The 144,179-nt window shown below is 39.9% G+C and overlaps 2 protein-coding genes across 2 annotated transcripts; both read right to left on the bottom strand.

Annotated features, from left to right (window-relative positions):
- Positions 1–43,209: 43,209 nt before the first annotated feature.
- QRSL1 (glutaminyl-tRNA amidotransferase subunit QRSL1) lies at positions 43,210–56,440 on the bottom strand. The gene is made up of 11 exons (XM_084284863.1): positions 55,984–56,440; positions 55,696–55,855; positions 54,347–54,445; positions 52,829–52,925; positions 51,176–51,352; positions 48,744–48,919; positions 48,528–48,640; positions 47,037–47,229; positions 46,526–46,643; positions 44,053–44,258; positions 43,210–43,630 (listed from the first exon to the last, which is right to left on the bottom strand). The coding sequence occupies exons 1-11, from the start codon at positions 56,302–56,304 to the stop codon at positions 43,461–43,463; spliced, it is 1,830 nt and encodes a 609-aa protein (XP_084140989.1). The 5' UTR covers positions 56,305–56,440; the 3' UTR covers positions 43,210–43,460.
- A 23,181-nt stretch (positions 56,441–79,621) lies between these two features.
- CRYBG1 (crystallin beta-gamma domain containing 1) lies at positions 79,622–140,549 on the bottom strand (the record flags this gene model as incomplete). The annotated part of the gene is made up of 23 exons (XM_084284862.1): positions 79,622–79,710; positions 82,346–82,508; positions 85,329–85,487; positions 86,741–86,864; positions 88,666–88,805; positions 92,301–92,430; positions 92,692–92,801; positions 94,617–94,649; positions 94,843–94,969; positions 101,083–101,228; positions 101,334–101,460; positions 102,199–102,341; positions 102,736–102,771; positions 103,083–103,209; positions 105,812–105,951; positions 106,927–107,080; positions 108,464–108,582; positions 108,681–108,728; positions 111,005–111,181; positions 111,266–112,727; positions 113,149–113,199; positions 118,211–119,700; positions 140,514–140,549. The coding sequence occupies 23 exons, from the start codon at positions 140,547–140,549 to the stop codon at positions 79,622–79,624; spliced, it is 5,331 nt and encodes a 1,776-aa protein (XP_084140988.1).
- Between the last annotated feature and the right edge of the window lie 3,630 nt (positions 140,550–144,179).

The raw sequence follows: 144,179 nt of genomic DNA, 5'->3' as shown, positions 1-144,179 counted from the left end.
AATGATCTCAGGAACCTATCTTGCAATGGTCCGATAGCATCAGATTTTTCTCTGAGACCATTTAGACGCCCATGCTGATAAGTAAGCAGATTCCAGGAAAGGCAGCTTCCTCCCCTCCCCCATGGTAGTATTTGGAGAGTTATTCAACCAAGAATGGAAAAAACACACAGAGAGCACTGCTAGAAGAATATTGAATGATCTAATTGAGAGAGAGGGAGTGAGCGGTAAAGCTGATGTAACAAAAATGATGGGAATAGACATGTCTGAAAATACTTGAAATTTATGGTGTTATCACATTTTTTTATACTCTAGAGCATCACAATTTACATTCAAACAGTCTGGTAGGTTTAAATTTTAAATGAAGCTGGCTTAGAATTATGAATAAGGCCATTAAGTATTGCCTTAATAACCTTTTATTGCATAGAACAACTTTTATAATTGCAGAGGGGAAAAGAACTTCAAGCATTTGCATTTGAGTAATTGATGGGCAATTTACAATGTTTGTTTTCTATTTTCCAGGGAGAAATGAAAGGGTTCTAATTCTGTTGTTGACATTTGCTTTTCTCTAATGGGATTTTCAGAATCCAGTCCTATTGATCTGGAGCAGTGTGCAGAGCTTATAGAAGCAGCTAGCCAGTTTGAACCTTGGAAGGGGGAGATCACATAAATTCAGGGGATGAGAAGTGTGGGTCTAGTTGGGGCCAACTAGTCTGTGCATGCTTTCTGCTGCTCTGTAGGGATGCCAGCTTCACTGGTCTTACTATAATTGCACATTGCACTTCAGTCCAAGGCTGCAACAACATCCATAAACCCAGAATACAAAGTATTCTCAGGGATTAGGAAATGAGAAATAGGTCTGAGAGAGAGTTCTTTAGAAAAAAGTGCTGCAAGCCTTTTACATGGGAAAATACATGGTCCCACTGATATGAGTGACTGCTGAATCAGAGCAGGTACTTACACAGAACGGGAGGTTCAGATTGATTGGCATGATCTTGGCATTGCAAAGCAGGATTCAAATACAGCAATGAAGATTAAAAGATTGCAGTGAAACAGAAACGCTGTTGGCTTGACTTATGTGAGAAGTTCGACTTGATCCTTACAGCGTTCCCTGCTGGCTTTAAAAATCTGTTGATGGATTTCACTTTACGCTCCAGGTTCCTTCAGGTCAAGGCTAAATTGTGCTTTACCGGTGCTGCCCATGCAGTTTTTGTTTTTGGATAAATATTATGAGTGTTCTTAGCCTGGCAGTTTTCACTAGCACTAAATGGCTCTTAATGTTTTAATTGACTTTGGCCAACAAATGAGAAAAGCAGAAAAGGAACTAGGGGCACGTGGCAGCACAAGACAGAAGTATCAGTGCTCAGGTATGTCTAATGCAGATGGATTTCTTAGAAAAAATACTTGAGTAGAATAAAAGCTTGCAAGAGTCCAACGTGGAAGTGGCAGAAGGTGAAGAACACCTAATTAAAGGTATCTGCATTGACAGAAATGATATTTTATAAGGCACAAAGCAAAAACTTCAAATTCTTCTGAAATGTCCAAGTGTCAGGGGCTTGGAAACTTACTTTTATCATTAACTCATCGTGTTTTCTAAAGAAACTCAGAAATTAATGGCTTCCTATTTATAAACTCACTGGTATGTAAATAATGGAAAGTTATTATTATGACACCAGTTTTCAAATGCATTTCAGAGGAGATCTGGTAATCTATGGATAAATATATCTGCTATGTCTGTACCAAACAAATCACTAGGAACTGCACTAAGGAAAAGTCGGTATCTGCATGGGTAAATATGATATATAGGAGAGGAGCAAACACTGCAAATGCTTAATGCTTATTAATGCATCATAGTTTTATTTATTTTATTTTATTTTATTTTATTTTATTTTATTTTATTTTATTTTATTTTATTTTATTTTATTTTATTTTATTTTATTTTATTTTATTCTGAAGAGGTCAGCAGGGACATTGATACAGGAGATCCAGCTGACAAAGCCTGCTTCAGCTATCAAAAGGCATGCAACAAGGATCTTAAAGAAACTAGGCTGCTATGGATATTCATCCTCATAAATATGAAACTAGATAAATGAGGAGTGAAAAGTATTTAAGAGTCATGGAGAGCTCTCCCAGTGGAAGAATATTAGGCCTGCGGGGCCTAATAATACTTCATATTGGGGAGGACTGGGATTCAATGCCACCAAAGGGGTTGAACAGGCAGACAGTGGACAAACTGGTGGTAAGATATTCAGGATAATAAAGGCAGAGTGCGAAAAGTGAAGAATCTGCTAATACTGGGTGATAAAGCAGCAGGTGAAATTCAATATAGATAAATGTAAAATGAGGGCAAAATACAATTCTAATTTTACCATGTTGGATTGTAAGCTGTAGAATTGAGATGTTGTTACATAGACATTGCTAGGAAACTTGGCAAAGGAGAACTAAACAGATTTTTGTTGTTGTTGTTATTATGATGTTGCATACTGCTCTGATGTTTCAGCATCATGAAACCTGTCCCAGCTCTCTGAAAAGGTATAACAGAACTGGAAAAGGCAGAGAAGAGGGAGTGAAAACCTGAACCAAATGAGAAATGACTAAATAGATGTGGCCCTCTCAGCCTGGAAATTACACATCTGAGGGAGGGTCTGAAAGCTGTCTATAATATTGCTAGAGGGTATGAGGAACAAGGTTAATGAAAAATTTCTTATTGTATCTCACAGCACAAAAGGTAGGAGTCCTCCAAAGAAACCAGTGTGCAACATATTCCAAACAAACAAAACAAATCATTCACATAAATGAGCTGTGAAACTTCTGACACAGGATATAATGAAAGTTAGAAATTTGTTTGAAATGCAGCTGTATAAACTCTAGAAGAAAAAAAGAATATGCAAAGATGAATTAAAAAAAAAAAAGCAAGACTCCAGGGGCCCTTGAATGGGAGATCTAGGCATGCTGAAGGTAAGAATATACAGCATGTAAATTCAGGTGATAAATAGCTTCCTGAAAAGCATACAAGAAGGTAAGATGTGAAGTTGAATAAGAAAAGAATTTAAGATGACAATAGTTTTTCCTCTTACAAGTCTGTGGTGAGTTGCTTTTTTGCATCTTCAAGTGTGGAAGAACAAAAGATTCAGTAATCTTCTAAAAAAAATAAACTCGTACCTGTGTTTTACACTGAAACAATTTGGAGCTCCAGTCACCAATACTTAAGCCTTCAAGATAGACTTATTATTTAATCATACCATCATATGACATGTCGGAATGCTTCCCATGGAGCAATCTGCTACTGCCAAGGTAAATTTTTTGAAGGTTCAGTCCTAAATATGATTTTCCTTTCACCAGATGCTAACTGAATGCAACAGCATGAAGTACTGCCTTCACTGACTTTGGCTTGTGCTTGCCACAATATACACTTGTCACTATACACACGTGCTACACACTACACAGAACTGTACACCTGGTTTAATACATAAAAACACTTATTTAAAGCTTCCTTGGAAATATCTGTTTCTTGGAAGCCTTAAACTTGGGTGTAAACTGAACTGAAAAAAAAAAAAAAAGCAACTGGAAATGAAAGACATAATCTGGTGAAAACCACAGTTTTTCTCCATTGGTGTCTCCGTATAAAGGCAAAGTCTTCTCTAGGAATGTCTGCACAACTTTCAGCAATCCAGAAAGATTGCAGAAAACAACTGACAATGGGGATTTTGAAGCTTGATGCAGAGCTGTTATCTGCAAATAATAGTCAGAGCCTGTGCTGGAACATCAGTTTGTGTTACAGATACCATTTGAGACATAATTTTGTCTATTTTCCTGTGCTTATTCAGTGGTTTATATTAGATCATTGCTGAAACTCTCTCCTAAGGTGCTTTCAAAGATCCTATGTAGATCTCTCATTTTTCTATAAAATCACATAAGAGGAGGTTTCTGGGTTGTTTGGTTGGGCAGGTGTTTGTTTGTTCATTTGTATGCAAAAAGATGCTGTGGCATAAAGGTTGAAGGTCTTGATCACACTAAGAAGTAGGAATGGGTCCAGGTCTGCTTGTTTCCCTGTACCTTGGCATCTTATCTGCTGACTTGCATTCTCTCTTACATAATAAACAGCATAGCCAATGCCAAATTTAGCTCTCCGCATCAGGGCTTATCATGGAGTGCTGCGCTCATCATAGCCACCAGCCACTTCATTCAGAGCTCCTACCCACCTGTCATTTCCTGGAGGTTAGTTCTTGTGTTTGCCACAGAAAGGCAGACATATTCCTCTTGATATTTAATTTCAGAGTTGCATATTTATGGCTTTGACAACTTATTCCAGTCACTTTCTGGATACCTGTTCAGGTAGTGTGAAGGAATCTTCTTCATTGTCATTGCCATCATCAGGACCACCAAAGACATCAGATGAGGATGTGGTGGGAGATACTGTAGGACAGTGCCTTTCTATTTTTCCTTTATGATAAGAGACACTGTGTTTTGGTTTTTTTTGTTGTTTTTTTTTCTCTATGTTGAAAAATTTCTATCAGCCCATCTCTTTGGAACAACAGTGAAAGCTCTCTCAGAGAGTGTGACCCATGTTGAGGTTGGTCAGGAGGATAGCTTTATGTGCACACGTGTACATGACTGTGAAAATCTCATCTGCCACCTCCCCTGCTCTTATCCCCCAGGTAATCTTAGTATAAATAAGTCACAAACCGAGCAGAGAAATATTCTGCTGTCATTTAACTCCCCTCTGTTCAAAAAAAATGCTACTCTATATACCTTACTCTATGCTCTCCCATGACTGCAGAAGGCTTTTTTCAATAAAATATTCTCAAGCTTACAATAAAAATCAATACATCATGTGTCTGAAAAAAATATATTTGTAACATTAATGGAAGCAAATTGCTTCCACCACTTACCATCACTTCCTACATTCTAAATCACATCTTATGAACACGCCATTGATGCTGCTCATTTTTCAGTTCAGCATTGGCATATGCCACTGGAATAAATGTCCTGACAAGCAGTTTTCATAACTTTTTTCCTTCTTCTTTATATAGTAACTCAATACAGAATTGTCAGTTTTCCCACACACTGTGTTATATGTTTAGAATGCATTATGTATTAAATTACGTTGAAATAGTTGGTGCAAACTAGCTGGCATCTCTCTGATTACTCCTGAGAAAGCTAAACATAATATGATTGCACTTTTAAATTATCTATAAGCAGTTCTGTTCCGTCTTCAAGGGTGAATGCTCAGCTGTATTTCACATCCAGTGCATTTTTGTTTAAAGCTTGCACTTAAATGGGAATATAGTAGTACATGAAAAACAAAAACAACAAAAAAAACCTAATGTATGTTGTTAAAATTTCCACAGATTTGAATAGTTTTAGTGTTTATACTTCAAGAGAATACAACATAGAGCATAATTAAAATAGCAACGACAAAATCATAAGGAATTGTAAATTGGAATCTAAAGTTTAAAGGCTATATTCTCTTGAAAGAGAATGTGATTTCCAATTTATAATGGCATTTTGCCACTTTGCCTCTCAGCATTGCTTTTTCTCTATCAACACCAAAAAGTTTTTTGTAAGAAAGGAGAAATGGAGAAACTGTCTCTGCAGTCAGATGTCTGCTTTCTAATCATGAATTGCCCCCAGGTCCATGAATTGTATTAATAAAAGTTGATAAGACCTTGAATTTGAAAATGACACTATGTACCAAATTGTTTTCTTATTAAAATGAAACTTTAAAAAGACCTAGCTGAATAGCTATGATAAAACTAATAGTAAAGTTGGGGAAATAATTTCACATGAAAGGAAGTTCATAACATGACTGCCAAGCCTGTTGAAAGTTGGTTGCATGGGGTTTTAGTGGAAAACATCTTTTTAGATGGCAGTATTAACTTGGAAATTTCTTTGCCGAGTGAGGAGACAAAGAAACCCTGCTAAAATCTAGGGAAATCTGTAGTCAGGACTTGCCTTGAAAATTATAATCATATGCTGTAAATAAACATTTGTGAAACTTTGTTTAGAGAAAGAAATAACCTGCTATGTCAGGACTTGATCTGAATCAAATTGTTTGGTAATATGAATAGACCTGAATATCACAATTCCATTTCCATCATACATAGAATAAAATAGGAAAATGATTGCTAATGGGTCTTGGGCACATGTGGTAAAATCCTGGTGCCTTTGAATAACTAGAGTAACACCATACTGTACTAAATCCTAACTCTAAAGACAGCTCACAGTCTATATAATATGGTAGATGATCTGGAGGATGATCCACAGCAACTCTATCTGAGGACTACTTTCCATCCATTGCTCAGGTTACATTTGTAGAAGGAAAATGCGATTTTCCTCCACAGCCCAAACCTTTGACAACTGTTTGTATTCAAGGCTTTTTCCTCTCCTTGCTTCCAGTTTGCTATTTACTGGCCCATAGAAGTGCCCCAACCTCCTTTCTCACCTATCACGGATTGCTGCCCAACAGCTCCAGGAGGGCTTGGTGTCCTTGAGTATAACCCAAACTCTAAGAGGAAATAGAAACACACACACACACCCTTTTCGTACTTGTTTATTTGCCCCTACAATGTGTGCACCTCTATTTTTAGTTTAAATTTTGTAGACAAGTACTTTTATTTGCTTTTAGTTTAACCTTGTTTACCTTGGAGTGATTTTAAAGTAATTACCTGAACTCTTATATTCCCTATGGCAATCCTAAAAAAAGAAAAAAAAAATCTGGCTGGTTTCCAGGTTGACAAGCTCTGTACTATATTTTACACGTTGTTTGAAGTCAAAGAGGCTGTGTCTCCACCTGTCTACAGAGGATAGTTTGAGGTTAGATTATAGAGGAGTTGGAAAAAGAAATGTCTCCTACTTATCATTATCAGCCAGGCAAGATCTCTTGCATGTAGCAAACAAGGAGAAGCACACCTCATCTCCAAGGGCACTTTAAACTTCTTATTAATAGATTGATTTTTCTTCTGCAGGGAACATCATGTGTGCTTTTAATATAGGACAACAGTTCCTCAATAAATATTGGCTGTGATTTAAAAGTGGACAGTTCCATTCTTTTAGTTCATCTTTTCTTCATTTAATCCATTTAAACCGGGAAAAAGAGATGAGAAGACTGTGATAGGAAGGCAGAAATTAGATAAATATAGCTTCAGGCTAGCTATTTGGGCCTAGCAGATAGTATAACTGTGGCAGCACAGTATTGAATTAAGAGCATTTGTTCCTGGTCTAAGGAGGGTTTGCAGCCTGTGCTGTGCTCAGTACTACTTCAGGTACTTTGTATGTAGCACCTGAGCCAGCCAGCCTGATCACATCTAGTAAAGCTGCAACTCACACAGTCTTAGCACTCATTTAATGGGCAGTGTTTTGAAATATTCATGTGGAGCTAATTCTGCTTCCTGGAAAATAAATGGAGTGTGACTCTCAGGTCCAACGATGGACAACTACTTCCCTGCCTTCCCCCCTTTCAATATTCAGTAATCAGTAAGCTCGTATGGCTTGGAGTATCATGTATGAAAATTTTAATATCATTGTTGATATGTATGGATTTTTAACTGACAGTTAAGGAAGAAAAAAGCTATGGCAGTGCACTAAAATTAAGTGAAAATACAGTTGGTTAGATTAATTTTCATTAAGAGAGAAACTAAATGTATTTGGTAATATGAATTGAAATATCACTACATGACATAAATATATCACTGTGAAGCAGCCTCCTGCTTGGCCCATAGCAGATGAATGGGCACCAAGTTTATACTTAGAAACCAGTCACTCTTACAGCTGCATATCCCTTAATCAGACACTGTGGAAGAAGGGGAGGTCAGTGCTCTTGCCATACATATTTTGAATCTCATTGTCTAACTAACCATGGCTGGGAAAAAATGAGCATTAGAAAAATGTATCTCCCTTTCTAAGTATCAGCTAAGAAGCCCTGATCCTACTGTTGTACATCATAGAATCACAGAATCACAGGATGGTTTGAGTTGGAAAGGGCCTTAAGACCATCTTTTTACAACCCCCCTGCCATGGTGAGGGACACCTCCCACCACACCAGGTTGCCCAAAGCCCCATCCAGCCTGGCCTTGAGCACCTCCAGGGATGGGGCATCCACAGCTTATCTGAGCAGCCTGTGCCAGGGCCTCACCACCCTCTGAGTGAAGAATTTCTTCCTTATATCTAATCTAAATCTACCCTCTTTTAGTTTAAAACCATTATCCCTTGTCCTATCACTGCACTTCCTGACAAAGAGTCCCTGCCCAGCTTTCCTGTAGGCCCCCTTTAGGTACTGGATGGCTGCACTGAGGTCTCCCCAGAGCCTTCTCTTCTTCAAGATGAACAACCCCAGCTGTCTTCATGTATTGAATACAGGATAGCTCTTTCCAGCATTAAGTATAATATGTAAGAAGTATGTATTACATATAGCAGGTGAGTAAACCCTAGTAAAAGGTAGAGGAGCATTTTTACGATTCACGGAAGCTAGGCTATTTGCTTTGAAGCACTCCCCACTGGTGCCTTTATGATATGTAGCCACTCCAGGTGGTGGGATCTTCTAGTAACCTTCCTCTGGTTCTTGAAAGGTGGATGGAAAGAATCCGAGGCCAGATGCTCATATGCTCATATGCTACTAACTGTCACTGCTCTGCTGATTCTCAGCTTCTCTAGGCCAGTCTTTGCTACCTGATTAGCAGACCTAAACTGATTTTGTAATTATCATAAATATGTAATTAGAGTGGATTCTCTTGTATCATGGATGGATTTAATTCTGAAATGGAGGTAATAAAAAACTGTTCCTTGCAATTGATAAAAGAAATCCTATGTAATGTCATGCCCTTGAAAGTCCTTTTTTAATGAGGCTATAAATCATGATGCCATAAAAGCAGCATGTATGGAAATTTGCTGATTATTCAAGATCCTGATCTTGCAGGTTAGTAAGCAAGTTTAAAATATTTATCTACTAAATGTAGATGTCTACATCTGAGCTACTCACCTTCAGCTGTCTTTATAGCTGACAGAGATAGAGTTGTAAATGAATAAAATTCATGATGTGTAAGATTCATGTCATCTTAGAGTAGATTTCTAAATTTAACTTAGAGGAACTGTTCCTTCAAACCACCCATTTTCCTCCATCAGATGCAAAGGAATCCCAGAGTGTCTAGACATCTGCAGTATAATTATCTACATCAGAACCAAAGTGAAATGTCTCTCATTATCAGTGATTTCACACTGCCTAGATGTTACTACGACTGAAAGAACCTGTGATGCTGTCCTTATTTGCACTGCAAAACCAAGAGAAGCAAAACCAGTTTATGAAACCCTGCACCTCCCCTTTTCCCTCAAAGACTAAGACTGCTCTATTAGGGAGCTGTGTTGAGTTTTGCTTGTTTGGATATGACTTCTGCTTCCATACCACCCCTCTGAGAAACCTAAGAAACCACTGACCTGTGGCTGGAGGTGATGCTGAGACAGAATCACAAATTTCTTCTTAGTTTTGGTGCAGGTGAGAATCTGCTGGCTCACATAATCTAGATCATAGTGTCTTCGTGCTCCAGAGAATGTCATCATCCTATAACTCTGAGCATCTGAGACAGTATAGTCTGCTTCTACCATGAGACTCTGCAAGGCCTGCAAGTGAGGCACTTACGGCTCTTTCTAGGAGGCAACAAATATTAAAATATTCTTCTGAAGACTCTAGCGGTCACTGAACTTTATTTAGTACCAGGGTTGGAAACAAGAGCAACTTTCAGGTTTGGAAGATGAACGCTGAAGAATTAATTTTATGACTGGGTCTTGCCAGATACTCATGTTTAGACATGATGTATGGTACCTGAAAAGACAGGTTAATAACGTAGAGTGCTCCGTGGAGTAGGGTTGACTTGGGATTTAGTTAAGGCTACTCTTTGGCTTCATTTACTGTTCAAATCAGTCAGAGCAACAAATGCTACATGTTTGCAGATGGACAAACTGGCTTTTGGAGGGAGGCTAGTGTGGGGCTCCAACGACAGTTGCAGGGGTTATAGCTAAGTTTGGGAACAAGGTTTGGCTTCTCCTTAAGGCAATGGATGGCTGCAACAGTTAGGCATTTAGCTGTAGCAGAGATATCACTGGGTTACAGGCTGGTTTCGTAAGGCAAGCTGGTTTTCTGCCTTTCTGTGGCCTACAGCTAAGGTGGGGGCAATGGTTAGCAGGGCCTGATGGGAAGTGTCTATACAGCAGTTTAGGGTTGGAACTGGCGGACAGAAGGGAAAAGCTCATTCCTTCTAGCTGTGATAGTATCTCGGGGCTCCTAACTGTGGCCAGACATCAGGTTAGTGCAACAGAAGGCAGGGCCAGAAGAGTGGCATTTAAAGGTACCGTACAGAAGGCACTGTGGACAAAGACACAGGCTTGTGCCAGAAGGCAAGAATACTCTGTGCTTCTCCACAGCCTGCAAAAGAGTTTCAAAGATATAATCAACTTTGGGGTTGGGAACAGCAGAGTTTGAAATACTGGTTTTACTATTTGAGTCCTTAAAGTGCTATGGTCTAGGGGTCAGGCAGGTATAGCTTTTGCAGTTGCATAACACAGTCTACAACTATTCCAGGTGGAGTCTGGGGGTTTGAGTGCCAGGCCCTGGAGAGCTTGGCTTATTACAAGTTCGTGCAGACTCTAAGTCTAAGATGAAGAGCTGTGCAAAAAGTGGAGCATGGTCTTCATATTACTTCAGCCTCTTCCAGAAGACTGTACACACACACATAAATTATGCACATGCATGTATACATGTGTACTTCATTTATTTTCTCTGTTTGGTTAAGGGGATAATAACCCTCTTTGTGCTAGGGCTGGTAGAGGTATTAACAGCAGGACCTGAAGAGGTATACTCATTTCTATAGAATTCAAGGCTTGATCACTTATAATGAAGAGAATTTCTAGAAGGGAACAATAACTTACAGATTTCTTTTTTCCAGCTTGTTCTCTCTGTGTTAAGACTGGTTCCTAAATTCATGGCTGGGAATAAAGTTGAACTTTTAGTATGTAGGACTATATATATTTAGTATATAGGACTAGCCTAAGCCAAAGTCTTGTCAACTCATTTTCTAAAACACTACTCTAGAATGAATGGCAGAGGAATTGTTTCCCCACCCCTGTTGTCCAGCAGCCACATGCTACCCACACCCCTAATGCCAAACATACCAAGAAACATCTCCCAGAAGCAGACGCATTCATAAGGAGTTTGCTTCCTTTTGGCACCAGACCTCGTCCTAATCCATTAGACTTGCCAAGACCAAGTATAAACTGAGTCCTTCAGTCTCTATAACCCAACCCTAACTGTAACCATAACCTCAACCCTAGCCACAGGCTTAATAATAATAAACAGCTTATCCAAACAAGAAGAAAGGATATGCTTTCCTATTGGTAGCATTCCAGTCCACAGGCATTTCAGGATCTGTAAATCAAACTAACTCTTCAGTTGAATCTTGACTTAGTTATTATAGTCCAGAACTGCCTCTTCCCTTTAGTTCTCCCTCAAATTTAGATTAACAAAGAAACCATTCTCTCCCATGGCCCTACATCTCGTCCTCTGTCATTGAATCCTACACCACTGAGTTAGATCTTCAGTCCCTTTTCCATAACCCTCGTCCTCTCTCCAGTCTTATTCTTAGATGTAAAAATTATCCAAGAAATGTAAAAATCAGTCTAGCTTCCAGGAATGGACTTGCCATTTTTAGACTTAAAACAGTTTATTTTTTCTCTGCAAATGACATATCCATGAAAAAGCTGTTCCTGCTTTCAGTAATTGTAACCCTAACCACTACCCTAAACTTTCTTCACTAGCATTCACTAGCATTCCAGAAACTAGGTCCAACTAGGACCTAGCAAATATCCTAGGAATTTGTTCTTTCCAGTCCAGAGCCTCACATCTAAGACCATCCTGAAGCTAGGCTTACCTGCAGCTGGAAAGATCTCTATCACAGCAAGAACAATTTAATTTCAGCACTGACCCTTGTTCCAGTTCAGAGGGTGTTGCATTTTACTTTGACCTTCATCTGTCTGTTCTTTGCAACCCTATCTGCAGCACCAGTTCTAACCATGGAACTAAATATATCCCAGAAATATCTACCTGCACTAGCAAAAAAACATACACATTTTTCCTTCCTTCTTCTGACCACATTTGCTTTCCACATCAGTGAACCATGCAGAAATGAGCCTCGCCTCCACTGCTGCAAATGTTCATGTCATACCTCTGTTCTGGCTCATTTTCTTCCTGCCCTACAATTGACACCAAGGTTGCTGTTCCACCTTTGAGTCTGGTCTTTGGCCAAAGACATCGTGTGGGAGAGCAGTAGGCTTAATCCTATAAATATAGCATCTGATCCAGGAAAACACCCCTGATGAATGGTTTCCAGACCTTCCGGATGTTGCTTTTGCTTCAGGAAGAAGACATGGATAGTGTGTTCCCACGAGTCTTTGTGGCTTTTCTGCTGGCCATATGGACAATCTGGGCCTAGCAGAGGAGCTTAGACTAGTGGAATCCCATTGTCCCGGAGACATAGTATGATCTGCAAGGGGTGCAAAACTTCTTTCTGCAAAGGCCACAGGCAAGGCTTCTTGCTGGCGTTACAATTGCACATTTACTGGATGAAATGTTGATGTGTCTGTGCTGCAGAGTTGCTATTTCCCCATGAAATCTCATAGACACTGACTCTTACCGCGAGTGTCTGTTGAACCAGCAGGGGTAGGCAAATCCACTCTTGACAAAGTTGTGGTAAAAGTTTCTGAAACTATTCCCCAGATTCTCTACCTCTGGGTAGTGAGAGTGGGAAACATATAGGAACTCATCAAAGCATTTCTTTTCCTTGAGTTGTCAGGAAGTACTGGTGCTTTTCACAAGATCCAGTCCCACCCACTGTCTGGCCTGGGGTAGGTAGAGCAGCAAGCACCAGCCTTGGTGAGTGCTGCAGCCTCCATGGCTCACCATCTGGGCCAGCCAGCCAAGGGAAGAGTTGCCAGCTATGTGGGGAGGTGACAAGCATCCCTGCAGTGGAGGAGTAATTGTCATGGTCTACCATCACACGACAAAGTGCAAATACAGTGACACACTGCCACTGGTCAGCTAACGTGTAATTTCCTTATTGAGAACTATGAGATGTATTAGATTAACTTTGTATCTATTACAAATAAGCAAAACTATAGTTAAATGAGACTTGGTAAGATTTTACACATCATCATAGAGCATCCCAGATTCTTGTGTGGTTTCTCAGGTCCTGGCAATGCTCCTTGACATTTTTGGTCCTGATCTTCTCTCTTTAGTTTTCTTCTCCACTCAGCTCTCCCTATCAATCACTCTTTACGTGCTTCTATGTGCTATACTAAACCGCTTTTTTTGCATCCTGTCACAGGTTTTATCACATCTACTCCAGATATTTGACTCTCACTTGGCATTTCTTTTTACTTGTTACAGTCTCCAAACCGCCTCCATCCAGTTTAAGTTCTTACAGAGCTAGGTTAAACACAAGCAAGACTTTTTCTGTTACAAGGTCAGGTTTTTCCCAGGTCCTTGCATAACAGTTTATCTGGCCAGGTTGTTTTGAGACCCATAATACTATCTGAATAACAATGCCTCCCTTTGCAGCTTGTTATGTACTGCAAAGTCTTCTTTAGGAACCTCTAGGTACAGACTGTCCTGCAGATTTTGGTGCATTGGCCAGACAGGATAACAGACCCACATGTCCCCATGAAGGGTGGAAGGACACCTGATGTACACTGGCAGGGGATTTTTCAGATTTGTTTTGTCTGAAAGGAGTCTATTTACATGCACCAAAGCTGTGTGCAGAGGATTAATTTTCAAAGCATGTAAGGGCTCTGATTTAAAAAGTAGACTCTCACAGTAATATCCTTAGACCTACCCCAGTAACCCCCACCTGGACCAACACAAATGTAAGCCATTCTCCACCCTGATAATGCTGCTGTATTAGGCCAGCAGGCAATACACCTAGCTCCTCCACCTTCCATGCTCTACATTTGAACCTTCCCGAATTTATTAGCACAAGGGGAGCAGCAGCATCCCTCCTGTGAACAGTAAGTTTTCTCTTCGTCCTAGCTGTCCATGTCCCTGCTGTCCAGCCCCTCTTACTGACTTACTGCTACCCTGACAGGCAAATGAGCCCTACTCACACCTGAGCTAAGCTGTAGCCCTCACACACTGGTTTTTGAGTTTTCCAGGATCTGGCTGTAAACTTTGGACTCTGCTGTTGGTAACTCTAACCCTTTTTCAGCCTAAAAGCTGAAGTTAAACCTCCCACTCCATAGACCATTCGAATCACTTTCTCCTTAACATAAACCAAACTCTTCACTCCCTGCTTTCCTAACTGCTAACTCTAAACTTAGCCCTAATCCCACTGCAATCAGTCATCCTATTACCCCAGCCTGATCCGGTGCTGGCTTTATGCCAAATGACAGTGAATGTTTTTGGAGCCTGGTGCCTAATTTATTTATTTTTATTTTTTTTAAGTACACTGTAGTTCATTGTATTCAGTGCCGTTTCTTTTCTCATTTGTTGCCAATTCTCTTGTTGATGCTAATGAGAAAGTAAAAATCACACATGATCTGGGCTAGCAGTCAAGTTATGGTTGTGAAGGAACTAAGGTTTGGGGTGCATTACACTTCAAAGCCAACGGAACCAGAATTTAGAGGCATGGTTAGGTGTCAAAAGTAGGGCTTCCACTACCTTGTGTCCGGATCCCATCCCATTTTGGAAGACAGTCAAACCTGGTTGATGTCCTGGAAGATAGCCCTTCCTCCTTTCCCAACTCCCTATTTCCTCCTGAGGAGGATGTCTGCGTATTGAACCACTCACTGAGAAGTGCCAAGGTGTGACCAGAACCATGGACCAGATGGGTTGAGGGGGATGTCTCTTGTTCCTTGTCACAGCCAACTGCATGGTCACCACTGCAGCCCGCTACAAATCCCACTGTGCAGTGTTTTTATTGTAGAATCTTATCTAAGAGCAGATGAGGTGAACACTCCCTCAAGAGACACGGTAGCCATATTTTTAATTTGCAGAGTAATAATCTTTATTCCATGGTAGTGTCACAAGTGAAACATGGGCCTGAACAGTCTTCTTTCCATGAGGCTGCAGAGAGTTAGGGTACAAGGACCTCCTTCATACTCCCTGTTAATTCAGCTAAGCACCTGAATCATGCATACCATGGGGCAGACATGAGCCAGCATAATGGGTGCTATTTAGCATTGCTGTGGCATATTGTTTAACCTAAAAAACAACAGAACCTGAAATTTTATTGATGTGGCAAGAGGCTTATTTTGCTGAGCCCAAAGGCAAATAGGTAGGGGTCCTGTGACAAAGAGAAGCTGGCATCTACAGTAACAGAAGTCCTTAAAAACAGTCCCTGTCTCTGCTGGTAATTGTGTACAAAAAAAATATACAAACATATTAACATGATACCTTTTAAAACTGAATGCAAGCCTGTTGAGACATGTCATGTTGGCAAGGCTAGAGAATGAATTCACCAGTTATGTACAGCTAGCAGTAATTTAGTTACCACAGCTTACAATGCAGGCCTGTGTGAAGGCTGAATTCATCGTGGTGGGCTTAAAGGCAGCCTGCACACACCTCAGGAGCAGTTTGGTTTTTCTGAGTGATGACGAAACCGAGTATTTAAAAGGCAACTTCCATTCACGTTTTTATTTTTTCATATTTGCCCTTCAGAATCCCTCCGCTGTTGATGGAGAGGGGGCAGAAGGCCATGCTGTGAGGCTGGGTTTCAGCCATGCACGGGGTGTGTGGTTCTGTCTCAGCCCGAGACATTACATACAGTGTCTAATCCCGTAAACCATAAAAATCTCACGTGAATAGTGCCATTGATGAAGCTTGCAGGTAAGGGGCTGCTTGTGTGAATGGCTGCTTGAAGGGCAAAGTCCTCTAATTTTGGTCTATAGGAAACTTTCCTAGCTGTGTTTTGTGTAGAAACACCTAAAAATCAGATCCTAATAACATTCCTGGCAGACTTGCACTGTGGCAAGGAGGTCTTGCTGATATATAGCTTATCATGAAAAACGATGAAGTGATAAAGGTCCTGGCCAGGCTCCTGTCAGAGCCGATCGTTTGCCCCTGGAGCAGAAGAAGGCTCCTAAATTTCACTGGGGCTGGACCCTGGGACTAGAAGTAGGAGATAGAGACCATGCCTGAAAACACTGTGAAACACAGCAAAGCTCACCTTCCAGTCCTAGTATTGTGCCCAAGGGAAAAGGTGGGAGGGGGGAGAAGGGAAAGACTGTTGTTAATGAGGTTGTCTGTTAATGACGTGAGTCATTCCTCCGGTGTCTGCAAAGAAGCACTTAATTCATCTGCCAAGAATAAATTAACACTGTAACTGCTTTGCCACTCTAATTACCTTGCGAGCTGAAAGGAAATGAGGGTTTGTTGTTCCTTAATAACCTTTTCTTCAATGAACTCCTTCAAACATTTTGCACCAAAATTAGCAGGGCTGTGGAGGTGTGCGTGGAGCAAGATCGGTGTTTTGCTGTGAGTAGCAAGGTTCGTTCATTCTTACAGAACATGGAGGAAGGAAAGTTTAATTCTCTGAATTAAACAGGTACATTGGATATACATTGCAAACAAGTGTCTCAGGATAAGATGCTGGGAGAAAATAATTCTCCTTGCCAAGACTGCTTTGTTACATACAAGGAAGATTTTGTTTTGTTTTCCTAAATATTTTAAAAGAATATGATACTGATCATTCAAGACCAAATATATAGATGATCTTTTACTACTACTAGTAATAGTAGTAGTAGTAGTAATAGTAGCATTCATTAACTTCTTTTGTGCAAGGCACAAGTACAGAGGTAATTCACGTAATCATTTGGACTCATATTCTGATATAGCAATAAAGTTTTTGTCATTGAAAACTTTTCCTAGCGGCCTGAAGAAGGGAATATGAAAAACCATATATTCCTAGGAAAGTGAATTTGAAGGATCCAGATATCCAAATCTCAAATTCTGTGTCTATTTGCTCTTCTCAGGAAGTTTCAAATGATGCCACAAGTGTGGCTGTGAACATTAACTACGGAGTAAGTCCCATAGTCTTGTCTGTCTGGCCATAGCATATGCAACTTGTTTTGAGGAAAGCTGAGAAGCAGTTGTTTTCATACAATAACCTTATTCCTATAGGGTTCTCTGGGCAGAATCAAGCTCTTTATTATGGTTATAAAGATCTAAGAATTCTCTACAGGCAAGTATTTGTGGGATTTCTTTTTCTAGGCTGAAAATGTCACAGAACTAAAATGCTACAGTGTACATAAAGGAGAGATGAGCTTATTTGGAGACAATAGTTGAAGAAGAAAGAATCAAGAAATGCCCTTTGGGAATATTTGTACCTGCAACTCCCCACTCAAAACTAGTATTTACTGTGAACAGGCTTTCAGAGTCTGCCTAATGTGACAGTTGGTTGGATTAAGTACCAATTATTCATTACTTAGTCACTGAAATGTCTGACAGTACATCAGTTTCTTAGCAATTGTACAGCTGGTTAAGAAAAAAAAAATCAATATAACACCTACTCAACAGAATTTATTGACTTTTGTCAAAATTAAAATGTTACGTGGAGATGCTTCTGATTCAGTGGAAGCTGCAAACAGATATTCTCTCCCAGGACCACTGTGCTTGATGAAAAGGTCTGTTGCAGCTCCTCTGCCATGTGCTGCCTCCCAGCTGAGCTCCTGGCCAAGTGCTCCCTGATACTCTTCCTGCAAAATCTATCCTGGCAAATTAAAAGTGTGGATGGGGATAATGAGCTTGATTGCTTAAATATGCTTTAAATGAATGAGAAAACACTTGGGCAAGAAAGTCCTGGGAAACAGTGGCCTCTTCTACATCTATGGCTGGGTTTGGTGAGGACTCCCAGAGTCACGAACATGCCTGTGGTGCTTGGGTCCCCACGAACCAGATTTCCTCTCAACCCTCTTCTGACTCCAAACAGCTTGTTTTCCTGGTTCCTCTGGCAGGTACCCAGGGCTTGGAAGTTTCCAGCTCCAGGGAACCTGGCCAAGCAGGGGCTCTTTGGTGCTATTTGGTAGATATAAAATATTTTGTTACTAACAGTGAGTTTTAAATTCTGCTGGGGATGAAACTGTTTTGAAAGGCTGATGTTTTCTTCACAGAGTTTCATATTTTAAGATGTCTTTATTTAAGAAGTTAAATGACACTTTTGGACTGAAAGTATAGGAGAAGACAGGCTAAAAATGCTGAAGACAGATACAAATTTGGTTCCCATGCAAAATGGGTAATTCTATTAGTTGACATGGGGTTGCAGGAAACTGGAAGGATGGAGATTGGAAACTCTCTTCAGGGAGATATCATTTCAGTGGGCTTTTGAAAAACCTATAGGCATTTAGAGTAGTCTCTATCACCAACCTTCTTTACTTGTTATGTCTCCAAAGTAGAAATAGTAAGATAGAAGAATGCAGCAGTCTTCATAAACCCTAGATGAAGAACGTACTTAGGGTGAAGAGTTGGGTGGAAGCAACATAACCTAGCTGGTATCAGAATGGCTGGAAGTATAGTTGTGGTACTTCTCTGAACAGCCCTTTCACTGAAAAGCCTGTTTGAAATATGAGGCTTTCCTGTGTTATGACAGTAAGGTAATGAGTCTCACGCCCCAGGGTGGAATAGGCTGGGGATGATGCTCAGGAAAACTGTTCAGTGTCTCCTCTGTCTGTCTTGTGTGTGGTTTCTGTATGAAGACATACACATATCACATACACGTATACCACATATAAGGTGTTTTACAGACCTTAACCTTCTGTCAGAAAAGCAGTAAGGCCAAGCAAGTATTTTTTTATAATCCTAAAATCTTTTATTCTTGATGGTAATTAAGAAGGTTTGATATGCAAACTTTGTAATTCAGATTAAACCAATTTGAAATTTTGAATTTCAGGGTAAAATTACTGGAATCTTATTAAAAAATATACACAAGGAGCTATGTAACTGAGTATTTATTTAAGACTGTGCTTTCAATATACATTTTAAAACATTAAATGTTGTCACCAAAGAAAACATGTTAGTTTAATAATTGTATATTTTGAGTAAAATAGTGGTCTTGTTTAATATTCTTTGCTTTCACTAATTCTCTCTCCAATTGTTGATTCACGTTCCTATTTAATAGGTTTTTACGTACTTTCTAAAAAACTGTTTCTTGATTTCAAGACAGTTGACTGGAAAAGAGTAAAGAATCACTGGAAAAGTTTTTGTTTGTTTGTTTGTTTGTTTTTGTTTGTTTTTTTGATGGAGAAGAAATATTTTTGCTGGATTTTCTATAAGAGAGCCCAAATTGCCCAAGTGATGAGGGGATGAAAACTTTTCTTTGTAGTTAGAATTTCAATGACAATGTCTGTATGCATTGGTTTTATTTCCTAGCAAATTATATATTGGTCAGATATGAACCAAATTATCTCCTGTTGATACTGAATATGCTGGAGACTTTTAGTCATCCTTTCATTTTGAGGTGGGGAGAAGAAGGTAAAGTGCAAGAGAATTAAATTATAGTTGAGTATGATTGATTATGTCTGTATTTTTTTCCTTATTTATAATGTATTTTTCTCTTAGAATAGTTTGTCTTACGTGCTAAGATGTCAGGAAGATATTTGTACAGTAGTTATAAATCTTATTTTAAGCCTAGAGAAGGAGATAAGTAATACCAAATCTGTCTTAACTTTTTATATATCCTCTCAGTTACTGAGGACTTCCATAAAAGATTAGATCTTCATATGCCTCAGAGATACATTGGTGTGTTATACTTTTAACCTTGTTACATGTATTTAGTTCAGGGGTAGATGCTCAGTAGTGCAACCCAGAGCATTTTGAAGATTGCTCTGCAAGTGTCAGACCATTCTACTCAGCTGTGGAGCTGCTGTGTGTGTATGTTCAGGGCCTCATTTCTCAGAAGACAGGAACAATCACCGACTCCAGAGCATAAGGGAAGAACCACTGAACTGAGTGCTTATTATCACTGAAATCCAGGGTCTCTTGATCAAAAACTTTACCTTTGCAGAATAAGCAGGAATAAAGGTATGTGTGTACTTCTTTATTTTTTAATGACCAGAATCTGAAAATCTCTGGATAGATAAAGTGGATTTATAAAGTGGTACATTTATGAGCGGAATAGTTAAACTTTGGATGCTGGAACAAATTATTTCCTCAGCTGCAGATTCGCATAAAATGAATATATAAGCTCAAATGAGGGCAGAGACTGACATGTAGGTCTCTCACTAGCTATGATGTAGAAACAAAAAAAAAAAAAACAAAACAACACAAAACCAGGGTAAGTTTCTGTGACTCCTTTGCAATGAGTCCTAAAAGGCTGTCACTATTTCCCACAGGAAGAGCTGTCTCACCAACATTTGCAGCTAAACCAGGGCCAGGCAACTCCAGAAAACCTCAACTGCATTTTGTGCTGGATGACAATGCCTTGCCCTCTTGGAAGAGGAGGTTGTCTTTTAGTCCACAGCAAAGGCTGTCCATGGGTTCCCTTTTGTCATGAAACACCTTTGTATCCACTCTAACATAAGGGCAAAGTTGTGCATCAACTGATCAGTGCTCCTGGGAGAACAGGGGGAGTGAAACAAGAATTGAATGAACAGAAAGAAAACATTAGTGAAGTTAGTTAAAGCTTGGTAATTCATTACTATTCTCTACAATATTGGTGGTATTGCACCTGGCACACTGGTTATAGCAAGTGTGTTGTCCAGAACACCTCATTACCTCATGGAGAGAAACCTTCTTATAATAGAGAGTCCTTCAGCTTAGAAGGTGGTCATAGGAAAGTCTAGTGCTGAAACTAGAAGAATTATACCAGAAATAAAATGTGTAGGGCCATTGAAAATGCTTACATAAGCATGAGTGGTTATTCAGTTATAAAAAGTCTTTAATTTAGTAAAATACCTGCTGTTTAGGAAGGGCTGGAATTCATAAAAAGGTTGCTCTGGGACTTAAACTCTATTAAAAAGACTTGTGAATAATTACTTGCAGTAAATGTTACTGACCTCAACTCATAAGGCCTGATGTACATTGGCTAAATGTTCCTAATAACAGGTCTTATAAATCCAGATACTTCTACTTTCAAATGTCCATAAAATCTTGAGAAATTAAGTTTTAGATTAAAACTTTGTTGGATTAAGATAATCCAATGCAGGCTTTAGAATCTGCATGATTCTTCTAATAAAAGGCCAGGTATTTTGCTTGCTTTCTTTCTTTCTTTCTTTCTTTCTTTCTTTCTTTCTTTCTTTCTAGAAATCACTCTAGAAATCTCATTAAAAATTTTGAAATTAATGCTGTGCTTTGGAAGACAGAAATAACCTGTTGTCTTGCTTTTCCATGACCTCTAAAAAATGGATTGGTTTATCTTCTTTGGGCTTTTCCTTTCTTCTTGTAGCATCATCCCCTCTTTGCTCACAGATCCAATACTGTTGTGTAAAGATGAGTGTGGGGTATTTGTTTTAATTCCTGTGTCTTTAGTGCATCATATAGACAGCAGTTCTTGCAGGGCATAGAGACAGCAGAGCAGGACAACCTGTCTGGAAGGGCTTAGACAGGGACAGAGGACTGCCACTGCCAGATGAGTTTCATGAGTATGTGGTGCTTTCTCTGTCACAGAGAGATGGCATGAAAGACAAACCTTGTAGCAAAAGAGATTGAGGAACAGCACAGTAAACAGAAGTCCTCAGCACAGTGAGCGCCGGGCAGGCCCCTCACATGCAGATGACAGGTGACAGATAGATGGGCAAGTTGTATTTCACCTCCTAGGCAAGTGGGTTGATCGGCCCTCTTACACGCAGCTGAACAAGAGTCAGAGCTGAGTGAAGGGAGGGCTTGCAGAAACTGCTAGCTCTGATCTGTGCTAGTGCTTCCCTACTACATACTGGGAGTGCGTGACCAGCCCCTGCTTATTTTCAGAGACATTCCTTGCTCCATTTGTGTGTGATGTTAAGTGGTAGGGGGCCAATTCTCACTGTGAGACTCCAGGTAAGGCATGCTCTAGTTACTGGTTAAGGATCTATCTTCAGTGTGAACTGTCTTCTATGAAGACACTCCTCATCAGCATGAGGAGTCAGTTTTTGGATAAAAAACAAGAAGAATCTGTCTTCTACAGAATAAGCTACTAAATCATGACTGAGGATGCCAAACTTTACCCATTAAATATTATATTATGCTATGCATCAAGTGTTGTACCTGCGTCCCCGGTAAAGAAATCTACTTTGAGGAAAACTTCTGAAAAGTTGTATTAATTACTATGTAAATGGCAAACATAATATGCTTTATTGCAAAAGTCAATTCAGTATTTTATGAAGGGTGTTGCACTGGAGTGTGATAGAATGCCAATTCTCTCTGGCATGACATGGAAACTTCTGTGCAGAAGTCATAACACGGCTCTCTGGAAATGTTCATTTCGCAGCCTATAAATAGCAGAGGCCTCCAGCCCATAAAGAGTTACTGTGTTGCTGGCTCTTTCTGAGCTCCGAGGGAAGTTGTAAAAGGAGAGTTTAACAATTTAGTCATGGAACTGGAAGGAGAAAAACATTACTCTCAGAGCTCAGGAGAAGAAAGGAGCAAGAGTTCAGAAAAGACACTAGGGACAGGACACCTTCAGAAGACCTGGAGTGGGGGCTCCCTGGATGCTGTCCTGGATGCTTGTGTTTGAGCATGGAAGATCTGGATGGGCAAAGGTGAAAGTCTGGAAAAGATAGATAAGGTTTTACTGCTCTGGAAAAGTTTTCTTTCTGTCAGACAGTGCCAGAAGGCCAGGTACCCCTCCTTGTTGTGACACGAAGTTCCTTGAGATAGACTTTATTGCTCTCTACAACTACCTCAAAAAAGTTTGTAGTGGGGTGGGTGTCAGACACTTCTCCCAAGCAACAAGCAATAGAACAAGAAGAAATGGCCTCAAGTTGCACCAGGGGAGGTTTAGGTTAGATATTAGCAAAGATTTTTTAGCTAAAATGGTTGTGAGGCATTCAAACAGGCTGCCCAGGGAAATGGCTGAGTCACCATCCCCGAAGGTCTTCAAAAGACATGTAAATGTGGTGCTTAGGGACATATTTTAGTGGTAGGCTTGGCAGTGGTTAATGGCTAGATTAGGTTAACAGCTGGATCTGATCTTAGAGGTCTTTTCCAACCTAAATGGTTCTTGATTCTGTGATTCTATGAAAAAGATCTCAAACTTCATTGATCCCACACCAAAGTATGTTTTAATTTGACTTTTGTCTCCAAAATAGCTATAGCCTATGTAAAAAACTAGAACTTGTGATTATATTCAAATGCTTGAACTTCCAGGATCGATGGGTGACTTTAATCCTATCTCTCAAGTCTTGTATATTGATCAAGTAGAGTATTTCTGCAGAGTGCAGGCTGTTTATGAAACAACACCATTTTGAAAAATTAGTGATATGTCATTGGTTTCATGAGTCTCTGTGGATCATGCCCATGACTACCACAGTAGCATTTCCACTACTATGTCCATTCATGTCTGTGTGGGAAGAGATGCTCTGCATTGCATGAGAGATGCTATCCACTCTTCCTGAGCAGAGAAATTACTTTGCAGTTCATGGAGGTAAGGCTTATCAGCACACACACAAAAAACATATATATATATATATATATTATTTTTTTTTGTGGCTGTTGGGGTCTTGTCAGATGTAAAAACACAGGAAAATGAAATAGATCAGAAAAAAAATAATGATTTTAATAGCTTCTACAAACAAAACTCAATAGGTTTTTAGAGAGAACAACAAAAAGAAGCACTGTAAAAGCAACAAGCAACAATAGTACTCTGCAGCCATTTGTATAAATCTCTTGATTATGACAGCAAATGCAATAACATTTTCTACCCATTTCTGAAGGAGACTAGCTTTTCAGAGTGAAAGCTTCATTTACTGTGAATAACATGATCTTCTTTCAATTTAGAAAACAATTAAATATTGTGACTGCTGATGCCTCAAAACCCTGGAAATATTCAAATGTTTGAAATGTTTATTGTTGGGTAGGTAGAAAAGAATAATCTGCTCTGTAATTGAGTGTTTTTGAGACCTCCATGAAACAGCATTATGAATATCTAAAAATTAAAAAAAGTGATACAAACAAATTATATGAATTTTACTGATGTACTATTGCTTGCAGTTGCTACAGCTAATGTCTTATTTTGAAAACACCCTTTTCTCTATAAATTAGTGGTCAATAAGAAGCAATACTTTCTTCCAGCTACTTTTCTAGATCATAGGCAGCATAAATCAGGGGGCAAACTTACTCCTGAAATTGATATAGCTTTGATTGCATTTTGATTGCTTTTCTGGAGATCCTCAGAACAAAGTTTTAGAATCATTCTGTCAGCCTTCAATGCATGGAATCATTGAAGCACACCCTACTAAGATGTTTATCTCTCTAACCTGTAATGAGCATGATCTTAAAATATTTTACAGCTCCTGTAAGTTATTTCTGCACATTAAGTGAGGCTACAATAATTAAAGTTTGTTTATTAAGGATGATGAAGAGCCTCTTTCACTGGTTGCATAATGCTTCTCTTTAACAGCACACCAAATGTTTTACGATAGCCTTAAAATTAAAATAATTGCATGTTGACTGCGATATGTTAGAAGAACTTCTATAAATACATTAGATCATTAAAGAACTGATGACAAATATTTTGAATATAAGTGTACCCATACAAAAACACATCATTGCCCAGTAAGATACAAACACATTTTATGTGATAGTCTACGCTACCTCTGAAATATCTGACTTCCTTTCCATTTTAAGAAAGTGCTTAGTTTAATTCAACCACTTTCTCTGGAAAAAACATGTAGAGTTCAGGCAATTCTGCTGGTCACTAACGCATACAGACTTGACAGAAGGTTGGATGCTGTGTTTGTGTGATGAGTACGACATGCTGAGAGATTGGGGAGTTTGTGTTTACACGCTGTGGGAGCATTGATGTAGGAAATACAATAATTTCTTATCTGTTAAGCCTCATTTTCTTGGTTACTTAATAAAGTCTATAAAGACTACATTTGTATCTACTCCTGACCTGGTAGTTAAAAGAATATTTCCCCTGGGTAAACTAATTTGGACATAACCTGATAAATAATGATTGTACTAAGGTTAACTTTGAACTAATTTCTATTTCATGTGTATGGAATAGATTTTAAAAAAATCTAAAATGGATAACTGTTACTTTAAGTAATACATACTTGTATTTGAGAGCATAAAACATACACTTGCCAGAAAACTACCTGATCCGTTGAGACATATTTTCCTAAAATCCCTCTTAAATAGAACTTTGTCAATGAGAAAGACTTTTGCAAAGGGAAATGAATGGTTTATTCTGTCTGGGGGAGATATGACAAGAAATACTTCTCAGATTACTGCAAGGTTAGTCAATGGGAAAAGCTTTTCAATGGTAAAACTAGTGAAGTAGTGGAGCAGATTACCTGAGAGGTCTGTCAAAGTTTCTAGACTTCCAACTGTATAGAACAGATTAGACAAGTAGCAGGAATTAAATACATAAACCGGGGTTAACTCTGGAGGAGAACTGTAAATTATTTCCTGGGATCCTCTTGGCTTTTTCTTTTTTTTTCTTCTCACCCCTCATGTGGTTGGTCTTTACTCCTTTTCAGAAAAGACTGTCATCCTATACCACTTGCTTTCACAGAAAACCCTGTGAAAACCCTATGCCACTTTGGTTATAGCCTTGAGGTTTCTGCATCACTAGCAATGAGTCAACTATTTACCCATGAGCTAAAGCACCTCACAGAGCTGTACTTGTGGCCATTATTCATAGACATGCTTTCCTCTTGCTCGAAGACTGAGTGTGGAAATCCCCAAATGGGGGGTTTCCTCCACAGTCTTACTGCAGAGTCAAAACAGCTCTAAATGGGGCTTTTACCCTTTGGAGTAAGTAAACTGGGCAACTACTAGTAGTTTATTCCCAGGCAGTGCAGGTTCATAAAACCAGCCTTTATGGGCTATCTGGACTACAGATGGGTCCGAATAACCAGGATGAATTTAGCTGCCTCTTAAATACCAACATGTAATATATGAAACATGTATGCCACAGAGCTAAATGGAGTCTCGTCTGCTTAAAGCAACTTGTCTTCATGTGATTGTAATTTCAAGTGGAGAAGGGCTTATGGCTGAAAATGAATGTCTTGTGTAGAGAATTTCACTGGTTTTGGCAATATGTCATTTTTAGAGTCATGGCCTCCTATCTCAGGATCAGATTTTAATCCATTTGTTTTTCTCTTTCAAAGTCCACCCCATTTGGGGAAAATCAGACAAGCACAGTAGTTTTAAAACATGTTCTAAATAATTTTTTTATTCATCAGTAAGAAGCCCTGTTCTCTGCCTGTGCTTCACCAGGTGGCATCTAGCTTTAGTGATGTTAACTTCTAGTTAGTTTGTGATTCGCTTTGACACTTAAAATTTTGAAATTATGTGGAATGACCTATAACTTTCTCAGGTCATACCTGACAACCTTCTTTAGCAACCAGACAATTAACTTGCTTTCTGTGTGCTTTCTGAAGACGTTGGGATTGCTTTATGCTTATCTAAACAGTGATATCTTGACATTCCTCAGAGTATGTTTTAGTGCTTTGTGCTTGTTGCTGTTGTTGTTGCTGTTCTTGCTGTTGCTTCTATTTATGTGGCATTTAACTAGTAGTAAATGCAAGCTTGTCTTTGCTCCATTATACTGAAAAAGGACAATCTCTTTGAAAAGACCAGAATAAGTGAGAATGAATGGAAGTTTACCAATTGATTTATAAGTGAGGAATTTATAGTTATTTTGTAAGGGCTTACTTAATTTCTAACTGAATATAGTTAGTAACTTTCTAATAACATCAAATATGTATATTAATGTAAAAGTTAACAAATGTAGTACAGATGTTTAGGGATTTGTTGGTTAACCAGTGTGTTTTTTCACTTTAGGCTCAAAACAAATAACAAAATAAATGTTTTATACAACGGCACTGCTGTAGGACTATTGATGATGGCAGCAGAGTGCTTAAAGAGATCAAGGGAGAAGACGGTTTTGCCTTCAGACTGGCTGCAGTCTGTGGTGTGGTAATGCAAGGACTTTGGCAACTACTGCCAATGCAGTCTTAATGGGAGACTATACTGGAGCAGAAATTCAATTCAGTTTGAATTTGTATTGTATGTTTTCTCCCTCATGAATATCCATACTGGAATCTGGCACTGTGTCTGAGAGGACAGACTCTGAAGGACTCAAGATACATAGTAGGGATCAATCAGATAAAATATAGGATGCAGATATAATTCACTGAAAATTAGTTATTTGAACTACAGCCACATCAAGCCTTTCCCCTTCTTATAGGCAACCATAAATCTATAAAAATTAAACTATCCTTCCTTTCTTGAGTTTTGCCAAGAACTTTGCCAAGAAATTACACTAAACTTCCTGATCAGCATTTTTTCTCAATGCTTTTCACAAGTCTTGGTGTTATAAGTCATCTTTATATAAGCCTGGAACAGTGCCAGAAATGGGACTGAAGAAGTGTACCTCAGTCATTTCAGGAGCCAATGCCTGACTCTCATCCAGCGCAAAAGAAGGATTCCAAAAAAAATTTATTTGCAATGATTAGATAAGTTCTTGTGACTGCAGACCTAACACTGGAGGGTATGGAGGCTGCTTCCTTTTAGTGCCTCCAGGAATGCAAACCACCCCAGATGTGCAGGGAGGAGGTAGAGATGGGGTTGCACTCTCTCCGTCTGTTAATCCAGAGTGTTGGCTGGCTTTTAGAAGCAGATGGCAAAGCCTGTCTTCTCCTGCTCCTCTCCTCTACTACCTCCTGCAGGTGTACCTGGATCCTTTGGTATCCTTAAAGTCAAAGGGAGCTTCTGAAGATTTTGCATAGGGCTTTCCACAGTCTTCATCAATGATTCATACAGGTTAAGATAGTTGAGACTGATAACTGGGTATTCCCTGGTTTCACCTTTTTTGATCAATGCAGTTGCATCAGAAACTTCTGGTGCAGGAGGCACGTAGCTGGGTGCAGTACCATGCCAAGCTTCTAACACTGAGCTGTGTGAAAAGAATACAGCAGCACGGTGTGTTTGGGGTACACAAACCCTTAGAAACAAAGGCTAATAGTGTTTAAAAGGATCTAATTGTTGAGAAGTGCAAGCCAAACAGCTCCACTGCTTTTTGGAGGTTATGTTTTCAAGCCCTTATATTTTATGAGTGATGCTTAGGCACGGTAGAAGTGGCCAGGATGTGAAAAGAACAAACAGTTCAATGTCAAAAGCAAATCATGTGGCTGCAAGTCAGCCTGCTCGCTCGCTGCAGTAAAAGCGCAGCCAGCTTACAGCTGGAAATTCCCACTTGGGACATTAAATTGGAAACTGTTTTGTGCTGAAAACAGTGAGGCAGCAGGGGTACAGCCATCCATTACACGGGAACTCTCACGTTCTTCAGAGGGCTTTGAGAAGACAAAAAGCCGGGTTTGGGGATGAAGTTGAAGCAGCGCAGGCACCTTGAGGCTTCGCTGCAGTCCACTGAAAACCCTGAGTCTAAGCCAGACATTGACTGCATGGCTGCACCGTGCGGCCTGTGCCAGGGCCAAGGCTCCTCTCCCATCCAGGCACCTCCAGACAGCTGCTGGCACACCAGGGATGGTCACCATGGGGCCTGGGTGTGCAAATTTAGTCGGGACTGGCTGCAGAGGCCTGGCTTACATGGCCTCATGGAGGCAGAAGAAAGCCACAAAGGCCCTGAGGGGAGTGGGGTTGGGGTTGCTGTAGATGTGCCCTCACTCTTCGTGCTGTTTTTTGGCAAAGGTGTCCCCTACGCTCCCTTTAGCAAAGGATTGATGACGTGTAGCGATCCCCTTCTGACGTTACACCATTCTCAGGGCAGCAGGACTCGTTTCTGCTTTCTCTCCCTCTTTAACAGTTAATGATCTGGAAAGAGAAACGAGGGGTAAGGTGACATTGGCAGCACCGCAGCTCCTGGGGCAGATGGGCTCTCTGCAGGAGATCACACCCGGTCTGGACATGGGGGGCTGCTGGGGAGCCCCATCGGGAGCATCATGTTGTGAGGAAGGGGACAGCACCCCAGGGCACCTGGGGGGCTTGCAGCAGGATGCTTAACAGGCTGGGAGCTGCGTGGGGCTTTATTAGGCACAGCAGATTAATAAAGGCCTGGGCTACAAATCAGATCTTGCTGTTATTGTAATGCCACGTACAGCATGATTTAATGTCGATACTCCTTTGGCGAAATCCCTAACGTAAACACAGCTGTTCTAGCACAGTGTTGTGTATCAGTAGGGCTTGGCCTGATGTGCCAAGGCATCCATGGTGGCACTTTCCAGAAGTAGTCTGCAGTGCAGCCCCACCAGAGGAAGCTTCAGCCCATAGAGGGCTCAGTCTCTGGATTTTTGCCATCAGAAGAAATGATGGTAGCAGCAGTGACGAGGCAAGGCAGCTGCTCCCACAGACACAACCTCTTTTTGCTGTCCATACAGTGGCAAGCGTGTTAATGGGCATTGGGGGAACTGGAAGCAAGCAGCAAATGGCAACTGTTGAACTTGCTGTGGCAGCAAATAGCTATCAATGACAGGCTAATTCTCATGAAATTAAGACACACTGGACACAGGTGCTTGATAAAGTTGCTAGCCACTTTATGGAGACTCGGAGCTGCTTCAGCACTTGCAGGAAGAGCTGCGAAAAAGCACTGAAAGTGAAAGACAACTCAGGACAGGTCTTGGGGTGTGAGAGGAAAGTCTCATGGTGAAGCATGAAATCTCAACACAGCATCTCTCTTGTCCAAAACAAATGTCAAAACTTTCAAATCCCAGATGTCCTGAATACATGCTCTGTCATGTAAAATGGAATTTGAATTTTAAGATCATGTTGGGTAGTCAATAACTCCTAATGAGTATATTTAGCTACTCCTGCCTCACTTTTATGCATCTATGCTATCACTTTAAAGCAGCTGCTGGTGTTTCCAAAAAACAGCCAGTTCCCATTGCATTTTTTATCCCTGAGACTGGGACAGGAAAGCAATACTAGGAATTGTAGAGTATCCACTTTGAAAGCCATTACGGGACCAGGCTTGATTTTTTTGGCCAATCTGGACTTTCAGATGATGCATTTTCAGAGAAAAAAAAAACTACATATGCTTATGAGATATAAACAGCCAGCTGTTGTTTTAAAATTGTCAAAACATCACAGCTGCTCAGGTATCAAGAATGTCAGCAATACAGCAGGATGATAGGAGCAAGGCACTCATCTCCTGCCTTGGACAGAAACACCACATGAATACTTGTAATATTCTGATCCTTCACTTTGTAGCTGAGAGCAGAATTGGAGGTGGCAAGGAAGCATGTTTCAGTTTTACACTCTCAAATATATTTCCAGTGTATTTCTATTTTTGAGTTGGCTGAATTGCTGGAAGATTAAAGGCTTTATTTCTTCCCTGAATCCAAGTAAATGTGCAGTGTTAAGTCAAGATTACTATGATTAATAAGGATTAATCCCTTTTGTCATTGTCACTTTAAAACTCACAGTGGCAGTGCTGCTTGGAGAAAGCGAACTAAGTATTTTTACTGGCTTTTAAGCTATGCAGCAGGGGAGACGAAGCTCCTCCTACTCATATTCTTGATGGTGCCCTGCAAAATGATATGATAATTACATCACACCAAATGCACATTCACAAAGTCAGCAGATCAGTTCTGCTTAGCTTGCAGCCTGCTGTGGGCATTTAGGGATGCTTTTCTATTTGCAGGTGGGACAGGATGTTCTGCTTTGGGACTTTCTTCTGGAGATAACCAGAAGATAACTGCATGGCATTTTCAGTTAGATCTCTCTCTACTCCTTCAGCCATATCATACATTTATGCTCTCAATACTAATAATTTTGTTTTGGTGTCAGTTTTTTTTTTTGTTCTCAGCTCATTTCTGTGAAAAACAGTCCTACTGCATTTTTTCAGAGGGATGATCAAAAAATGCATGTCCCCAGGTTCCAGAAGAGTAAAAAATGTTGTTGGTTCAGGCGCTTCACTTCAGAAAGGTGAAACCATAGCAATTCAGGCTTCTCATTTTTCCTGAGTCCCATCATGTGAGACACCTTGGGTCATGTTATTTGATCTGGAAGGGCAAAATGCTTGCACAACTGATCACGTGCAGGAGAACACAGTGAGGACTGCCTGGGCACAAGGACACACGGACGGGTATGCTGGCTCCCTGCAGCCCTGGGGACGAGCCTGGGGCTCAGCAGCTCTTTCAAAACCACCAAAAGCTTCAGGAAATAAATCACCCTGTCTATGGGCTGGCCACGGAAGAGGCAGGCAGTAACTTTTGATTAAAATGCAGCTCAGAAATGCAGGAACCTGCTGTAGTTTCACCTTTTGTGCTCCTTAGGACATGCCTACGGTGCACAGTTTATTCTGTTATGGCATGTCATGGCAGATAAAATGGTACAAGGTCAGTGTGGGTACAATAAAACTAAAGCAAGGTAGACAGAAAAGTCACAATTCTTATTATAGCAACTGGTGCACTGGAGAAAACAGACGAGATTTCAAAAACTTTGTTTGTTTGTTTTGTTTTGTTTTGCTTTTATGACAGACCAGTTTACACATGACAAGCACACCTGGGTCCTTGGTGGCAAGCAGGATCTGAATGGTGCTTCAAGGCTCCTGGCTGCTGTGACACCAGGTTGGGGTGGGCTGGAAAGTCCAAGCAGCCTTGCTGAAAATCAATGAGTTTCTACACAGCTGTAAACAATTCATTCATACATTTGCTACCCTGATGGCTCTCCAGATGCTTCTTGTATATTATGTGTTGTGTCTAGGTTTTGTGCTTTCAAAAATGTTCACGTTACCAGCTCATTCATATGCCATAGGAGTTGTGAGGGATGAACCTGGAGGGTTTTGACCACTGACCAGAAAGCAACTGGCATATAGAGAGGATACATTATCTCAATGATTTTAGTGTCATGACCAGTGATGAGACAGCTGGAAACCTCCTTATTCAAATGGTTGCCGGCAGTTATGAGACCAAGCAGTCCATTGAAATGCGTGAGGCAGTTCACGCTTTTGGAACACCATCGATTCAGCCACTCTGCCAACTTTGGGAATTAGCACTGTAGCGGTTTGCACTTGTTTCATGTTTCCATAGACGTAGATCTGGAGACTTAGAACCAAACGCATAAAGAAGCCCTTAAATATTGGAGGATTTGGGAATCCTGAGCTCCATGGAGTACTGATGAAAGAGTGTAAAGTGCTGGATCTCATTCAGACACGCTTGTTAGTGCAGCCTGTACCTTTGTTCTTTGTGGCTATTTTCTAGTGCTTTTTGTTTTGCCTTTCTTTTTTCCCCTTTTTTCTTTCTTCCAGCAGACTCGCAAGGAGATCTTTGAGACCTGCAATACCCTTGTGGCAGTACTGGCTTTGAATTAAATCAAGTTTCTTGAGGCATTTGAAATAATAAGGAGATCATTAAATGTGAGTTTGTATCGGGCTAAGCAAGCTGAGTAAGAAGTGGTTACAGAGAATGCAATAAACATCTCCTAAGTAAGAAAATGCTTCAGATGTGGGAGGAAAAAGAAGTCTCAGCTTTTAAAGCGACTGTATAGACAATGGTTCCTTTAGGACACTCATCTGAAAAGTTGCTTTTTTGATCTCCCAAGATGATGTAAGATCTCTCAACACAAAATGCTGAGCCATTAGAAGATTTGGATTAGGAAGGAATCATTTCTCCTCCGAGAGTAAGAGAATACTGCAGCTGAGATTTTTTTTCTGCGAAGACATATAAAGGGCTAGAAGTAGAACATTGTGCTACTGTATTGGCAGGACGACAAGACTTCAAAGTGGCAAACACATTAAATAAATAGGTGGAAGTGCAATTACTTTGAATAAATTGCTTTTTCTCTCTTTTTCTTTCACCATTTTTCTCACTTTCTTTTATTATTGCCGTTAAGTACTAATTACACTACGATTTGTATTACAATCTGCAAGAATAATTGGTCCTGTTTTAAAGCACATCCTGTAAAAGAACCATTTTACAAGGCATTGACAGAAGATTGCAAAAGCTGTTCTCATTCAATGTCCAATACATCTCAGACCAGATGAGGTACTGATTCCAAGAAGCATGGGCTTCTGCAGCTTTGACTATTTGTGCAGGACAACCATCCTGATCAAATTTCGTATAATACTAAAAATCAGGGGTCAAAACCACACTTATTAAAGACTGAATTTATGCAGAATAAAACACTTTTATCCTTTAACTGGCCTCCAGTATTTCTAGTGACACTTTTCCTATACAACAATGAAAACTAAGAGAAGCAGCCAGGATATGGAAACATACAAAGAATGATTTGGGCTTCAGAGGTGCTCATTCCTGTCTACTCTCCTCTGAGGTGCAAAACTACTCGTGTGGCAGTGTAATTTATTTACTTATTTATTTATTATTTTTTAAGGGGGGTGGAAGAGGCAAAGCATCACATTGTCAAATATTAATCAGAGTAACAACAGAAACCACTTGTGCATGCCTAAGCAAGCCTGCAGGCACAAATTCATACCAGGCAGAAAGGAGCAGCTATAAAATGGCTTCAAAGAGAGAATTTTTCAGGCAGTACCAGCATGAACCCTGGGTGTAGTATTAGAGTTGTGTTTAATGTCTCCTGGCTTTGTTTGAGGAAGGAGGCTGTTCTTCTCTTCTCTGAGGTTTCTGAATGAGCAGGCAAAGCCTGATCCAAGGGCTGGGGGAAAATCTGCTGCTTCTTCCCTTTGTGGGGAAGGGACCCACAGCTGCCAACGTGGGATCTCTGACAGATCCAGCACTTGTAAAAAGTAAAAAGGGGAAACAAATGAGAACCCCCTTAGCCCCTAAACCATGCTGGGGTGAATAACACCAACCCAAATGGCCAAGGACATGATGAGGAGAAATCATTTAGCTGCTTAAACTAATGTGAGGAGCCTAGATAATAAACAGAGGAACTGGAATTGCTCATTTATGAGCATAAATTCAATAGAGATGGCATTGCTGAAGCTTGATGGGAAATTTTTTGTGACTGAAATCTCTAAATCACTAGTTATAACCTCTTTAGAAAGGTTTAGTGGGCAGAAGAAGATGAGAAATGGCATCCTATAACAGAAAAGAGAAAAAGCATGATTTATTTACTAGTGACAAATGACAAAGAAATGATCTCATGGATTGATTTCCCACCATGAAACACACAAAATGGAGTATTAGTTGCTGTCTGTGAGAGAACAGCAGTTTTTATGGAGGAATAGACGACTGGCTCCTTGAACTACCATCTATAATGTATAGTAGGAAAAAGAAACATGCATCTTCGTGGGAGATGTTAATCCAAATGATATATGCTGGCAGTCTCATGTGGCCAGGACTGAAGCATCTTCAGAATCACTAAATAGCACTCTTAATTTTCTTGTTAAAAAAGTATTGCACCAGAGACCAGTGAAACTCTAGGCTAGACTTTTGACTTAGCAGAGGGAATGAATCACAGTAAGACATAATGGTATAAAAAGCAAAAATGTTCATAATTTGATTACATCTGTTGAAGGCAAACACAATGCAAATAAGTAGCTTCAGCTGATGTAATTTCACAGTGCTGAAAACAATTCTGGGCTAAGTCAGCTGGGAAGGAAGAAGAATGTAAATGGTACTTAGAAAATGTCAAAGAATATTTTACAGGTTGCCTAATAAGCTGTAATTGAGGGGGAAAACAGGGTATGCCAGTTTCAACAAAAACAACATCCTGGCTGAGAGGGAGCTGTTAAAACAATACTCCTTCTCTCTGTGAATGCATGATAAATAGAAGGATAGGGAAGCTGATACTGAAAAATATAAAACAGAAACTTGTAACTGAAAAAGCTGATCCAGGTCTTTCCATAAGGTAAGTTACAAAACATTTGAGATACGGTACAGCATTAAATACTTGAACCCTAAGCTTTCTTAAGAACAGAAATCAACCTTCCCTTCTCAGCCTAACAGAACTCCTGGTTGCCTACCAGTGCCATTGGCAAAGTGGGAGTCAGTAACAGCAGGGTAAGCACTTAAATATACTTACAAATACAAACCAAGGATGCTATAAACCTGCCACGTGACTGTGCAGTATCTTCTCTTCCTGTAATAATTTGGGAGAACACTAAATAAGAGATAAACATTTAAAAATGTGCAGCTTCCAGAAAACAGAGAGGCTTTTGTGAGCGTTAGTGTGGTCACTGGGGAAGTTGCTAGGAAGGAAGGAAGGAAGGAAGGAAGGAAGGAAGGAAGGAAGCTAACGTTATTTAAATAGGCACAGTCAGTCATAACCCTGTTGGGTCTTAGTCCCAGGAAAAATAGTAGAAAGCATGATGTGGGAGTAGATGGATATAATGCTTTAAAAATACTTAAAATTAGAAAAATGCTTCCTGTCCAAGTAATCTGAGACCTTTGTGCTCTTGTTACAAAAGGTGGGTAATAAAAGTAATGCTGCCACAATATATTTAGATTTGTAGAGGGATTTTTTTTTCTTGGATGGTATTTGACATGCACTAAAGTAAACATGGCTAGCTGGCCCACTTCAGCAGGATGGTAAGAAAAATTATTTGTCATGAAGTGGTGCTGGTGTGGCTTCTGAGTGTTGTCCTTGTCTTTGTAACATTTTCATCAGGCTCCTGGGAGGCAACCTGAAGTCTGACAGCTGATCAAGCTTTCAGAAGGGTGCAGAGAGGAGGACAACTGCTGATTGAAAGCAATTTGGATGACCTGGGGAAGTTGCAATCAAGCAGATGCTTTTGTTTGCCTTCTGCTTTGATCTGAATAAACATGGGTAGAAATTCACTGGGAGGAAACTTGGTTTCCATAGGCAGAGGAGGAGGTGGCAATGGTGAAGGATCTGCTGGATACGCTGTGCTGTGAGTGTCACAGGCACCGTGTGTCCCCTGGCAGGTGAACAGGGGGAGATGGGGGTGGCCATGCAAGGCTGTCACTGATTCCCTCTGTGGTGGCTTGGCACAAGAAGGGCTTGGAAGATCCTCCGGAGCCAAGCTATGAGAGTGACTGCAAAAGAAGAACACACCTGCTGTGTTAAGGCAGATTTTGTCACAAGTCTAGGAGGTTATTGGGCATGACAGCAAATTGCTCTCTTCTCCTGGGAAAGGACTGAAAGAGTAATGAATAGAGATCAGCTCCCAATTTGGGACACCAGATTCAGCGCTTGGCTCTGCCACAAGCTGTGCAATTAATTGGAGTAAATCACATACCCATTCTTAAAACTCCTGCCGTAAGTACAGAGCTAAGTCACTTCTGAAAAAGATCACTTTGAAAATGGCATCTTTAGTTTCCCTGTGCAGCTGCTCTTCCTCTATAAAGCTGAGAAAAATCAGTGCCTCCCACCTATCCGTATATTGAATAGAGGTATCCAGGTGTTATAAAAGAGGTATATAGGTACAGACCCGACAGCATTGGCCTTATTGAAATAGGTGGATATCTCCAAAGGCTATTCATGAATAATTAAACTCATTTTCAGATTTCATTTTCATGTCCTGAGTTTATAATTTTTCAATATTATTTAATGCCAGTGCTCCTTAATGGTAATTACAGATAAAGGTTACAGCTTGCAGCAGGTTTTAGAAAAAGACTTAAAAATGGAATAGATAAAAAGAGTAGTCAAGCAGTATTTAGTTTTCCTGTTTCCCACCCGTCCACTGGCCTGATACTTAAGGCAATGGCAGCAATTTCTGATTGTGAGAAATGGAGTCTGAGATGGGTTAAATTCTTATATCTTAAATAATATGAAAATACTTTCTAAAATGGCTCCAAAGAGGTGTTAATTCATTAGCGCATTTACATTAGTAATACCAGGTAGTGTAGAAATATTATGTTCATTTAGTGAGTTCGGTCCTGAAAGACAGAAGTGATGGTTTAGGGAATGTCTGTGCTTTCTGTGCTTTCAGGGAGAATGGCAGGAGGAGATTTTTGGACACCTGTGTTAGGCGAGCACATACATTACTATGGTTACTGACTGTGAGATGTTTTGTCTTGTCAACAGCACATCCAGTTTATTGACAGTAAGTAGAACAAGTTTTCTTCTCACTTTTCCTCCACCATCTTGTCTGTCAGTGAAATCCATGTTTATTGGCCAAATTCATTAGGAAATCTTATTTTTAAAAGGAATACACTTATTGGCAGTGAAGTGTCAGAGGGGAAGAGCAGTAATCAGAGATGGTCTACTTGTAAAGTGCAGCTGTCACCCGGAGCAAAGCAATAGCTCCATGAAGATCCTTGATGCTGTCATTTGTCAAAGGGTCTCACTTTTAAAGAAGAAGAGCAAATTATTTAATCTGTAATATTGACTTCATTTTCAGTTAGGGTGCTAGTTCAGTGCAGGTTCAGCTCAGCTTGCTGTTAGCAGTTCATCTTAGAAACAAGGCTTCATTTTGTCTATAGGAGGTTTGGTTTTAGTGCTTCAGCATTTCCATTGTTCACAGCTGAGCGTACATCATTCAGGCTCTTATGTTTCCAGTGCTGTGGATACAAAGCAAACAGGCAGCTCTTGTTCAGAATAGTTTATTATCCTGGGTGGTTTACTGCTGTTGTTATGAGTGGGGTGGGAGAAAGAGGGGTTGGACAGATGCACAAAAGATGGAAGATCTTTCAAAAGGCAGGTTCTCAATATTCTTGAACAACGTTCATCACGGAGGGGCTCTGTTTGCTTGTAGCCTTCAAAGCAAGTCACAATGAAGTAGAGAGGGGACCAAAACTCAAGTTTTTGTTACGGGTGGTTGGAGCTCCTCAGCCTATAGCTAGCTGTTACCAATAGGCAGTGCGTTGTCCCAGTCCATCAGGGCACAGGTGACACTTACAGAGGAGAAGCTGAATTCCATTGTCCTCTGAGTCCATCGGCAACAACGGCTTGGAAAGTTATTGCAGTGAGGTTAAGTTTATGGTGATAAGTAAAAGTGATTTGAAGGATGTGTTCTTTGTTTCTGATGACATGAAGGTGGGAGTTGCTGTCAAAACAGTGAAGATTTGGACTCTACAGGAAAAACTGGACAACGCTGATAATATGAACAGCATTAAGGAGAAGGATTGTGGGGTTGTGAACCTGGAGGTTTAATAATGAGCTTTCAGCTCATACCAGAAATGCTTAGCCCCTGAAAGCTGTGGACACAGAGAAAGCCCTGAGTGCACTGGTTAATCATGAACTCGCTTTGGGCTACTGGTCTGGTGTAAAGCATCTGAGCAAAACATGAGTGCAATTCCAGTTTTCTGGGGAGGAACTTTTCAAGAGAGATGAAGAAATATTAAGGCCGTTGTGCTTGTAAAACTGCACCTGGAATCGTCTTTACAGTACTAGTCACCCATGTCAGACACAGATGAATTCAGCTGGAGCAGGTGCAGTGAGCAGCTATGGGGATTAGCAGTGGGCAGTCAAACACGCAGGAGTAAACTGGAAGAGCTTGACTTATTCGTCCTCGCAGAATAAAGGCTAAGGAAGAACACCACTGCGTTCTATAAATACAATAGTGAATTAAACACAAGGAGTGAGAAGGCACATTTAAACAAAAGAACAATATTGCCTCGGGCAAACAGGTGTGTGTGGCTTGGCTGCAATCAAAGTTTTTAACAGAAGGTTCTGGATGGGAGAAATAAACCAGAATATCCTTTAGATTAGACAAATTTTGATGAATTTATGGAGATGACTACAGAAAATAGTTACCTATAAAGGGAAATTTGGTCCACAGGTCCTTTTTCAGTGTGTTCCTAGGCTCCCTGCTGTTAGCAATGTTTTCATTTTGATTTCTGTTAAGCATATATTGTGTCTACCTTTCTCAGACAGTAGCACGCCCTTTTGGACCAAACACTTGCAATGCATGTCCTAAATGCTCTGATCTTGGAGCAAATCAAGCAGACTGTCTAGTTCAGAGAGGTACAATTCAAAAATGTACCCAACTTCAAAGGTTCCAACTTCAGAACATGAAGCCAGGGAACCTCCTTTACCAGAACAGTTCTGCTTCCTCATCCCCATGTCCTTCATCTCCTCAGTCTTCTTGTCCTGGGTCTCCAGCTTTGTCTCCTCTTCCACGTGTTTTCTATCTCTTTGTTTCACAGCGTGCCTAGACAACTTCCTGTATTTCTCTGTCTCCTCCTGAGCTGAAACGTCACATTTTGGGTGGCACAATGAAGTGCCTAATGCTTTTTACTTAAGCTCATGTCCCTGTTGGGATTAGCATCAGCCAGCAGCAGTCACATCCCATCAGCTGTAGCAACCACAACACAGCACAGGAGGTGCCAGCAGGTACTCACCACCTTCCCACCACCGCTCCTGCTCCTCACTGCTGCACCTTCTGCACCTACCTGCTGCAGAGCAGTGCGACGAGGCAGGATACACCAATCCCACCACCAACCAACGTGCTGATGTACAAGGACAGCCCTCCTGGCTATACAGCCCCTGTTCCCACAGCTTTGAAGGCCATTTCAGCACATACTATGCCACATTCGACAGTCATACTGTAGACAGAGCTGTAAAACCACTCGCAGGATAAGTCAAAGCCCCTTGGCTGGGTTCCTGCTTGCTCCTCTGAGTGCCCTGCATGGCTGAGCTGAAAAATCTGTTTACCACTGTTCAACAGGAAGCATGGGAGGATGCCCATGCTGGGCAGGGGAAAAAAAAAATAAAAATCCTGTTTCAAAAAAAAAATTAGCTTGGAATCCCTTAATTGCATCTGGACATAAATCAGCCAAAGGTGTGGTAAGCTAATTAAGATGATTATGAGTGTTTTTCATTTCCTGCCTCTTTCTAACATTCATGTAATTGGATACCTTCCTCTTTATTTGAGAGACTTAATGAAAAATAACAAATGTAGATAACCTTTTTTGCTCCTCTGACTTTTTCACTTCTTTTGCCTACCCTCTCTGGTAGCATTCTGGTCACTAGTTTAAAAGGAAGTATGACTGTCATATAACCCTATCAGGGTCTCACATTTTTAGACATGCTGTGCACACCTCTTCATCCTTTTTCAGTGGCCCATATCCTGTGTGAATCCAGTGTTACTGCTCTCAAATGGAATAGTATTCTGGGGGGCCAGAGCAGAAGGGGGAGCCCCTGGGATGCCCCAGGCACTGGTGCTGGCAGGCTGCAAAGCCCATTTCTCATTGTAGTTTTCCAGACCACGTGAGTTCTTAGGTGAACGGTAAAAGTGGAAAAATGATTAACAGCATGTAAGGGGAAGCAACAATGAAGTTGCAGTAACTGTTAAGTGACCTGCATCTCAAAACTGAGAAATGTAGTAATAGCGAAATAGCTGCAATCATCAGCTTGTTTTGAATTTGCCCTTACTGCGAGCCTATTAAGCAGAGTGAGGAGAAAAACAGGTATATGGAAATGGCATGAACTGCAACACCACACTGCAGTTGTATTTAAAAACACCTTACAGGGAAAGGTCTTAATTTTCTTCTCAAAATAACTTCTCCACTATATAATGCCCTTACAATTTCCCATCGCCTGGAGGAAAAAAAAAATAAAAAAATCACACTCCAAACATTTGAGTGCTTTGACAAAATTGAGCTTTAACAAAACTTGTTTGTTAAAGCTCCAGCTTTTGTTTCCTTCAGGAAGCACTGGAATTATCCTCTAGCTACAAATCCTTCACAGTGCTCCCTGTGTGATAGGGTTACACCTAGCCACCTGCTGTGGCTGTGCTACAATGTCATAAAAGTTTCAACTCTATTATTTCAGCAAATTGTTTTTCAAGACAGCTGTACAAAATGTTCATAGGCCTATTTTTTCCCCCCAGACCTTCCTGTGTTCTAAAATTCCTCTACTTCTGTAACAACAGTTTTTGAGCTTTTAATAACCCATCATAGAAACTTCACTGTTTGCAACTCTGAAGCCAGGACTTGGCACTGGTAGCAGCTGCAGGAAGATCTGCTCAGAGAGCCTGCTGGCAACCATTGTATCACCTAGAGGTAAGTCAGGGTGTTAAGCTACTTCAGGAAATGCTGAGGGGCACAGAACCAGCTACTTAGATACAGTTTTTTAACACAAAGACAGCAAAATCGTCTTAGATACCATATGAAAATTGAGGTCCTCTTGTTTACATCCTGAAGCTCCTCAACCATGCTGGTTCCTAAGCTCTCACCTCTGGCTTGGTGAAATCCCAGTATTCAAGAGGGGAGTGCAGGAAAAGCATCTGGTACATGGTCCCCAAAACCACAAAACAGCAGGGAGTGGAAGGAGGACAGGAGCCTCAATGAGGCCGCCTTGAAATGAAAGGCCCAGAAATGCACCAACCTAACCAGGAGTTCCATTTCCGAGTCTTTGCAATGTATAATTCAAAGAGATGGGTCTCAACCACTAACAAAGTTCTACATGCCACACTATTCAGGGTTGTAGGGTGGATGTCTGTCTGGTTGTACCCGGCTGCATGCTTCTCTGCATAGCTATTCCCCACTTGGCATCTATTAACAGAAGAAACTGTGAAGGACTCGTGTCAGAAGAACCAACTGCCTTGATCATCTGAACACTTGGAGGATGCTGGAGGCTGGATTCAGAACGCCACTTTAAAAAGAAGTTATAAGGTAAGAAGGTGTAAGATTTTCCCTTCACCTACCACTCCTCTAGCTGCTTGGCACACATAGGGTGAGGCTCTTTGCCTTGATCCAGTTTTTCCATCAGATTTAACTTCAGGGGGAAGCTTAAAGAGAAAGATTGTCTAGTATAGAAAGGCACTTTCTGCTGGGCCAGAAACCAGTGCAGAATTAGTTCCTAGTGGAGATCACAATTTCTTCTTTGCCTGTTTTTTTTCCCATGACACTCCAGAGCTCTTTGTGTCCCTCCAGGAATACCCTCCACAATCAGGATTTTATCTCAATCTCTCAGCAAAAGACACTGATCCTTGATTTAGGAAACAGTAAGTAGGTGGGAGATCTGGGTTTGGGGCCTGACTGCAAATTGAAGAGCAGGGACTCCAACTTGGTTAGTGAATAATCTCACTGAAAGATCTGGGTGTTAGGCAGCTAAAGGATAAGACATGTACAGTGACAGAACAATTAAAGTACACCAAAATTATTTAATAAGACAGTGGTTAAAGTAGTCTTTTGGGACTACCATTTATCATCACCCACTGTGGAAGAAGCAATTTCCCTGAAGACTGATCTATGGCAAGAAGAAAGAGAGCACTAGATTAAAAACAAAGCATACCTTTTTAAATAACGTTTAGTATATACATATACATTATTAATCACGTGGGAATTTTTTAATTGTGCAGTGCTTAATTGTGTGGGAAAGGTATTGGTATAGCTGATGTTGGGGTTTAGAAGATACACCATCATTTGTGATTTTTAGCCCATTTCTAATGTGTGTTTTTTTTTTCCCAGCTGTGACAGTATGGTCTAAGACAAGAGTAATTGAGGTATTTTATGGTAATTGAGGAAGATTCTTTATGTTAGCACATTACAGTCATTTTCCCCCTCAGTCTACACTCCGTGAAAACTGTAAACTATGACTGAAAACTAATCTGATGCAAAACCAGATCTATAAATGTAACCCTCCATACTTTTTCCAACTTTGGAAAAACAGAAACTACAACATTGACAACTTATTTGTTTAGTAGTTCTGCCAGTAACTAATACTATGATTTGGAAATCTATTTCTAACAACTATTGTGTTGAATAAACATCCATGAAGGTATAGCTGGTATTACGCTTATGGAGAATTACACACCAGAAAATTAATATTAATTAAGAAATTAAGTGCTGATTACAGAGAACAGCAGTGAAGAAGAAAACAGTCAAGGACTAGTTGGCATCTTTCCTCCAAAGAAATCTGGAATTCATCCCTCTTATGATGGAAGTAACCAGAGTCATCTGCAAGATCCCTATACCTGGAGGTTACTTCATCTGCTAAGAGTTCGCTAGAAGAAAGGTGGGGTTGTTTCTTGTTTATTAAAAATAAATAAATGAACCATCTACATGAGATTCTCACAATTCTGTTGGCAAACAGACCCTTGGTAACTTTGTTCCATTACAGCTGTCTGGTTGTTTCCATTACAAAAGCCCACGTTCCAGAGGGAAGCCAAGCCCTTTGGCAACCATGCAATTTTCACACGAAAGTTCAGGTTAGTTCTTTAATGAGCCAGATACCTTACATGCCCTCTGGGGATGGAAAAAAAGGCAGCTCCACAGACATAAGATAAATAATTTCAATCTGATGTTTTTAATATCAGTTAGAAAATGGCTTTTAGTAACACAGACGTGTACTTAATGATTCACTTTGCCTTAATTACACAGAAATAAGCTCTCATGATTCCATCCTGCTTGTGGTCTTCTCAAACTGAGTTATTATTTCTGCAGCAGATACCTGCAGAAGTACATTTTTAGACCATCCCTACAGCTTTCTTGCTTTAGCTGACCAGCAAGTCTCATCTTATGAAAAAGAAGCAGATTTCTGATGCTGAAAGACACCGTGGTCATGCCCCTTTCACTTCTTCTAGCTGGATCATTGGGAATTTTACTTGTTTTTCAAACCACTTGGCTACAGTGAGAAGCTGCTTCTCCTGGAATGAACGCCCAATGAACTGGAGCCCAACTGGCAAGCCTCTCTCTGAAAGAGCTGTAGGAACACTTACGGCTGGCAATCCTGAAACAAAGGAAGTTATGCATACAAAGATTTACTATTAAAAAAAATCCAGTTAAGAGTCATTTTTGTAGCAATTCTGAGAGAACTAGAACAAGTTACACAGAAGAAAAAGACTACTTAAGATCATTTGAGTAAATTAACTATGGAGTGTCACAAAAAATGAATTAGATCAACTGAAGGAGTCAGCATCCTCTCAAAGGAGAACCAACTTTCCTCAAAACAAGATTTTGGTCTCTGGAACGTGAATGAATTCACCTTATCTGCACTTTATAAATAAATGATACCTACCTGGTTATCCTTGGAAGATAATACAAGAGAGGGGTGAGATATCTTAAATCTACAGATGAGGTTAAAAGCTGAAGGGAATAGACGTTAAAACTGACTAGACAGGAGAAAACAGTTGAATTCCTGTCCCTACTCACCAGCCATATTTGCAGCCTGTGTTAAGATATCATCTTGTGTGCTGCGGGTTCTGTTGTCTTCTTTGATGAATTCTATATATGGGACTGCATCGCTCAGAGTGGTAGGAGTGAGTAAAATATCAACACCGCTTCTAAAAACTTTCACAAAGTCATTGGCAATGAGACGTCTGACTTTCTGTGCCTTGACAAAGTAATCCTCATAGTTCCTAGAAAAAAAAAAACAATACAGATGTGAGAGCAGGATACTTTAATTCTGAAAATGCTGAACATTTTCTCAGTTACCATAGAAAAGAAAAGCCCACTATTCTGCCTAGTTCAGAGACTAACATTGATACTTGAATTTTTGATATACCACAGTCCTAATCATCTGGTTAAGAAGTTTACTGTTTATGCTGTCATAGCAGGAAGAGACACGGGAATTCTGTTGAAGAAACATGAAGGGAAAACAAAACCCTAGTTAAAAACGTTCAACTAAAAATCAGAATACTTGCACGGCCTTTCTGAAACCAAACCGCACATTGAATTTCATGGCAGAACAGCACAACAAAGCCTATAAATAATACAGAAATAAAGCAGGCTTTCAAAATAGGCATTAGTCATTTAGGATTCAATCCAGATAGATACTTAAAGTGTTTGAAAGAGTCCCATCATCTACTGAGATCTCTGAACGGACTGAAAACCAGGTATGTATTTCTAGCATACTTCTTCACAGACCATTACAAAGACCTCTTTCCCTGATTTTTTTTTTCCTTAAGTAAATATGTGATTTATGGCTTTCTAGACTGTCTTTATACAGTTCTGAAACAGAAACAAACTAAAATAGTTAGCTTTTATGTTTTCTTGTCCTTTTAACTTCACATGCAAAACTGGTAAGAATTCCATTGAACACTTAAATTCAGAGAAGTTTGGTTTCAAAAGCAATCACCATCTACACCAGCAGCTACACTTCAGAAAAAAGGAGGGGGAGAAGGGATATTAAAAACTATCGTAAGGAAGTAGAAAAATCAATACATACTGAAATGCATGTAAGTAGAATAACTGAAAATGACCAAAAGCTTATTTGTCAGCATAATCTAAAGATTTAACTTTCTGAAATACTGTAATGAAAATGGTTGCAAAGAATAGGAGACAGCAGAATCTAGTTAAGAAGTTACAGTATTGAAATTAGCCATTCTAGAGTAATTTCTGAGGTCATCCTATCTATTAACTTCAGGAAACAGTAAAAGGAACAAAAAGGGCCTCAAATAATACTTTAATAACATTGGAAACGCTATTTTGGATGTTTGAAAGAAGTGAAGAAACACCAATAAATCAAAACACATACTCTGTTAATTCTGATTCAATGTTTAGAAGCTTTAGAAGCAATGATTATTTCATGAACGACCACCTAGTTATTTTACAGATTTCAAAAGCAAGACAAAAATAATCTGTAAAATGCAACATTTGCAGGAGACACAGATGTTTGTACTTTAGTATTTATACCAAGAATGCTTTCTGAAGCCTGGATTACTTCAAATCTAATTTACTGTCAACAGGAACAGGACTCTCTTGTTCAATCCTGATGGAAGCCAATCTTACGTTCCTTCACAAAGAAAAGTGAGCTGCATGAATTTTAAAGCAGCCTTAGGAAAGTTGATCAGGACAGTTGTGTCCAGAAGGAACACACTTGGCAAGAATATCAGCATTCCATAAAAGCTGGTTGTTACATACTGACTGACAACATTCCTGTCTGAGAGCAAGCAGAAGTCGCTTCTGATGAATACTGTTGCTGACAGAGTTCTTTCAGTGGTGCATTTGTTTTGAGACCAATTACATGACCAGTTTTTCTGTTAGTAACAAAACAAATTAACTATGACTCCTATTTTCTCTCATAAATTAGGACTGCTAAATGAGGGGTGAAAACTGAGAAGGAAAAAAATCAAATTGATCAGATTCTCTACATGAGCTGGATAAAAACCTATCGTCTATAAAAACATTAATTCAGTACCTCTGCCAGTGCCTTCGCTTCCTTGTGTACTAAGGCAGAAAGCTATAGTTAATTTAATTGCCATATCACCTGACTTGCTCTAGAAGATCTCAGTAGAATGTATCAGCAGTTTTTCTGTGCAGCTTTAATGAGATTAACACCTATAGAACTTTTAATGCTACAACAGCGATGGCTGCACTATGATTTCAATGTCATGCTATGGGATAGATTTTTCCTTAGTTTAACTAACAGGTTACAGTCTGTTGGGGAATAAAACTGTAAAGCTGTTGTACTTAATTCAGAAGGGTCACACTGGTATAACTAAGGGAAAGCATTTTTGTTCACTATTAACAGTTCACTAGGTATTACATAGGTAAAGCAATAATTATATTAGAAGTAGTCACTAGTGTGAGGACATTAATTTGTTAAGGAAATGGTGATGAATTGCTTATCAAGACATGAAAAAGTAACTTAATAGATTTGATTTTCAAGATGTGTTCCACTTACTGTTTCAAGAGGAAGTAGTTTCCTGATAGAATTCTTCCTCTTACAACATCATTAAAGCCTTCTCGTCGTGTTGCAGCATACATACTTTCTGTGGACTCGTTCACATCAGAACGATGTCCTGTAAAGAACAAGCAATTTAGAAATTAAGATTTGTGATCCTTAAGATTTAGCAACATAAAATAGTGATACACTTAATAATACAATAAGCCACTGTTTGCTGCAGTCTGACATGCTACTGTTCTGGAAAACCATCAAAGCATCTTCCTATTTTACTACGGAGATATTAAAAAGATTTTACCCCAAGATACTCATGTGTCTACAAATGAAATAAAACATTTATGCTTTTACTCCAGCTTCTATTTGCACGGGGTTTTTATTCTATTCCAACTCAAAGAAACAATCACCAAACGTTCAACCATGAAATGTGTATCTATCAAAGCTATACTTTTAAATGCCATCCAGCAAGGTTTTTATCGTCTGAGAACAACAACAAAAAATTCAAAGGCCTTACCATATTCCAGTCCATCAAACCTGGCCATATTTGATGCCACTTCTGCTGTGCACAACACATGATAGCAGACAATTGAGTAAGGAGTGTGTGGTAAACTCACTTCAATTACTTTAGCACCTGCATTCTTAAAGAGGTCAGCAGCTTTTGACCAAACAGCCAGAATTTCACTAGAAAGCCCTGGTGCATTGTACTCCTTAGAGAAAAACAAGAATTAAGGTGAGTGATTTTATATACCAGTTTACTTTTACTGACAACCAACACAATATTATTTTTGCTAAAAATACTTTTAAACTATTTGCTCAGCACTATAAGTTCTTGAATGTTTGTAAGTTTTATTATAGACTTTTGTATAACTCATTCCATAATAAAATTGCAGTTCTTTTCTGGAGGAGATTGTTAATAGACGACTAAGGGGATAACTGGGCAGAGACCATTCTGTACTGCCTTGCAGTTCATGGGTAGAAACTCTTTGAGTCTAAACCCTAATACTGTGGCTACTAAGCAGGGACGATGTAGCTTAACTACCTATGCTATGACTGCAGTACATCAGTTGCAATTAGCATGCCTCAGTCAAACAAAACCACCCACCAAAGAACTACAATCACAAGGTTAGGATAAGCCTTAGATAAGCTACACTCCTGTTTTAAGAGCTAAGTTAAAGGCATTATTAAAATTCTCTACTTTTGAAGATATCAGCATTAGTTCTAACTCTCAATATGTGGGTTAAAGTACTGTCTGATCTCTGAATAGCTACAACTCATGTTAAAATATGCATGTACCTGTTCAGGATTATCTGTAGCAACAGAAGACAACCGTCCAAGAGATATAAATAATTTATCCATGCCACTATTTTAGATTTGCCAAAATCAAAACAGTATACAGCTAACTAGTTTTCTAAAGATACACTGTTTGCCTTTCAGAGATTCTCATTAATTAACTGGTCAGTAGGCATCTTTTTACCATATCAATCTTTCATTTTGATAAAAACATTAATGGCTACAATAAAGTTTTCCTTCAACACCTACTGGAGCGCTGTGAATCATGGCTCTTTGTGCCATTCAAATGTTCAAAAAAAATATTATGTTTTAACACAGCGCCACGTAGACAAGGATTCAAAAACACCACACAAACCAGTGCTAACCTCACTGTATGGGAAGTCACCAAGAGCAACTTGTGGGAGGCTACAGAAGCGACTGAAGGAAGTGCCACAGAGAGAAGCAAGAAATTAAGTTCCCCATTTTCCCTGGAACTTCCTGACAGTGTTTCCCACAACAATGACAGAATATTTTAGATGAAGCACTAGCACACGCTCACTGAATTACCTACAGAGGCAACAGAGCACATGATGCTCTTTTTCTGGAATTTCTCATACTATCTTCACTATTTTATATCATGAGACACTGTGAGGTGATGGTCAAGACACACAGATTTTGTTTTAGAAGTGCTATTTGCTGTTCCAATCCACAATTGTTGACAGGATTTAAGTGTTACCTTAGGAATCCCTATACACAGCTTGCTGACATCAGGCATGTTGGGCAGCTCAAATGGCTGAAAGGCATCCTGAATTGTGGTAGAGTCTTTAGGATCGTGTCCAGCAAGTGAACCTGAAATATGACATGAAAAACAAGAGAACGTACACTGTGTAGCTGGAATGCAGTTTGCTTTTGAACAAAGACATGTATACAAAGACATGGGTAGCAGTAATACCTAATACAACTGCAGCATCATCCACACATCTGGTTAAGATTCCTGGCACATCCATGGAGTTCACTAGAGGAATGAGACCATGGCGAGATATCAGTCCATATGTTGGCTTTAAACCTACTACACCACAGTGAGCAGCAGGGTTTCTGGTAGATCCTCCTGTGTCTGACCCTAAAGCTCTATGGTTTCAAAAGGATTACCATTAGTAAAATGATTCGGAACATTTCCAAAAAAATAAATATTCATGTCTTTTATATGGATTTAAAAATGTGTGAGCTCTTCCCAGATTAAAAGTCATAACCACAAAAAACATGTTTTAGTCAGCTCCATTTGTCCACTACTTTTCATCAGTATTTTTCCTAGGTCCTCTGAATTGGCCATCAGGAAAGCTCAGTCCTCTCTACAAACAGGTAAATATGTGGAATTTAGGCGCTCTGAGTAAGGCTCTAAATACCTACTTCCTGCTTCTCTGTTGGTCTGTTCCAATTCTGTGGTCTCTGAATGATATGTCTCATGTTGTAGCCTACAATTTCCAGATACTCGTGTTCACACACTATGAAGTAGCACATTGCAGCATACGAGGATGCAGTGACACAGTATGCTTTTTACCCCCAATAACAAGGCATGCTTTCCAAGGTCTAGGATGCTTTTCCTGTTTCCAAGCCTACAAAAAATAGCATCAGAATGCCCAGTTTAGAGTAGCTGAAGTTCAATTTTAGAACACAGCGTTCTCTTTAAGGCTGTCTTTTTATTGCTCTTTCACAGATGAAACCTTGTCCTAAACTGAAAATTTTTATTTCAAAAATTGTAATGGAATTGGGAAGTCATGTTGAAATGAAAACTATTCTTCTGTTTTTAATGACTTTAAACTCAAACACCATTTTAAAAATAAGCCTACTTTTACCAAAAGCTTAGCCAAAATAAAAGTCAGGAAGGAGAGAGAATTTTCACTAAGGTTGGTATGAGACTTTTCCTACAGGTATCCATTTCTGAGATGGCTGAACCAAATCCATTGACTTTGATGAAGTGGGTTTTTAAGCTTTTATACTGATACAAAAAGAAATCCTTCTTTCTGTAGCATTTCTGTATATCTAAATCTAAAACTGAAAAGAGAGACTGGCAGCATTTCTGCTGCTTGAAAGAAATCAATAGAGTGGATATACAATAGGTTTCAGGCAATAAAATAGCTGGACAAAGAATCGCCCTGATCTGACAAAATGCTGAGCAGTGCAAAATGGAAGTTTTGTTGCATGCCCAGCAAAATAAAGGAAGATGCTAGGCCACCTCAGGATCAGGCCATTCTGGCTCACAACAAGGACCAGCAGTCCTCAGGAATGGCTGCACTGAGTTCAGTTTAAACAACATTAAATCTTTGAGTAGACTGCATCCTAGTGAAGGGTAGTGAGATGTAGAGAGGTATAATCAAAAAGAAAGGCAAAAATAAGGTTTGTATATTAAAAAAATAATAATAAAAGATTTTTACTCATTGATTTTTTTTAACAAGATAGATACATATAATATGTATGGGTAAACAAAAACATAGCAACTATAGAGCATTTTAAATATCTTCCAGTTAAATTCACAGAAATTAAGTCATCCTTTATAAAATGTGCTCTGCTATGTAGCTCTCAAAACTGCATAAAATGAAAGGTGTGAAGTTTTAAGTAACAGATTTCCTTTAACAGCAGGATGGAGAAGATGGTATAAACAATTCATTTGTTAAATAGCGTTCTGCTATTCCACGCAGATAATTGCTGTAAAAAAAATACAGCTTGTTTATTTGTTATTTTAAATAAACTAAAACTCCACTCACTTTTTTTTTTTCAAAAAAAAAAAAGCAGACAAGTTTCTTAGTATCCTTGTAGCTGGCTGTCTTTTGTTAAGTCAGAGATTCGAAAGCTTTTAGACGCCAAATCTCAGGTATCTATTATTACATACTTTGCTATAAAAACAAAGGTGGGGAGGAAAGACTACTATACTGTTACAAGTTGAGGGATCTCATCATTTGCTCAATTAAGTTTTCAGTGTGTGTTTGTGTAATGTGCTTAATGAGGCAGAGGATGTGTCTCAAGCCCCATGTTATTTTTAAGAAAGTATGTGGGAATAACAATGAAATCGTCACTCCTTTAGTGCCATTATCATTTCGCTTCATGAAGTGCAAAGTGGTCATATCAGTATGCTGAATAACACTTAAAATGAGTAAGCCTCAATTTGCCTACAGGGAATTATGCTGGCTTCGTGCTATGCCATGAATAAACCAGGGATGTTGAAATAAATTCCTGCCTGCCAGTACAAATAACGCTTGCATTTCAAACAAGATCAATATCTTTTTGAAAACCTGATCTATACACTACATGATTAGAAAATTACAAAATGAAAGCTTTGCAACATATTTCAAGACATTTAATTAAAAACAACTCTAAAAAACCTCTTACGCAAAACACGTGAAAGATGATACAGCAGCCGCGCTGCCTCCCGAGCTCCCTCCTGTTATTACCCATTTGAACTCTTCATGCTCAGGATCAGATTTTGGTGCAGATTTTTCCTTGTACTGTCTTGAATAACTCCATGGATTTCTGACTGGTCCAAATACCCCATCCGTACTCCCAGATCTGAAACAGTTAGATAGGACAAACACAGACAGGAGTGACAGATGGCACATTGCTTTCACCAAGCTTTTCTTTACACAGTTCTTCATCCTTCACCCTAATAAATCCAATCTCAATGCAAAAAGACTAGTGTATGTACATCCTCGTGCAGTCAACTTCCACAGTGTTGTAAACTGTAAAAAGGGATCTTCATCCTTTTCTGCCACAGAACCTCAGTTGTTCTTTGTAACCTCTGCTAATGCCACTGGAAAGAATGTAATCACTGAAAAATAAAACTGAATTACAGTACATAACAGTAAATCTGTAGGTCTGCTACAAAACACAGGCCTTCTGGTTTCCCTGGCCTGCATTTGGAAAAGGCAAAAGATGGCCACAGTGATGTGGGAAACCACCCCGTTAGAGGTGAGGGGCAAAGCTCTACAATGGCAGAAACAAGCACTCCTCTGTAAATAACATACTATTACTTTATAGCCTTCTCCTGAGACCACAGTCCCTTGGTTGGGAGTGCTAGCCTGGCTCCTCAGAATCTGGTTTCAGCCAGCCTGAGGTAACCTAAGTGTGGGCTGCCACCAGGAGGGAGGGACTTTCCACCTTCCTCACAACTGCCACCTCATGTTCCCTGACTCCACAGCGTCAGTGTTATTAGCCAAATCACCAGAGCTGGCAGTTCACACAGTTGAAAATTAACCTAATTGAGACATTACTTCTAAGCTGGATCAGCTCCCTGATCAAGCTTCATGGCGCAGCCATTTTGGTGCTAGCATAACAGAACAAGCAAACATACAGTCCAGAGGTGAGGCCTGGGGTGAGAAAATCCGTTTTAGCAGAATCTGCGGCTTTAATGAGCTCAGACTACTTGTAACACTGCATGATGAGTTTTCTTCCTGTGCTTTTTCCCTGCCCTTCCTCTGAGGCATGTCTCTGACTTTACCCAAAATGATTCAAGCAAAGTATTTTCACCCAATCAAATATATCTCTTTGGCTTTAGCATAGGCAAATTAAAGTGTTGCTCTAAATTATCCAGTTCACAGCAAATCAGGGAGTACTCATACAATGCTACTCCAGCACTGATACAGGCAGTAACTGCCATCATGGGCATGATGATAATTAGCTAAGGACAGAAACCACCAATAAAGAAAGAGAAAAGGCAACAAATAACAGGTGTAGTGACCAATTCTAACAACACATTTCTGAATCTGAAGTCTACTTGTCTGTGGCCTTCTGCTAAGGCTGTGCCACTTCCTCCCTCTCAAACATAGCCATAATTGAACATTACATTCATAAAAATTGACATTTGTATCATTTACTCAACAGTATAAAAGTTCATGCAACGTTTGAGAAATTCGTGGAACTCTAAACACTCTTTACAGATAAGCACTCAGCATTTTCTAACCTGATACAAAGAGAAGTTTAAGGATTACAGATAGATCAGAACAGATGAGGTGAAACCACATGTTGAAAATAATAAACGTCACTCACCCCATTGCAAATTCATCTAGGTTTGTTTTTCCTAAAAGCACAGCTCCCTGATCCTGTAATTTCTGAACGACTGTAGCATTGTAAGGAGGAATATAACCTGAAAACAATCAGAACAGTTAAGGGAGTGATTAGTGATATATGGTTGATTTTTAGAAATAGCTGCTCCTCTGAACACTTCAACCTTGCCATTATTAGTGTATAAGAACTATCAAGGCAGTGCCCAAATTTTGCTTCAAGACAATATCAGTAATTCTCAAAATTTAAAATAATCTCAAAATAAACCAACTACTGTTTTGTCTCCAGTGTCTTTTTTTTTCCCCTCCACAATTTATCATCCAGTAATTCTGGATTATACATTTTTACATTGTGGAGCTAAGACTTTACACAAATGAGTTACCACAAGGTTGGCTGAATTACTGCATTCAGGCAATTTGCAGGAACTGTCTAAAAGGAGGAGAAATGAGAAATACCTCTTTACAGATGAGTGCTAATTTATCTTGAAATATTCCCATTATCATGAGATATGGGTGCATATGGTTAGCCACAAGCTAAAATACTAACTGACTATCCTGTGAACAAATGTGTACCCTTGAGCACTATGACCTTATATAAACTACTATGAGAACTGTGTCACGTACGTGAAATCCTGGGTAGCAACCAATTCCTTTTGTTAATAGTGACAGGGATTTCTCCACCCCCACACTCAAATGGGACAAGGACATCACCACTCCTGATACTCTCAGCCACAATACTACAATCAGCCACGAAGAGCCTAAGAATATGCATAAGGAAAAGCACCTCAGGTAATAACACTTTATTTAAATGGCAACGTCATGTTTTGTTTCTTCTGCTTGAAAAAGTGTAATAGACTTCTGATTTCTTGAACTAATCCTATCTTCCTCAAAACTTGCCAGTTTTACTTCGTGCAGAATAAAGCTGATATGAGAAATGTTTTCTACTTTTCCTTTTACTATGGAAACATTAGAGTGCCTTGAAAGTTTTGATGGAGTGCTAAAAGAAACAATAAGCTTAGGAAATTTCAAAAAATTTAAGTCTTACAGAACATGTTTATAAGCCAGGAATGTAGAGAAAAACAAAACACATTACTATCTACTGTTCCTTCAGCAATATGAAAACACTATGTAAGTCAATTATAAATAGAACAAATAAATTGTCTGCATTTCGCTAGACACAATAGCAGCAAGAAGTACTGACTGCTCTTCTGTAAATCCAAAAGCAACATGAAAAAGCATGAGTTATGGAATAATTTCATTTTAATATAAGACCTAGAATAAACATTGCTTTGTTAAAAGCAATGGAACAATATGAAAGGAGATAATACACAAGAAAAAAGGTACTAGATGATCTTGGCAGAAGAAATCAAACACATTTTCTGAAATCAATTCTGCTTTTTTTTTTTTTTTTTGGAAAATATTTAGATCTCTGGAAGACTATTAAACCTGTAAGGAGAAGAGCTCTGAAATAAGATCCAATTTTACTTTAAAAGCTCTACCGTACCTTTTAGCATGTTTGATGCACATGTTGTCTCAATGCCAGCTGTATTAAAGTTGTCCTTTACTGCAATAGGAATTCCATCTAAAACACCAAGTGGCTGACCTGCATTAGGAATTAATGCAAAGAAAACAGAGATTAAATCAATGTGCTACATACACAGTCTTCTCATCACTTACAATTTATTTTACGTGTCACTCCTGGTGCTTTTTGGAATAATGTTATCCACTTAACATCTGATGGTTGTCTATTACGTTTTCAAGACCCATCATCTAAAACTACTATTAAGAATTACACCTGCCCAGACCAGACCCATACCTGCAGAACACAGCTCTGCAAATGTCTCTATGCCTGCAGGCAGCTGCTTTTGGATAGGATAGCTAGCTCAAAGGAATGTTTAAATGTTTACTTCTTCAAAAGTGACCACACAATGCTTATTTCAGCCTTAGGTGCTGTCTAAATCTACTTCATCCCTAGGCAGGTGGCCAAAAGTTCTGCCTACCTGACATACACAGTAGATTTAACCAAAACTAATAATAATAAGAATCCTGAAGCAGATAAAGCTTTCCCTAAGTGATTAATTATCCATCGTGCAGGAAAAAAAAAAAAGATACTAGGAAGCTAAACTTCCTGGCTGGCAATTTTCTTAAGCTGTCAGGGGATAACAAGTGTCAGTCAGGAAGGGAAAGAAACAAAAAAAAAAAGAAAAAGAAAAAAAAGTTACCCTATTAGGTGAAAAGTTCCCTTTTCTATCTTTCAGGAAACACAAAGGAAAATGAGGATGGTCAGGGTGGCACCTCTGCCTCTAAACGCTGCAGATAACAGGATTTAACGCTGTTCTTTTTACTCAACAACTGAAATTAAAGCTGCTTTCCTTTCATTTGCTTTTTTAATTTAAAACCTGCCAGGCTTAGGTGGATGTTTGTCTACTTTGGTGTCCTACAAAAGGACTGCACCTACAGCAGGCCTACAAGAAGAAGGCCACTGCACGTGCCTGCTCATTGTAATCACTGGCTACCAATCTAAATCAAACTTCTGAAAATAAATGCAACCAGTGACAGTGCTGTCTGATAACTACAGAGCATATATAACCTGCAACACCTGCCTTTGCAATAAGGTGCCTGTTTTGGAGCAAGTCTTGCTTTTGGTTTTTGAACTGAACACGCTGCTGGGTGCCAAAGCATGCACCCCCCACAAACACCCACAGAAACCCCAGCTGCAAACCCCATCCCCTAACAGTCAAACGAGCTGCACAAACACCTGTGTCGGAAAGAAAAATCACTTTATCTACCACGGTAAGCTCCTCCACAAGAGTTTTTTAAGGATTGCTATCAGCTGCAAGCAAGCCAACGTACCTCTTCGGTATCTTTCCTCTGATTCCTCAGCCTGCTTCAGGGCGGTTTCTTCAGCGACGGTAATGTAGGCGTTAAGCAGCTTGGTGCTTTTGATGAGAGCCAGGCACTTGTGGCACAGCTCCGTCGGAGTGACCTGCCCTTCCTTCAGCGCTGCCGAAACCTGGAAGGATATTCGCCCTTTTCAGCGGCACGCTGCGCGTGTGCTAAAACACCTCCCAACCACCACCACCACCATCATTATTAATAATAATATTACCACCACGACCTCCCTGGCCCTGGGCCGCTCACCTGGCGGAGGGAAGCTCGCAGCATTGCTTCCCTGTGACCACCACCACCACTCCTCCTCCTTCTTCTCCTCAGCGCCTGGGCGCCGCCATCTTGTGGCAGCCCCCAGCGGCGCCATTGGCGGCGGCAGCGAGGCGCCGGCCGCGCATTGGGCTGCGGGGCGAGGGAGGAGGGCGGCGGGGCCGGCACCGGGATCGGGATCGGGACCGGGATTGGGATCGGGATTGGGATCGGGACCCCGGGGAGGATGGGGCGGCTGCCGGCCCTGCTGGTGCGGGTGCCGGTGCGCTGCTTCGGCGGCTCTCCGCGGGCGCGCTCCGCCATGCCCTCCTGGGTGATCGACCGCTACGGCCGCAACGAGGTGCTGCGCTTCAGCAGGGAGATGGCCCTCCCCGCCATCCAGTTCCCCAACGAGGTGGTTGTCCGGGTGCACGCCGCCAGCCTCAACCCCATAGACCTTAGCATGAGAAGTAAGTGACGGGGACGGGGCCCCCCGGGGCGGCTTCGGCGGGGCCGTGAGGTGAAATCCTCGCGTGTCGCCCCGGGCAGCTCCCGCTGGGTTCCTGGCCCTCTGCCCTGCCACAGGGGTGTTAGCAGGGGGTGGCCTCCCCTGGGAGGCTCCCAAATTCCCCTCTCTTTGGGGTCAGGGAGGCTGAAGGTCAAAAGCACCTCAGTGTGGGTGAGCTGCCCCGAGCCATGCTGCACGTTGCCTTCTCCCGTCATCCCCAGCTGGCACCGTGAGCTGACCCAGGAAGCCCATAGCTTTGGGTGACTCTGTACTTGACACGTTTCATCTGATTTTTCCTCAGTTTCAGGCTTCAAATTGCAGGAAGGCTGCAGTGAGGAAGGCCTCGTGCTTCATGCTGAGAAGGGATCCTGTCTGTTAGATTCAGCAGCACCTGCAAAAAGCCCACTGGCAGAGCTGTTATGTGTGTTTGGGGTCTTTAACAAATGAATTTTAAGACATCCTCACATATAATATTGACTTTCATTATGTGACATTTGCTATCTGAGGATTGCAGTTGTCACCCACGTGAGCTACTGGGATGCAACTGGTATTTTGAGTTCAATTTAAGTTATTAGGAAGTAACTACATTTTCATCCTGCTTCACAGGTGTCAGCTTTTGAACCCGTTTCATTTCAGTATTAAAACACTTTCTAGCACAATAGGTCACATAGGCAGACTTTTCCAAATAACTTGAAAGGACATACACGCCCAAATGCAGATTTATTTTTATTTTTACTTTTCTGAGGCTGAGAAGTGTTATTGGATGTGTAGTTTCTGGACACCACAGCATTTAGCTATTGCATACTCAACAGAAGTTAAGATTACTCATCTTAATATATGTTCCTTAATTTTTGCAATGGTGTTTATGTTGCTTTGTTTACAGTACTCTACTTGAAAAGGTGAATTGAAAGTTTGGAGTTCTTTTGGATTCCTAGCTACATGATGTTGTTGGAAAATGGAGCATGTCCAGCAGAATTTTTAGAATTTCTGACTGTTACTGTGTGTTACTGTGTATTAAATATTTTTTATAACAAAAAGCCATTTTGTTTGGAGTGATTAAATCATGACAACAGTATTAAATTGTTATGTGGCGATTTGTGTTCTAGCATGTACTGTGTACTCTTCATGGGGGGAGGGCAAATAGGCCTTAATTGAGGTTTACTCTTTATTAGTAAAATCTGTAAAAATACTGAATATTTTGTACATGCTTAAATCATAAAAAAAATACAGAGTTTACTGAAAATGAGGCATATTATGTACATACTATGCCTTCTAAACTGAGTTGTCCAGTTAATGAATTAATTTCATGTTTTTTAGGTGGTTATGGTGCAACAGCATTAAATATGAAGCGGGATCCCCTGAAAATCAAAAGCACAGAAAATGAATTTCCACTAACACTCGGTCGAGATGTCTCTGGTGTTGTCATGGAATGTGGAATAAGTGTGTCTTATTTCAAACCTGGAGATGAGGTGATGTCACTAATCTGATGTTTACTACAAGCATGTAGTTAAAATATACCATGAGCTGTTCAGCTTTCATTTCCCTCTTACAAAAATTATTTTCTTATGTTGTTGCACTCTGAATGAGAATTGTCTTGCAATAAATTTTTAGAATGCTTTCTTCCGCAATTCTTTCTCTCAAAAACATCACCTTTCCCTGACTTGCTTCTGCAAGCTAATTTCCTTTCTGATTTTTAATTTTTGGTCTGTTTCAGTGGTAGCAAGAGAGGGACTTAAATATTCTTAAGTGCACTCAAGGTGTGGCTTCAATTTTTTTTACTGAAGTTGGAATTCTAAGGGGAAGGAGGTTTTTTATCTTTTTTTTTTCTTTTTTTTTTTTTCTTGAGTAATTTAATTAGTAAAAGTAGGAACTCTGAAGAATCACTTCCTTAGTGCCCACGCAAATACTGGTATTACTTGCTTTCACCTCTACCTGTTGTTCACCTTTCACCAGTTTTATTATAGCAAATTTTGCCTTCCCCACCCCTCCCCTCCAAAGGCTTTCCTGCTATGGAAGTAGTTCTTTTTTTTTTTTTTTTTTGAAAAAGTGTTTTTTATACATGGTATAGTTTACTTATATAACTCAGCAATCCTTCCTTGACTTGCTCTTTTGATGTTTTTTGTTTAAAGAATAAGCTAAACTGGCATCTAATGAGCAACAGTGAAGACATTCTGCAAATTGGAGAAAAAAAAAATCTTTAATGAATGTGACTTTTTGATATAGGTATAATCTTTTCTAAAGTCACAAAAGTTGATTGTTCTTTTTCTGTTTGTTTTTAGGTATGGGCAGCAATTCCTCCATGGAAACAAGGCACTCTCTCAGAGTTTGTGGTAGCTAGTGCAAATGAGGTAAACCTGCAAAAATGTGACTAACAGACAAAAAGCCCAAACTGTGAATACTGCTGTTCTTTTTTTTTCTTTTTTTTTTTTTTCTTTTTTTTTTCCCCTTTGGTGCATAAATAACTGTTTCTTAATGCTTGGATTGATCTCGACTCCTGCTAGTTTTGAATCTTCATGATAGTTGAAAACGTGGAATACACGATCTGCAATTCAGTAAAGCTTGTTTAAGTATTTCAGTGTCACACAGGATCCACTGGGTGACTTAGATAAGGTTGATTTTATTTCAGGTGTCTTTTAAGCCCAAATGTCTCAGTCACACAGAAGCTGCCTCCTTACCATATGTAGGTCTTACTGCCTGGTCTGCCATTAACAAAGTCGGAGGACTGAACCAAAGTAATTGTAGTGGGAAAAGGTAAGTAACCCGTTCTGGTGCTAAAACTTAAATGTTTCATTTTTATACTGATTAGCAGCTCGTAAGACGTGTCTGGCAGTGCTGAGGGCTGTTGTGACATCCACAAAGATCAGATGGCCTGAAGATGTTAGGGTCAGTCTGTGCAAATGCTAAGTAAGGGGCTACTCTAGAGGGAGATTGAGATGTGGAGCCTAAATGAAGTTTTATTAGTCATAGGTAGGGGAAGCCTCACTTCCCTTGCGTATAATATAAGGTATGTGTACTGTATTTGACTATATAGAGAATTTAAGGATGGTATCTTTAGAATTTAAGGGTAGTAATCCTTTAGAATTTAAGGATGGTATCAGGACTTTGCCTTTCTGCTTGCTAGGACAGCTATCCCAAAATAATCCTCTCTCAGTTATCTTGACAGCTCACAAAAGGCCTTCTTAATCACAGTGCTGTTCACTTAGTTGCTCGATGCCTGCACACAGGAACCATTTGGGGCAGGCTGGTTTTCCAGATTTTTAGAAAAAAACAGGTGGCTGGGTCTCGTTTGACCTGTGGGACAGAACTTTAATGAGGTCAGGAAGGTAGAAGAGGGGAAAACAGGCAAGACTAGCAGCCAAATAGAAGAAATTGGCTTTGTTTATCGCCCTGTTAATCTGACAATAGCAGATGAAGGAGCAGAAGAAAAATGCATTGAAAAATTGGAGCAGGTACCATTTTTCTCCTGATAAGGGAAGTTTGCTGCTATTTTGGCCTTCAGATGTTTGTGTAAGTAGATAGCAAAATGTTCTGAACGGAAAGAAGGGCAAAAGTAAAAGTACTGAAGCTGAAAAATAATAGTTAAAACAGCCTTGCTGCATCAAAAGTTTAAGTCATAAAAGAATAATTGGGCAGTAGGAGTCTGGTTATTTGACCTTTTATCTTGGGTGTTACTGTTGTAATGCAACGCATTGTAAAGGACACTAGACTTTCTGAAATTCTTCACCCACCTCTTTAGAAAGTAATAGAGGGAGGGGTTGTTCATGTATCACAGTGAATTTCATCATGAAAATATAAAATGATTGTTTGCTCTAAAGATAAACAATGTATTGAGAAAATAAATGGCAAAATTTGAAACAATTCCAGAGTTGTTACTGAAATTAACTTGAGCTAGTAATAAAATTCCGAATGTATCATCTCCCTTTTTATTTCTTAAGTATTTAGATTATTTTGTCTTCCATATGTAAATAGAATTAATGTTGGTAGGCTAGCCTTGTTTAAAGTATCTTTCCAATATTCAGATAAGCGTTTTGATTGCTCAAAGTGAAATGCAAACTCCGTTTACATCACATCTTTACCTTTAACATTTACTTTTATGTTCCCAGTGAGTATTTAAATATTGTCAGCAAAAACATTTTTATGTACTTATAAAATTATGGTGTTTCTCATCTAGAACTTTTGAGTTGTAAAAACAGCAAAGAATGACTTATGTGATTTTTTTTTTCCATGAAAAGTTTCTTGTAGGAAAATGCATATAACGCAGTAAAGCAGCTATGCAGAAATATATTTCATGAACTTTATATTAATCTTGCAAGGCGGTAATCTTATAAGGCAAGAATTTACATCATGTTTCTTAATTTCTTGAAATAATTGAACATATTAGTAAGGAGTTACCTACATCAGTAATTTTATGTTGGTCTTTTTGTCTCCTGTAGGTGTTTGTAAATAGCTATGTAGGAGGGTGTTTATGCACACACGAGTGTGTCTTATATTGAAAGAGCATCTGTATTCCTTGATGAAAGCTCCTTCACTGATACTTTATTGCAGTGTTAAGACATCTTAAAAACAGCAAGTTTTTCTATTGGTGTGTATTGTTTTCTTTGCCTTTTTAAAGTGGAGGGGTGGGCTAACTAGAAATACTTGTTATCAGTCCAACACTGGTTGTATTTTGGTCTGTCAGGATTACCTTCTGCATCTGCACATGCTTTCACAAACTTTTACAAGTTATAAACCACTGTGATATATGTAAATATTCTTGCACAAGGTAAAAGTGAATGTGCTTGTTACCCAAAGTGTTCAGAATGACTCCGTTGTTTTGAAGTTCTCTGTGGATAACAACCTGGAGAGCTCATGTGTGTGAGGGCCCTGTTTCAGTAGAAAGGAGAAATGCCTGTCAGCAATAGCTGCCAAATCTTGCATGCAAAAGCGTGCTAAAAGCAAACCTGACAATTTGAGAAGTCCTGGAAAACTTTATGTTGATATGAAACAAGAATCTTTATCTAAAATACAAAGTCAACATTTCATACATGTGAGTATGGTGGGGAGAGAGACATCAAGATTCTGCTACTCTAAGCTGGTAACATTACACTTCTCATTCATATTTTTGCAGTGAAAAATTAAATAATATAGTACCCCAAGAAAATGTGTTTTTTTCAAAGGCTGTTTGTTATTTCATCATTTTATCTGTTGAGAAGTACAAAGTGAGTGTAGGTTGTAATATTTCTTGATAGGGTAAATGCTTCTTAATACAAAATTAACTGTTAGGGAGATTTTGTTGGCTTAACCAAATGGAACTTTATTTTATATTGTAACAGCTCCTGCACCTTCAAACACTTCCCACGTCCTTAAGTTATGCCAAACAGAATGCCTTGTCCCCAGCACTGTAAAAACACTCAGCTGTTGAGCTGTGGCACACGATCTCCTGTTTTTACAAGGGCTTTTGAGCTGAAAAAAATCCCTGCGTGCAGATTTGTGACAGCCACAGCAGCACACACGCAGCCCAGGGCAAGTGCTGTGGAGTGTGCTGACAGTCTCCTGCAGGTGACCTGTGAGCAGTGTGGGTGGCAGTCACTTGACACTTGGCCTGGAGGGTGCTAGATTGCTCTGTGGGGTGTAGGCACAGTCTGTCTCTGAAATAAAGAGCTTTCTTAAAGTCACTATGTTTGAGGGAGCTTTAATAATGAGAAATTTTGGTAGGAAATAGCCCATGTAATGTAGGAAGAAAGCAAATCTGGACCAGATTTCAACCTCAGGAATCTCAAGTGTGTCTATTGAAGTTGTAGCCAAGCAGCTCCCCACAACTGTAACTATTCTTGCTATGTAAATCCTTGAGCAGGATGTAAGTCTTGAAATTAGAGCTTTGGAAACACAGTTTAACAAGTTTTGTTTGTTTGTTTGTTATTGTTTTTTTGTTTTGTTTTGTTTTGTTTTTTGAAAGGAGTAACTGTGACTGTCCTTTGTAGCATCCCAGAGTCTTTTCAAGGATAATCTGAATATAAATGTTGCTTCAGACGTTTGTTGTTAGAAGCATGGTTCTGAGCATAAGTACATTTTGGCAGATTTTAAAGTGGCAGGCATTGTGGTTTCAGATTCTTCATCTGAATTTTTGCAGTTTGGATCAGTGAAATAGGGAACGGAATCTGATGAGTTACAAAAGAGTATCCCTTTTAGAATATGGGTATTGTTACCAAAGCCAAGTCTCTTAGGTTACTTCAAAGAATTTTTGTAAACTGAAACTCCAGATTGCATAGCGCAATTTTGACTGTAAAAGCAATTTCCCTCAACATCCAGCACAGGGAGATTTAAAACAGGAAGATCACCAGCTTTTGAAGGTACTGAAATTTTTCTGGCAAACTGAAGTTTTGAGCAACATGATGCTTCACAGCCCTATGCCAAAACTGCATCTTGGATGTTTCTTTTGTTCTGGAATTAGCAAATGGGTCCGAAGTTGATGCACTGTGGCTTCATCTGCAAGGCTTTCTTACTAATTCTCTTTCTGAAGTTTACTTTATAGATTAAAATACTAATGAAATTTTTGAGCAGTGATTAGGCTGCTAACAGTAAATTTCTCACACCCCTTAAGTTGAATTCTTATCTATAAAATTTAGGAGAGTATGTTCAGTTAAAAGGAACTTTCACTGGATAATACCTTGGTAATAAATGCTTTATTTTCTTGCTTGTGTACCTATTAAAACAAACGGGCATTTTACAGTGTCTTGTCGAGATATACTGAACTAGAAAAATTCTTCTGCCTTTATCTGAAGAAAAAGACAGTTTAATAGAACTTGTTTATGGGGCTTCTTCACTTTCTTCTAGATAAATACTCAGCGATACGCTGGAAAATTATGTTCCATATATTCTGAAGTCCCCAGTCCCTCTAAGTAATAGGATGCTAAACCAGTCTTCTGTTAGATAGCATCAATTTATGTTAAAATGTCAGCAAATCTTTTTTTTTTTTTTAATTTAGGAAATATGACAGTGGAATCTGTGAGATGGAAACATTCTTACTGACTTTGTTCTGAACTAAGCAATTATTTTTGGGAAAGTGTGGATGGGAACGGGATTTTCTGGTGATCAGTATTAATGCTGACAGCTCCGTTGCCTGGATTGAATGGAAAGCATGTGTGAGGAGGTCTCTTTGGCTGGGCTGAGGGAATGGTGATGGCACAGGAAACAAGATCAGAGACGTTAAGTCACATTACTAGGTATCTGAAGAGTTCACTGTTAAGTAACACTGAGTAAAAAATACCATCTTTTCCTTAGAGTAATCTTGGAGATGAATAAGATGCATTAGAATAGGTAGTTACTATGCCAAATATTTGAAGTATTTAATAAATTTTAATTTTCTCTTACAGAGTGTTGATATTGGGAGCTTCGGGAGGAGTCGGTACATTTGCTGTACAGGTAATAGAGCACAGCACGCACAGGGTACATCTTCAAACTATTCAGTACAAACAAAATTTAACAAGGGAATTGAGGGAAGGAGAAATGAAATACCGAGCTACCAACTGATCTGTTGGATCTCCAAAAGTGAAATATCTTGAAATTTATTCCTCTCCCTTTGTTATATTGTAGTAGGTTAAAGTAGGAAGCAGGGAGTTTCAAAGAAAGGCGTGAGTGTAGGCAGTGAAAGATTGCACTTCACAGTTCAGGAACAGGAAATCTCTTGATTTGTGAAACCTGTAATATGTAGCCTGTTTTCATTATCTTTCAGTCAGCTCTGCTCCATAAATATGAAAAGAACTTGATGTATGAGGAGAAAAATGACGGAGAATGTAGATGATTGCAGTTGTGATTTGCCGTAATCTCTTACTATGTGTAGCTGCTGTGGGTGGTCAGATGATGTAAGAGGCACGAGGCTTTTATGTGCAGTGTATGGAATGGCTTAGATTAATGTTCCCTCACTCTTTGCCCTGCTGCCTTTTTGCCTTCCTTCATTCCAGTGGTCCTAAACTTTGGAGAGCCAACATAGTCTTGTGTTGATCCATTAACTGTGGGACATCCTCTTTTCATGCTCCCATTTAACTGGGGGATTTTGATCCTCAGTGGTGTCATCAGGTGCAACCATCTTCCTCTTGAGAGTATGGAAAAAGTGTGGGTTGTGTGCTTGCATCACCTTGTTCTGTGTTACTGGACCATAAGCAAAATGGTTTGAAGAGGCTCATAAGAGAATTTTTAGTGATATGTTCTTTGCCTGATCCATGATGAAGCAAGTGGCTGTAGAAAAGGCCAGCCAACCACTGGCTACTTGTAATTTATACCCGATTCATGCTGATTAAACTATGTAATTAAACCAGAGTATATAAATAAATAAATAAATAAAAAGATTACTGTGAATGAAAATGAGAATTACAGAAGAGATAAATACCTAGCAAAAGTCCTTGCTCTGCTTTAACTTTGGGAGTAGAAGGTAACCTGACATCCTCCCTGTGGTAAATCAGAGGTGACTATTTCTTAGTATTAAAATTGTATTTATTTACAGTGAGATAGAGGTATGGAATACTTAATGAGCAGGTACAAAGATAAAATGTTTTAATCCCTACAGTGGTTGATCTGCTGACAGGTTTACAGATTGTTAGCTATATAACTGTAGAGTAAGAGTTATTGTCTGAGTTACAGGATTCGGAAAGCAAACTGAGTATTTTATTTGAAGTCTTGCTTACCCTGAGACCTGGTATTTTCAAGCAGAATTAAAAAACCCACCCTCCTCGCCCACACCAGCTCCTCACTCCTTAAAAATGCCTTAAATATGAATAAATTCTAACCGTGTGACAAGTCACTCTGTGTTGGAACAGTCCCCCCACTTCCCAATAAAACTACTCACTTACTATACAAATATAATGAGATTTTGTCTTTTTAAGTTGATTCATTGTTTCACTAAATTCTATACTTTTCACCCTTTTTTTCCTTCTTGTGTTTAGCTAGTGAAGGCCTGGGGTGCTCACGTGACAGCGGTGTGTTCTCATGATGCTAGCACGCTGATGAAAAAGCTTGGAGCAGATGATGTGATTGATTACAAATCTGGAAATTTGGAAGAGCAGCTTAAAACATTGCCCTTGTACGTGTTTGCATTGCTTAATACTGAGATGAAGGAACTGGCGGTTGGTCTTTCTGCCTTTTGATTTCTTGGCTCCAGTCTATCAGGACTCCCTCTTCTCCATTTTTTTTTTTCCTCTGTTTCTAAAGCCTTACTTTCTAAAGCAAATTTATCCCGGCCCTTTTCAAATGTAATTTGCCAAGTGGGTATTGCAGGCACAGATTTCATTGTCAGATTAAGCCAGTTAATTGGGATTGTGGAGGCAAGCTCACACTTCTGCATGCTTCTCTTCAAAGACTGTGATTTGAACAGTTCTGGCAGTTTCCATTCTAGGATCTTGGAGCACTTAAAACGCATGAATAAATTAAAACAAGTCTCAGGAATCCTGTGTGATGTTAGTAAATAGCAAAATTGATCTTGTATAGGGAAGAAGTGTGTCATAAAGCAGTTAAGTGACTTGCCTGCAGTCTTTTAGCCGCTGTGCTACATAACTGGGAGTAAATTTCTCTCTTGTAACGTTGAGTACAGCTGCCTCTGATGAATAATCGCATTTATCTTGTCACAACAGTTATGTTTAAAGTAGCTGGGGGGTTTCTCCTGAACTGAAGCTTTTTTTGCCTTTGTAATCTTTCCATCTGTTTAAACATGGTCTGCTGTGGCTTTCATTTGAAGATGGTACTTACGTTGCTGTTCTTAGCTAGATGGAATTAATTTGGGAGGAGAAATAGAAATTGTTCAATCTATGAAAGAGTCTTAGTTAATAACTGTGCTGAGAAGGCCTGTGCCCATTATCTGCGGTGTGATTGCTGGCAGGCCTGAGATCAATCGGGGGGATATTGGCTCTGTCTGTTTGGGCAGAACGTGCAAAAATGAACTTAGCAGTTTGCAAGCAGTGCTAAATTGTGCTAAACATCTTAAATGCTAAACACCCGATCTAGTGAGCAACTGATTTTAGGAGCTATGAACAGCGCTTCATCAGGGTGCAGTTTCACAGTACAGCCAAGCCCATCAGTCAGGTGTACTGAGAGGGATCGGTCCTACAACCTTCTCCCTTTCAGTTGGACTGACTCTTCAGACTCTGTGGCAAGCTGCTTTTTTTCTGGGGCATGAGTTTTCCCCGTTTTAATTCCTATTTTGTTGACAGCTGTCAGGTTGACTGAAGAATAACGTGAAATCACACCCTTGGAAGACAGGCAGGAAAACCTTTCCAGAGATAAGAACTTTTCATTTGCATAAAGGATTTTTCCTCATGTTTGTGGGTTAGCTAAATGAGATATATGTGTACACACATTTGTGTTTCTATTCCAATCTGGGCATTTACAGATGAGAATGAGCTGTGCACCTAACAGAATAGGTACTTGCATAGCTCCCAGTTGCCATATTCATCCGTCACAGGTTCGTATGCTGGGATAGATGAGAATGAATGCTCAAACTGTGGCTTGGCGCCAGAGGCTGCATATACCCGTTCTGTGACATTTTAGACCCTTTGTGTTGTTAGGTTCTACTTCAAATAGGTAGATGCAGAGAAGAGAGCAGTTAGTGGAGATGAAATGTCAGTTGATTCATTTGTTTAAGTAACTTTGGCCACTGGAACTGGCTTCCACGTGAAGGCAGCATGAACAGGAGGTGTTCCTGGTCAGGGCAGGAGTCCAGACGAGTGTTCAGATGCACACAGCACACCACTGAATGGTAGGACCAGACCTCAGGCCTCTCCCAGTGGTCTCAGTGGGAGGGATGAAGGGAGAAAGCTCTAGAGGGCTTTAGAGGGAGTGCATCTGTTCATCAAAAAGTCTGCTTTTTGGAGTTTAAGAGCAGTTTAATTATCTAAACAACCTGTATCTGCTGTGCAGTGAACAGGCAATAACCTGCGATTTTAACTCCCTCTCTACAGTAAAACTGGCATTTAGTTGAAGTCGTGCAGGCAGATTGTTTTAATGTATTGCCATGACAAGTAGAAATGCAACATCTAATTTCTGATATGCCTTATTTTAATCACGATCATTTTCCCTATGTCATGATTTCAAGGCTGTTCTTTACATGTCTACAGATTTGATTTCATCCTAGACAATGTCGGCGGATCCACTGAGAAGTGGGCTCTCGATCTCCTGAAGAAATGGTCGGGAGCAACATACGTTACCTTGGTGACACCTTTCTTGATCAACATGGACAAACTTGGAGTAGCTGATGGCATGTTGCAAACAGGAGTCACGATAGGTTCCAAAACTGTAAAGGTATTTGACACATTTCTGTATACTTGAAAGTTATGTTATCTCCTCATGGCTTCCTTTGTGGCTTGGATTCTAGTGAGGTGGTTCATCCGGAGGCATCTACCTTATTTTCCTCATAGATCTTTAACCTACAGATGCATTTTTATTCTTTCCTTCTTTCTTGCACCAAAAAAATAATAATATTTGGGATGATGCTGATTGGTATATGTGGTAGTTTGGGGTGCTTTGAAGTTCTGAGTCCTTGTTGTGCTTTTCATTGTAGCCTTTTCCATATGGCCTCCTGGTGAGTCCCGCTGACAGCTAGTGTTTTATGGTAAACAGAACAAATCCCTGCCCCATTGAAGTGAGGGAGGGGTTTTGCTGCTTGCTTTAGGCTGGTCAGGGTTTCTCTCAAACATTGTTCCATGACTGATTCTCTTCATCCTATTCCAGCACCAGCCAGTAATAAAAGTGGTTGAGGGTGGCTAAAAAGTCTTTCATCTCTTTCATGTTCATGTGTCTGGATGGTGATATTGATTTTTCTCGTTTAAACCAGTCTCCCAGTGGCCAGTTCAGCGAGGCTTTTTAGAACTTTTCCCTTTCTTCTCTCAACATGTGTACTTGCTCTCCAAATAAATGCTTTTCAAGCTGTTGCCATGGTTTTCCTGTGATAGAATGGCTGAATGAGATTCTAGGTCCAGGACCAATATTTTCAAAGGAAAGCTCAAAAATGAAATGAAAAGCCTGGAAAGAAATCATGCAACATTATGCATCATTTTGCAAGTTTCCATGATGTCCTCATTGCATGCCATGTATTAAAAATCAACTCTCTGTGGTGGATGAAGACTCTTATAACAACTTTCTCAAAGGAAGCGCTCTTGACTTGTGCTCGTGTGATCCTCCTAAAATGCTTTTCACATGAGCTGCCATCTGTCATCTGATGGTGATGGCTTTGGCAGATGTGATGGTGGAACATTTAATCACTGGCTCTGAGGCGGAAGGTTCTGAATGTCGTATTGGAGGGTTTGTTTCAACCACTTTCTGCATGTGCATAAACATAGAGCACCGTCTCTCTGTTACGTAAGAAATAATGCCATTTGTGGCTGTGGAGACAAGGTCGTTGTTTTTCTCAACTAGCTGACTTGTGCAATTGGACACAAAATTCACCCTGATCCTATTGTGGTAATACAACATCTCTGTCTGTACATTTAATCCATATGCTTAGGTAACGTGTTTTTTTCAGGCACTGGCAAATAATTTCAGTGTTTTGTTCTGTTATTTTACTTAAATTGTTTTTGTAGTGCTGCTGTCCTTATTTCTGTTTCCCATTTCAGTTTCTTCTTATGATTTTAAAAATATGTTTGTGATTTTTCTTGCAGCACCTCCTTAAAGGAGTCCATTATCGGTGGGCATTTTTTATGCCAAGTGGCCCGAGTTTGGATGAAATAGCAGAACTGGTTGATTCGGGAAAGGTATGTCAGTTATTTGTGTTTCTGTGCTGAAAGAGGTACTGCTTTGACTCAAAAACAGTGTAATTCACAGCTGAGGAATAAAATGTTATGAGTCACAATGAGGAAAACTAGTTAACAATTGATTTGTTACAGTTTCTGGTTTCTGCCTTCAGCAATGAATTTAGGTATTTATAATCCCTAGGGGTGTTCTGCCTTCTCCCTCTCTTTCTCACCCTTTTAAAAAACACAGAAGGTTACAAGGAAAGAACATCCAGCGCTTGGTTTTAGTGCCAATGGGAGTCATTTAGCATGAACTGTTGAAAATTAAACTCTTTTAGAGGCCTCATTTGGCTCTTTTGGTGAGGATGAACACGACTGTGCTTATGCCTGCATATGCAAAGTTCCCTAGGCTGGATGATGAGGAGCCTTGCACTTAATGTGTGCAGAATGAGAAAATTTGGGTTATTTCAGGTCAGAGATGATCTGCTTTGGCAAAGTGGTGTCGAATTATCCCACTGCTTCGGAGTATAATGTTTGTGGTGATTCAGCCCAGTGACCTGATACCTTTTGAGTGTTGGTAAGGTTTGGGGGCATCTCAGAGGAGAGGCACGAAGTAGCAGATAGAAGTAGCAGATAGGTTACTGCTTTCCTGATCTTTCCAGGTTTATGAGCTTTGTAGAAGAGGTGTGTGCGAGCACTTTATCACCTGTTCCTGGGAATGTGTGGTGCTCTCGGTCCTGGCAGTCTTCTCTCCTGGAGGATTTCATGGTGGCAAAATCTCTAGGGCAGAGAATACGGGCTGGTAATCTTTTTATGTGGAGCCTAAGTAGAGGAGGAAGTTGGGTCTGCCCTGACAGCTCAGAATTGCAGTATGTGAACTGCCAGGCCATCTTGTGCTCAAGGGCTGGGCACAGTTAGAAAAATCTAGCACTCTTGAAGACACTTTGAGTTTAGATCTCCCTTTTCTCTATGTATTATGTTCCCAAATTTTGTACATTTCAGCAAATACATTCCTGTCATATTTTTATGACCTGTTTGCCTCTATTTCCCTCTCAGTGCTGCTGGTCAGAGTGAAAATCCCGAATTCAGCTACTCCTACCCCTCTGTTGTGACTGGGGTGCGGCTGATGCAGCCAGGGGAGAGTCTGTGTTTCATAAAAAGTTGCCTACTCATACACAGAGCCTGTAGCAGCAAATATGCTGTGGTGAAGTTGATTCTGGTTAGTTTTACACAATTCTGCACTGCACTTTGAGCAGTGCCTAAGGCCTTATTCCATAGTCTAGGAAGAAACCCTGGAAGATGCTTCTCATCCTATGATCTCATCCAAACACACAACTAAATCACAATTGACTAAGGAACAGAAATGTCCTTGTCTTCGTTCCTACCATTTGTCCTGATCCTTAGCAACTTGTTTTGTGTTCTGCTCCTGCCTTGTATGCAAAACAGAAATGCAGAATATGCCCGTGAAAGCTTCTTGGAAAACACCTGTTTATGCAATAGAGATGGGGCTTAACCAGTGTTCGTCTGCCTAATAATCTGGACAGGTGAACTGTAATGCCTTTTAAAATGTACGTCATGCATACATGAATGTCCTGATGTGCTTTTTGTTGTAAGATGATCGTGGGGATAAAGATGTTTGCTTGTGAGGTGTTTTTTTCCAGTTATTATTCTGTCTGCTAGAACAGGTCATAATGTCAGGCTGTTTATCTGCATAGTCATTGCTCTACCAGGATTTTGCTTGATTTTGTAAAATATTGTAAACACCTGTGTTGTCAACAGCCTTGTATCCCCGGGATGTGTTCCATTTATACAGGTTAGCAGGAATGAGTTTTATTGTCAAGAGACAAGAGTTTTCTTAAATGGACAGATTGTCCATTCAGAAGAGTAGGTGTTTGGAAACAGGGGAGGTGGGAGATGTTGGAGGCACTACACCATAATTTCCTGTAACTAAGTGACGAATAAACGTTAGTGTTTGAATTGGAGCAAAATAAATGAGGATTTTAGGGAAGAAATAAATAAATAAAGTGTTAGAATGTAGCAAGAAGACTTGGGAAAGCCAGCAGAGTGAGCTCATGTAGTTGGACCTAGTTTTGAGTGAGTACGGATTGGAGTACTGCAGATTTGGTTACATTGAAATTTCAGTGAATTTTCCTTTCTTCTGTTACAAACATCTTAATTTTGGGATTGTGTGATGTCTGAATAGGAGAGCTTCTGAAAGAGAGGCATTTTTCAGGACAGCGTAAATCATGAGGGAGGATTTAAATGAAGGAAATTGCAAAGAGCTGATGGTGTAGAGAGATGATGTTATAGCAAGTGAAGCTTTGAAGAGCACACCCCTGAAGCAGCTGCAGATATCTGTCAGGTGCTCTTTCTTTAGTCCTTTTGCACCAACACAGATTTTTAGTTCTGATGTGTTCCAGCATCTTCCTTTGTGAAAGCAAAAGGAATCCCTGTCCTTCAGAATAGGCACAAAGGCTGAAGAACAGGCACAAAGGGGTGTTCTGTTTGAAGATACTTGGGTTTCACACAGGTGATTTTTGCAATGAGGAGTAAGAGATTTGCAAAATGTCCGCTCTGAGGAAGAGTTCTTCGAGCAGCCTTTTTTAACGGGGAGGAGAAAGAAGGAATTTGATGAGCTGGTAGGGCAAAGGAGGAGCATCGTTTTCTTTTTGTAATTTACCTGCACATTAGCTCAGTTCTGGGGACTGTAAAACCATTTTCAGCTTATGAGCTGTTTTCGCTGCCTTGCAGCATAACATCTCGCCAAGAGACTGTTGTGAGGCTGATGGGCCAGGAAACTGTTGCAACAGCAGTGGACGGGCAGAAAATCAAATACTTTATTGTCAATTTTAGAGATGGTGGCTACTTTTATATCTGTTGAGATGTCTCTTCTGGGGGTTCAACTCAGCCAGTTAATTACAAGCCAGTGAGGATTGGCTTAACGTGGGGCCCACCAAATCAATTGATGAAACGAATGGCAGGAGCTGGGGATCTCTTCCCATGGCAGAGCATTCCTTACAAATTGCGAGGCTCTCAGCTCAAGACAGCTGAAATCAATAGAGCCTTTGGTTCAGGACATAGATTTGCTGGCATACCATTCGCTGAAGCATTGCCACTGGTCTCTGCTGGCAGCGTTGTCACTGAAAGGCTTGGTAGGGATTAGTTTGATGTATTTGTGATGAGTGTTGTGGGTTTGACATTGACAGTCTCGATTTTTGCTGCTTAACTTCTTGCTCCTTTCTGAAGTTGTGCCACTTAGTCCCTGGTGAAAATGTATCAACCTCATATAAATTGGGAGAAAACCTTTAATTTATAATCGAGCACACACTTTGCCTTTTGTAAAGCCTGGTGGAGGAAGGCAGGCTCATGAGTGTAATAAGGGGAAAGTGGGTTGCTACGTTCTTGCTGGACCATGGCAGAGTGTGAGTTAGTGTGATTTCAGAGAAAGGAAGAAGTAAGGTCTCAGATCAAGAGAGGATCACCCTCTATTGTTGCCTTTCCAAATAAATGTTACAGCACAGGTACACCTAAGGAAAGCAATGGGTGTGATACTGTTCATACTTTTTGCTGCAGAGACTGGTTGTCTGACTTAGCAGCCTGCTTTTGTGGATCCAAGGACAGGATGCTCGCTGTTCTTCAGCCCTGCTGTGCCTCTTCCAGTGCAGTGCTGTACACACTCATTCCCACGAGCATCCTTCTCCGTGCTGAATTGCGAAGCTTGTAGCTTTTACTTTAATTTTGTGTCTTCTTGTTGCAGTGCTTTTGCTTGCCAGGGTGGGTTGTTGGCTAGAGCCCAGAGTTGATAACCAAGGAGAGGTTGCCAAAGACTCCATTCAGTCCCGTCTCTTCAGAAAGCAGCCTCTCTCTGCATTTAATTATGGCCAACAAAAAGCAGTGATTTTTATTAAAACGCATCTGCTTCTCTGCCTACGAGCGATGCGGTTTGCTCATTCTCTTTACGAAGGTGGAGTGGGATTATGTCACAAAACTTCTGTGAGGAAGACTGATGGAAACCTTGCAAACTGGAGAAATAGCATTCGAGTGTGTGAGCTCGCGTAAACTGTGAGGAGGTCTGGAAAAAATTTGGCTGATACCTGGTGTTTAATCAAATGTGCTGCCTCAGCCTGATGTAATTGTGTATTTTGTAGAAAGTGAGCTCCCCACCATCTCCTAGTGGGGAGCTATGCCCAGCAAAGCAGTGAATACAGGGCGGAGAAGACAGCTCCTGTCTGCTGTGGGTTTAATTTGCTGAGGCCTAAGGAGATGCAGGTCATAAGGGAATGTTTTTATAAAATCTGTAAAATATATAGCATGCTTTTCTATATTTCATACTAAATATTTGGACTAAGCTGGCACACAACCCCTTCTGGGCATGCTCCAGGTTCTTACTGCTCTTCATTGCGTTGTGTAGAAGCTGTTGCCAGGGCCAGGTAAGGAACGAGAGGTTTTTAAACCTCTTCACACTCTGAACCATAGCCTGCTTAACTAGGATTTATCTTCTGGTATTTTAATACTTGGAGTTGATACTCGGAGTTACTGTGGGCTACTGTGAGATGTTTGATATTACAGAATGCACCTTGGCTTGAAAAACGAACAGAGTTTGGTAAAACAGTTGTTGGTAAGACAACTGTGGGAGTAGACCCCAGGGCACCTGCCTTCCACTTCTGGCTCTGCACCACCTCACCACCATTCTCCTCCTGGGTGCCCATGACAACTGCGTTGGATCGCTTTTCCTTCTGTGAAGTGTTTGTGTGAACATGCCCAGTGTCCTTAATGTGCATGGAGGGAAAGTACACTGGGGAAGGGTGCGCTCAGCTAAAGGGAAGAAATGACAGAACCAGCAGTTTCTGTCGGGAACAGAGCTCAGCATCTTGAAGGGGGAGACTCACTGAAGGCCAAAGCAGGGTATCAGCCTCTGCATTCGTGCCTCGGCTCACGCAGCACGTTTGGGCAAGGTAATTTCTTCATCCTCCTGCTCGGTGAAGTCACAGCGGCCGGCTGGCCTTCTCCGTCAAAGGAAGCCCTGGAGGACGTTGAGCACGGTGGAGCACATCGCCCAGGCCGTGAGCAGGGTTGTGCCAAGGCACAGCTCGTGTGCTGGGGGGCAGCAGCTGGAGGGAGGCGCTCTGCTGAGCAAGGCCACCCTTCACAAACCTGGGGAAGAGCCAACGCTCCGTCATCGCCCTTGGAGTCAGAGGACTTCTGTCTTTTTGTTTCTGTCTTTTTGTTTCTCTGTGGGTCTCGGGGGTTTGTTTTTTCTCCCTTCTGAGAACTTCAAGGCTCTAGGTCTCCCTCCAGCGGCAGGCAGCGGCTCCAAACTGACTCACAACTTGTTAATAGCGAGGGTCAAAGCTTTTGTCATTCCCTTCATGCTTTCTTGCTTCTCCCCTCCTAATTAATTCGAAGTGGAGCCTCGCTAGCACAGAAATGGAGACCTCCGAGGGTGGGCTTGACTTTTCCGTTAGCTGGAGCGTTTCTGCTGACCAGTCAGCTCCTGCAAGGTCTGCTCGCAGCCTGCCGTGCTCACAGGGGGATTGGGTATGAGGCCACATCAGTGCTCTCTGCCTTAATCAGCACCAGCAATTACTCTCTTCGTTTTTTGAAACACATGAGTTTGTTTCAAGAGACCTAAGATTTATTTCTATATGTTCTGCATCAGAGAGAGTGAAGAGGAAGAAAACATCTTTCAGTCCCAATGTGTTTTCAGATAAACATTTCAGTGCGTGCGTGTGTAATCCTTTCTCTCCCAGACTTTAGTTTAATCCCTTTTCCCTGAACAAATAGGTGTCCCCTGGCAAGGAACTGATGTGCGGCTGTAAATAGGCAGTGTTTTTATTATCCGGTTAATCTCCATTTTTCATCGCACATTCAACAAACAGCAGACGCTTCCCTGCTTGTTTGTCTGCTCACAGGAAGAAATTTTATCTTAGTCAGTGGATTATGGTAAAGGCTGAGTGAATCACTGTGCCGCAACACGGTCAGCCCTTTCGGGGTTATTCAAACAATGGCGCTGAGCAGCCAGCCAGATAAAACCTTTAATGCTCTAGATTGTCAGGATCATCAGTTCAGTAGTCACGGCCCTCTATAGCATTGCCTACAGCCAGCCCTTAAATGGCAGGAGGGGTGACAGCAGTGTGGCAGCAGATGGGCTCTCGGGGTTGGGGGGCTGTGGTTTGGAACCGCTGGGCTGAATTTGGGGTTCCTCCGAGTCCCCGTGTCACCACTTTGCAGATGGGGTGCCCTGAGCTGTGCCTAGGGCGCAGGGCGCTCTCCGGGGTGTAAGCTGCAGCCCACGGTAACTAAACCACCCTAAGGGTTTCATGGTCCTGTCTTTTTTTCTCAGCTCCCAAACGTTCCTGGATTCTTTTCGGGGCGTGAAGCAGGGCTTTGTTAGCCGCCGTTGACAAGAGCTGCTTGTGCAGGCACTGCACTCGTGCACGGCCCCACAAGGTTATGAAGGGGTCGGGCTTCTTCCCAACAGGCCCTGCTGAGCAGCACGTGCCTCCTGCCCATTGTCACGCCGTTCGCTCAGCTGCTCGCCTTACCCCAAGACATTATCTCATCCAAGTCTTCTTGCTGCCAGGGGGCCCCGTCCCTGACTTTGCTGAGGCCTGAGATGACGCCTCTGTGCTGTACGCTGGCTAAATGGGATTTTGTCTTCAGCTTAGAAGAGCTAGCTGCACCCCCAGCTAGTGTTAATGTTTTCCTCTGGTGAGAGGATTAGGAGCAGTGGATCAAAGTAAAAGTGTGCTCTGGGCTGATATCAAGGTCCAAGGTAAGAGACCCAGCTCTGGGAGGCAGTTTTGTATGCAGAGCTTTTGTTGGCCTCCGGAAGGATGATTCAGAATGTAATGACAGTCTCTTCTCTTGGACTGGCAGTGACAAATATTTTTCAGAAGCAGCTGGGATTTCTTCTCCCTCCACTGTGGGATCTAAAGAAAATGCTGGTAGGGTTTTCTGGCTCTTTAGTCCATGATGGGCACAGCGAATATGGTAATTTCACCTTCCTTATTAGCAATTGCTCTAAAACAATCCAGAAAGCTACTCTACAAAATTAATGCCAAAATAGCAATTGATGCAAGCTGGGCTTAATGATCTATGCCCACTGGAATACACAGTGGCTGAGTTTTCAAGTGCATCTGAATGATTCAGCAACAAACATTAGTGTACTTTTTTTTTTGTACTTCATTTGTGGCCAGGCCTTTTGAAGATACCAAGGCACGTACTGATGCAGATGGGCACTGGCTTCACAGGTATCTTCAAAACATCCAACCCTTTGAAAATTCTTGGGTTTAAAAATAAAACCCTTATAGAAATAAGAGTCTAGAGCCTTGCATGGTGACTTTGTTTTTAGAGGCACAAGGTAGGGCTCTGATCTGTGCTACTAAAGAGGTCTCAAAACTTGGGCAGAGAAGGGACCGTGGAAAAGAAGTTAAAAGCTAGTCACTACATAAGCAACTTCTGCCTTAAATACTACCAAGAAACCTTCCCCTTCCTTTATACAGCTTTGAAGTGTGAAGGTGCTACAAGTATGTTATTTTATTCCTAATGTAGTAACGCTTTACCCTGCAGATTCAACCAGTTATCGATCAAGTCTTCCCTTTTTCTGAAGTTCCCAAGGCCTTTCTGAAATTGGAAGAAGGACATGCACGTGGAAAAACGGTGATCGATGTTGTTAATAAAAAATAAAATATCGCTAATCACTGTACTGCCTTCAGTCATCCTTAACTGGTAAATGACACTTGAATGTGAAATGGTACAGAGCAACTGTTTTTTCTTACAAAGCTCTTAAAAGATGCATTGTTTAAAAAAAATGACCTTGTTTTAGAAAAGTCACTGATTCCTTTATATTCTTACTAACTGTGAGTACTCAGACAAGAAACACTGTCTCTTCAGGTGTTTCTTTATGAGAAACATGTTCCAAGTGCAGTTGTGACTGTTGCAGAACATTCCTCAGTCTTGGGACATGAAGAGCACAGCAGCACTTTCAATCTGTAGATCTTTGGAGCTTTTGTTTTCTAGGTATTTTTAGCTAAATGTTGAAATGGTGAGAGGCTTCCATTTGATTGTCAATATGAAACTTGTGTAGTCTTTTTTTCCCTTTCCTCAGTTCCGTTCACCGTTGTTCATATACAGAGTAACAGATATTAATAATCTGCCCAGTTCATTCTCAGGACCTGCGTGAAGTAGCCATGGTGCTGTCTCAGGACTACTTCAAGCTTGATGCACTTGGACCAAATCACTTATGACATAACTAATCTGAGCAGAAGCATGAACAAAATCAGTCTGTAACTGGTAATTATTCTAATTGTCTAACTCTCAGTACAGATTCAGCTGACTACAGTGTTCAGGTGGGTAGGGCAGACATGATTTTGTCAGTAATCAGACCTGGTTCCTTCCATGCCCTCTATCACTGCTGCTGGAGTCGCAGAGTTTGAGGGGTATGTAGCCCTTGGTCTGTTTTTAGATTTACCTTCTTGTCAGAGGTGGGAGGGAGTTATTTCCATGCAGCTGTGCAGGTAGAGCAAGGGGAAGCACTAATGTCTGAGTTGAGACCTGCACATTTAATGTGGTGCAGCGATGAGGGTGGAAAAACCACATCACGCAGTGCTTCTACCAGGGGACAGAAGCAGCAGCCATGGGATCTGCGGCCCCATCTGCAAGTGCACTGAGCAGCTGGTTGTGTAAGGGAGGCAGCCCTTCCTCAGAGCCCGCAGCTATTCCCCACCCTGTGCTCAGTCATTAGGCAGCTGCAGCAGAATAATTACAGCCAGAGAAACGAGACAGAAGCAAAACTGTTGAATGTTAGATTTTTAACTTAAAAATAATTTCAATAAAGTGTTACCTAACTTATATTTATTTATGAAATGCTATATTATATATAGCAAGAGCACATCAACATGACAAAGTGCCACTGCTTGGAACCAATAACACATTCGCTATGAAGAACTAAAAGCAACACAGGAGAAGGAACAAAACTTCTGTACAAAAGTTAGAGAATTAGCGAAGCACTTCCTCCGTGGTGGTAACAACGAAAGCACCAGTACCCTCTGAGGCAACAACAGTCACGAAAGCGTTACTTTCGGACAGACTCATTGTGCCAGCCAAAGGCCTGATGCTCCTAGGAGCAGCATGTAGTAACACTGGTCCAAGCCAGAACAAAAACACAGCAGCACGTACAAAAGTTTCTTCGTATTTTACTTTTCTGCCAACATCATTAAGGAACACTAACAAATAGGTTCAGCACTGGGCAACGGAGGAACCTCCAGGAGTCACCTGAGTACCTCTCACTTGCCACAAGTTCTTCACTAAACCTGCAGTGCTCAACTCCGAATGGGTGCTGCCCCTGTGCCCATGACAAGTATCCAAGCTTGGTGGCCTGAGGGCTCCTTCCAGCAGCCCACCACAGACACCCAAACATCACCCAGACGACCAGGGAGTCTGGCATCCTACTCAGTAAGCCAGAGCACAGGCCAAAAGGTGGTGGCTAAAAAGGGCACTGTGCTTAGATGCTTTTGCAGTCATGTTTAATGATAGTTTCCTTAAGAATTATTTTTTTTCCCCCCCTATATGGCAAATGATTCTAGAGTTCAGTAAGACTACATTTACTGGAGCTGTTTTAAAAGGTAAAAACTTGACTTGGCAAAGAAGTAAAATACTTGTAACAAAATATCAGGCAGCCTAGAAAGTGGGCAGGCAAGTTCTTCACATTCTTATAAATTATTTTGTCAGCCCTGTATTTTTCTAAAACACATCTACTTGTTTATATCTTCTCTCTACATGAGAAAATCATATTTATTTTTTCTTAATTTAGGACTTACTGTTTTAGCATACTATTAGCAAAGATTTGAAGGCACGTGTTAAAAATTCTTTGGATTTGCTGTGTGCTAGAAGTCTTTAAGCTTTCAGTAAACATAAGTTTGTTCCAGTGAAACAAATATATTAATTTTCAGTAGTGAATATTCCTCTATACTACAGCCCATAGGCCTAAGTCGCTATACCCACATACACATTGCACTCCTGTCCTTTATAAAATAAGCTTTAATTAATGTTTTTAGCCCTTCTCTCAGTTAAAAAAGAAACTTTAAAAAATAATTTAAAATTACACTTCTTGACTATTCTGGATTAGCTACTCCCTGACATGATTGTAACTGTGGGGTCTCTCCCACCTCTAGTTCATCCACGCTGGCCTGAGGCACGCCACCATTCCCTATCTCCCTTTGCACTGTGACGATTACAAAAAGGCCGAGAGATACTCAAGCTTTCATGGGGTTAATAATGATAGCTAGCGAGGTGTGAAGTCATTCTGTTGCTTGCTCTTTTTAACTGCAAAGAAAAGACAGAGCTCTCGTTGTTGATCCTGCATCCTTCCAGGATGGCAGTGCCGATGCTAGCGTCCAGAATAGCGCCCGATCTGCACGTCGCCGCTGCTTGTCTGGAGTTACACGATGAGTGGTTCCCAGCACTGCGTCAGCCTTTCTTCGTTGACTGTGTTGACGACGACGTGATCGCGATCGTACTGCGAGCCCCCTGCGAAGGAAAATGCAAAGAGCACAGTCTGTGAAATCAGAGGCAGCTCCTACTCTTGGTTTCAGGGCTGCTCTAAGTGCTGATGCAGACAGTTTCTCCCTCTCCCCAAGGCACTGTAAAGACAAACTCATTTTCATCACCGCCTGCTTTTGGCATTTCTTTTGAAACAGGGAGGCCTGCCTGCTCCTCTCCACCCCCCTTCAGTAAGTCAGCGCTTCCTTTCCTGTTCAGGCTGAAGAAAACACGAATACTGTCAGGTCTAACTCTGTTACAATGGCCACTTCCCAGAAGTCAAAGTTCGGTTTCCCCACAACAGCTGTCACTTTGCTCTCAAGGTGATGTTTACACTACAGAAGTAGTCCTGCTGTTAACAGCTTGAGCAAAACCATACAAAAAATAAATACAAAATAAGCCAAGGGATGAGGCCTGATACTTATTTATGCGTAACCACTGTAACCCTGTATTTTGACCAGCCGCATCACAAGTTGCTGTACACAGCCCATCACCCGATGTCCAGCTGTTCCCACTGGTAGCTGAGTGTACCTGACTGCAAAATGCTTACATTTCTTCGATGGGCTTAGCTTACTCACTTTATGCAATGCCAAACTTGTTCCTGTAGAAGAGCTGAAGCAGCTGCCTACACAGAGCACCAGGATGCTCCCATGGACACCCTCCTTCCTTCTGCACCTCCTCTCCCATGCCTTCCTCCAGTCTCCCCTTCCCAGAATGAGCAAAAGATGTGCCCGGCAGCTGAAAGGCTGCTCTGAGCATCACAAATACAGATTACAGCAGATCCCAGAGACGTATGCTAAGTACTGAGTCCTACTTGGTCAAGCACATTTAATAGCAGCTCTTCTGTACGACGGAAATGCCACCTCAGGCACCGTAGCTGATCTCCCCTTTAGGAATCTGGGGGAGGATTCCAAAATCATCACCATCCCAGATCATCAAGCGTCTCTGAGAAGGTTAACAGCAACATGATTTGCCTCCTTCCCATCACCAACCAAGTATTAAACAACAGTGGAGATACACGGCAGAAACATTTGAAAGCTCTTCGGGAACAGGAAAAAACTTTAACCAGCAGCTATAAAAAAAAATAACGTTAGTCATGTAGCTCAGTTATCACTGCCAGGGCAAACAGTCCGTTGTAAGCAGTATCTGGTAGACTATAAACAGGTAATAAAGGGAAAAGATAAGATTTCTTTCAGCGGAGCGCCGGGTTCCTTTGATGGAGCCGTGCTCTGGGCAAGGCACTGCACGATGCCGGGTATCCACAAGGTGGCATTGGTAACGCACGGTCGAGCACGTTCATTTGCTGAAGAATTCGTCAAAGCTCAGTTTGTGGTCAAGAACGGATCAGCAAAACTGGCAGAAACAGATGAAGTTCCTACTACATTTTCTCACATAAAAGCTAAATGGAATAGATTAGCAAAATTATGATCCTACATAATTCTGCTGAATGCATCTGAACTTTTGTCATCAGACCTACCCATGGCGAAGTCCTTCAATTAGTGCAGAATATGTAACGTGCTTTTAACATGATTAACTGAAGACAAGTTGGTGCAGCAGTGCTCCTACTTTTTGGAGCAACTCAGAACTGACTTTAAAAAAAAAGACTCTCCTTTGTCTCCTCTCAGGGTCTTTCTGATAAATTTTAAGTTAATTGTCACTAGCTTTATATGGCAGTAAAGCGAATTTATGAGTATTAGTGCCAGTGTTGTATCACGGTCAGACATCACATAGCCCTTACCTCACAGTTCTGCCAGTCCCGTCCCTGTTAGTCCCAAAGTGCTGACTGTTGACTGGGAATTGTCTTTGTTGTTGTTGTTGTTGTTGTTGTTGTGTTTGTTTCTTTTGCAATTGTTATAGCTAATGTGTCACAGCATCAATCCAAAATTACTTCTTAAATTACTAAAGAATTAATAGCTATATGCTTAATATCCCCAAAATGCAGAGTTATGTAGGAACATCTAATCACAATTTTGCTAATCATTCCATTTGCTGCTTTATCAGACCTATGCAATTATGAAAGCCAACGCAGTTCAGAAGCAGTATCTACACGAAACAAATTGCTGTGACAACAGCTACAGTAAAACATGCACAGAATTAGGCTGCTACAACAGAATCTGATGTTGACAATAAAGGTATAGCCATTAACAAACAAACAAAAAAACTTTTTGCATCTAATCACATCAGCGTACAAGCCTGCCTTTGCTTTCCTAATATCCCTTGGCTATTGCATCTCCAACTACTATGTAAGAAAATTTGCTCTGCACAAATTAAAGTTAATGAAAAGCTAGGTAAGAGAAACCTAGCTTCAGCATTTTTAAATAATTTAATTATATTCACATCGCCCAGTGCCAAGTAAAATTAGCTGAGGGTATCTACACTGAGTGGACACCAGGAATACAAGATAAGCAAGTACTGTGAGTTACTAAACTCTGTGTAGGAAAAATGAGATGAAGTCCTAGGGCCTGTATAATTCAGGAGGTCAGACTAGCTAATCGGGTCTTCTCTGATTCTAGATTAAAGTAGCTCTAACACCATCCTTAATTTATAGGCACGTTTAGTGCCTATCCCACTGTAAACACCATGTAATTAAGACACAATGTAATGAGATAACACATTTGCTTACCTTTGATATCTAAAACCAGCTTCGGCTTCATCTTGCTGTAAATCCTGCCATCAGGACTAATATGCCAATACTGTTTGTCCTCATTCCGCTCAAATGACAGACCGAGTTTAGAGCCAGGAGTTATAAGATTTCCAACAATTGTCAAGCAGCAATCCTCTGCCATCTATATAACCAGAAAGGCAACAGCAATTACTCAAAAGCCCTTACTTCTAATATCCACTGGTTTTTAATCAGATAGGAGGGAGGGACGTAAGCAGGCGAGAACAGAATGTAAGACCTACTTTCCCCTAAAGGAATGCATTTTTCCCCTAAACTCCAGACTATTTATTTTTCCTTTTGTTCCTGTTTCTGCTGACACTCTCCACTACATAAGAATATTAAAATAACCATGTTGTATCAGATCAAAAGGTGCAATTAGCACCTGCCTCTAGCAGTGGCCAATAACAGATGCTATGGAAGATTACATTCACTCTGTTCTTGTATGCTGCATATTCCTGCTATATTCTCTCTGTCTGCAGCAATTTCTAGCCCAGGGACTTTTCCATGCAGAGCCGGTATCCTTAATATCTGGACATTTTCTGCCCCATGTATGAGTTTGTTACTCACTACTTACTGAGATCAATGTAACCCTTTTACATGTACACTCTTCTGTATCATAACCTTTCTGTAGCAAATAGTTCCACATCTTTGCTACTACTATAAAAAAATCATATCTTTGATACACAGCTACAGGCTTTATTTGATGGTCTCCTTGCTGCACCGCCCCTTATTTTAGGGGATGGCTTGTCCACACTACGTGTAGTCATACCTACTTAGTCTCTTCCTCACATGGAGGCAATCCACCTCCTTTGATTTTTTTTTGTTGTTGTTGTCATTTTTCTTTAGTCTTTTCTAGTTCTGCAATAACATTTTGAGGTAAAGAAAGGACAAAACTGGGCACGGTATGAAGTGTCTGGATTTCACAGTACATCACAGTGGTATTTTGTTCTCTATTCTGTGATTCTTTTCCTAGGCATCTGTACTACTGGATGTCAGAACTCTGCAAATTTCTTTATTGGTTAAAAAAAAAAAAACTGGCAAAAATCAAGGTTACTTGACAAGAATGTCAAGGCTGTATTAGCAGTAAATTGTAGTGAATTATTTTGTGGGAACTGATTTTCAATACATCACCACGAGCCTTCTTTTAACTTCTGTATTGACTTTAGCAGCAGTTTTAAACATCCAAGTGCCATCGTCAGTATGACCCTAAATTATTAAATACACAGTTTTGAGATTGTAGAACTTCCTCCTGTCACAACCCAGAATTGAAATACAGCTATAATGTTGGTCAATTTAGTTCTCATCACTAACTAATTTTTTTTCTACCAGGATGTGGAGGACTCAAAGCATGCACCTTACAAAGGTTCATGAGGTGCCTGCTTCATACATCTCTAAGACTCATCTCGACTGAGGAGACCCAAGTTCTTCCCTGCTATTTGTATCTGATTCTGACAAACGAGAGGAATGATTTTGATATCCTGCTTGGTTATCTCACCTACCTAAAAATGTCAGGCACACCTCAAGTTGATACAGTGACCCTGAGTCAGTAAGATGACCTAACTTACAGGCAAAGGCAGAAGCTCTTCCAATGAGCTATGTCTGCCTGTGTGCACGCACCTACCCATCCATAAGCTTATTTTTTTCTGAAATGCAGTGAAAACCACCTGTTTGTGCAAAATACAAAGATTTTTCTGCCACTCAATTGAGAGATGGCAGAGCTCCATAACGAGTTCAGTGATTTAAGATCAACATTGTCATCCTACACTCCATACTCAGCTAACAGGACTGCCAAACAGCACGCGCTGTGCATTTTCTGTGCACAGCAAAATTATGCTATGGACTACATTGACAGTGAAAAGAAACCAAAGAGCATTTATCCATAATCATGTACTATCACACTGTTGTGATATGAATATACTATTTCCAACAACATGTTTGAGAGAGACCGTCACGACAGAAGTTTTGTGTGTGATATTAAAGCTTTTAGCTTACTGAGCACCATTTCACTGTCTGCATAAATCCCTTTCACCACTGCCTGTGTCCTGTAAACATGTCCAAACAATGCCTTCGCTTATTAACAGCAAGATTCTCCCCTCCAGCATAGATGACGTGGTTATAAACCTCTCCTTTGAAGTTATACAATCCTATAGAAAAAGTTCACATGATTCTTTGCAGTCAAGCTGTTTAACAGTATTAAAGTAACTTAATTTTCTTTGGCCTGCATCCCTACCTAGGACTGTTCATGCTTAAACATTATGAACTGCAAATACCTCTGCTCACCTCAATGACAATTCACACATGATTAGTTTTATGGACTGTGAGAAAAGTAGGACCTCATTTGGAAACTTGCATGGAGGAATGGAAAAAGGGTGGAATTTGACAAATATGGAATTACGAGCAACGGAGGGGAAAAAGTAGGATTTGATCTTTAAGCTTGCTGAATACAGAAGAGGATATAACCTACAGCAGACTAATCTACCCACCACAAAGTACACCTGCAGCTACGTGTAGTTCAATTGATTATCAGGAAGGTTCTGCATTTTAAAAGGTCTCCCTAGCTTTGATATTTTTTGTGATATTTTCACCGTGGAGAAAGTAGAAGGAGCTTGTGAAAAGCACAATGATCTTCCAGTGTTGACTGTGTTTATAAAACTACAGTTCTTTAGGGTAAATCACAACTAAAGTCTCAGAATTTCTATTACATCAAGCAAAGGTGTCATACAACAAGTTTATGTCACCTGAAAAAGCCAGAGATCGATGAAAATCAAAATAAAAAAAAAAACATACCAAACCAACAAGAACAACCAAAAACTCCATTAAAAAAAAAAAAAAGTTCTATAGCTAGAATTCTTAGAAAAATTAAGACAATATAATAACAACTGAATTCGGTGAGTCCTGCTACTGAAGAGCAAAAGAGATAATTCATATTGAAATTGAACCCTACCCGGCATCTTATGAATCCATCCTGATAAACCCAGATTTGATCTTCCGAGTCTGTATCTTCGGCAACCTGTATTCTGAGAAGATTCAGGTTGTCTAAATTTCCATCCGTTGACACAAATTTCCCCGTTTCCTTGTTACGGAGCCTGAAGTACACACGTTTCTGCAGAGAAAGTGAATAAATAAACAAAACCAGAACTCTAACCACAATCTCTTTAGTGCAGAACACATCCTGCTCTGGTTAACTTCAGAGCAGTTGCTACTCAGTTCTAAACCTGGTGAGTGTCTTTCACAAAGCTTAACTTTTCTGTTTGAGAATTTTATTATTTATTACTTATTTACTTTTTTACTCTTATTACTAATTTATTTGAGGATTTTATTTATTACCCTTACTTAAGACAAGTCAAGATTTTATATTCTGCTCAGACACTTAGTTTTAAGCTTGCCTATACACAGTGGAAGGCTAAGAAAGTTTTGAATTCAGAACAGCACCGACTTTACTGTGTTAAATTCTAGTATAGATAGATGCTTCACAAAGGGTGCACTTGTGCAGTGCTGCTTATGTCACTGGCAGCAGCTATTACAGTGCACATTCATGCTGCGGCTTGTTTCATATTCACATTTCTGTTTAGACAAGCTCTCAGCCAGGGCAGTCAAAATACATTATTCCTAACTCTGCTTACGGCTATACAAAGACAACTCTCTGACAGTAAGCAAATGCCTTTCTTACCAGTGTAAATAATCTGTGAGTTATAAAAAGTTGTCTCCTCAAAAAAATACAGCCCAGCAAGAACTTCTAATGTTAAAGCTCAGAGGACTGCCACAGCATTTGGACCAAATCACATGGTCTCTATTTAGAGAGCAACACAAAAATAACAACATGAGAGGTTTTGCATGAGATTTGCAAATTATTCTGCTACATAGTAAGCACAGAAGGACTTTTCATCCCCTAAATCAACATCTTATCACTGCTACTTGAAGTAATCCAATATTATTGACCAGTTTTCTTGTTGCTCCGAAAATAACGTAGATAGTACAGACAGTATACCAGTGACCAGTTTGGGAGTTAATTATAAAGCAACTTGAAATAATTTTTATGAAGTAGTTATATCCATTATTTGTTTGATTTATTTGTTAGTTCAAATTCTTTAGCCAAACCTTACATGCTGTCTTCAATATTTTGGTTTAGACCACGTTTAATGAACAGTTTAAGCAGTAGAAATGCAAAACCATGTAGCATATTCAAATAACTTTTACTAAAATGAAACTGTAGAGTGATTTCTGTATACAACTGGCATTGATGAAGCTTGTGACATGCATCAAGATTTTAATGTTGCTTTCATCTGCATAATATCCCACCACTCCATTACCCAATATAAATTGGTACTTCACAACTTCCCTTCAGAGCCCACTCACCTGCAGTAAAGGTCTCAGAGAACCTATCTGATGACAGCCACTCAGTTTATACCAATCCGGAATTTCACTTGGTGATAAAAACATCTGACGCCCCCTGTAATTACTATGCTCATAGATTATCCATCTATGAGGGGAAAAAAAAAAAAAAAAGAACAAAAAACACAATGCTTTTGCTGCCAAATCCTGCTTTAGAATCAATAAATAGATATAACAGAAATCTGACTCACAAGATAGTAGTTTTTAAGTACTTAAGCCAATGACCCATAAATAATAAAATTGTGTTCTGATTTAGATCAACAGCATTAAGATGGGTATACAGGATTTCACATTTTAAAGTCTTGTTATTTAAAAATTACAAGTTGAATGAAAACAAAACATTTTCTTGTCTTAAAGGAAGAACAGTGATTTGAAATTTCATGTTTTCAGGAACACGCTCACCTTAATTTTGGAGCTTTTTCATGGCCTGCTACACATCTATCCCCATATGTGAAAGTAAGAGAATTATAAATGGATCTCTCTTCACTAAGAAGACCCTCTTAAAATGGGGAGACACATTAGGAACAAGTACACTCGAAAGCCAGATAAACTCCAGAGGTCCTTTCCAACCTAAGCTGTCCTGTGATTCGGACCAGCAGCTGACACTACTACAATGAAATCAGAATTTTTATATCATAGTCTGTACCTTCACAATGATCACAGTGATCAACCAGAAAAGACTTCTACATTCGCTGGACAGGAAACCTACACAATCCACCACTCCATTACCTGGAACCATAATAACCATGTTCTTGGCAAAGAAACAACCTGATACTTGGCTTCATGTTATTTCCCCTTATAGAAAGTGAGAATCAGCTACATCGTGGTTATGGTGAGAGATGCAAAAATCTCAGGATACTCAAAGATATAGCACGTGTATCTTCTGCACAGCTTTTCTCAAGACCTTTAGGTTTCAAACTTCCGTTCAATGAGCTAAGGAAATCCTTGACCCATTTATCCAGATGGGCAGAATGGTTTGTGCTAAAGACCTGGTTTGAACTATCCACTTGAGGGCGGTATTAAGCTGTTCAACAGCATCTCATACATATGCTTCAGAAATTTACCTCTTCAAAAGAACACATTGAAATGCAAAGCAACACGGACATATCATTTAAAAAAGAAGCATGATTCTTCAAGTTAGAAAAAAACTTACAGCAAGTATCCTGGAGGTAAAGGCTTGCATCAGAAAAACACAAGAAAAGAAATTTAACAAAACTGCTGAGTTACTAGAAGAAGCTAGCAGAATAGTTTTCAAAATACTTCCAGACAGTTTTTAACCATCACAGATTAGTTTTCTTAACATGATCTTCTGGAGTAAATTCAGAGAACAAATCTGCTTAAAAATAGCTTATGAATTTAACTGATAAATGTATATCCAAAAGTTTGACCCAGTTCCTGAAGTGAAAGGATATACTAATGAGGAGTTACTAATGCCAAAAAGGGCAGGTCATGATCTGATTGTATCTGTGTCCATAACATCTAGGAAAAAGAATGAATACAAAGCTTATTAAAACATCTTGAACCTACATTTTGAATGTAGGATACAGATCATGAACTGCATGATTTGGTATGATCAAGACGTAAACCAAGAGCACAGGAGTTCGTTTTAAGGTTGCTGCCTATACAAACTACCTTTTATAATATAGCAGGAGAGATAGGACCAGTTTCATTGTGAGCTTTATTCAAATTCATTGCAGCTTCTTAGAAAAGCACAGGGCATTTTCTTGTGAGTAATTACGTTGTAGAAACAGGAAGAGAATAAGTTTCTGTAAGTATGATGTGCACTGAGCACATTATCTTATTTTATTTGCCTTGGTCTCTAACACGTGTATTTTTTCTATTGAGTAAGCACATAATTCTAAAGAATCAAGATGTGGTTTTGAACTTACATGCCACCAAGGACTTGAACTGAAGCTATTAGAGGATTATATCCCAGGAACCGCAGATTTAAGATTTCTGTACTGAATTCGATTTTCTTTCCTTGGAAATGCACCTTTTCAAAAAGAGCTATGCACGGCTCAGACAGCTCCTGTAAAAAGAAGATGAGCATTTCTATAGGATGTTAGAAGTCCAAACGGTGACTGTGAACTTCATTTCTCCACGCAACCCTTTTATATTAGAGTTTTCTGCTCGATTGTGTCAGCTCAAAGACCCTGAAAAATATTTTTGCTCTTCAGTAGATTACTTAAAGGAAACAAACAAAAATGCCACAAAAAGACCTTATACGAAACACACAAGTAGTCTTCTTCCATTCAACATAAGACTTCCTTATCGTGACACATACAAATGTCTCCGTGATCAATTCTTGCATATCTTAATTGTATTTTAAACCATATTTAAATTAACGCAATATCCCTCTCCCATTGCACTAACCTCCATTCATTGTAAGAATTTTCATCTTCAGATCTGAACACACAGTAAACTAATACCGATTTCTACAGTTTCAAACGATGACAGCCTTGTCAACACTGCCTATTGCAGTTTTCATTTTTAACTAATACTGGCTTAGCCTACTATAAAAATCTCTCACTAAACAAAAGCTTCAAGATTCATACTTCTGAGGTGAAATTTATGACTCAGGCAAAAACATCTGAATCTTCCCAATGGCTCAAGGGTGATGATTCTCCTCCCTTTCTGTCAAAATGCTTCTGGTTTCAAAAGGATCCTACCCACATGAAACTCCCTGTATCACTGAATCAATCCATTTTAACTGGATAACTTCTGGATAATGAACCTGGGATTCTCTTCTGTGTGGCAAGTATCTGTAGTGGATTGGAAACAGCTTCTCACAATTAAGGCCCTTACTTGGAAGTTGGGAGGTAAGGGTTTGAAATCCCTCAGGGTAAAATTAATTAAGCTGGAGTGTCCTGGTGTCACAATTTACAGTCATAGATAGGGAGTGGCAGAGTCATTTCTTTCTCACAAGTCTTCCAGTCACAACTGAGTAAATCCAATGGCATAGCCAGAAGAGCTCTTTATTGCTGGCATGTTTTCGGCATGCTTGAAACACATCAACAGATCAGGAACACCCAACGTGAAGCAAGGTCTCAGACTCACAGCTGGCCTCAGGCATGGAAACAGGCCATGTCAAAGCAGAGGTGGCTCCATATGCACACAGCAGCAGGTTATGTCTTTACCAGGAAAAATCTAATGTCAATTTCTAGACATTACTTAAATTCCTCTTTGACCTTCCTTCAGACGGTTAAGGGCTCAGATAATGGTGATGCTAATGTAGCATTATCATCTCAGCAGCAGCCCAGGTTATCACATAGCAGCAGAGCTATGCTCCTGTTTGCGTGCATGTTATTAGTTTGTGGAAAATGCCAAAGAGGCCTTTTAGCTTACTCCAAAATCAGAGTAGACTAATCCCACCATCAAAGGTTAATGCAAGTTAGACTATTAAGCATCATCACAGGCAAAAAGCCCAACATGAACTATGATTATGTCCCAGTGTCTCTGAACCCTCAGCACCTGCCTTCCGTGATAGAAAACTGGTCAGACAGCAACCCTTGAGCCATATTCAATAGTTCAGAAATAACCTACTTAAAAAGAAAGCACAGAGACAGAAAAGGAAATCCTCCAGTTTTCAACCACACCTTCCACTCTGGGCATTTTTTAAGATTCAGCAGTAACACTTTTATAGAAGCATTCCCCACAGCAAGGAGTGCAAGGTCAGCTTAGAGTTCTCCAACTTGCAGTTCTTCCCATGTTCTGTATTATATGGAGCTGGTTCCCATGTATATCTACATTTAGCTATTTCACAGAGTTGCTCATTAAAAATGAGTATTTACAACATGACTCCAAGCCACACCCACAGTTGTTTTTGTAATATGTTCAGGGAACAGAACACATAGCAAATTCAAGAAGGAAGAACACTCTTCCATCTGCAACACAATTAGTTGGAGCATGCAAAGCAAGCATAATGAAGCAAGGATACTGAGCTTCTGAACAAACAAACAAAAAAAAACGTGCATCTTGTATAGAAATATCACAGAAAAGTAATGGGGAAAGTTGTGGGACCAGCAAATGGTGGGGAGGAATTAAAACTGAGACTGCCAAAAAAAAGCCACAAAGTAAATATGACAGGTGACACTGGTATCTAGAATAATTAGTTCAAACTTCTGTTAAATCATGAAAAATGAACAGTATAATATGACCATTTCCATCTAAATTTTTACTCTCTGTATTCAGGTTTGCTACTAAACCACTGAGCAAAGCAACCCATTTTCCTCTTCTCCTCAGGTTAAGAAGCCTCTGAAAAAGAAAGCACCAGCAAATGACTTGCAGATAGACACATCTCTGCACTACTATTGAAATGTGACAAGTTGTAGGGCTAGAATAAGTTTCAGAAGCTTTAAGAACTTCAAGAAGCACAGAACTGACACATTTGGCTGTTTTACAACAGTCTCTGTCACAAATACATTTTCCTACAGAAAGCTGATCCTTCCAGTATGAAACAAGCATTTGAAACCCAAGAACTTGATAATGACATGTACAGAAGAGTCTGTTTTAATACATGGTGATCACCCACCACGTTTGGCTAGAACCACTTCTATTATTTTTAATATGATCTGTCTACTGGACAGACAAAGAGTTCAGAAGGCAGACATACTTGATGCAAATGTTTGTTTACACTGTACATCAAAATGCTCCAGAGACTTGAAAGAGGATGACACATTTCAGTTCTCCTTCGTTAACTGCTACATCACTGACAGGTTACCAAAATTACAGTGGAGTGCAATACAGTTGCCAAATTCAAAGGAGAGAGTCAATAATGCAGTCTTCCATTTTTAAAATGAGTACCACCTCTTCGCATAGTTGTAGTAAGCTCCTGGATTCTTGACTACATTTTGCTAGTAATTACTTGCAGATTCCATAAGTGATCTATCATAATGATTGGTTAAAGGCTTGAACAAACTCGTTTCTGACCACTGATGAGTTACAAAATATGTAAATGTTGTTTAGATTTGTATCCACTCCACATAACAACAGTGTGTCTGATTTTGCCAAACGGCATTTGGGCGTTGCTTTGCTTTATCTAGGAGGGTACATTGTTTCATGATGAACACAAATTGCATTACCCTGATGCTAGCAATGGTGTTTTATAATTGCTTGCATTTCATGCAAAATTCTTGAGTTGAAGCCTGCTCTTTTTAACATGCACTTAAAAGCAAGGACCATAGTACAGATATTACTTCAGTCTGTCCTACTGATATTTCTCAAACTATTCTAAGTGATCTCTCCTAATGGTAAATAAAACGTCTGAGACATCCTTAATTCATTTTACAGAAGTCCCTTCATAAGCTGTTGTTAGGAAGAGCAATGCCAGGCAGCTGCTTCCATGAGGTACTCTTCTTTGCAAAAACAGTACAGAGATCCAAAACCTGACTGCAGATAGGACATTTCACTGCTACAGCATAGAGGGAAAAAAAAACTGCTCTGTTGTCCACCCATCCCTATCATTTTTATTGTCACCAAAAAAAATGGGGAGATCAGAGACATTGTACTTATCTGCTTTACTTACAGTATTTATAATCTGTAATGATTTTAGAACTGTTTGGGGTGAACAACCCATCGCCATCAGATCAGGATAGATTCCTTCTTCTAACACATACTGGTTACCAGAGAATTCCTCCTGGTCAAACACTATGCAGCTGCAGGAAGGAGAAGAAATTGTCTTTTAATAAAACTGTAAAAAATAAAATGATGCTTATATTTCTTGGTCTTTGATAAGAAATACTGACAGAAACATCATTTACAATGTTCTGTCCTGAGAAGCTGAAGGTTGATACTGCAAAGCATTGTTCTTTGTAATTCCCCATAGATGAAACCATTTCAGATGTTAGAAAGCTGTTTGCTTTTTAAAATCTTTTCCCATTTTAGTGATTTCACAATATTCATTTGATGTAACTTACCTGCCACCTAAAACTTTTGAAGACTTCACTGCAAGTGAATCAATACATCTTGTGTTTTTTCCAAATATTTTGCAGTTACCCTTGAATTCAGGCTCTGAAAATAACTGGACCTTTAAACAACCACAAACATTTAAAAACATTTTATTCTTTAACCTTCATTAGCATGTCTCTACCATTATTTCAATGACTAGGTTACAATATACTTAAAACCCAGATTCCCTCAGCGACATATATTTTTTGTTACACCTCCTGTGTTGTTACCTTGGTATCTTGAACAAGGTTTGCAATACCAAAAGCTACCACTGGATGTTAAATCGTTTAGTAAGATGTAAAATAATTCCAAGAACAATAACAGAGGTAGCTGCTTTGACTATCTACTGGAGATTATTTTTAAATCCCCACAGAATGGTCACAATAGGCACATCATTAGTAAAGGGTGATAAACTGTTCTGTTTTAGTTTCTTAAGCCATTTAATCTTCCAAATGCATTCTCTTTTCACTAAATGAAAGATGTCTGTTTCTCAGAACATAAATGGTGCATAATCTTGGCAAAGTACTCTGGAGCATGCCAACAGGTGTGGTATATATTCCCAGGACTGATGTGCCTGTTATAACTACAGTTACAGTCATGTCAGTTCTTTCTTTCTTTCTGCACTCTGAGAAAGAGAGGGTATGAAAGGATAAGTCACCTGGAGTCTTTTGTCCTTGTTGAAAAGAAGAAAAAAAATTCTGAGCAGCAAACCTGGTAATTTGGTTAGAGGATAATTAGCCCTGATCACACAGAAGTCATTCACATTATCACATGCCTACCAGCTTTATTCGCTCTTAACAGAGATACAAGTGCAGGCATGCACAGCACTTTCCAAAGAGGAACATGCTGACGAAGGATACAGTCTGTTGACTACAAGCCATTACTTCTTAGTTTCCTTAGGATAATGTCTTAATAGGAAACATAATATATAGATGTAATTTTTTTTTTTTTTTTTTTTTTATGTATACAGCAGAAAATAAGCAGCCTTAAGATTTTCATCCCCCCTAGTTTATACATCCTTATACAGGACATTCCAGTGAGGCATGCTACTAATTAAGAATGCAAATTGAGACAGCCAAGACGTTTCTCCTTGGTTTTTAGTTCCATGACATTATTCACAATTTGACTAAAAATAAAAGTAACTTTGTAAAGGGAAAAAGACAAAAAGGAGCAGAATTATGAAAGAATGAAGAGCTCCCCATTACTCTCACTGTCAAAAAAAAAAAGTATTATTCTTGTACACAGGAGAAAGTCCAACATACAAATACATTAACTCACTGAAAATACAAGTTCTCTGTCACTTCCTACACTTCATTATGGACAAATACAACCTCAACTTTTAAGCACACTAGGAAAGCAGTACTTGTGACTGAATGAGATTCACTTCAAGTATAACCACCATTAGCAGAACTGTTAACCAAAGAACTAATTTCTAAACAAATTAAGTGTCAACTGTAAGTTTACAACACTTGTCAACTGTAAGTGTACAACAACGTCTAACTTGCAGAGCCTTTATCTTTCTAACAGGCTCCGGATACCTTCACTGGACACTGAAGCTCTGCATAGGTGGCTGCAGACCCCAGCTCCTCAGAACAACTGCTGATACCCCCAAATCGCTCACATGCGGACCCAAAATATTGCCTGGGCCCCCCAAAAATTTGGGGGGACAGCTGGGTATTAAATCCCAGCTTTCCTGGAGTTCAACATGCCTTAGTTACGAGGCTCAGAAAGCAGTCTTCCTTCTTCACTTCACAAAGTTCTCAGTCTTTGTCTGACTAGTCAACTATCCATGCAAAAACATGCGTGATACAGTATAGAAAAAGCCTGAGGCCATTTGTGTGTTACACAGTCACTATTACACAGTACAATACATGCACTTACAGAAGTATCTTACCTTGACTTTGCCCCTTTCACTTCCAACAATATCCTACAAAGGTTTGGAGAACAAAAGAGAAAAAAAATAATAAGAAGAACAATTAAGAAGCACTAAATTAACAAATACACAAAAGCTTATTGCTAATTATTGTTGAAAGAATATACATAAACTGGATTTGATGGAAAAGACTACCTAGAAATACTTCAGAGAAACTTGCAAAACAAGAATAAAATGAACTCCTTACCATAACAATGGGTTGAACTGAAGATATTTTGCAATTCTTCCCCCCCCATGCCTCAATGCTGGGATAGAGCCCTTTATCCAGTATGTACTGCTCCCCTGTAAAGTCAGGATTCTCATATGCCACCCACCTAAGAGCAAGAGAAGAAAGCAATGAGTAAAAATTATACTACTTTTTCACACACACAAAAAAAAAGTATATATTATCTTAATGTAAGAACAAATAAAAAATTTCTCCCCAAAATGACAAACCAATGCTATTAAAACCCTAAATAAACAAAAACATTCATCTGATACTCCAGAACTCCAGCAAATTTCACTTCCATTAGCCCCACCATGTCAACATGAATCAACTAAAGCAGACCACCAGATCAAATGCATCATCAGCGAGACACCTTTAGAACATACTCCAGGAAGAATATTCTGAGATACAGTTCTATTATTTTATCTAGATTAAGTTCTTCTCTAGAAAAGCAGATACATATCAGAATGTAACTGTTTTGGATAAACTAAAAGTCATCTGTACAATACAGATACATACAGGCAACATTAAAAAAATAGTATTCATAAACTTCAGTTTTTTTTAAGCAAACACACAGAGAACTTAACAGAAAGTTAAGCTGCAGCAATAGGTATATATGCTAATGAGGGTACACTGTTCCCTGCTTGGGATCACAGACATCAGCTGGAAGAACATCCTTGGCAGTTAAACATTAAAGCAATCAAAAATTTAACCAGATTAATGTATATAAATTCAAAGCAATTATTACGACTACGTAGACCTCATGCCTACCACAAGCCACAAACTCAGATTTCTGCAAACCCATAACTTTGTCTCAGCCAGCATATGCTTTCCTGAAAGATGAGATAAACACTCTAGCTACTGGAAAAATCAACCAAATCACGTAAGTCTCTCCAACATTCAGTTGCCCCTGCAATGTTTTATTACTACTCTGAAGGACCCACTATCAGCTAGCCTTGCTACGCATAGTCTACTACATTCAAGAAACCTTCTGTTAAAGCATGCTTCTAACCCAGAGTCCATACTGTAAGTCCAGATAAAGTATTCCTGCATCAGTACTACCTTTGTTTTTGCCATAACCTACAGAAATTGTTGCCTTCCACTTCTAGACTTCCAAAACTTTCCAATAATTACATTCTGGCTCTTTTGGAAACTTTTTTTTTTTTTTTTTGAGGAGTGTACAGACATCAGAACTGGCCACAGTAACAGCCAAGCTTCATTCATTATATTCACGCAGGGATCAGGACATCTTCCTGGTTCTATGAGATAATAGCTGGTTGACTATGAATAGAATAATTTAGCCAACGAGTTACATAAGGAGTTATCCTATAGGTTATGCCAAAACCCACTTTCAGTGGGGTCTTCATACAGAATGTCAAAACTAACAAAAAATTGATATCATAAAGCAGTGAAACTACTGAATTTAGAATGTGCAGTGTAGGCTACCTCTCACCATCTAAATTCACCACAAAAAGATTTACATTTGCTGAGCAACTAGATTGTATTAAGCTGCAGTTTTAGCCCAAGAACAAACGCTGGAGTCTCTGCAGATACAAAAAATGGGATAACTTCAAACTGAAATAAAAGCTGTCTCACATGTACATACTGCAAGTATCAACTTCATATACATCCATGGCAAGTACTCATATAGTGATTCACATTTATCACTACTCACATCTCTTGGTTTGCCTCAGATATAATCAATTATTCCAAATTGTGATGCACTAATTACTTAAGGCACATTTCAAGGCACATTTCAAAATCACCTCACAGTAATTCATTAAAGAGACGTTGGTATGTACAATAAATTAAGCAGAAAGTTCAGATGTCTCAGGTGTGTTTAGACCTGTATGCCACACATACCAAAAACCGTGAGGTTTCCTTAATCAATTTCTTGAGCAGATGCTTATTAGATTTTTCAGTGCACAGACACCAAGGTATAACTAGAAGGCATGGCAGTTTAACTTGATTAACGTCTATGAAAATAAGTGTTCCTGATTTTAAGTGAATGATAAAACATGCCAGATCCCTCCCCTAAGACTCTCTCAAAAGCAGTAATTTATTTTCCTCCTACCTAAAAAGAAGCCTGAATATAGAAGTAATGAATGTATTTCACTTTAAGCACATTTCTGCTGAAAACAATGGGATTTAAATTAATAAGCACTGCTCTCCCATGCAAGTCAGCCCATGTTGGAGGATTGCTAGAGCCAGGGCTTACTGGTGAAATACCTGTGCTTCTCCACTTTGTTCAGAAGCCCATGCAAGCTGCCAAGAGTGCTGGTAATGACGCCAGGGACAGGAAGCCGAATTCAGCAGCAGCTGAACCTGTCAGACCTCAAAACTATCCCCAGGATGAAGCGTTGCTTTAATCCAGCTTCTGACTAACCGGGAGGCCTGGAGAGCAGGAGGCAACCTCCATATCTGAGGGAAAGAGTCGCACCCCGGCTGCCAAGCACCACAAGAGCTCCAGTTTTACGCTGCAGTGTGGCAGCAACCTCCCTACCCCACAGGGAGCAACTTCTCTCAACACAGTAATTCTGTAACCCCCAGCCCAACAAATTGCCATAGTCAGGCTTAGCAACAGCCTCAGCCCAAGTCAATGCCAGAACCGTGCTGAATGCCTCATGCGTCTGCACCAACTGTGCCACTGGAACCTGACAGGTAGAGAAAACTGACTTTTATATACTGCAAGTGATAGTACAGACAGAGTATCTTTCCCCAAAGCCTCAGTATGGGATGTCTAGTAAGAGCAACTCCAAACAGTCCCTGGAAGAACAGCCAAGAAATGAATCCTGAGACAGATACCTTGCTAAAAGATGGCTTTTCCTATGGTCAGCTCAGGATTCATCTTACCTACCTTTGTCTTTTAAAACATTGGCCATTTCTTATTACATATGCTCTTCCTACAATCAGCTGAGAGGACTAATCCCACTTTTTGTGTTGTTCAGACTCACCTTACAATAGGACCTGCTGGAAGGGCCTACATCTCTTTCTCAGCTACAGAAGAAATGGTAATATCTTCATTAAACTAAAGGGCAAAGCTGTAAAAAGTTAAGGTCTCAGACACAGAAGCACTCCTTTAGGTCTGAAATAGAATCCATAATATTTAAGCCTTAAATACAACACGGAGACAACAGGTTTAAATCAGCCTATATAAGGTAACCATAGACCACATGGGGCCAGGGAGAAAACTGGCACTTGCAGATTTTTAGCATGACTAACAGGGAGGAAGAGGTAATAAAATTCTCTTCGTAGGAAAGAGGGGAAACAGGTTATTTACTGCACCCCTTTTTGCTTGTGATTTCTAGTACCCACGGACCTGTGAACTTGGATTTTGTGACTCCTTGAAAGGTTCTCTTCAGTGTTAGCTCAGCTCAGTTCAGACGTGGAGGGAAGAGGAAGCTTTGTTTGAAATGTCCTCCTGCAGAGTACCTAAGGGCTCTCAACCTTTTCAAGCTTCTCAGTGGAGGTTTGTTCTTGTACATAGCGTCTTTAGTTTCCCTTACATTACCCCCTGCGTATGTCTAGATTCAATACATTACATTCTGGCTCCTGCATATGAACTACTCATCACTTAATGTTTCCTCAATATCCCTACACATATATGCACTAAAAGCAGCCATATCTGCACTATGGACTAATTACTTGAAAATTGGAAGGAAACCTGTAAGAATTACAGGACCACAGCAAAACAAACACCTAGGAAGAACACACATCTGTGAAGTTCTTCAACCAAGTTAAAAGACAGGGGCTTTTTCAGTACTTTTGGCAAAAGCTTTCCATGTTTACAGATAAAGAAAAGGCACATTTTGAAGCACGCAATTCCTGCGATTTTGATCACTATTAAATATAAGCTTGAAGAATTATTAAGCAAAGAGGAAAGTCAAAATTGTACAACACAGTTCCTTTTAGTACTTGCTTAAACTTGTAAAGGGTGTTACCTCTTGCTACTAAATACTTTCATTTTCCACCACTAACAGTTTGCCAACTTTGGAGTAAAGATCAAATCCTACTTAAGAAAGAAAGGCCTCTCCTATTTTCAAGTAGTTTGAATTCCTTTCTCCCACCCCAAATGATAGAAGAATAAAATACCCTGGATTTTGTGCTTGTCCAATTTCTGAAGAATGCTCAAAAGCAAATCATTTATTGATTTAAAAGGAGTCAATTTAATTTAAAAGGAGTCACTCACCATCTTTGGATATATTTTTCAATGTGTCTTTACAATAGATTAAGCAAAGGCATTGAAATATTGCTTGGAAACATCCCTCAGAATCTATAGCCAAAAATTTTAATGCAGCCAGTTCCCTGTACCCCAAAATGAAATATTCATTCTCCAAATGCGGAGCTAGGCTGTCTTCAGCATACAGTTTAGAGATGCAGTTTACCTCAGAACTTGTTCAGTAATATCTGTGTTCTGCACTGTAAGCCTTTCTTTTCTTTGATATACCCTTTAAATTACAGAGCAATCAAATTAATTATGTGGGAAATACAGATCATAGGTTATCTGTTACTGCTGTAACTGCTTACTACAGATACCTGTAGTTAAAAAAAAATGTTAAGGAAGGTTCAGTGCTTCTTGCAGTTTAACTTTTTTTTTTTAATGAAGTATTTTTAATATGATACCAGGAAGGTTGCTTAGGACAAGCTTTTATTGAACCTGCAACAGTTCGCTGTGACATCATATATGTTCTAGTCTAAATAGCTCTGGGAATTGCTCAATGGATTATTCACCACTGTATGACTGATAGGAAGGGAAGATATAAAATTCTTCTACCTGAACAGTTACTTATCACTTAAAATAAAATATTTTATTACCAAGAATGACTTAACATGATTCACTCAACTACCTGACACACTAGCATTTACTAAGACCACCACCACAAAACTCTAAGAGGCTGGCAACCTCTTCGCAAACGAAAGGGTCGTACAAGACTGTAAAAGCTGAGTGGTGGTCACCAGTTACAAACAATACACCTAAATAAAAAAATAAAATTAATGCTACAAATTACACCTTTAAGAGACTAGAAGGTGAGATTACGGGAGCAATTGCAGAGTCTGTGGGACAAAGATTTTGTTTGTAATAACTTCTAGCCGCTTTTACCATCAAAGTATGGGAGTCACACTTAATTACTAGAATACTCATACAAAGTACGATTCCTATCTCAGCTGCAACAGTCACATTTACTAGAACAACTACACAGAGGGTGTGATAGGTGACCCACAATTTGTTTCCCAACCTTCAGAGATGACTCTTTCCCATGAATCTCCCTTGCACATTACAGAAGACAAAAGGGCACAGTGGCTTCAAAGGTCACTGTGCAGAAAAAACTGCTGTCACACCATATTGTACACAAATCAAATGCATTCCTTTGGAATGCACCGAGCTTGATTCTGCAGTCTCTACTCAGGCAAAATTTGCAGAGATATCACACAGATAACACACGGAAAGATTTAGGGTGTGGCTGGGCAAGGCAGATCTTTCAGCAAGTCACCTGCAGTCCAGACAAGGAAAGAGACTGTATATTGTGTGCTCTTAGAGTTTGTGTATTGGAGACATGATTGCTAATATTTGTTTATATTTCCAAAATACTTTGATGCAGTCTATAAGGCTGTGGAACTCAACCTGCAATTGATGTGCCCAACAAATCAAACATTAAGATTTACAAACTTATCAATTGCATGTGACAACACAAGAGGCACCAGGAATAGGAGTAGTCTTAATCAGAAGATTTAGAAACCTCAATGTAAAAAAATAAATAAAATAAATAAAAATAGTTGTAGTAAAAAAAAAAAAAAACAAAAACACTATTAATCTATGGGATTCACTGCAAAAACAATGTTACTTTCCAGAAAATAACTTCATTTTACACACAACCCTGAGAAAAAGCAAGGAATTTGCCTCAGGTCAATCACGCCAAGCCTAGAATTAGTTCCATAACAATTTTGCTGTTATGGATATGCTTTTAAAAACACAGCCACAAGAACAAACTATTTTTACCTCTCTGATGAGATCTTATCTCATATACTATCATACTTTGCAAGTCAGCAAGCCAACATTTCCATGTTGTAGCCAACATGCTGTAGTCAAGGGCAGGAAATTTAATCTGAAGTTTCCACAGAGGCATTAGATATCAGAGTACAGAAAAACATCTTCAAACACAGAAATTCTAAAAAGTACACAAGCATATTTAAAATTAAACAACAGTTAAAAATATCACTTACACGCCACTTAGCACATTTATGGATTGTGTTCTCAGCCCATATCCAGTGTCTTTCAAATTGGAAATAATTCCTAATACATTAATGTTGGAACCCTTTGATCCAAAGTCTTTTTCACTGTACATTATCATATGGGAGCTTGTGAAGTCCTGTTCAAAAAAAAAAAAAAAAAAAAAGAGAAGCACCATAAGGAAAATGCAACATGATGTTTCAATGCACTCAGGAGATTCCTACTGCACGTTCTTGGAACTTACGCCAACAACAGGTCGCAGTGACTGCAACTCTTCATCATAGCCACCCCAGTCCGTCCAGTCCCGATACGCTCCTTCTTCCAGCAAGTATTGATGGCCTTCAAACCCAGGCTTCTCGTAAGCAACCCAGCTAAATAACAACAACAGAATCTGTGTGTGAAAATGAATTGCCACTATGTCTTTTCAGGGAACAAAAAGAATTGTGAAATTTGTTCTTTTCTTTTCCTCTCTTCCATTGCACATATAGGAGTCTCCTAAATATTTTTTTCATTGACATTAATATAATTATATAATCCTTTCAAACATGAAAAAAGTCCAATAAAAATACTTGCTAAACTTCCCAGAGGTAAAACAAAAAAGTGAAGAGTGACATTATGTTGACCACTCTTGGTGGAGAGACAAGGCACACAAAAAAAAAAAAAAAAAAAAAAAACCACCACACACCACACCTTTCCTGGCTTGTTATGATAAAGAACTTCAAGTTAATTTGAGAAACCTTCGCTAACCAAAGCCAAATGAAATTCTGTAACTAATCCACACCTGAGGTTTAAAACAGTTAATCATGGAAACAGCACTACAACAGGAGAGAGGGAAGTTAGCTGACTTAGGCTGTTCTGTCAGCTTGGCAGCCTTTCTACCCCTTCTCTCACAACCGTGAAATCAGGGTGACAAAGAATGCAGTCATTGCTGTGAATGTTTGCAAACTTACCTCAGACAAACAAAAAAACCCACAAACTAAACCAAATCAACAACAACAAAACTAGGAAGACAAAAGCAAACAGGTACTGAATTTATCCACTGCAAATTCCAATCTACAGAGTTACCACTTCAGCTGAAGGGGAAATAGTGCTGGCGTTTTCCCACTTACATTCCTCCCAGTACTTTCATGGATCCCACTGATGTAAATGGAAGACTTCTCTTTTCTTCTGATTCCTTGTCATTGAGCATAAAGATCTCTGATTCTACTTCCACATGTCTTCCTTCAAAGAAAGGCTTCTCATAAATGACTACCTGTCACAAAAATGAAGTAAAAGAAAAGCTGCAGAGCATGATAGATTCTGACAACAGTCAGTTTCTTTTGTATGGGTGCCTAGAGGAAGAAGATACTGAAACTAAGTAATGGGGTCTCTTTTTAAGACATCTTCCCTTAGACACACAACATTGGGGCTTAAATGTTCACTACTTGTCAGCATTATCCAGATAGATGTTAGTACTGTCATGTACATGTGATAGATGCAAAAATTTTACAGAAATTACAGTTTCATGGTGTGGTCGCATGCCGCATGACCAGCCTCTAAGCCATCAGTAGTCAGTACACAATCAAGATAGATTTATCCACCCACATGTAGTTCATGTGTATGTTGATAATATACCTTTCAAGAATCAAATAAATACTGATTTTTACCTTTGGCTCTCCAGCACATTCAACTTTGCGACCACCCTGTTGGAAAGGAAAGAAAATAAAAAAGAGAGAAAAATAAGTAGTCACCTATACCAAGTTGTCATCAACTCTTCATAAGAAGCTGGAATTAGGATGAAATCTTTTTTGTAGGCCACAAATAGAGAACAAAAAGATTAAAAGCAGAAATAGACGCAATCAGATGTTAAAAGTTCAAGAATTTTATCGGCTAAATTTTTATTTTATTTTATTTTAAAGACATTTCTGTGAGGCTTGAGAGATTTAGTCACCTTAACATACTATTTCTAACATATAAAAGGCAATGTAGCTTGCAAGTAATAACAACATTTTACCATTTTCAAGGGCCTCATGGACCTAATATAGGCTTCTTTCTTCTCCCAGAAAGCTAGATTAGGATATTCACCAGGCTCCAGCATTAAAGGGACTCCCTGGAAACCAGGTTCTTCGTAAATTAGCCATCTACAGTAGAGGAGGAGTGGAAAGCAAGAATTAAAATAAAAACATTTCTAAACAGTAAAGAACAAGACAAAGTGTTTACTTTAGAAAAAATATCACTGTACTCCTAAAAAACCTTTGTTTCTTTGTCTTTACCACTGAAGTTCCCAACTATAAGCTGGTGTACTGGCAAACTTCTGTGTCTGTGCAGGAACCACTGACAATGCATGTTTTGTTTGAGCAGGCTAAAAAAATCAGTACAGTGAACAGGCAGTGAGGAATTTGACTCCGTCTTATCTGGGGGCATCATCAGTTTTAGACTGAAGTTTCAAGATTTAAGGTTACTGTGTATTATTTTTAGAATAGCTTTAAAATACTCAGAATAAATTTTCTAGAAGCTGAAAATCTCTGCTACCCTAGACTTGGATTTATTGCAAAATCTGATCGATACAGAACTCTAATCTTTTGTTGCTAATTCATATGTTAAAAAAAAAAAAAAAAAAAAACAACAACAAAAAACTTCTTTGAAATCTACTTCCAAATTACTGAGCGGGACAGCAACAGAAGTTTTTCAAAGCTTTTTTAACCAGTAATCACTTAAGACGTGTTCTGAGCTGATGTTAACTGGCACGAGTTAGCATAGTTTCATTGCAGACATATGGTTCCAAAGAAACAAAGAACTTTAATTTTATTGGTATCTATAGCCAAATATTAGATGCATTATGTACTTCATAGTCACCCCCTGCTCAGTAAGCCCTCAGCTTCACTGCAAGAATTTAAACACATGGGAGACCAAAGAGAGAGTACAATCAGAAGATAATGGTACGTTGCCTCATTTTTGTTGGCAGCTTTTAATAAACAATAATTAAGCACGCACACTGGGAAACCTTAAGATACAACCACACCCACATGGCAAAGTGACTCAGAATCAAAGCCTGCCTCAACTGCCAGTACAGTGAACTATGTCATGCTTATAAACTAAAGGAAAGAAAACTTGCAAAATGCAGAAAAGCAGCAGCAATTTACTGAATTTCTCACGCAAGCAATTGGCAGAAGAAGTGACATCTTTCTACACTGGACTAGTACCCAAGAGATTGTTTTCCAACTGTTTCGTTTCCTGATTGAAATACTAGTCCTCTTTCCCTCAAGAGAGCCAAATGCAACAGAGAGAAATTAAGACTTTACTAGTTTACACAGATATAGGGCAAAAAACACTCTCACACTGATATAAAAACCAGAAATAAAGTTGAGAGATAGATCATAGAATCATAGAATATCCTGAGTTGGAAGGGACCCTTAAGGATCATCAAGTCCAACTCTTGACACCGCACAGGTCTACCCAAAAGTTCAGACCATGTGACTAAGTGCACAGTCCAATCTCTTCTTAAATTCAGCCAGGCTCGGTGCAGTGACCACTTCCCTGGGGAGCCTGTTCCAGTGTGCAACCACCCTCTGAGATGGAAAGCTGAGAGGTAGATGGAATCAGTTGATAACCAACCTCCAAATAACATATCTGCCAAGAGTAATAAAATCAGATATGTAATTTGCTTGCAGTTCAACACAAACTTCTGCCAGAGAACCAGTTATATGAACATCTTAAAATTTTCCTACATACCCGAGTGCTTCTTTTTTTTTTCCTCTTAAATCAAGATGTAAAAATTTAATTAGATAAATGTATTTTATCTGATAACTAAAATGTCTCATCCATCATGAGGCGTATTTGAATACATCTCTGCATCAATATGTAATATTCGTCTTTAGCTGGGTAGTTTTCAGTAGTTAAATAAAACATTTGGAGAAAGGCAAATGCTACCAGAGCCCAAACATGACACAGCCAACAGGTAGTACCCAATGTCTGTACACCCTGTAAAATGCTCTGAAGGACCTAAGATTACTGAGAGTGGTTCCACTCTCTCACTTGTTCTGAAAGCAATCTACCTCTCCTGCATTGTTTTGCCCATGCCACTTTGAGGAATATTTTCAGTACTGATTTACAGGTTTACTTATTAAGGTATCAAAATTGCCATTTCTACAGTAGCTGGATTGTTTCTTGGAGGTCTCTTTTAACATAAATCTGCATAGTTCATGGCACACATTACACTCCTGATTTACATAGCCAGATGTTTTCAGGTGATATAACATGCATTCTTAATCATCACTATAAAAACACTAAAATGCACCATGAAATAAAAGGATGCTTTCTCAAGTCCACACTTGACACTACATCTTATAACAGCTTAAAAATTTCTTTTAGTATGAGTTAAAGTTTAGAAATGGAAGCAAGTGGGAAAGATGGTTTTATCATACCATTTCATCTCCCCCCTCTCATTTCTTATAAGTTTGCCTGAATGAGAAAGAGCAGCAGAGAAAAACTCATTCCTTTACTACATTTTTTTTTACTCCATGCAAATTAAAAAAACCTGTCTCTAACACAAAACATTTTCAGAGGTCAGCCTCTCCAAGAGTGAAGCATTACAGTGATGTACTAACGTTACTGTCAACAAAAACTACCAAAATATATGACTGGAATAAATATAGCCTGCTTGAACGTCTGATAGGTGTAACCTGTGGTTTAAAACCAATTCCTTTCATAGCAGTACACGTTCACACAGAACTATGCACTTACATGCCCCAGTGTACTTTGATAGAACAAGTCTTCTGCGTGGTGCCAAACACCCCTGTTTCTTCAGTGTCGTCAAAAAAGGAAGTCACGATTCCCAGCCCTTCAGGTTCTGTGTATAAATCAATTCGGCTGACCCTGTAATCCTGACAAAATGAAGAAGATTGCAATAATCACTTCATCTGTGCTGTGAGTTCTGTAATTAATGTGGATAACAGTTTTGTAACTCCTGTTTGTTTTAAATCATTTCCCCTCTTGTCAATTACGGCTATTATCAGCCACCTGTCATAAAAGTAAAACTAGGCCAGTTGCCTGTCTCTGTTTGGACAAAGACAGCAGTCAGTCAACCTCTTAACCAACATGTACCTTGTTTACCTTCTGCCATCTAGGCAGGAATGCACCTTCTTTCACCACTTAATACCTCCTCTAGCAAATTGAAAGCTAACGTAACACCAAGTAAGGCATTCTTGAAAATAATTAATTTAAACAAGAATTGTAGTTACAAGCAACGCATATTCCTCCTGTTTTGTTTTTATTTTATTTTATTTTTTTTTCTCTTTCCTAGTCAAATACCTTTATAGTTCATGCTTACTTTGGTGACCTGCAAACATACTTACTGGTAGGTTTAAAGTGCAGGTAGGAAGGTTGCTCCACCATGTGTGGAACTCCCCGGTTAGTTTGTGCATATATGTGTATTTTTTTAATATCAAAAAAGCTTTGTGGGTGTTTTGTCTTGGGTGTAAGTTTGAAAAATACACTAAAAAAACATGAGCAAAAATACCTTACACACGCTTCTGAAATTAGGAGCCTGTGGAATTACTGATAGTTTTCTAGAAAGCTTTTCCTACCAAGCTAAAAAGCATATACTGTATATTAAGTTTCCGCAGCATTTTGGAGGCTATTCTGATGAACACTGTTCTCTTCCCAATGTATCCTTCTAGTAAGTTTTACCAGAATTTCTATTATTAACCAAACAAAACAACAACCACCCCCCCCATCCACCCACATTTATTTTGTGATTACACAATAAATTCAACCTCGAAGACTGAATTTTTATATCAGTCTAAAACTTCACCAAGCATTAAGACTTGCGTAAGATTTTCTTTAATTACATTACTTGCCTTAACAACATGTCTTATTGAACCAATCACCACAGATTTGCATTCATTTTGCTCTTCAGAAGCACCCGCACCCCAGATATCTGAGAGTTCCAGCTCTCCTTCTTCCAGAGGAACAGAGGGGCCTTCAAAATTTGGCTTCTCATAGAGTATCCAGCTTAAAATAAGAAATTCTCATTTTTATATGTCATTTTACCAAGTGTGATTTCCAAAATCATGCTCCCATTTAATAACTTTTTTTCCACAAGAAGTATTATTTCTAGACCCTCCAAGCCACCCCAATACAGCTAAATGACCCAACACTGCTGATGCAAGTCACTTCTGGTCTCTGTGATATTTTTAAAAGCAATGATAAAAATAAAGATGCCTACTGCTGACTTTGTAATTTCATCAAAAACTCCTCCTCCACCCTCTTTAAACTGATGATCTGGGGCAGGAGTGCTGTCTATGTATACCAGACTTTTGCATGAGATATTAATCAGAACCAATATGTAGGTCAGAAAATGTTGACACTGCAGACTGCTGTGTAATGTATAAACAGACAAGATACTTGCTTGAATCCTGTGAACAGCAGCCTGGAGTTCTGCACAGGCTGGTATTGATGTGCAGAAGGATAAGACTGTTCAGAAGACAAGTACAACTTCACTTTTAGCTGCAGGTTTCAATAGCTAACTAGATAAAAAACTATATCCATCTGCAATTATAAAACACTCCCCTAGAGCTCTCAGTTGCAGGGGAGGAAAAAAGAAACAAAAATAGCTCTTAGTGAAACTCCTAGTAGCTCCTACTGAAAACATGCTGGACAAGAAGAGAGTCCTGGTTCATACAGACCAAAAGACTTTCGTTCAGAAACCAGCACGCTTCCTAGTATCTCCTACTGCAGCTGGCCCTTGTTGCTCCAGCTTTATATTGGATCGTTCCCTTTGAGAACCTGCTGTTTGACTGTATTATAGCCTTGTCGCAACTTAACTTGCCATGCTATCCACACCAGTAATGACTGTTCTTTAATGCTGCAAAGAAAGTAGGAGATAAACTTGTTTTGAATTATTCTCATATAATCTGGCTTTTACAAAAATTTCCTCTGGACTCACCACAGAAATAGTCTGTTACCTTTACAGCATTGTTTCATACCTTTGGACAAGGAATTCATCTTCTGCATCCAGGTTAACACAGCCTAAACCCACACCAAAACTTTTAAAATCCTTTGCTAGCCTTTTACACCAATTCAAATACTACCCAGGAACCCATAAAGGAGAGAGGAGTCAAAAGGGCAGCGAAACTGAACAGAATCTGTCTTTTCATCCCACCAGGGTAAAATGTTGCACTCCTCCAGATGGTAACACTAGATCCAATTATCAGCAAAGTCAGCTAGCACAGATCATTCTTATTGCTAGAGGTACAATAAATACCACATTTCCTTTTCAAAGGTGTCTACATTACATTGCCACCTCCAAAGTAGCCCTATTATGAATTACTACTTGTACTGTTCCAAAGGATTTCTGGACAGATCAGTGATAAAGAATCAAAACTTTTCTCTTACCATCCTCTGATGACTTTAACTAAAATTGTCGGTGACAGAACCCAAGAACTGCAATCCACAACGTCATGGAAAACTTCAATACCATTCTCTTGATAGTCTGATTCACAGTATATCACCAACTGTGTTTAAAACAAAACAAAACCAAAAACATACAATTCTTTATTTAAAAGCATAGCAAGATAGAGAGGAACAGTGAAGATCATAAAATTGATCTTACCTTCCCAGGTCTGGGATTGATTTTGCTTTGGCCATTTCTTGAAAGTGCCTAACAGACAGCAAGGAGAGAAAAGTCACAAATACAAAACAAACCATAAACCTATTCAATAAAGATGCTCAGCTATTAAAATAAGTTAGTGAAACAAAATAAAAGTTATTCTGAACAGTAAAAAGTTGGTAACACTTCACCTACACCTATTTCCTGCTCCAATTCCTTCTTTCTGAAGAGCTATATATTAGTATGAATTACACACTTAATTTTTTATTACATAAACTCTAAATTATCACCTCACTGGAGACAAGTAATCTCAGATTTGAAATGTTTTAAAATCCTTTTTATCATCTTTCTATATATTCCAGAAGCTTCAGACAAGAGTAGCAATGTAAGTATTCTCCAAAAAGCGTGAGGCTCTGTGCAACATGACAGACTAAAAATGCTGAGAACAAATGAAACACACTCAGGTATACAAAATCTAAAGCAATAGTTTTACATCAGTGGTGAATTATACCATACAGAATATAAGGAAAAAGCTGTGGTTGTATCATGTAATCTCAAAACAAATAAAGAAAGGGTTGCAATTAGGTGTTTGGTTTCCTAGCAAAGACTGAAGTGCTCATTCTTGGACAGGGTCTTGCTCTGCTAGATAATATTCATACAAACCAAAAGAGAGAACCTGCCCCCAGAGCTCACAGCCTAAGATAACTAGCAACACGTGCAGGGAATTAATGAGAACATTTTAGCCACCATGCAGGGCAAGACATCGGTCCCAGGACAGAGCTCCTAACCACCATCAGATTTTTGTAGGCATCATCAAGACAAGTTGAAGCACGACTGGTTTTTCAGCCTGTGCTTCAATTCCAGTTAGAACTCGCTCTGTGTTTTAAGGAACGCTGGAGTCATTGTTTTAGGCTGCCCTTACTGTTTTCCTTCACACTACCCTTTAGCCTCTTCATCACCATCATCTTAGTCAGTGAAAGATGTGCAGTAGGCACACATCACCCAAACATTTTTGACTCCTGTTTAAGTTGAGCAAGACACTTCAGAGTCAGCAACAGTGCTGCAGAAGTCCTGAAACCCTACAGAGCCTAATGGGTTTTTCCCAAGAGCAGTCCTATGTGTGGATACACACCCTTGCCACATCAGGCCTCCATATTCTAATGAAATATTGCAGCTCACTCTGGGACAACAATTTAAGTGACAAAACATCAGTATTAGTCATTTAGTTTCAAATTCAGGTGTTGAAATCCTAGCAGCACCATCCAGAGTAGGAGCCCCTTTTTAACTGGCAGCATAAGCCTGCACTACTGCAAGTAAACCCCCTAACTTACATCCCCACATTAATTAAAAACTTCTCGTGACAGAAAATCTACATCCTCAAAACTACAAGGTAGGATGGCCGATTTCTATCTGCAAGGCAAACAAGGAAGAATTTATTTCTACTTTCCCATACATTTTAGTAGAACTGCAACAGCAGATAATCTTCTGCTTTGAAAAAGTATTTCTCAAGCTTATGATATGCTACTTCAATTCCACAAATCACATTAATATCACTATTAAAGTTTGGAGAACATATTTCTTCCCATGGTTCCTCAATCTCCTCATCATATTTTTCCTCTTGAGCAACAACAAGGACCAACATCCACAGAAAGAGTGAATGCTATAGCATGTTGATTCATAATTCTGAAGATCGAAATCAATTATCCCACATTAGGGTAAAGTTCCCTCTGAGGGAAAATGCAGGTCTGCCTCTATTCATGATGAACACATGCTCAGAGTCAGACCAAGGGGCATTCTTCCACTGCAGCAGCACTTTCAACAAGCACTACTAATCAATTCTTAAATTACTCCTGCAGACTATATACCTTCTACCAAGTGTATGGGAATACTGGGAGCAGAAAGGATAGACTAACAGAGTTTGCTCTGCTACTCATTTAACAGTGCAATGACTGAATGTCTTACCAAAGGAACAGAGGGATTAGTACCAAAAGAAGAAGTAGATGCAAGTTTTTTGAAGTTTGCAGAAAGCATCCTAGCAATTTACGATAAAAAACAGACTTACACAATTTATAATAGTGAAGAGTCTCAGAATAAGGGCACCACAAAGAAATGCAATTGTGTTAACAGATGCCATTGCATGCACCTCATTTTTGTGTAGCAAACATCAAATAAAAACGCTACTACATCCATGCTGATTTTGTCCAGCTATAATCTACACCTATCCCACCAAAAGGGGAAATTAAACAAAAACAACGTACAGATATTGTCTACAGAAAATGTATAAGTTGGTAACTTTCCAGACAGACTTTAAATGACATGATACTTACATCCACATCTAATAAACCAGTGGGGACATTTGATTCATATCTGTTTGTCCCTAACCAGCTGGAAAAACTTTTCTCAGGGTTCCCATAGTTAGGCATTTGTAAGCTTAGTTCTTTTTTTGCGCTATCTGGTTGCATGTACTTCTCCACATAACTTGGAAACTTCATATCTGAAAGACACTGAATTGCAAAATCAAAATTAGCAGCCATCCAGCAGCTAAACAGAATCTTACATGGGTGCATTTCATGAATGATCTTTATTACCTCCGATTTTTGAGGCATGCTGAATGGCCCAGGAACATCCTGTTGTAAAGAAGGCATCCCCGAGGACTCAGCTGTAAAAGCTGTTGTGTTATTTACTGAAGTCATGGAAGGATTAAGGAACTTTTCTTTAGATGTAGCTGACAGCAAGCTTGAGAAGAGTGAGCTTTTTTCAAGGCGGGATCTCTTAATTTCACCATCTGTACCATCACTGATCTCTTTTCCATTTATTTCCTGAGTAAAGGCAGGTTCATCTCTATTACATGATTGCAGAGCTTTAAATATTATGCTCTGCTCTGTTGATGCACGCTTGGGCCTCACTCTGGCTATCGTTTCCAAACTTTGCATTTTAATCTGTTGGGCTGGTAACAGATCCTGTGTTTTTTCCCTTCTGAGTCCCAAACCAAAGGTAAATACACTAGGATCAAATACTTTCTCTAAGTTGTCTTCATGAATCGGAGGCATTGCAAAGTGGGGTGCTGGCGACTTGGGAAGCTTCGACCTTTTCTTCTTCTGTGGTAAACAAACTGAGCTGTCTAAGTTTTTTATTGTTTCAGCAAACTTCTTCATGTCAGTTGGGGAATCAAAAATGCTATCATCTTCAGCAGAGCCATTGTACGTTTTGCCTGGGCTCGTTTGTGCATCGCTGTTCTGCTCTGATACCAATATATTACCTAGACTGCTGTCATCTTGCTGCAGTGCCTCAAAGCTCAGGTCTCCGGGCTTCGCCTTCTTATCTCCATTTTCCATCTTCTGAGGTTCTGATTTAGAAACCTGAGGAGATTGTAGAGGACATTTATCATTGCTGCAAGGAGATAAAACCTCTGTGTCTGACAGCACCTTTTCTTCATTTCTGGGGAATTCTGGGCTTGTGTTATTTCTCTGGGAGGAATTGTCTTGAGCGCTTTCACTTTTAACAGGTGAGAGCAAAGACAGTTTAAAAGGCGAACTTTCTTTTTTAGCTGTGGTTAATTCTGGATCAAGTTGCTTCAGAGAGACACTGCTAGCATCAATTTTGCTACTTTGGTTAAAAAGGGATATTGCAGCCTTTACTTTAAGCTCCGTTGCCTTCCCAACATCCTCATGAGATGCAGAGCCTTCTTCGTTTTTGCCTTTTAATTCCACAGTGCTTTCCTTCTCTGATGTGCCATTCTCAAATATCTTCTGGCGACTGTTTTGCTTATTTAACGTTTTATCAGGCAATTCACTTTCCTTAGGTTGTTTTCCAAATTTCAGCTTTGCTCTGCCAACAAATGTGCTTGGTACAGTACTATTTTTTGAAGCAGAGATGTCAGGAGGCCTCTGGCTCTGGTTAGCGCATTTATTTTCAAACAAGGAGATTTTGTTGGCAATGCTGCTATTAGTTTTATTAACTGGTTTTTCAAGAGTATCCTGCTCACTTTCTAAACTGTCTTGATTTGTAGGTGCTTTAAAATTCAGTTCTACATTCTTCGGCTTGGCTGGACTACAGGAAGCAAAGTGATATAGTTACATCTTTCAGTAACCTTGAAAAGACTTTTAACAGTTTTTAAAACAACAAAATGCAGCATTATCATTATTTTTTCCATAGTCACATTCAGTTCAAATTTCGGTTTCTCAAAAGGAATTTAAAAAGGAGCAGCTACGTGAACAGCAACAAAAATAAATTAGACACTAAATAAGAATACGTTTCAAACATGCACCTAATACTTTAATGCTCTGTAAAACAGAAACACAGCAGCCTACAGCATCTGCAAATGAGGCAGAGAACTACTTATGACTGACAGACATTAAAATTTAATAGTGAATAGGCAGAATAAATTATACACATGCAATTCCCTACAGAGCTTAGGAAACAAATCACAATTCATTAAGGTGATAATGAGTTGGTTAACATTTGAATATACCTCTCCAACAAGTTCTGAAGACATCTGCTCAGATTCTTTGCAGTCCTTTTACTGCAGAAGCAACCTTAAATCAAGTGAAAGACCTCTTCTGGATTCATTATTGCTGGTGGAAAAGATCATAGTCCCCGACCCACTGCAGGTGCTCATCACTATTTGGCTAAACCAACACCACATGTGAGGACTCTCCCATTTCCTTCAGGTAAAGTCAGCTAACAATTTAAATTGTGTAAACTAACCCTGCTGAATTTACAAGAACTGAATTGGGAAACGCTTGTAGAGACTTCTCCACCAGAGTGGCTGGAAAATGAGGGCACCGCGCAAAGTACTTGTATGCTGTGGCAGAAGGCTGCTGATGCACAGGTGACTATTTCAAACCTCCTTCATCTGAACACCTAGATCCAGGGAAAAGCACTGCATTTGTCTGTGTTGCCTGCTGCTGCAGGAACAGTATGAGCAGCTGTGAAAAACTTTGAGGACGTGCCCTGCTTTGTCAGTCAGATAAGAGTGCCAAGCAGCCCACTGCCACCTCACAGTCAGAGCTGCTCTCCAAAAAGGTATATGGAGGCATTCAGCAGCAAGAGGATTTACAGAAACAAAACTAAAAACAGTGGGAGATGATTAAAAATTAGCTTGCAGGGGCCTGATAGGCTCTATCAATGATTCTGGTATTTGTGCGTTTTGTTCCTTTTTTCCTACACGAACTGTTCACGGAGCTGCCAGACAGCTCTTCAGCCCAGAGATGAAGTGTGAGGTACGAATGAATTAACACAAAAATCCTAACACCGAAACTACTCCTGTCTCTTCTTCCTCAAGAAACCTGGCCCAAGTAATAAAGGAAACCCTACCAAAACCTCTCTGTTGCACAAGCTTCTTTTCTTGGGAAAAGCTTACCACCACACCAGAAGGAACCCAAAATCAGCTGCCTAAGAAACTATACAGAAAGTAGCTGTTACAATCCCCATGTATTTTAGGAGACTTCCTGGCAGTGCTCACTGTAGCTACCAGCCTGCTCCAGCTGGCTCACAGCTGGAAGGCTCCAATGAAGAACATAAGACCAATAAAACAGGAAAGAGCAAACTTATAAAGTGACTGACTGGCCATACCTCAAACAGAAGCTAATAAAAATCACTTGGAAAGCTGAAGTCCTCCTTCTGAGAGGAGGATGGTGGAGAGGACACTATCACACAACACAAAATTTGAGATATTTAGACCCTAGTTTTCATTTCCAATACAACTGTTTTTCCCTAAACTTTTCACAGTTAAATTACTTAATGGTATGTTGGTTTTTTTTTCTTTTTTGAAAATGTGTACAAGAAAGGGACTTCTAGTCCAGCTTCCTGCTCCAAGCAGGGGCAGCTTCAAGGCTACCAATGGCTTTGTTTGCTCAAGTTCTGAGCATCTCCCATGATGGAGACTTCCCAGCCTCGCTAGAGGAGCACTGCAGCAGGTCAGCCACTTCCCCTCTGAGCTGTTTTTTGCCTGGTATCCCATCAAAAGAGCATTGTTGCCACTTGCAACCGCAGCCATTGTCCCTTCAGTGCACGCCAGAGAAGAAGCTGCTCTGCCTTCCTGATGCCCATGGAGATAGGCAGAGATGATGCTAACATCTGCCCGCATCCCTCTCCCCACTGAACAAACCAAAGTGCTCCAGCTTCTCCTCACATGGTGTACCCCAGTGCCACCACCTTCTTAGCAGCCTGCCACCAGGCTCATTACAGTTTGAGATCATCTCTCTTGTGCCTGGGGAACAGATCTGGAAGAGGAGGGAAGGTAGCGCTCAACGTGGCCCAGATTCAGCCTCATGAGCACCAAACCCCTTTTCCTTGGACCTGTTGGCTGTGCTCCTGCCAGCCTACACTTAAGCCTGCCCATCCAGGCTTCAGCTTCACCCACCACACTACACAATGGTGGTACTTCTCCTTTCCTTCTGCCTGTACTTCCAAGGGGTGTCACTAACAGCCTGGGGATCTGAACAGCCTCATTCCCACACCATCCTTTTGTCAGCCCGTCACTTGCACCATCACATGTGTTTCAACAAAACAACACACATCTTCCTGATAAAATCCTTCTTTCCTTGTACGCCTAGCCACAAACAAGTGCAACAGTTAACACTGAGTGTTATCAGCCGCACCTACAATGTATGGAAATGAGAAGCTGACACCTCAAAGGTATACTTTCGAGCTTTGCAAATTCACGCTAACAACTGCTTCGGCAGCCTGTACTTTACGCGTCGGTATTTCTGCACAGCAGCAGCCAAACAGCTCAGCCTGAAGAGCAGTGGAAAGCTCAGCCTCGGAGCCCCATCCGGCAGGGCTGGCCTCGCGTGGCTAAGCCTTTCATTACACCTCTCCCCACGCTGATTTACAAGGCAGCTGAAGGATGCATCTCTCAGCTTCTAAGCCTGTTTAAAAGAAGGGCAAGCTGATTGAGTAGCCTTTAAGTCTCCCGTCTAATATGGGGGGAAAACACCGAGAGATGGATTCATGTAATGGTACAAACACTCTCCTACACACCTCCTGGTGTGGCTGATCGCTGCCACCCATTGCTGATCTGCAAACTGTTTGCTAGCCAGGAACAAGCAAGAACAAGAGAAATACCAACGTCCTTCTCTTAGGCTATACCTTGCAGTTTACCTGCAGAAGCAAGCAGTTAACCCTCTTCTAATACAGTCAGAAACGGAAGGTGACTCACGTATCTGAAGGTTTCTGTCCAAACGACCTTGTCAAGCACGTAACTGATGCCAGAACATCAGATTGAAGCAAGCAATGAAAAATGGCATGTTAACAGAGCAGAATAATTCAACAAGTGGGCATAGACACAAAGGCAACTAAAAAACCATGTCTGAAAATCAAATATGACAACTAAAGCCAGGAATTTCGTGAAGCACATCAAAGTGACTACTGCCTGAGGTTTTACGTGATGAATAAGAGGTAACACAAAACTAAATTTAATCTCAGGCCTGGTAAATTCTGCTTTCAAAAGCTAAAAGCAAAGTATCCTGTGACTTCCAAGTCCCACTTTACACAGACATAAAAGGAGAAAAGAGAAAATTATATCACTGCTTTGAACTGGCAAAACCAACGTCTTTTGAGAATGTCCCTAAAGCACCTTGATGCCCAGAATTGGCACAATGTCATCCGTAACAGACATGATGTATTTTTATTTTAAGTGAAAACTACTTTGGTTATTCCATTTTATAGGAGTCAAATGAGTCTGAGTGAATCAGTGTTTTTCAAACAGCAAGGGTATGGAGTATCTAAAGGTAATTTTTAACCTTTACAAAATGGAAACAGTAGCTGCTCTCTAGTTCAAAGCAGTAAGAAGAGACCACAAACAAACCTTCTAGTAATGGCATCATTCCATTTTTCCTTTCCCATTTTATAGCAGTTTAGTTCACATCCAGCTGTCTAGTTCACTTGTTCTCAGCAATGACCACAAATTACACTGGTTAATTGGGCCATATCAATTCCTCTGGCTAAAGGAACTGCCAGGAACTGTGCAATAGTATCTGTCGGGTGCATCAGGAACCTTGAAGCACCAGGACAGTCCCCACCCTGGGCTAAAGTTCTTGTAGCAGCAGCAGCTGAAGTCAGGGCACCAAGTGCCACACAGCTCACAACACTGGGTGAAACATACCAGGCTGTTTAATCATCAAAATGAAAGCTGTCAGAAGGGGTACTCAGCTATTACTTTAAGAGCACAGCAGAAGATAATTCCCTGTACAGCAAGCCACGCAGATACCCAGAAAAACAAAATCCAGCTATGCGAGCACTGGTAACTTTATCAGCACTAATGACAGTGACACAAAGAGAAAAATATGCGGGCCACTTTCCTTCAAAGCTGTGAAGATACACAACTTCAGAGTTTACAATTTGTAGTCTCTGCTGCCAGATGGAAAAGCATCACCATACAGAAAAATACCACAATTAAACCATCAGGAGGTGGTTTTAATTCAGTTAAAAAGGAACAAGTCAGATGTAGCATTTCACAAATTGTGCAAAGTATATACTGCTACAGCTCCTAAAGTTCCTATACTTCACAGATGTGAAGAAGCACAACCAGAAGCCTGTGTGCTTCTTAAGCTGTATCGTTGAACTTCCTGACCCTCTAACACAAGCAAAAGACGATTCTGAACACTCAGTGTCCCTCAGGTGGACTCTGATAGGACCTACAAATCAATACAGCAGAGGGAGGACAGCAATCCTGCTATTACGTACCCATGAAAGTCAAACAACAGAAATAAAAAATGCAATAAGATGATTCACCGTAGGACCAAACTATAATGAACCCAGGAAATCAATAGCTGGAATCAGACTATTGATAACAGCACAAGCAACAAATGCATCCGCCTCTTCGTAACACTAAGGAAAGCGCAGATCACATCTGCTTGACAGAGGACAAACTCTTTAAAACCAAATCCTGCAAACTAACATCTGTATCATTCTGCAAATACCTGATGTTATGCTCATGTGTAAGATTTTACGTGCTTCATCCTGCACATCCATTTCACTGCTGTCATAAGTATTCAAATTCCTGGTGTAGGATTTACCATATCATTTGAAGTACCAAGTAAGTTCTATATTGCATCCTACCTTTCTTCATAAAATAACAACTGAGCAGACCTGCTGCTGCTTCAAAGCATAACCTGAACACATCCCTAACTCGGGGATTTTAATGTACGAAATCTTCAACCGGATCCTCAGTTGACTGGAAACAGCAAAACCACATTAAGGTCAATGAGAGCTGAGCTAATCCAAGCAACAAAAGGGGCAACAATGACGACAGAGCAGTTTTTATGTGTATTAAATTATTCCATATAACAAAACTGACATGAACTGCCTCTACATGAAAGAATTATTTTTCTAACACATGCATATTACAGTGTTTGTTAAGTCGTAACTGTAAATATGATCCAAAACAAACAAACAAACCCCACTTTTTAATTAGCTGAAAATAACCTAGATAGCAAATACATAGCCAGTGCTCCTATGCAATCTTAAATACAAATATAGGCAAAATTACAGCCACAGTGAGAAGGTAAACTGTAGTTTATGTTACTTACAGGCTAATTTTTGTCGTGACAATTTTGGAAGCATCCAAACTCTTCAGCTTCAAGCTGTCTAAATCAGAACTTGTCTGTCTCTCAGCTGGCATACATAGGTCTCCATTTTTAATCCCATCGGTACGCGAGAAAGCTCTTCCATCAGAATCATTACCATGCTTTCCTGTCTTGGTTTCATTTCTGCCTTCAGCAGACACCAAGGCGTTGTTTTCTGTCTTATCGGCCAAAGAAGCTTTGGGAGACTCCAAGCTGTCTTCCCCAAAAGCGCCAGGTGTAGTTCCCTTTTCCACAGAAGTTCTTTTTGTCATTGGGGTACTCTCCGTTGATGCTAAAGGTTGCTTTTTCGAGGAGTAATCTTTTATCTGACTCTTCAAACCAGTAGGGGAAGTGGGGACAGCATCCAACTGGTTCTTTTTATATGACCTTCTCCTTGTGGGGGTCATGGTTGAGATCTGCTGTTTACATTTGTCAGTTTCATTTTTGGATGTGCCTTTGTGAGAAGATACAACTTTGAGGTCCGGGTTATTACCTGGGGAAAAGGAATTCCTTTCAGGAGTCTGTTGAGGAGACTTCAGTTTTCTTTCCGAGTTTATAACCTTGTCTGAAAACACCTCGGAAGGGACATCATCCTCAAAAACGGAGTCTTCTCTTGCAGTGTTCTCGTTCTGGTTTCTCTCTCCATTTGGAATATCACTAGATGACTGAGATTTTCTTCTTTTCCCAGATCTTTTATTAGCAGATTTCTTATCCATCGTGTCCGAATCACCACAACTTTCTTCTGATATAACAGTCACAGGTTCATTAAGGAGTTCGTCTGTTTTTCTAAGATAGATATCAACTGTTAGCACCCTAGCAGAATGTGGGCGTTCACTTGCCACAGTTTCCAGCTTGTATGGCAAATCCTTTGGCGTTGCATGCCCAGGCTCCTCAGACACCCACGTGTTCACTAGCTGCTTGTGGCTTAAGATACTCTTTTCTAAATCTTCACTAGACAAATTCCTCAAGCTTTTTATAAAATCTGGAGTTGTGGAATTATTTATATCTGGGACAGACTCCCTCTCTGGTTCCAACGTTTCCAAATTCAGGTTACTCTCAAAGAAAGAGTTTTTAATGGTTTCACTGCTGCTGCTCCAGTCTGGTGACCACTCGCTGTCAGAAGAGACTCCTCTACCACTCCATTCTGAAATCGTATCGTGATAGAGAGTTCCTGCTTCCCCACTGAAATTATATTCCTGTGTCTCAGAGACGCCACTCACGTTTCTCACTTGCTTCTGTACTGGAAGAGCTTCAGGTCCTTCTTTTAGATGTTTACAGTATATTGGCTGCACTTTGTGAGGCAAAACCAACCTCTCCCCTTTCCAATGGGAAGTGTGATCTAACGAACTTTTGACATTTTTCCTCTTCCCTGTACCAAACAGATTTCCAAGTCTCTCCAAAACCGGTTTCTTTTTGTGCTCTTCTCTCGAACAATCTGGAAATTGCGAGGTGGACTATAAAAACAAACAAACAAAACATTTGGTTAATGCCAAACACGTTTCTTTAATAAGTATGTTTGCACTAATACCACCTTGAAATTAAAAGGGTATGATAAATGGGAAAACAAAACAAACAAGAAAAAAGCCTAACTGCTTACTGAAAAATACGAGTTCTCAAAACAAACAAACCAGCTCAGGAACAGTTAGGATCCCAGGATTCGGTAGGTTTTAGCCTGTGTTTGCTTACAGGTGTGCTCATCTTGTCTTACAACACCTGTGTTATATGTCCCAGATCTCAAACTAATGCACAATTTGGTTAATAATGTGCAAAGCAATAGAGGAAAGCATCTCTGAGTTTGCAGGATTTGGGACACATACTTCTTGGTTGAAGTTTTACACGTTAGAAAAAGAGAGGGGAGATGAACTTTCCTTTCCACGTTGGCTGCTAGATTTGAGCCTTCTGCTTATAGAGAGGAGTCTCAAAGGTGTAAGCTGTGCTACACTTTTTTCGTTTTTCCTTAACGAAGCCCTGTAAGCATTTGGTTTGTGCTTCGGGTCAGAAAGCCGAAAACAACGAAAAGCCGGTCCATCAGTCAACACGCGTTACTGGGTCAAGCGCTGCCCTGCATCACCCTCGCCGAAGTTACCCTCGCAACTTCTAATTAACGCGGTAAACAGGAAACACGCAACCGCCCCGCCGAGCGCACGGGGGCATTTGCATTTTAATACCCGAGCACTTTGCAAACACCGCCGCGACCAGCACCGCCTTTACCAGCCGCGCATCGCCAAGCAGCGATTTGGGGAACAGGGTCCAGCCGCGCCTCCTGCCCCTCGGGCTGCCCCAGCGCCCTCCACGCCCGGTGTTGCCGGGGGAGCCTCCCCCGTAAGGGGGCTGCTGCCGGCGCCCTTCCCCTCCCCGCGGAGCCTCGGGAGGCTTCCCCCGGTCTCCGAGGCGACTGCCTCGGCCCCGTTGAGCCCCATTGAGCCCCGCTGAGCCCGGTTGAGCCTCGCCTCGCCACTCACCGCCCGGCCCGGCGCTGCCGCCCCGCACCGCGCCGCTAAGCCCGGCGCCGGCCGTCTGCCCGCTGCGCCCCGCTCCGCTCCGCTCCGCCTCGCCTCGCCCCGGCCCGCCCCGGCTCGGCCCGCCCCTGTGCCGCGGGCAGCGGCTCCACCTGGCCGGGCAGGGCGCTCAGCCTTCGCGGAGGGGCGCTGCCGAGCCGGGCCGGGCCGGGGGAAGGGAGATGCTGAGGGCGGCCGAGCGCCGGGGGCCGGGCTGCAGGGGGGTGGTGGCCCCGGTCCGGGCGGCGTGAGAGTGAGTCCGCCGCCTCGTGGTGCCGGCGCTCTCCCCGGGCGCTCAATTAGTATCGAATGCTTAATGAGGGCTGAGGTAGTCGTCTTCTAATTAAGGCTTAATGGCTGCTGTGAAGTGGAACAGCCTCGACGGGAAGGACCGCGCCGCTCTCACGCGGGCGCTTCTGAGGGCCCCGCGCGGGGGCGGCGGAGACGACAGGTCAACCGCCCGCAGCGAGTCTGGGCCTCCGGCTACCGAAGAGATGGGGCGTTTTTTACGCTTCCTCCCCCGGGTGAAAAAGCAGCAGGTTATTTGGTTTTGCATCATCAGCAGGCCAGCGACTGGCCTCGAATAAAAACTCCTCCGAGCAGGAGTTAGGAAACGTGGTCTCGGCCCCTGGGGAGCCCCTATCTAACGCTGGCGGAGCGATGTGCAGCAGCTAAGCTTGCCCAAGCACATGAAAACATGCAGAAAGCCTCAAACGAGGAAATTCATACATATAGTTAGCATATCATACTGCAACCAAACAAAATGCCTGTGATCCTTTGTCTTTGCCCACCTTTCTTAAGCGTTTTGCTCATACAACTGGTGAGCAAGTGTACCAGCAACAAGGTCTTGTCCCCAGTGCCCAACAAATAGCCAAGTCAACGATCATGACCCCGACTTCAAGTTTGTTTTTCCTACTTTGTTTTTGTGTGTATGTGTGTTTAGAGTTGATGAAATAATCTGTAAATGAGAAAATTTCGTGTAATTTCTTTCCCTCCCTTCACTGATTTCTTTAAACTGGTAGAACCAAAACACTCCAAGAGGAACGTCAAGGACGGCATAAACTTCATACAGCTCAGACAGTTAAAGTGCTTTTGTGATAACAAAAACAACTACAAATTTCCCTATATCTGATACAACTATCATGAGTAATGCAGCCCAATTACTATCTAATTTCTTGACTCTACGTATGTATTGCCAGTACTAGCTAATTATAGAGAAGGCATAAGGAGACAGTAATGAACATTGCTAGCTAAAAAACAGTAATAATGTGAAATTTGCACAAACACTTAACGCAAGCCAATAAGCAATGAGTAATACCGTCTGAAAATTCATAGTAATTGCAAGTGTGTGGAGGATGCACTACGTTAGTCATATTCAAAACTGCCAAAATACCAAAATAGGGGAAATTTAACTTTATTATGGTGTCAATCTGCATCTTAATATTTGACTGAATAATAGTTGCCAGTCCTCTAAATTAGTTGGGATTGCATTATCAACCTGACAGTCATTACACTTGCAGTCAACCTTTGGGTTTGCAAGATTACACTTGGAAAAAATTAGTTATTTGAACTGTGGATCTGGATTTCTTGCTTCCCAGCAGTTGATTTTCATAAAGTCCATGGGAACTTAATTATCTTTGAGACGTCTCCCCCTTTCAAATGTACTTTAAACTGTCCAACAAGTTCAAAAGGTGTTGGATGGAAGGGAGGAGGGACAGCCAGCCAGTCCAGTCACATAAGCCTTGTTTCCTCAGGGAACGAGGCTAGAAATTTTTGCTTGATCTTGAAATAGCTGCCCTATGTAAACTGTTTTGAAGTAATTTCTTCATACAAAGTACTTTAATTATATACAGCTCTTTCAAAACACATAAAAGGCCAGGCACTTGCCCTGAAGAGCTTGTATTTTAACTGAGATAAATGTAGATGAGCCAGTATTGCCAGTGCAAGAGGGCACAGAGACCAGGGTTCTCAAGATGCAAGAACATGGGGCCCAACCTGACAGAGCACAGCACATAGATGTTTGATTTTCAGAGGGCAAGAAGTATCCTTTCACTGTTGTAGAGGCTCTTTCAATGTGTTTCAGCTTAAGCAGTCTTAACCCTGAGAAATTAGCCATTTCAGAAATCCCTGATCAAAGGCTTTGGCCCACTTTAAAAAAAAAAAGGAGAGAGAGAGAGAGGAGTTGCCTACTCTTTCCTTGGACAGAATGCAGGAAGGTGTTTCAAGTATACTGCATGAATCTTTAAAGCTGTGTTCTAATCTGAAAGCAAAATGCCTTCTTCTTAACCAAGAAATGTAAATCTTGTTTGTATTTATATTCATACCTGTTTATGTTAGCATCAAAATATTTCCTCTGTTTTTGGCTGGTTATTTTTTCTCATTAGCTAATGTAAGCTGCCACAACCAAACCCCTAATTTAAAAGAGTAATTAAACATGTGCTTTGCTGGTCTCCAGCGGATAGAAAGCATAAGCAACTTTGACTGATTCGTTGAATCAGAACTTCAGGCTGTGTCTTGAGGGATCAATTGGGTGTTAGTTTGTCAGATTAGTTCATCTGAGTAAATTGAATATGACTGAAAACACTTCTTAGAGCATGCATTACTGAAAAAAAAAGTATTTTCAGTAGTCATTAGAAATTCTGTGGTAGCTAATAGGTGGAAATACCCAGTATGAACAGTTCTGCAAATTAAACGTGCGTTTGCTAGCATATGTTCACTTTCAGAAGGAAAAAAAGCAATAAACAGTATTTAGTGAAAAGTAGGTTTGACCTCTGTCATTCACTAGAAGACCATACATAACTGGATTTCAAGTAACGTGCGAACTTTAGATACCCTTCTATGTTGAACAATTCTAACAATGTAGGAACCTCCCAATTTCATACCGGAATGCCAGGAATTTTGGATCTCTTCAAATCACAGTGTCATAATTCTCACAATCATGAGAAACAGAAAGCCTGACTTCTAGCAGTCATGTGATACCCCAAGAAGTGCATTAGCCAAAACCATTTAAATAAATAAGCTATAATTCTTCAGGCTCTAGCATTCTGCACAGTGACTGAGAGTCAAATATTCAATGCTTGCAGCGCCAGGCTTCGTTAAGGCTGAAAATTCTGCTGGAGTATTGCTAGCACAATGTGCTATAGAAGTAGTAGGAGGAAAACTGGAGAGAAATCTGTACAAATAAAAGCTAAGGGAGAAAAGTCTGAGCAGCACAAGATCCAGTCAATTCCCTGCTTCCAGTCCTACAGAGAGAAGATTTCATGCCACTCTCCCACTTCCCAGGTGAGTGCCCTAACTACTGAGAGAGGGAGCTGTAGACAGACATAAAAGCTTGCTGCTTTTGCTTGTGTTCCTATTTAAAACACATGGGAAAAAATAACAAAGCATTTGGTCTATTTTTTTTTTTCTTGAAATTTACCGAGGGGACAAAAAGAAAGCTATTTATTTCAAGTTAACCTAAGTGATTTCTATTCTTAACCAGTTACCTTACCATCAGTAAACTAGAATGAATTAATTCAGTTCAGTAAAATATTTTTCCTGGTTTATGCTGACCCTTCCCAACGCCACAAAAGAAGGCTTACTTTCTTAAAAAGTAAGACTATGTTCCTCTAGCCCACGCATTGCCTTCCTCCAAGTAACAAAAGTTTGGCACACGAACACTAAACATTTTTAGAATTTCTTTTAATGTATCAGATTTCAGGTTGACAGTTTCCTCCTCAGAGGCAGAGACAGAAATGCACTGTAAATTTAACAAGTCTATCCGAGCATGGAATTTACTCCCTCCCTCTGCCAGCTCTTTGACTGGTATGCTTACATAGGATAGAAACAGCAATAGTTGGATTTTAAACAGTTTTATTTTTACCTGAGCTCTGTATAAAGGGAGCATAGTTAAATTGATCGGGGAACTTATCTGAATAACCAAGGAGCTATAAATACAAGACTGTTGAGCAGCGTGAAGTGAAATGAACAGAAGTTTTCCTAATAGTCATATTTTTCCACAAACTATTTATGTATCCTATTTTCCACTAAGGATATTTTAGCAAAGCAGTTCATGTATTCAAGAGAATAGGACCTATTTCCAATTTATTTTTTCAGTGTATAACTAAATTTTTAGTTCAAATGTAAAAATTGACCATTTTGGAACAGCATACAGAATAACGAGAACACCAAGCCTACAGATTTAACTTGTTTTTTGAATGAAAATAATCAGCTCAGGAAGCACAAATATAAGTTTAAGTCCCGTATTACTTCTTAGGTGCCAAAAGGAGAGATTTAGATTTAGAATGTATCCAGACAAAACAACAACAACAACCAGTAAGCCTGAAAGAAGCAGATCATGTAAAATCAAATAAATAGAAATACTTCTAAAAAGCTCAGCAAAGGCAAAGAAGCACAAATAAAAATTGAACAGATCATTACATCAGTATTTAGGAAAGGAATTTGATAAAAAAACAGACAGGCTTGTCAGAAAAGGCATGCCTGTTCCCATCTCCTCTTCCCCAAAGCTAGTTATTTCCATACACTAAAATCCTTACCCCCTCCCCTTCTGTCAACACCAGCATCTGTTATTTAAAGAGACACTCTATAAAAATATTGGAGATCAAATCAATTTAATGATTTTAAAAAATTAATCCTATAGGAACCCAAAGATTTCTGGTGGTTTAAGGGAAAAAAGAAGAGTACCGTTCGCCTTACCATGATGATGATAATTCTTTTTGCTGTTTACAGAAGAATAAACAAACTATGGTGTGTGAGATGCAGTCCTGTGTGTCATTAACCAAACCCTTTCTTTTTTTTCTCAGCAATCCTCCCACGCTTTAACCCCTTCTTTCTTCTGGCAGCACTCAGTTAAAAACAAGCAAAAAAGGAAGTAGTATCTGAAATGCGCCTTTCCAACTGATAAGTCATTTGGCAGACAAATTATAGCTATGAAAGGGACTCAATTAGAGGATAGCAGGAAGAGCTGCAGAGGGGTGGCAGCAAGTCCTTCAGCAAGCTCCTCAGCAGACGCAGAGAACCTGTTGCGAAGAGCTCTGAAGTTAGTGTTGGGCAAAAGCCTCACATGCATTAATTAACGTGCAATACTAGAACGTAGATATGCAACAGCAGGAAAAATATACCACACACGTTGGTTCTCACAAACTTGATTCAAGTTTTCTCATCCACATTTAAGATGGCTAAAGAAAAAAAAAAATCACTTCTGCCTTTATTCAGTAAGAGATTGATTTATACAGGCATCCTTGGTTCTTCACCTTCCTGAGCTGGTATTTTAATTATGCATTTTTCTAGGGTATCAAGAAAAAATGAAACTAAGAAGGGATTTGAAAAAGCAGAAAAAAAGCAGCTCCAAAAGTACAAGCAGGAATCATTCAACATTAAAGAACTGAGAGAACATTTAAACTCTCCTGAACTGGGAAGACGTCCAGAAATAAAATTATATGCAAAAAAAATAGCATTAACATAAATTATAGTAGTAGTAAGTCCTTGTGTTTGAATGTAGGAGAAGGTGAGAAAGCTTGATATTAGTTAACCTCACATCTTTGCTCTCAGCATTTCTAGCCTTGGTGCTGGGTCAGAGCTGTACCATTAGATAATCAGTCTAAAGACTCAGCAAGACATCACCTCTTTTGAAGTAAAGAGTGAAAATAAACCCATATTATCTGTGTTTCGATTTAAGATACAGGAACTTGAAAGTGCCTGTCTGTTGAGCAATAGAGGACAAATGGCAAAAGCATTTTGGAGGGGAAGAGACAGTGGCCTGGAAGTCTCTTTGGTCTCTGGAAACAGAAGACACAGCTAATAAATACAACCCATTTCCTTTTGTTTTTTAAATTCTGAATGTAGTTCAGAAAGATAAAGAATCTGATGTGTAAATGTTTTTACAATCACTGTAGGTCTCTTTCTTCTGTTTTGAGAGAAGGCACAGCGTCTTGTCACTAACTCTAAATAATTTGTTGGTAAGTACAGGTTTACCATAAACTGTCTAATTTAGACCGATAGCTCACTGTAACACTTCCCAATTCCTTATAGATTAACTATTTATGTGTAATTACTGGAAACAGGTTTCTTTTGCTCCACATCTAAGCATGTCTGCGACAGACTAAGCTATGAATGTCTGGAAATCAGTTCTTCCTTAAGCATCATCAAATGCTGCTCTTGATCTCTTCCCCTTGCTTTCATGTAAAATTGTTGCTGTCAGTAGGAGCTTCACAGTTCTGAAAGTACATGGCGTTTGAACAAGCTTTGCAACATTTCAGGGCACGTACAAGAATCTCATAAAAGTATCAGTAAGTTCTATGGGCAACCAAAAGTCAGCTACTTTTGAAAAAGACAAAAAAAAGACCTGCAGTTTTCACTAGTGCCACCAAGCTTACAGTCGGTCAAAACCCCACAAGTTAGGTCAGCTAAAAATGTACAAGTGACAACTCACTATGTTTTCCATTCTGTATCTTGCTAATCAAATAAAAGGCATTTTAAGTAGCAGTCTGGATTTCTTTGCTAAGCACAGAGTAAAACTAATGTGTATTCTCAGAAGGGGAGTCTCTTTTTTTTGAAATCTACAAAACTGGACATGGTCCTGAGCAAGCAGCTCTGGGTGTCCCTGCTTGAGCAGGGGGTTGGAGCAGATGGCCTCCTGAGGTCCCTTCCAACCTCAACCCTTGTGTGTGTGTGTGATTCTGAAATTAGGCACACTGAAAACACTTTCTCAAGAGAGTTTATACATTTTTATATTCAATGGTTGTTGGGCAAAGGAGCCACAAATACTCTTAGCCTTTGCCAAACGCTGCACTGATGGTGGCCACCCTGTGCTGGCTAACTGAGCTGGCTCCTCCTGGGCTAGCTCAGGCATCTCAATGTGATCCTGCATATAGCTCCATTTCTAGTGCACTCCCATGCTCAACCTGCTGTTAGCTAGCCCTGAGTGTTCACCAGATGAAGGACTTAGGCTGGCTCACTCTCTGCTTGTACTATGTAGGAGAGCTAAGTCCTTGCAGTTCTAATTCAGCCTAGGGAAAATATGCCTAGGAGTTACACTAAAACACCTAAATGTTTTAGTCTTCCACTGGCACTAGTCCTGAATACCTAGTGATGATAACTTGTGATGTCATTTGAAACTTGGAAAACTGGGGTTCTGTTCACTGTGTGAAACAGTCTGAAACAATACCTAGAAAACTGAAAGTCCTTTTGCTAGCATCATAAGGTTTTTCCCCAGCTCAGGCACTGTAGAAAACAGGCTGTTGGAGGCACACAGGGCAAGAGACAGAAAGCTGTCCTTCTAAGCTCTGCTTTGTTATTGCAAGGCTGTAAAACTGCTAAAGAATAAAGACAAATTGGACTGCAAATTGGACTGCTAATCTGACCAAGCCCAAATTTCATAAAGCAAACAACAAAGAGAACCGCATGTTTGGCATGCTTGCTTTGGGAAGTAGATGTGATGGTCCTGAAATAGGAAAAAGTCGCTGTGTGTATGTTTATGACTGAAAACGATCCAGGAGGATGAAAAATGACAATACTTAATCAAAGGGTATTTAAATGTGAAATTAATAGAATCTCTCCTCTCCACAGACAGTCTCATTAAATAGATAAAAATCATGCAACGTAACTTCCATTACAAATTATGCCAGGGTACCATTTGGGATCTTTAAACAAACAGAACCTTTCAACTGAATGGTGTCTCAAGTCAACCCCCCCCCAGTATGAAGGCACCCAACGTAGCAGGTGCTTTGGAAAATCTGGGCTTGATAGTCTATGTGCTTCAAAGAGGCCTCTTCTAAAACGTAAGGAGTGTTTACATCCCTTGATAACTTCTTTGATGTACAGAGTTTTCATCTTGCACAGATGAAGAGTATTAAAGTACAGGGAACTATTATTACTAAAATACCTTATCCTGACTTTATAAAAATGGATGGACATCTCATTTTACATTTGAATTACAATGTTATAAATGTTATAATTTAGTGTTTATTCTAAATAACAGTGTTCACCTGAGGCTCCCAGAATTCCCTCAAACTAATTATTATAATAATTGTCACAGAGAATTGCCTTATTATTAATTACAGTAAACTTTATAAAACCAGTACAGAGAAGATAGGAGTGACTCAGGACCCACTGGTTCCCTGCAGTGGGCAACTCTTTGCTCTTAATCCCATGGTTACATCAGTATCACTTAATATTTACCATTAAGCAACAGGAACTTCTAAGAGAACTTTTTAATGAAATGCACTTATATTCTTAGGTATGTTTATATTAGGCTCCAAACAGATGTAATTATTATATAAAACATTAAAATAAACAATATGTGCTTGTCCGGAAAACAGATATATTATTACTTCTGAAGAAAAAGGGAGATGCATGTCTTCCTGCTATTAAGGATCTATTATTACAGACATGCTGCATCAACCTGCTGTGCACACAGACTACTAAATGCTAACTGCTAAAGAGATGTAGCTACAGCAGCACCTGAATCTCACTGGTATTACCAGTGGATAATTGGATGAGTGTTAAATATTCCTACCTGGTATTCTTAAAAAGAGGGGAAAAAAAAACAGGTGCGTGTATATTTTTTGATTAAGAATCATGTAATAGGGAAGTGCATCAAGCTGATTTAAGCTGTGCAGTTCACAAATACCAACGTTTCCAGGAAATGTCAAGAAATACACAGGATTATTGATTCCACACTTCAATTTCTGAATAAAGATATTAGTTTGGACACTGGCCAATCCACCATGCTCTGGGACTGCATTGGTGCCTGTGGTTTAGAACAAAGAGGCATTACAAGAGGCACTTTTTGAGTTAACCATTAAAAGCATCAGGGTTAAGCAAATACAGTTTTAACCACCAGAGTCACTGTGTGCAGCCCAAACTGATTGAGAACCTTTCTAAAAAACGTCTGGTAAAAGCACTGCTCCCTTAGCACCTCTGGGAGGACCACTTTGTACGAGCCCCCTCCACTGATCCTCGGTGCCTGAGGCCACAGGAGGCACCTGGGACAGCCCGGTGAAAACCTGGGAGGCTCCAAGTTCTTCCTGTCCACAGGAGCAAGGAGCGTGTGTGTTCTCTCCTGTTCCTACTCCACCGCTCCCCTCCTACGCCTTCCTGGCAGCTGGCTGGGAAGGGGTGGGAAGAGAAACCTCTGCTATGCCATGCAGCTTTCCCCAGCTACCTAACCTTTTTGTCTTCAAGTGACTCCAGCTTCTGTCTCTGCTGCAACTCGGGCTTTCCCAGCCAGCCACACAAGGAGAGGAGCCTGATGAGTCTCTCCTGAACAGCAGCCAGCAACAGGCAGGGTGAGCTGCTCTGTCGCTGGGTAGCTGCTTAGAAAAAAAACAGGACACAAATTGTATATACCTTTCTTATGTTTGGAAAGGGTTTTTTTCTTTCTTTCTTTTTTTTTTTTCCCCAGCTCCAGAAGTTGTAAACTTACATGTTCAAAATTAAGTCCTACATGCCAAAGAAAAAAACAGACCCTCAGCATTCCCAGAAGCAAAATAATCAAAACACCTCTGGAGAAGAGGGGAGGTGCACATTCAGAACTACCACTGATAAGCCTTCTGAAAATCACAAGTTTCTCGAGAAGAAATACCAAAAAGTAAACAGATCTTGATGTTCTTTTTATCTAAATACTGGTTTCTAAACATTTACCATGTAGTCTGTTCAGACTTTTTAAGGCATTTCAACAGCTAGGCTCTTCAATACTCCTCCTAGACAACTTATTCTCTTTTTCAGCAAATATACCTTAGAAATTAAATAGGTAAAAAGAGAAGAAAAAAAATGAGGGGGAGGTAAAGATGGGAAAGGAAAAGAGGTTGTGTTTTTCCTTGCATGTCATAAGGTGTAATTTAGAGGAAATTACCTTGTCATGTCCCATTTTAAAAAGCAACATTTATAGAACAAAACATTATATTCTATTTAAATTTGCAGATATTGTTTGCAACCACAACAAACTCAAAACTTATCTGTTGAAATGTAACCCACTCTGCTTTAGAAAATTATCTGAATAAAGCTAGTTTGTAGGAATGGGATTATTTTAAAATCCCTAAATCTCACTCAAACAGTTTAGGCAATTCTTAATTAAACTGGATCACTCTTTCCACTTGGGATCCCCACAAGGGATAAGTGAAGAAGCATTTCGGCATATTCACTATAATTCAGTTCTCAGGACGATATAACCAGAAAGATGAAGTTTTTTGTGACTGCCCTGTGCAAACCCATTATTATACTGCAGTTGGAACTACAGAGCAATAAATTACACATATATCATTTACGTACATACACACACTTTCCTAGTTGTCCCAGACACTATATAGAGTATAACAGAGCAAAAGCCTGGTCAGGAGGAGTGAACTCATACTAAAAGCTTTGTGTTGCAATCTTTGCAGATCTGAGGGTGCACAGGTGTGCTGTGGATATGCTGAGCCACCTGATCACGTACCATGGCAAAATGGAAATACGGTTACACCCAGAGAGAGAGCACAGCTGGCTGCCAAGGACCCGAAAGCCTTTCCAACACATTGCACAAGTGTGGAAGTGGTACAAGAAAAGCATGATGCAAAGCAGTCTGCAGCTCTCCACACGGATCACTACACAATAGCCTCGCGTGGAGGCCGGAGACAAACTCCCAGTGAATCAAACAGCAGCTTCACAGGACTGTACTTACCGAGGGAAAGAGAAGGGAGGAGTATGCCCTTTGGGAAGAAGGTGGAAAAGCACCTGGTGTCATCCTAAGAAAGACTTATATGGTAGCATGAGCAACACCAATGGGATGTTGAAATGCTACCCAGCTAGGTGTTTGGCATGATGATACATGAAGGTGGGGTAGATAAACGGTGCCCACTGATAACGCTGGACTGCCCGGCGTGCGCTCCCGCGTCACCATTACCAGGCTCATTACGTACGGTCCATATTTGATCACTGACGACAGACTTCCTCACCGCTTTGCAAGGCATGAATGGCTCCCTGCTTAGGGACAGGCTGCATATTATCCAGTGCTTCGGTTCTGAAGAACTCAGCACTATCAGACATTCTGGATGACTGCTCGTGTGGCTGCCTCTTAAGCAGTTGCTAACTATCTCTAACACATTTTCACCCATTGCATCTCCTAAATTTCTTCACAGCATTACATGGCGCATGTAATAACTAAAATGAAATTAAATTCCAAGCATAGCTCAACACAAAGACTATGTGTGATGCAAGTCTAATGTGAAGTTGGACATGGCTTCTTTACAATTCTCCTGTTTTGAGGAGAAGTGTTTAAGTGTTTGGAAGGAGAGTGCTCTCAGTAACACCTGTCTTAAGTTGCCAGCCAAGAGTAAATAAATGTATGTTGTCTGATACATGTTACTGTTTTTTTCTTTTAAACAGCATGTAAGATGTTTTCAAGGACTCAACCAGCTGCAAGAACTGGACATAACCTAAAGGTTATTTTTAGGAAATAAGAGACTCTTATAGAGTCTTTTAGGAAATAAGAGTGTCTTAAGCCAGGTTGCAAATAGCAAAATTAACACCTTTTAAAGTTAATACAGAAATGAATTTGTGGTTCGAATGGGGATAAAAGGTGTAACAAGCTGTGAATATGGAAAAAAGTGGAATGACAAGGAAATTGCAATGATGCCATCCATCTAGTCAGCAGGATGGTATTTTATTAAGCAGAGAAGTAATTGTGTTGAGCAATGCTCAGAGAGCTTCTGTCACAGATAGCTGAGAACCTCTCTTGTACTCTAATTACTTCTAAATTTCAAGAGGTTTGGAAGATAAAAGGATGAGAAGTCTTCAGTGTGCTGTGTTACAAAGCCAATTCATAATAATCAGATAGTTTTGTAGTGCACCTGGTGTCCAAGCATTTTGATATCAGGACTTCTCAGAATTTCGGCCTCTCCCTACACAGTACGTATGACTGAGCGTATATACCTAGCTGCTGGATTCCTCTACCTTCATTATTAACAAATGCAGTTGAATAGAGGCCACCTAGCAATTTTTTTTTTTTCTGTGAACGAACCACAGTTTTGTATCCAGAGCATCTTTGCTGCAGTGCTATCTGTGCTTGCTGTGTCCTGGGAAATCTAGGCGGAATGATGCTTAACCAAAGGCACATACTATTATGGATACTCTTATCTCAGTAATTCTTACTCTGTTGTATACCTCGCATCAATCATGCTTCAAGGAAAATTCTAGTATGCGTGGCTTACATTTCTGGGGATGCAATTACCATGGTAATTCTTCTAACCAGAGACATAAAATAAATCAGATCTGCATTAAGACCCTATTGGAAGAGTCCTAGAGAAGTGTAACAGCTTACTGTGTCTCCTGAACACTCCTGCTTTGGTTTTGGTTTTGCTATCTTTCCTATCTGCCATGAATTTAATCTGCAAACAAGTAATTACTGTTACTTTGGTTCGGGCATTCTTTGGTTCCACCCTTTCTTTCTCTCCTCTCTGGTATCCCTCTTGTGCCCTTTTCCTCTCTTACTTAGGCCTTGACAAAGCACAGACACAGATAAAGCAATGAAGTGCAATCATCAAAAGCAGAAGTGCCTAATGTACACACATTCATAGTGTTTATCTTTTTTTTTTTTTTTCTTTATTGCAGACACAATATCTGAGATCCATCAGCCTGTGAAGCATCGCCAGTGTTGACTTACAGCTGCAGGTGGCTGTCCTGCTGCCCTGATTCAGCCTTCTTGCAGGTACGCTGGTACCCTTGTGCTACGAGAAGTGAATTGGTTGCACAGGGGCTTTGCTACTTCTCTAGCTCTTAGTGTGAATGCTAAGAAATATTTATATTAAAAGACAGTACAGAATTAACAAAAATGCAGTTCAGTCTTCCACTGCTACTTAGCACTGTTCTTTGGGAAGACCTGGCCAACATCCTCTTTAGGAAGAAGAGGGCAACATGTGGGTTCTTGCTAGCGGGTGGTATTACATAATGGCTGTCGGTACATGCTGGGGCCAGTTTTGCCTCGTCTACATGACACTGAGCATCCCTTTCTGTCAGGTATACTCATGGTAGTCAACACTGCTATTACATCTGTAGACCGTGCTCTTAAATATTGTCTTAATGGAAAGCCTACTGACAGAACCTATCTCCAAATTACTCTCCCTGCAGTCCTTTGTTGATCTTAACACTTTACCAGATCATTTTGGGTTAGTGGTTACGACACTACTCACCAAATACTGTTGAAAAGTAATTTAAGATACAGTGGCTTCTCTGAGCACAAGTGTCTGTGGGAGACATCAGTGCGACTTAAGTGGTCAGCTTTTAAATTCTGTCCCAGTTCTGTACTTTCTGGCTTCTATGATGACTACAGTACTATTTACATTTTGTTTCTTATTGGTTGTTGTGTTGTTGGTTTTTTAATTATGAGTTGCATATTTATCAACTAAATCATTCTGAAAGAATATTTCAGTATTAATCATCTTGAACTATTGCAAAACATAACATGACTCAGAGCTAAGCATCCTATAAAAACTTTAAAAGTTTAAACAACAGACAGAGCAAATTAAATATTTGCCAAGTGTAGTATAAATCCTTTGTCAACCATATAAGAAATGCTGGCAGGGCTAGGACAAAATGAGGCATTCTTTTTCCCTTCCCACATCTCTCCACCCTACTCAACTGGTTTGGTTTGAAAATTTGATTACTTTTTTTATTTATTTATTCCTCCATGAATTTCAAAGCAAAGACTTCAGTGCTCTTTTCCTATTAACATCACTTTCTTGCCCAAACAACAGTATGGTTGAAGCCTAAGAATAGGTACAAATTACATAGATAGGATAAAAGGAAAAAAAAAAAAAAAGCAACTCAGATGAACTATTATAACTTTCTCATGTTTTCCTAGACTTTTTGACCACAATAAGGAATTATGTGCTGGGCAGCCAGCACAATAACATCCTATTAAAATCCATATTATAAGCCACACAGACAATGAATAATGTAGCTATTCTAAATTTTGTCAAGAGAACTCTCATGTGATCCATGCTTCATCATATTTGATCTTTTTCCATTCTCTCTGTACACTCTTCGCTTCAATTCGTACAAATACATCAAGAGGGTGATCCCAAATCCATGGCTCATGGAAAACTTCCCCCAAATTTTAATAAAGTCATACATACATGCAAATACATATAAATCCATCTATAGATATATAAAAATATAAATAAAAAACTTACATCCTTTCTAGCCTATAAAAATCTCTATTGCTGTATTTTTGGTTCACTTAAAGCATAGAAATTTATTTCTCCAGGTTTCCCATAAATTAGTGCCTTAGAGGCCCACTGCATGCAGGTGGCTGTCACAGACAAATCTGGTTATTTACGGAGGTTAAAAGTTATGCTTTAAAATTTAAAATATGGGAGGCTACTCTCATCTCTGCCGTAATGACACTGGGGAGCGTCATGATTAAAAAGTAGGCCTACTGGAGTAAGTACAAGCATGATTATTTGAAAAGGGAATAAGTAAATGCCAGTTTTTTGTTGAAGAATATTATGTGGAGATGGTCATGGGATTTTGTACCTATCTTCCTAGTAACGGGGGTGGGGGGAAGAGGAATATGATTCAACTCGTTAAGCCTCGGGGGTAGAAAGTGCCATTATTTCAAGGAAACAAGTCACACCCGTTGCGAGGAGGGTGACTGGAAGCATCATGCGGCAGCAGTGAATTATCTGCACTGAACACACGGTACTAGTGAGGCATGAAACCCAGATTTAGTGACCTCTGCTATATTGCTCATGCTAGGAATGACAGGAGTTCTACCAGGCAGAGAACACAACAGTTATACTGAAGAAGAGGAAGGAGAAAACAAACAAACACACACACACAATTCAGTACAATTAAAGTACATTACTTGACACAACAATTGAGCATAAATATAATTAAGGCGATAGAAACTCCAGAAAGAATTCTGACGTCCAGCACAACACCAAGCAGAATATTTTCCCTGGTGGTGTTTTTTTTTTATTATTACTATTTGTTTTGGTAATACAGAGTTTGTCCTGCTCCAACATTTGCTCCGCTAGGAAGGTATAGCTTATTCCAAAGAGTTGAGGACCTATCCAGATTTTAAAAGAGAACAAAACAAAACCAAGATCAAGCCCATCCACACCTTCCAGTCTCCTCTTTAGTAGTTGCCTTGCTGTACCTGCCCTTCAGCTCAAAGGAAAAAAGTCCTAAAATGTCATGTAACTTCCCCTTCCTTTTTCCCGAGTGTTTGCACAAAGCAGGTTAAGTGCTTTCTCGATTTTTTTTGTTCTCATCTAGAAAATACACAAAAGCAAATACGCTTGGGCTTTGCATGACTCAATGGTAGGACTTTGGCTATAGGATTTTGTTTAGCTTTTCGATTCCAGGCTGAGGAAGGATTCCTTTTCTTCTTTCCGTCTGAAATTTTGGGAGGAGATTGGTTAACCACTGAAAGGCCTTATCTCTTGAAAACTGTGGTGAACCTTACGACAAAGACTTGCACTCCTCAGGGCAGGCTCCGCTCACTTATCCACAGACTGATAATTCTGTTGTCTTACTCTTCACCTGCTTTCTCGCTTACTTGGTACTGGAAGTTTATCAAGCAGCAGTATAAAATGCTTTGCTTGCACAATTTGTAACTGGCAGTTTTGTTATTTCTTGAGAAAATAAAACACTGTAAGGAGAAACACTATGAGGACCTGGGCTGGATTGCTAACATTACTCTGAGCAAGGCAGAAATGAAATTGAAGAAGTACATGAGGAATCTGAAACTGAAAATATCCTAGACCTTGACTAGCTTATCATCTCGTAAGACGAGTTAAAGGGCAGGAGGACTTTTGGATCTGTATATCTGCTGTCTCAGGAATATGGCAAAAGCAGTGATAGAATAAACTCATTTAATCCAGTAATTTGACACAGAATCAAAATGGGCTTCCATAGCCACACCTGGGTGTTAGAAGTACTCCACCCAGTTTTCTTAGTTAAATATTCATGTCATAGGACTGAATCTTTGTGTGAAAGGCAGTGGTTGTGTTCCGGTAGCAAGTAGGTGTGAGAACTCTTATCTAGATGGAGAATCCTGAGAAACCTTTACACAGGTACCTGGTTATAGGACTCAAAAAATGACTAATCAACAGCTTGATGTAAGAAGGGAGACAGTGTTAGAGCACACGTATGGGACTGTTAGAAAAAAAAAAAAAAAAAAAAAACAAAAACAAACAAAAAAAACCACTGTTTAGACCTAAATATCCTGCAAGGAATTTGAAAGTCTAGATTTTTTGTAATCATTGATCCTAGTAAAGAGAAAATGTACAAATAATGAAGGAATAAAACACTATTTACATTCACTTATTTTACTATCAGCAGAAGCCAATCTAAATTTAAAATTGTTCTTTACAGGAGCAAATACATTTCAGCCTAACTAAATGGGAACCTATCAGCTTAAAGCCTATTTGTCTGTAAACTACATAATTTAAGGTCATTTGAGTTTGCGCTATTGCAAGTAGGACTCCTCTATTTGTATTGGCATCCATGTTATCCCTATTGAAACTGTATTACTAAAAAATACACATGTATCTGTGATTTAGTCCTCAAATTGAATTATTATTTATTTGAAGAGAACCGAATGCAACAAACATTCAGGAAGTTGCTTCTTCATCCATAGGAAGAACACTGGCCACATTGCTTTATTAATTTAAACAGCCTTCAAAATATATAAAAAACCTGTCATAAAATCATGGCCACAGCTGTTTGCTTCATGTAGTATAGCCAATATGACAGCTCAGATAATCTTCAGTGTCGATCTGCACAGACACTCAAAGATAAATATAAACAGGAATCTAATCAAGCTGTTTTCATTCATTTACAGACAAACTCAGAGACATAAAATACTCCTCCTACGTAGATCCAAGCAAAATTTGATTGTGCGAACACAACCACGTACAGATTGCATTACTTGGGTAAATGAAAGGAATACGCAGAATTTTATAAATCTAGATATAGAGTACTTTGCAGAAGTAACATCTAGAAATATTTTGGCCATTTTGTTTTGGTTTGTTTGTTTGTTTTGTTTTTTAAGTATTTAATAGTGTTACCAAACTTATTTGCCAAAATAAAGGTAAACTGTGAAACTTCATTTCTTTAAAACAATTGTTTTGCATAAAGGACTGGAAGAGTCAAGAAAATGAAATGTATTTTTATTTTTCTATAATTTATTAATTTCTCATAGATCTAGTTGCCCCCAGTGATTTAATGATTATATGCTATTTACATGTTTGGTAAGTGCACTTAAAGCAACCTTGTTGATTGTTATATAGGTGTTATTTTCAGTTGTTCAAATCAGAAGCTTATGATATAACAATGTGATATATTCCAGACTGCTTTGCAAAGGGAAAAAAATGTGGAGATCTTGTACAGAACTAGGAATACATCTGAATCAGCATCAAAAGTATTTGATGAGAGAACAATATTGATATAGAATGATGTAGCTTTTTTTAAAAAAAGGATGTAGTGAGAGGAAATATTTTATCCTTGTAATTTTGGCAACACGAGATTTATTGACTGAGCAACACTATCAAACAAGTGAATTTAAACATTTTTTTTTAGTTTCCTTATGCTTTACCACCACTATTTATGAAAGTTAAATAAAAAGAAAGAGGAAGAAAGGTGCATTGTATATCAAGAAAAGTTGCTGTGCAGAACTAGAATGGGTAAGATGAAGATTTGTTAAACAACTCTGGAAGAAGATGAAAGGCAAAAAACAGGGTATATTATGATAGAAGTTTATTATACACTAGTTAATTGGGTGGAGAGAAGACTGTTTTTTGATCAAGCAAAGGAAGCATCCAAAAGGACAGAACCTGACAGCTTTAATTACGTCTTGGAATTAATTTTATTTTTTTTCTGCTGGAAAAGAAATACACGACAGAGACAGTCCAACAAGTTCTTGGAATATGCTGGGGACAGCTTTTTCTTCAGAAGGTGAAGAAAACTATTAAGGGAGTGGCTATTTTAGATCTTCTGCTGACTAGTAGGCATGAACTGGCTGAGCGGAAGGGAATTTAGGTGAAAGTGAACTTTGTCATTTAGCGATCACTACTACTAAAAGAAAAGGGAAAACAGCAATATATATATATATATATATTTATTTTTTTTTCAGAAAAATAAAAAAGTAAACAAGCTCCAGAGACAGATAAGCAAGGTTTCTTAGGAAGACTGTTTAATTAGTAAAAGAATGCAGGAGAGCTTGTCTGTTTAAGTCATTGCTAGAGTCAGGTCTTAATTATCTGAGGTAAAGGGAATAACCTAAATTAGGCAAAAACAGAGGATAATACAAATTAGGCTGTGTAAATTAGTCTGCAAGACTCTCTTTAGTACATTCACCTTTAAAAGGCTTATGAACAGATTTCTGTAGAGAGGAAAGCAACAAAGAGGAGTCTGGTGCAAGCAGCTTATGCTCTGTGTCATGCAGTTTTGTACCGCTCTCCCACAAGAAGTGCTGAGGGAAGACAGGGTTTCATTAAAGCCCAATCCCCATAATTCATCTGTCATCATCAGTGACTCTATATTATTATGCACAATACCAGATTATCCCAATACAAAAGAACTGCTGAATTTTCTCTCTTTCTCTCTCTCCACCCTGATTCCTATGAAAAAGGAAATTAATTAATTAAAAGAAAATTAATTTCCTTGATTTTTTGTATTTATCTGACAACCAGACCTTTGTGAGAATTCTCTGCAAGAAGTTAATACACATATCCATCAAAGACAGTGACACTGTGAACAGCAATTTGTTCTATTGGGAAGCTAAGTCCTCAGCTGGCTTCGACTGTAATAGAAATTTCATCCCATTTCCAGTACAGCAGCATTTTGCAGTTTCATAACTGTGCTCTGTTTATGGGCGTGTTTCTACAGTATCAGTGGAAACAAGATGCTGAATGAGACCACAAGGGATGTTTGGGGTTTACATTACTTGTCTATTCAATTAAAGACCAATGAGTCTTTTGCAAAGGCTTCATACACAAACTATTAGATGAGATTTCCAGGCTTGACCAGACTAGACAAGACATTTATTTGTTTTAAAGACAAAATAGTTTAGGTTCTTGTCATATATACTCAGATGAAAATTAGTTCCACAACCAAGAAAAAAAAAAAAAGCTTTTACAATTATTGCACTTTTGTTAAAGTGGAAAAAAAAGTCTCTCTCTCTACATGGAAAGATTAAAATAAAGACAAGAACGGCATTGCACAACCTTGTCTGCAATCTGCAATGAAGTTCTCACATTAGAACAGAAGTAATTAGCATTTTCCCTAGCTTGCGTCCATGCAACAATACTGCTGCCAAGCACATGAGTAACACTACATGAACTACATGAACACTAGAAAACTAATGCATAGCTATTTCTCCTTCTCTGGAATAAAACTTTACATAGGAAACAGTACAGGTTAAGTGAGAAACTATGAAAGCGCAAGTGCTGTTCCTTTATTATTTGGCTTATATATATTTTATGAACAAAAGGAAAAAGGCATATGGTTTGTGAGAGCTTGTGGAAGATCTCCTCGAGCCATTTCCTTTGTTGGCTGTTCTTGCCAGCTATAGTCATTATGTACCTTCCTTATTTCCGTATATGATATTCATTTGAAAAATTTCCAGTACTTCAAACATAGGTCTTTCAAAGGAGGATTACAATTATACCTAGTGTTAAATTCTGTTTTCAGATTAGTTGTCCTTTTTATTATATATATATATATATATATATATACATGTTATATGTACACACATGCTTTATGTAAACAGATACTTAGTAGTCTCTTACCTTTCTAAGTGCTGCTGGTAATGAGGCAGTAGACATTGATATTGCTGGAATAACATAAGCGTGTGGACAGATTACGGATGGTAGTTGGTTTTCTTGCACAGTATAGCGTCTGCCTGATATATCATAGTACCTGAAAGGAGAGTAAACATTGTCCAATTAATACATGCTAGTGAAATAAAGTCTGAGCTAGTATCCATTGTATTTCTTGACAAAACACACTAAGCTGTTTTCTCCCGTTGTACTACTTTTGGGCCTCCAGTACTTCTGAAGTTTGATTTTATTTATTTATTTATTTATTTTTAATTTGGCCATACTACTCACTGCTTTTATTTAGATATTAATTCATCCCAGCTGCTTCAGCTATCTGAGACTCTAACTTGTCAGCTTTTTCCTGATACAAAACCAAATGAAACTGATTACAATATTCAGCAAGGTAACCACATCAGAGCCACAAGGCAGAAAAATTAGTCCTATTATCTTATGACACTCCACCTCTACAGACACAGCAGATTACAACATTTGGGGTTTATAGTTCCATGTTACATCACACATTCTGCTGACCTTCCCTCTTGAAGCAGTCTCAATAAAGAGTCAGTTGAATTGACAAAACTGAAGGACATTTATTGGAAAGATACTGCCACAGTGACAGTATCTTTTTTTTCCTTATTTATTTTCAGTGTCAATTTTGAAATTTGGAATGCAAAGAATGTAGAAAAGTTCATTTGGTCTCCTCATGGGTGAGAAATAAACAAGTAAAAACCAACCACTGACAACTTATATCATGTCTTGCATTTCACTGTCTGAAAAAAAACAAAGTAGCAAGAATAAAGAATTCTCTGAAGATACGGTTTCATTAAAAAGTTTGATTAAAAATGGCATTTTATATATTTAGTCCTTTAGATGAGTCAACAATTAGTTAAAATTCAGCTTTTTTTAATGGATGTATTTTGATATTTTTATTTCAAAACCGGACTGCCTTTTTGCATGGATCATGTGATAATTCAGGTTGGAAGGGACCCCAGGAGGTTTCTTTCTGGTTCAATCTGCTGCCTGAAGCAGGGTCAGCTATGGGATCGGGACAGGTTTCTCAGGACTTTAACCAGTCTTGAAAGCTTACAAGCACAGAGACATCAGAGTCTCATTGGGCAACAGTGAAAATGCTTTCCCTTATGTCCAGTCTGAATCTCTCTTTTCTCAATTTTTGCCTGTTGTCTCTTATCCTCCCACCATGCACCAGTGTGGAGAGTCTGTCTCCATCTTCTTGGTGGCCTCCCAGGTGTCACGGGGCCTCCAGGTCCCTCCTCACCCCCCAAAGCTGCCTCCTCTCCCAGGCTGAATGAGCCTCGATCCTCCATCCTCTCCACACATGGCAAGTGCAACCTTACAGGCAAACCCCGACTGTATCAGTGGCCTTCCACTGAATTCACCCCAGTTTGAAACACTGACAGATTTTTAGGTATAAAATAACCTCTGCAAATTGCCTTCAGCAAAAATAATGTACCAAAATGTTTTTGTTTGTTTTGTCCTTCAAATACATGTGTTTTTCATTTCAGTTAGGTCAAAACACCCTTTCCCGTAGGCTTTTCCTCCAGACTCATCAAAGTCCTAAATCCAGCTCTGTTTGTACAGCTCTAGCTGCAAATTTAGTTTTATACCTGATTGTCATACTGTTTTCAAAGAGTAAATAAGGGAGCAGAGAAGCCTCAGGCTTATTTAGAGAGGTGTTCAGTTTATTGCATAATTGTGGTGAAAATGTTTTGACATTTTAACACATACCCCAATAAACATGTGCAATTATTTTGTTTATTTACCTATTTTTAAGGAAGAAACTGCACAGCTCTCAGTGGCTGGTTACCTCCTCCAAGCCACAGCTGACTTTAAGCTGTCCATCTGGTTTTTCATTTTCTGCCTGTCGTCTATACAGCCTCTGCCAATGGAGGCTGCTTTGGGGTGGTTCCACATAAATTGTAGATGAGAGAATTCAATTGTCACGTTAACCAGCTGCTCGTCTTATACTGAAAGATTTGGTTACATCCTTCCTCATCAAATATATATACCGGAAGCTTCTGTAGGAGTGCTCAAGGGAACAACAGCACACTGAGGACTATCAGCTTGGTGATCAAGTGATTTTCCCTAGCTTGCTTCCATGCAACAATACTGCTGCCAAGCACATGAGTAACACTACATGAACTACATCAACACTAGAAAACATAGCATAGCCATAGAAATAGCATAGCCATTTCTGCCTCTCTGGAATAAAACTTTACATAAGAAACAGTACAGGTTAAATGAGAAACTATGAAAGTGTTAAGTGCTGTTCCCTTATTATTTTGGCTTATATATATTTCATCAACAAATTTCATGGCCAGCAGGACCAGGGAAGTGATTGTTCGCCTGTACTCAGCTCTGATGAGGCCACACCTTGAGTACTGTGTTCAGCTTTGGGCCCCTCATTACAAGAAGGACATGGAGGCCCTGGAACGTGTCTAGAGAAGGCTACAAAGCTGGTGAAGTGCCTGGAGCACAAGTCCTGTGAGGAACAGCTGAGGGAACTGGGGTTGTTTAGTCTGGAGAAGAGGAGGCTCAGATGAGACCTTATCGCTCTCTACACCTGAAAGCAAGGTGTGGGGAGCTGGGGGTCAGCCTCTTCTCACAGGTAACTAGTGATAGGACTAGAGGGAATGGCCTCAAGTTGCACCAGGGAAGGTTTATGTTGGAAATTGGGAGACATTTGTTCTCAGAGCAGTCAGGCATTGGAATGGGTTGCCCAGGGTGGTGGTAGTGTCACTGTCCCTGGGGGTGTTCAAGGAAAGGCTGGACCTGGTGCTTAGGGACATGGCTTACTGGGTGACATTGGTAGTAGGGGGATGGCTGGACCAGATGATCTTGAAGGTCTTTTCCAACCTTAATGATTCTATGATTTTAATGATTTTATCAGAGCAGTGGAACAAGTGACAAAGCATGGGCAGGAAGCTGGGAAGGCTGGCTAAGAAGGAGGAAAATGCAGGACACCATGGGAAGCAGGTGAAAGCACAGCTAAGCGCTGAGGTGACATGAACACCCTGCAAGAGGCTGCCATTTGCAATGGTGCTGCTCAGCCAGCACCAAGCTTCTGCGCCCCAAGAACTACTTAATGCACATGTCAGAAACAACGCATCTCCATCTTGCACATCAAAATGCCAAGAGGAAGACAAGCTGTGGGAGAAAACGCTTCCTGGGTAGGAACTAATGAGGTCTTCTGGAATCCCCCATGTCTGCTGTGGAAAGTGGCTGTGCCAGAAGTTTGGGAGGCTCCTGCTGGCTCACTTCCAGCGATGGAGGCTGGGCCACCCCAGAGGCCACCCTGAAACCTCACCCCCACTGGCCTGCTCCTGGCCACCTGTTCCTGGAGCCCAAGGGCCAGAGGATGGGCCATCAGGTCCTGAGACACCATTTGACCTCAGGGTACCACCAAGTGCGGTAGCCAGCAAGCCGCTGCTTTCAGAGCATGGTGGAGCAATACCATTTCTTTCAGATACCTTTCTTTTAAAGGATGCAATTTCAGGCTGAAAAATGGAGCTGACAAAAGCAGCACCAGAAGTTTCAACCCGAGGACAACGCGCTGGCAAAGACCCAATGGTGGCACTTCAGGTTTCCAAACAGGATATCAGATCTTTAAATTTCTAC

The sequence above is a fragment of the Netta rufina genome (genome assembly GCF_964035555.1).
Source record: "Netta rufina genome assembly, chromosome: 3".
NCBI classification, from domain to species: Eukaryota; Metazoa; Chordata; class Aves; order Anseriformes; family Anatidae; genus Netta; species Netta rufina.
This window is presented reverse-complemented; position numbering and strand designations above follow the sequence as displayed.

What these genes read in the sequence shown, in the direction of transcription:
- QRSL1 (XM_084284863.1), bottom strand. Translation starts at nt 56,304, where the DNA reads ATGGCGGAGCGCGCCCGCGGAGAGCCGCCGAAGCAGCGCACCGGCACC. An exon ending in AGAGGAAAGATACCGAAGAG is followed by an intron (nt 54,446 to 55,695) that starts GTACGTTGGCTT and finishes TTCCTAATGCAG; the next exon opens with GTCAGCCACTTGGTGTTTTA. An exon ending in CTAGATGAATTTGCAATGGG is followed by an intron (nt 51,353 to 52,828) that starts GTGAGTGACGTT and finishes TAACTGTTTCAG; the next exon opens with ATCTGGGAGTACGGATGGGG.